The 131,653-nt window shown below is 42.4% G+C and overlaps 1 protein-coding gene across 2 annotated transcripts; it reads left to right on the top strand.

Annotated features, from left to right (window-relative positions):
* The first annotated feature begins 18,268 nt into the window (after window positions 1–18,268).
* On the top strand, window positions 18,269–119,355 carry kcnj6 (potassium inwardly rectifying channel subfamily J member 6). 2 transcript variants are annotated; one of them, XM_046324952.1, is made up of 3 exons: window positions 18,269–18,497; window positions 102,264–103,191; window positions 117,286–119,355. In XM_046324952.1, exons 2-3 carry the CDS (start codon window positions 102,288–102,290, stop codon window positions 117,642–117,644), a joined length of 1,263 nt encoding a protein of 420 aa, XP_046180908.1. In that variant the 5' UTR covers window positions 18,269–18,497; window positions 102,264–102,287; the 3' UTR covers window positions 117,645–119,355. The 2 variants fall into 2 exon arrangements, with proteins under 2 accessions (XP_046180908.1, XP_046180902.1); XM_046324946.1 differs by lacking the exon at window positions 18,269–18,497 and adding an exon at window positions 19,426–19,572.
* Window positions 119,356–131,653: the final 12,298 nt, after the last annotated feature.

Raw genomic sequence — 131,653 nt, forward strand, 5'->3', positions numbered from 1 at the left:
AAACCCAGCCTAAAACCCAAAACAGCAAGCAATGCAGGTGTTGAAGCACGTTGGCTAGGAAAAACTCCCTAGAAAGGCCAAAACCTAGGATGAAACCTAGAGAGGAACCAGGCTATGAGGGGTGAGCAGTCTTCTTTTGGCTGTGCCGGGTGGAGATTATAACAGAACATAGCCAGGATGTTCAAATGTTCGTAAATGACCAGCATGGTCAAATAATAGGTCTGGGACAGGTAGCACGTCTGTTGAACTGGTCAGGATTCCATAGCCGCAGGCAGAACAGTTGAAACTGGAGCAGCAGCAGAGCCAGCTGGACTGGGGACAGCAAGGAGTCATCCATTAAAATGGAGCTCTTTAGGAGAAAGCCCTGTCTCCAGTTGTTTGCTTAGAAATTCTAGGGACAATTAGAAGGTCTGCGTCTTGTAACCGTAGCGTACGTGTAGGTGTGTACGGCAGGACCAAATCAGAGAGATAGGTAGGAGCAAGCCCATGTAATGATTTGTAGGTTACCAGTAAAACCTTGAAATCAGCCCTTGCCTTGACAGGAAGCCAGTGTAGGGAGGCTAGCACTGGAGTAATATGATCAAATATTTTGGTTCTAGTCAGGATTCTAGCAGCCGTATTTAGCACTAACGGAAGTAAATGTAGTGCTTTATCTGGGTAGCCGGAAAGTAGAGCATTGCAGTAGTCTAACCTAGAAGTAACAAAAGTATGGAGTAATTTTTTTAACGTTTCTGATTTTTGCAATGTTACATAGGTGGAATAAAGCTGTCCTTGAAACAGTCTTGATATGTTCGTCAAAAGAGAGATCAAGGTCCAGAGTAATGCCGAGGTCCTTCACAGTTTTATTTGAGACGACCATTAAGATTAATTGTCAGATTCAACAGAAGATCTCTTTGTTTCTTGGGACCTAGAACAATCATCTCTGTTTTGTCCGAGTTTAAAAGTAGAAAGTTTGCAGCCATCCACTTCCTTATGTCTGAAACACAGGCTTCTAGCGAGTGCAATTTTGGGGCTTCACCATGTTTCATTGAAATGTACAGCTGTGTGTCATCCGCAAAGCAGTGGAAGTTAACATTATGTTTTTGAATGACATCCCCAAGAGGTAAAATATATAGTGAAAACAATAGTGGTCCTAAAACGGAACCTTGAGGAACACCGAAATGTACAGTTGATTTGTCAGAGGACAAGCCATTCACAGAGACAAACTGATATCTTTCCGACAGATAAGATCTAATCCAGGGCAGAACTTGTCCGTGTAGACCAATTTGGGTTTCCAATCTCTCCAAAAGAATGTGGTGATCGATGGTATCAAAAGCAGCACTAAGGTCTAGGAGCACGAGGACAGATGCAGAGCCTCGGTCTGATGCCATTAAAAGGTCATTTACCACCTTCACAAGTGCAGTCTCAGTGCTATGATGGGGTCTAAAACCAGACGGAAGCATTTCGTATACATTGTTTGTCTTCAGGAAGGCAGTGAGATGCTGTGTAACTGCCTTTTGTACATTTTTGAGAGGAATGGAAGATTCGATATAGGCCAATAGTTTTTTATATTTTCTGGGTCAAGGTTTGGCTATTTCAAGAGGCTTTATTACTGCCACTTTTAGTACACATCTGGTGAATAGAGAGCCGTTTATTATGTTCAACATAGGAGGGCCAAGCACAGGAAGCAGCTCTTTCAGTAGTTTAGTTGGAATAGGGTCCAGTATGAAGCTTGAAGGTTTAGAGGCCATGATTATTTCCATCATTGTGTCAAGAGATATAGTACTAAAACACTTGAGTGTCTCTCTTGATCCTAGATCCTGGCAGAGTTGTGCAGACTCAGGACAACTGAGCTTTTGAAGGAATACGCAGATTTAAAGAGGAGTCCGTCATTTGCTTTCTAATAATCATGATCTTTTCCCCAAAGATGTTCATGAATTTATTACTGCTGAAGTGAAAGCCATCCTCACTTGGGGAATGCTGCTTTTTAGTTAGCTTTGCGACAATATCAAAAATACATTTTGGATTGTTCCTATTTTCCTCAATTAAGTTGGAAAAATAGGATGATCGAGCAGCAGTAAGGGCTCTTCGATACTGCACGGTACTGTCTTTCCAAGCTCGTCGGAAGACTTCCAGTTTGGTGTGGCGACATTTCCGTTCCAATTTTCTGGAAGCTTGCTTCAGAGCTCGGATATTTTCTGTGTACCAGGGAGCTAGTTTCTTATGAGAAATGTTTTTAGTTTTTAGGGGTGCAACTGCATCTAGGGTATTGCGCAAGGTTAAATTGAGTTCCTCAGCTCGGTGGTTAACAGATTTTTGTCCTCTGACGTTCTTGGGTAGGCAGAGGGAGTCTGGAAGGGCATCAAGGAATCTTTGTGTTGTCTGTTAATTTATAGCACGACTTTTGATGCTCCTTCGTTGGGGTCTGAGCACATTATTTGTTGCAATTGCAAACGTAATAAAATGGTGGTCCGATAGTCCAGGATTATGAGGAAAAACATTAAGATCCACAACATTTATTCCATGGGACAAAACTAGAGTATGAGTCACAGAGCATGACTGTGACAGTGAGTAGTTCCAGAGACATGTTGGATAAAACCCTCTGAGTCGATGATGGCTCCAAAAGCCTTTTGGAGTGGGTCTGTGGACTTTTCCATGTGAATATTAAAGTCACTGAAAATTAGAAAATGATCTGCTATGACTACAAGGTCCGATAGGAATTCAGGGAACTCAATGAGGAACGCTGTATATGGCCCAGGAGGCCTGTAAACAGTAGCTATAAAAAGTGATTGAGAAGGCTGCATAGATTTCATGACTAGAAGCTCAAAAGACGAAAACGTCATTTTATTTTGTAAATTTAAATTTGCTATCGTAAATGTTAGCAACACCTCTGCGTCACTAGTGTAACCAGGAGGTGAGGCCTCATTAAACACAGTAAATTCATTAGGCTTAAGCCATGTTTCAGTCAGGCCAATCACATCAAGATTATGATCAGTGATAAGTTCATTGACTATAATTGCATTTGAAGTAAGGGATCTAACATTAAGTAGCCCTGTTTTGAGATGTGAGGTATCACGATCTCTTTCAATAATGACAGGAATGGAGGAGGTCTTTATCCTAGTGAGATTGCTAAGCGAACACCGCCATGTTTAGTTTTACCCAACCCAGGTCGAGGCACAGACATGGTCTCAATGGGGATAGCTGAGCTGACTACACTGACTGTGCTAGTGGCAGACTCCACGAAGCTGGCAGGCTGGCTAACATTTGGAAACATCCACCCACAAAATAGATCCACCCACAAGTTGATCCAAGGTAAATTTTGTGTTTTCCCCTTGAAATTGATGAGGTTAGGTTTGGGGGTAAGCTGATCATAGATTTGTGTCTACGGACAACCACTATCTGGACAAAATGACTCATTCTGAAAATATTTGCTGTTTAAGACAGAGCATATCTTCAGGGACAAGAACATTATGTCTAAGGTGGTGGCTATTTCTACCATGTCACAATGTAACATGTTTCCCGAGTCAAAGGATCACTTTATGGATCAAGTTCAGCGCTGACCCAAATCACATAGATACTAGAGGCAGAAGAAAAACAGTAAAACTCATAAAGCAGCCAATAGAAAATGGCCGTCTGAGGGATTAGACTTGGTCATGCAGTCTGGGTCCAGTTTATTTGTGTAAGCCACTCTGGGGCATTGGTAGGGCAGTCGGGCTGCTAATTTTAGAGGGAACATTGATCGGAGGAAGCTGAGTGTTCCAGGATCTGATCTCCCTCGTCACCCCTGCTAGATGATCAGGGTCGGACGGACAGACAGACAGACGGGCAGACAGAACGACGGGCGGACGAACAGACAGACATGCAGACAGAAAATATACTGTACACACAAACACATGTACACTTAATCACTTAGCTGACCATTGTCCGTCGAAAGCTGAAGACAAAATTTGCCAACTGTGTAATGTGTGGACAATTGTTAAAGCACTAGGTTTTTGATGAGGATCTATGGAGTGACCTATGCAGGGATGGGGTTACATCCACAATGAACTCCAGATACAGACTGATCCAGTTTAATTTCCTCCATCAACTCTATATCACCCCATCTAGACTGCACAAGTTCAACCCAGATATCTCCTCCCTATGTTTTAGATGTGGCTCAGACGAAGGAACATTCCTCCATTCCACTTGGCAGTGTTCAAAACTACACGGTTTCTGGCAGGGGGTATGCGATACCATATCCTCAATTCACGGGGTTGCATTCCCTTTAGACCCGGAGGTCTGTCTACTGGGTAACTTTACTAAAACCAATCTTAGGCAAAGCCATACTATAAAGCTAACAGAAATATTGCTAGCGATTGCCAAGAAATGTATTGCCTTGAAATGGAAATTGGATTCCTCCCTGCCAGTTGCAATGTGGCTATCGGAAGTTAGTAGTTGTATCCCTTTGGAGAAAATCACTTACTGCTTGAGGAATAAGTTAAAGACATTTTACAGAATTTGGCAACCTTTTATTGACTATATGGAGAATCTCCCCCCACATCTCATTGATTGAATCTATATATAATCCTCACATAATGTTTCACACGTAACGTATAATATGTAGCCTACGGCAGCTGATCCAATGTCTCGTAATTTTTATTTTATTTTTTTCCTTATTGTATGTTTGTTTATATAATTATATATATATATTTTTTTTTTTACGCTCGTCTGTTACTGTCACTTTGTCCTATCGTTGTCTAATATATTTTCACTTTTGTTTTGAATGTTCTTAATTGGAAAATGCAAAAATAAAATATATAAAAAAATAATTTAAAAAAAGCACTAGGCTTTTTAAATGAAATTATTATTATTATTTCTATTATGAATAAAATGTTGATTTATCAGGCGGTGCACCCTTACTTCCTCAATGTTTGTTTACAGTTTGTCCAAAATCATTAGAAATGTGAAGAGGCACTGTTTACGTCAATGGAAATCTACAGTGTTGATTAAATAATTTAAAAACCTACAATATATTTCAATATTAAATAGAGCTTTTCAATATAAAGGAGATTTGACATATCAAGAAACTCACCTCTACTGCAAAACAGTGAAGGAGTAACGTTCCACTGAAAGTGTAGAAAGTGTGAAGAGTTTGGCGTTCACTGTTTGGCGGTAGAGGTGAATTTCTGGATGCCTTTGCTACTGACTTGTCAGAGGCTTGAGTTGTGAGTAATCCCAGACACAGCAAATGAAGTGGTTCTGAGGGAGTCCATTTGGTTTGTCAGGAATACGGAGATTGCTGTTGGAGAGCCTGAAACACTAGCTTTCATCTGCTCTCCACTCTGTTGTTTTCCCTTTAGTGGCACTGACATAGCCAGGCTGCAGACTTCTGTCTTAAGGTCAGGCGTCTTGGTGTGAGCAGAGTGCAACAAAGCCACAAGCACAATGTTTAGAGGAGTGGTGAATCTTCTCATATGTGTACAATAGCTTTGACTGTAATTACACAAACAATATTTATAACCAACTACGATGTTCCTGGTGGAGTGGATATCCAGCACAGGAGATCAAAGTTGGTTGATCACCTGAATAAGATTGTAATGATCTCCACCACGATTATTTGTGTGTGAATATTACACTACAACTTAGTGTGAGCAGTGTGTTACAGGGAACTCGTAAAATAAAGAAAGCAACAGAAATAAACACTCTGAAAAAGGGCTCCTTGGACAATGGTATGGATTGCCATGGTCATTTTGCTAACTTTTTAGGAGAATCAATCCAAAGTCGAGCTAATTATACTATCAGGATCACTAGAGCACTAGAGATTGCATCAGGCTGGTAAGAGCAAAATCCATATCTACGTACTACTTTGAGAAACTACTCTTCAGCACGGGTGAAATCCCTCTTTGGAATCTGGTCTACTTCCAAAACCCTATCCAAACAATTGTAATACCTTGAATCTGGTGTGATTTTTTCTGGTTGTTTGAATAATTAATCTTTCTCAGGGCCATTAATCACGCAACATGCAGCCTTCACTAGATAGTTTCCATGGATTTGTGTCTGTTCAATTATTTTATTTTTTATTTTATTTCACCTTTATTTAACCAGGTAGGCAAGTTGAGAACAAGTTCTCATTTACAACTGTGACCTGGCCACGATAAAGCATAGCAGTGTGAACAGACAACAACACAGAGTTACACATGGAGTAAAAAATAAACAAATCAATAACACAGTAGAAAAAAAGAAAGGGTCTATATACATTGTGTGCAAAAGGCATGAGGAGGTAGGTGAATAATTATAATTTAGCAGATTAACACTAGAGTGATAAATGATCAGATGGTCATGTGCAGGTAGAGATACTGGTGTGCAAAAGAGCAGAAAAGTAAATTAATAAAAACAGTATGGGGATGAGGTAGGTCAATTGGGTGGGCTATTTACCGATGAACTATGTACAGGTGCAGCGATGGGTTATCTGCTCAGATAGCAGATGTTTAAAGTTGGTGAGGGAGATAAAAGTCTCCAACTTCAGCGATTTTTGCAATTCGTTCCAGTCACAGGCAGCAGAGAACTGTAAGGAAAGGCAGCCAAATGAGGTGTTGGCTTTAGGGATGATCAGTGAGATACACCTGCTGGAGCGCGTGCTACGGGTAGGTGTTGCCATTGTGACCAGTGAACTGAGATAAGGCGGAGCTTTACCTAGCATGGACTTGTAGATGACCTGGAGCCAGTGGGTCTGGCGACGATTATGTAGTCAGGGCCAGCCGACTAGAGCATACAGGTCACAGTGGTGGGTGGTACAAGGTGCTTTAGTAACAAAACGGATGGCACTGTGATAAACTGCATCCAGTTTGATGAGTAAAGTATTGGAAGCTATTTTGTAGATGACATCGCCGAAGTCGAGGATCGGTAGGATAGTCAGTTTTACTAGGGTAAGTTTGGCGACGTGAGTGAAGGAGGCTTTGTTGCGAAATAGAAAGCTGACTATAGATTTGATTTTAGATTGGAGATGTTTGATATGAGTCTGGAAGGAGATTTACAGTCTAGCCAGACACCTAGGTACTTATAGATGTCCACATATTCTAGGTCGGAACCATCCAGGGGGGTCATGCTAGTCGGGCGTGCGGGTGCTGGCAGCGAACGGTTGAAAAGCATGCATTTGGTTTTACTAGCATTTAAGAGCAGTTGGAGGCCACGGAAGGAGTGTTGTATGGCATTGAAGCTCGTTTGGAGGTTAGATAGCACAGTGTCCAAGGAAGGGCCAGAAGTATACAGAATGGTGTCGTCTGCATAGAGGTGGATCAGGGAATCGCCCGCAGCAAAAGCAACATCATTGATATATACAGAGAAAAGAGTCGGCTCGAGAATTGAACCCTGTGGCACCCCCATAGAGACTGCCAGAGGACCGGACAACATACCCTCCGATTTGACGCACTGAACTCTGTCTGCAAAGTAGTTGGTGAACCAGGCAAGGCAGTCATTAGAAAAACCGAGGCTACTGAGTCTGCCGATAAGAATATGATGATTGACTAAGTCGAAAGCTTTGGCCAGGTCGATGAAGACGGCTGCACAGTACTGTCTTTTATCGATGATGGTTATGATATCTTTTAGTACTTTTAGTATCTTTTAGTAGTATCTTTTAGTTGAGCGTGGCTGAGGTGCATCCGTGACCGGCTCGAAAACCAGTTTGCAAATCGGAGAAGGTACAGTGGGATTCGAGATGGTCAGTGATCTGTTTGTTGACTTGGCTTTCGAAGACCTTAGATAGGCAGGGCAGGATGGATATAGGTCTGTAACAGTTTGGGTCCAGGGTGTCTCCCCCTTTGAAGAGGGGGATGACCGCAGCAGCTTTCCAATCCTTGGGAGTCTCAGACGATACAAAAGAGAGGTTGAACAGGCTGATAATAGGGGTTGCGACAATGGCGGCGGATAGTTTCAGGAATAGAGGGTCCAGATTGTCAAGCCCAACTGATTTGTATGGGTCCAGGTTTTGCAGCTCTTTCAGAACATCTACTATCTGGATTTGGGTAAAGGAGATGCTGGGGAGGCTTGGGCGAGTAGCTGCGGGGGGGGGTGGAGCTGTTGGCCGAGGTTGGAGTAGCCAGGAGGAAGGCATGGCCAGCCGTTGAGAAATGCTTGTTGAAGTTTTCGATTATCATGGATTTATCGGTGGTGACCGTGTTTCCTAGCCTCGGTGCAGTGGGCCGCTGGGAGGAGGTGCTCTTGTTCTCCATGGACTTTACAGTGTCCCATAACTGTTTGGAGTTAGAGCTACAGGATGCAAATTTCTGCTTGAAAAAGCTGGCCTTTGCTTTCCTGACTGACTGCGTGTATTGGTTCCTGACTTCCCTGAATGAGGAGCGTCTGCTCCGACGGAGGCCGGTTGAAGGCACGGCGATTATTATCCAGGCTAAAAACAGGGCCAGTATCTGTGCAGAAGGTAAAAGCCGCTAGCAGTGGCTAACAATGACTAAATAGCTTGTAGCTAATTAGCTGGTTAGCTTCTGGAGGTTCTTGAATGTGTTCTAAAATAAAAAAATAATTGCGATTTCGTATCACATTGGGTGAGGCAGTTTACCGGAAGGTATAATACAAAAAATACGAAAAACTACAAAAGTACACGAGAGGCTGAACAAAACACGTCTTCACTATTACGCCATCTTGCATCAGTCTTATTAATTTTCTTGCTGATACATGCCTAAGCCCCTTCTAAAACTTTCAGATGCAAGTTATGTTTATCGACAGATTGGATCAGTTTAGATCAATTCAGCCATGAGTTTGTTTAATATTGTAATACTGTGTTTTCTGACATAGGGTATGCCACAAGAAGGGCAGTTATTAAACTATTCAGAAATATTAACATGATTATGAAACCATATTTCTTTAGCTACAGTAAATTAACTGAATACATTTTTTGGGGACTTCTGGGAATTCTATGGTACTGTTATATCGATTTGCTAATGGTATGCTAATCAGGTATGTACATCAACATCTCTGAATCCTCTTCTCAACAGTTGATGTAAATGTTTTGTTATTGGTAGTATTCTGTCCATATACTGTACTATATATGTTGGTCTATAAATATCTGGTGAACAACATGTAAATGGTTGCAACTGTAGGCTACTGTAAACTGTGATTATCAGACTTATGTCCACGCTCGCCTCACCATTTTTGTATTTAAAAAAAATGTATTGATTAACCCACCTACCTCCCTCCTCTTCAGAAGAAACATATATTATTTTGTTTTTTTACAGCTTTTCTGCTACATACACAGTGGGGCAAAAATGATTTAGTCAGCCACCAATTGTGCAAGTTCTCCCACTTAAAAAGATGAGAGAGGCCTGTAATTTTCATAATAGGTACACTTCCACTATGACAGACAAAATTAGGGAAAAACATCCAGAAAATCACATTGTAGGATTTTTAATGAATTTATTTGCAAATTATGGTGGAAAATAAGTATTTGGTCACCTACAAACAAGCAAGATTTCTGTCTCTCACAGACCTGTAACTTCTTCTTTAAGAGGCTCCTCTGTCATCCACTCGTTAACTGTATTAATGGCACCTGTTTGAACTTGTTATCAGTATAATAGACACCTGTCCACAACCACAAACAGTCACACTCCAAACTCCACTATGGCCAAGACCAAAGAGCTGTCAAAGGACACCAGAAACAAAATTGTAGACCTGCACCAGGCTGGGAAGACTGAATCTGCAATAGGTAAGCAGCTTGGTTTGAAGAAATCAACTGTGGGAGCAATTATTAAGAAATGGAAGACATACAAGACCACTGATAATCTCCCTCGATCTGGGGCTCCACGCAAGATCTCACCCCGTGGGGTCAAAATGATCACAAGAACGGTGAGGAAAAGTCCCAGAACTACACGGGGGGAACTAGTGAATGACCTGCAGAGAGCTGGGACCAAAGTAACAAAGCCTACCATGAGCAAGGGCATTGAAGATGAAACGTGGCTGGGTCATTCAGCATGACAATGATCCCAAACACACTGCCCGGGCAACGAAGGAGTGGCTTCGTAAGAAGCATTTCAAGGTCCTGGAGTGGCCTAGCCTGTCTCCAGATCTCAACCCCATAGAAAATCTTTGGAGGGAGTTGAAAGTCCGTGTTGCCCAGCAACAGCCCCAAAACATCACTGCTCTAGAGGAGATCTGCATGGAGGAATGGGCCAAAATACCAGCAACAGTGTGTGAAAACCTTGTGAAGACTTACAGAAAACGTTTGACCTCTGTAATTGCCAACAAAGGGTATATAACAAAGTATTGAGATAAACTTTTGTTATTGACCAAATACTTATTTTCCACCATAATTTGCAAATAAATTCATTACAAATCCTACAATGTGATTTTCTGGATTTTTTTTCTAATTTTGTCTGTACAGACCTCTCTCATCTTTTTAAATGGGAGAACTTGCACAATTGGTGGCTGACTAAATACTTTTTTGCCCCACTGTACATACATATTACATACACATTTAACATACATGGTAGTTTTATATAAAGCAATCACATAACAATAATACATAAGATATTTAATCCCTCCCCTCAGCCACTCTCAGCCCATCCCACCTTTCACCCTAGACCACTCTTGTTTGGCTTCCATGTATTTTTCAAATTTGCTGTGATGTTTTACATTTTTACCTTTCTAATTATATAGTATCCACAGATTGTGAGCTAAAGATGAAAACCTTTCCTAAGAGTATTATTATGTTATTTATTGACTGACTATGGCTTCCCAAATCACCAAGCTAACTTTGCCTATTACAGCTCTGCACACAGGGTCATGGTTCAATGAATATGCTCCCAACATGCTCCAGCTACAGATGTAAGATCTTAATTTGATCTCTGTTTTGTTGCTGAGAATTTAATTGCAATGCAGGAACTGCAAACTTGTAGTGTATTTGAGTTTTAAAATGGATTGTAAAGTTTGTAATTTCCATTTTGAAATGTCATAATTTATCAACACCTTAAAAAAAATGTCCATTCATTATAATTCACATAGTAATTCACATTTCCAGTTGCTGCAGGCTTATTTTCCTGCTGTAGACAACTGGCTAAAATGAAGATCCTACATCTGTACAGAGAGCTTTTTCAGGGCCACAGACAATGGGAGGTATTCTGTTTTGTCTCGCTACAATCAAAAGTGTTTTAGCTGAACTGAGTCTACTGCACTGTGCTGTCCGTGTGTTTGTGTGTGTACACAAGGTATAGACGTGGGTGTCTTTTGTGTGAGGCGGCGGAGTGTGTGTGTGAGTGTTTGAGTGTGTGTGCAAATGTGTGTATTGTGTGTATGTGTGTATTTTTCAGAAGTTGTGTCTTTCTGTGACAGTTACAGTAGTTCCTTTCTGCATCATTCTATGAAAAGCAGGTCACATAAAGTACATAGACCTGGACAAGATCAGGCTGATGACTGCACTGTGGTGTGAAGTTCTGAGCTATCTGACTGACAGTGTGTGTGTGTGTGTGTGTGTGTGTGTGTGTGTGTGTGTGTGTGTGTGTGTGTGTGTGTGTGTGTGTGTGTGTGTGTGTGTGTGTGTGTGTGTGTGTGTGTGTGTGTGTGTGTGTGTGTGTGTGTGTGTGTGTGTGTGTGTGTGGAGGGTATAGTATTTCCTGGGGTACGTGACTGGGGGAGAGAGATAGCTGTCCTCATTCTATTTAACGGCAGCGACAGGCAGGCCCCCGTCTGAAAATAGCTCTGTAACTAGAACATGAAATTGTCATTTATGTCCTTTTTTACTCGTGCAGTCTGAATGACACACACCAGCAGTTTATCAAGTAGTTTTAAATAATGCACACGTGAAAAATGGCATAAAGTACAGTGTTGGCTCCAGCCTTATAGACCATCCTGTTGTCCCTGTGGATAATAATACATACGGTAAACACTGTCTACCTCCCGTTGGTAAATAGTGTCTACCTGTCTGGAGGGAAAACCCTTAACACAAGGCTGAGGCTGAAAATGCAATGTAAAGCTAACATAAGGTCAAAATGTTATTTCTTTCTGAGGCAGGGAGTAAACTTAGTCTGCTCTCCTAATTCTTATGTGGAAAGATGTGTGTGTGACTATTATTTTTCTTAAGTCAGAACAGGTATACGTAAACAATATGTTTTCAGACTTCTCTGGAATTTCTCTGGAAGTGTTATGTGCGTGTGTCTGCAAAGACAACTAGCTTTTGGAAAGTCAAAGATGGTCGAGGACCTTTTACGAAAAGATTATGCAACATATCACAGAGCTAATTAGACTGATACACAAACTAATAGAATGTTTTCACAAAACTTGAAAAGCATACAGAATGCAAGTATCTATCCAGACAAGCATCCTCAAACAAATATTTGATCTCTTTTCTATTAAGGATTCTATTTCAATCCCCAAATTCGAAGGATATACACTGCCAGGTCTCTGACCTCCTCCCTATAGGCTGTCTCATAGTTGTCGGTGATCAGGCCTACCACTGTTGTGTTGTCAGCTAACTTAATGATGGTGTTGGAGTCGTGCTTGGCCACACAGTTGTGGGTGAACAGGGAGTATAGGAGGGGACTAAGCAGACACCCCTGAGGGGCCCACGTGTTGAGAATCAGCGTGGCAGATGTGTTGTTGCCTACCCTTACCACCTGGGGGCGGCCCGTCAGGAAGTCCAGGATCCAATTGCAGAGGGAAGTGATTAATCCCAGGGTCCTTAGCTTAGTGATGCTCTTTGAGGGCACTATGGTGTTGAACGCTGAGCTGTAGTCAATGAATAGCATTCTCACATAGGTGCTCCTTTTGTCCATGTGGGAAAGGGCAGTGTGGTGTGCGATTTAAGATTGTGTCATCTGTGGATCTGTTGGGGCAGTATGCGAATTGGAGTGGGTCTAGGGTTTCTAGGATAATGGTGTTGATGTGAGCCATGACCAGCCTTTCAAAGCACTTCATGGCTACAGACGTGAATGCTACGGGGCAGTAGTCACAGGTTACCTTCACTATTTTGGGCACAAGGACTATGGTGGTCTGCTTGGAACATGTTGGTATTACAGACTCATTATACCCTGATGAAGACAGCTTGTCTGCCGAAACGTTGGACATAAATTTTTTGCATCTGAGCTCCTAGAGTGTGTGGCTCTCCTTTATTTTTAAGTGTTCCACTCCACTAGCCAGCACCTTGCCTAAATTGGTGTGCGTTTCTTTCGCCTCTAGTATTACAGACTCGGTCAGGGAGAGGTTGAAAATGTCAGTGAAGACACTTGCCAGTTGGTCAGCGCATGCTCTGCGTATACATCCTGGTAATTCGCCTTGTGGATGTTGACCTGTTTAAAGGTCTTGTTCACATCGGCTACAGAGAATGTGATAATAATGTATTTTAGTGGGTGTTGGAAATTTTTCTGGACCTTATACACTCAAGGGGCTGGTTTCTTTCCAGATATTCCTACTGATCTACACTACATTACCCAAAATATGTGGACACCTGTTAGTCGAACATCTCATTCCAAAATCACGAGCATTAATATGGAGTTGGTCTCCCCTTTGCTGCTATAACATCTTCAACTCTTCTGGGAAGGCTTTCCATTAGATGTTGGAACATTGCTGCGGGGACTTGTTCCCATTCAGCCACGAGCATTAGTGAGGTCAGGCACTGATGTTGGGAGATTAGGCATGGCTCGCAGTCGGCGTTCCAATTCATCCAAAAGGTGTTCAATGGAGTTGAGGTCTGGGCTCTGTGCAGCCCAGTCAAGTTCTTCCACACCGATCTCGAAAAAAACATTTCTGTATGGATCTCGCTTTGTGCACATGGTCATGCTGAAACAGGACAGGGCTTTCCCCAAACTATTGCCACAAAGTTGGAAGCACAGAATCATCTAGAATGTCATTGTATGGTGCAGTGTTAAGATTTCCCTTCACCAGAACTAAGGGGCCTAGCTTGAAACATGAGAAAACAGCCCCAGACCATTATTCCTCCTCCACCAAACTTTACAATTGGCACTATACATTACGGCACGTAGAGTTCTCCTGTTATCCGCCAAACCCAGATTCGTCCATCAAACTGCCAGATGGTGAAGCGTGATCCATCATTCCAGAAGTATGATGTTATGGGTTATTTTGCTTCTACTGGTCCTGGGGCCCTTGTTAAGGTCAACAGCATCCTGAACTTTACCCAGTACCAGGACATTTTAGCTAAAAGCCTGGTTGCCTTGGCTGAAACTCGGCCGCAAGTGGATCTTCCAGCAAGCCAATAACCCCAAGCACACACCAAAATCCAAAAGGAGATGGTTACTTGACCACAAAATCTACATTTTGCAATGGCCATCTCAGTCTCCATACATGAACCCCATTGAAAACCTGTCGTTTGATTTGAATAACGGCAGTCCATAAGCGCAGATTAAAGATATCAAGGATATGGAAAGAATCTGTACAGACCAATGGGGTATGATCCCTCCCAATGTGTTCTCCAATCTCATAATACATTTTAGAATAAGGTTCCGTTCTGTTATCCTGAGGTGATGTATTGAAATGTATTGAAAACAGGGGTGCCATTCATTTTGACCCCTATCTTTTTGAGAAAAATGTGTATTACTTGTTAAACAAAATATTTTTCTAGAAGCAATTGTATTAGTATAAAATATAATGTTCTGTTTTTTTTTTTAGAAAATAATATTGTTATAATTAGGGCCCTGCTTTTTGGTGTGTAAATGGAGGCACTTGTCCGAACGTCTTGATAAACTCACTAGGTGTTAGGTTAAGGTCCCTACACTATGCCCCTCAAATCGGGAGAGTGTGTCCCCATGCTTCTCTATACCAAGTCGCTCACATGTACAGGCCTCTCGAATGGCATCACAGCTTCTGAGTCCATTGGAGAGGATCAGCTTGAGGTGTTGAATCACTAATATTATTCCCTGCCAAATAATAGGTTTTGTGTGATTAAGATTCGCAAAGCTACGCCTCCCTTGGCTCAGTCGATTCCCCCGCCAAACACACACGCACAACCAGACATTGATTGATTGGAGACAGCTTGTCTCAATTACAGAACATTTCCCAGGTTTTTCTACCTGCAGCAATACTAATGCTGGAAATACAGATACAAATACAGCAATTTCCACAGCAAAAAGCAGGACCCTAGTTATCTGTAGCTCAGTTGGTAGAGCATGGCGCTTGTAGTAGATCCCGGGACCACCCATACGGTGTATGCACACATGACTGTAAGTGCAAAAAGCAAATTGAGATCTTCAATAAGTTTGACATTTACATGTGATGTACAGGATAAGCACTTGTTTATGTGACATTGTTGACATGAGGCTCTGATGTGTGTAAATGTTTGCTTTGCCGTGTGTGTGTGTGTGTGTGTGTGTGTGTGTGTGTGTGTGTGTGTGTGTGTGTGTGTGTGTGTGTGTGTGTGTGTGTGTGTGTGTGTGTGTGTGTGTGTGTGTGTGTGTGTGTGTGTGTGTGTGTGTGTGTGTGTGTGTGTGTGTGTGTGTGTGTGTGTGTGTGTGTGGTGTGTGTGTGTGTGTGTGTGTGTGTGTGTGTGTGTGTGTGTGTGTGTGTGTGTGTGTGTGTGTGTGTGTGTGTGTGTGTGTGTGTGTGTGTGTGTGTGTGTGTGTGTGTGTGTGTGTGTGTGTGTGTGTGTGTGTGTGTGTGTGTGTGTGTGTGTTATACCAGTGTGTGTGTGTGTGTGTGTGTGTGTGTGTGTGTGTGTGTGTGTGTGTGTGTGTGTGTACCACAGTGTGTGTGTGTGTGTGTGTGTGTGTGTGTGTGTGTGTGTGTGTGTGTGTGTGTGTGTGTGTGTGTGTGTGTGTGTGTGTGTGTGTGTGTGTGTGTGTGTGTGTGTGTGTGTGTGTGTGTGTGTGTGTGTGTGTGTGTGTGTGTGTGTGTGTGTGTGTGTGTGTGTGTGTGCGTGTGTGTGTGTGTGGTCACTCTGCAGGTGTCCTCTTGTCTCCTTTGTAGGTCCCTGAGCCGCTCTCTGATGTGGATCACACACCCCGGCACATCACCAAGGGGGATGGGAGAGAAAGAGAGAGAGGAAGAGAGAGAGGAAGAGAGAGAGAGATTATTTCTTACATTATACCAGTCGAGCGTCTTTCATGTTTGAAACAAGTGCGTCACAAGCTAGTGTAAGTACCACAGACTGATGTCTCCCTGCTTACCAAGAGTGATACGCAGCCAGCTCATGAGGGAGATTGAGTGAGACTAACTGTATAGCTTCATGAATTAGAATGATTTGTGTGCATGTACCCCAGTATAGAGAAGTAGAGAGAGAAAAGTGAAGGGGGATAAGAGATGGAAGAGAGGAGGAGATGGAGAGAGAGAGAGAGAGAGAGAGAGAGAGAGAGAGAGAGAGAGAGAGAGAGAGAGAGAGAGAGTGAGAGAGAGAGAGAGAGAGAGAGAGAGAGAGAGAGAGAGAGAGAGAGAGAGAGAGAGAGAGAGAGAGAGAGAGAGAGAGAGAGAGAGAGAGAGAGAGAATTGAGAGAGAGAGAGAGAGAGAGAGAGAGAGAGAGAGAGAGAGAGAGAGAGAGAGAGAGAGAGAGAGAGAGAGAGAGAGAGAGAGAGAGAGAGAGAGAGAGAGAGAGAGAGAGAGAGAGAGTGAGAGAGAGAGAGAGAGAGAGAGAGAGAGAGAGAGAGAGAGAGAGAGAGAGAGAGAGAGAGAGAGAGAGAGAGAGAGAGAGAGAGAGAGAGAGAGAGAGAGAGAGAGAGAGAGAGAGAGAGAGAGAGAGAGAGAGAGAGAGAGAGAGAGAGAGAGAGAGAGAGAGAGAGAGAGAGAGAGAGAGAGAGAGAGAGAGAGAGAGAGAGAGAGAGAGAGAGAGAGAGAGAGAGAGAGAGAGAGAGAGAGAGAGGGAGAGAGAGAGAGAGAGAGAGAGAGAGAGAGAGAGAGAGAGAGAGAGAGAGAGAGAGAGAGAGAGAGAGAGAGAGAGAGAGAGAGAATGGGAGAAAGGGAGTGCAGGAGAATGATAGAAATCTTCTAGTAAAGCTTATAAAGGTTACATCAATAGATAATATTTTACTATGGCCGTAAAACAAACCATTATGTTGCAGTGTCACAGTAAAGTTTAAGACGAGGTAGTCGTGTAGCCTGCCAGCCATGAAAGACAAAGTGACCCATCACTTATCACACGTCACATCTTTTATGCTTCGGAAGGCAGGTTGTTAAATTCATAAAATTGACCATATAAATCCTGTTAATTTTTGTTGTTGGGTAATGCCCGAAAGCCAAACGAAAAATATAAATTGTCTTGTTCCCCTGGGTCTTACTGCCATTGTCTTGGATAGAAAAGATTTAAGGGTAAAATGTGCCTCTGGCAGGTATGCTATACAGTGATGCATACAGCTAATTACTTTGGAGGGAGTTGTGTTACAGGTCGCAGTTCCGGAAAGACCCATGGGATGACATTTTCTTTGGAGCTTTTGTTTTATACACAGCAATAGCCATGTGTATTTTGTAATGTATTAAACTCAGCTAACCATGACTCCTGTGTCTTTTGGAACCTACATGCTCTTTAGTGTCATCAGTCCATCAGTCCCCAGAACCAAACTAAGGGGACAGCCATTGTCCTAATCTATGAGTGACAGCCCACAAATGCTCTTTCATCTAATAAACATAGTGTGTAAAAAGAGATCCTCTTATTATTTTAGCTTATTATTTTGTTTCTGCCAAGCAGAGGCCATTTAGATCATTTGTGCACAACATAATGAATGCATGACATGCTATCTTCTGATGACACAGTATATTAGCACCACTAAAGTAGCCTGTCTGTGAAGATGCAATAATGATTTCAGCAAACATGTGTCTGGTCTGACCTTACAGTCCAACATGCAGTGAGAGGTACAGAAAAATATTTAAATGTTTGCGTTTGCATTTCCAGTATGTGGCACTGTTTGCAGTTGCATGGCATATATTCAGCCTACTATACACTAATGTGAAATGATCTGTTTCTTCTGTATTTGAATGACTTATTGATGACGTCCTCTTGTCTGATCTTTGACTTGCGTTATACCTCCCGGGTGGGTTGTTTCCACGGACCCTCTGTGATTTCCTCAATAGCCTACTCTTCCTTACTATTACATTGACAGCTCTGTCCATACATACAAAACAACCTGGATCTCAGCTATTTGAAGTCCTCCCCCTCTGTCCCTCTTTCTTTCTTTCTTTCTTTCTTTCTTTCTTTCTTTCTTTCTTTCTTTCTTTCTTTCTTTCTTTCTTTCTTTCTTTCTTTCTTTCTCTCTCTCTCTCTCTCTCTCTCTCTCTCTCTCTCTCTCTCTCTCTCTCTCTCTCTCTCTCTCTCTCTCTCTCTCTCTCTCTCTCTCTCCCTCTCTCTTCACACACAAATAGCCTGCACTCATGCTCACTCAAAGACACTATTTTTCGCCCATTCTCTCTATCTTCCTACTTGGTCAAGCTCAAAAGAAGGGGACATGACAGAATGACAGGAGATGGACGTTTCAACAAGATGAAGGGTGAAATGTGAAATTATCAACTCATATTCCTCGCCCCTGTGTTAAACGACAACCATCGGGAACCAGGCGTAATTGTTAAACATAATGAATTATTAAGAGCGGCGTCTATTAACAAGGTAGGCTATTTAAATGTATTATTTTTCTTCTGCACGTTAGACTGGTTTTGTGGTGACTGAGAAATGACGGATAATACAAGGGGGAGTGGGGGATTACATAACACATTGCACGGTGCTCCCGTTTTATCTTTCCTAATTTTTCCAAGTGCACGAGAGTATCGAGTTATCTATGAATTTAAGTCGGAGCCTAATGCTTTTTTTCCGGAAAAAGCAACTGTCGGTGCACGCTTTGAATTTGAAATCATGACAACTCGATTGTTAATAACATGAACTAAAGGCACGTGAATAGGGAACAGTGGAAACTACAGAGGGTTTCTACATGCTCTGATATCCTTTCATTCTCATTTCTCAGACATTATTAACAGCAAGCTAATTGAATAATTGTGTGTATGTTATCAGAATAATCAGTCAAAAAAGTACTCTAATAGTCTACTCTTAGTCTAATCTTAGTCTAATCTGTGTAGCCTATTTAGCCCATAGGCCTATTTTCCACTGCATATTAAGCACTTTATCTTCCTTGAAGTCTCTGAGTTAATTGTATTGTCAACCTTTCTAATTATGTTAGTGTACCATAAAAAAACATTTCATTGTTAGTAATTGCAGTTTCCATTAAACTGCGTCTTGTTCTTACAAACACAGCGCTTACATTTCTTGATTTTCTAGAATATACGATTATTATATTGCGTGGCATGCATGAGTGCAGAGCGACCATAGGTAGAATCATTTCTCATAAAATTTGTGATCAAGACAATAGAGCATTTTGGGGCCAAAGAAAATGCTGAAGGGGCCGGCTCGGTGAAGCATTGTCGGTTAAAAAAAAGCGATACCTATTCTATTCTGGATAAAGAACTCCCTCCATCTCCATGGCGACGTGGAGACGTGGATATCTCACATTCAAAACCATGCATCGTGCGCGCAGCTTTCTCGCTGAAAGGGGATCGGTTCGATGGCAGAACAAAGCGAAAGGTAGAGCGCTCGCACACCGCGCCGAAGAAAAACAACGACAGGGTCTGTTTTGGGAACGAAAAGGGGAACCATTCTGACACACAAGTTATCTTCATAGGAAAGAACCCGGGTGAGTGAAACGAGTATTGTGAGCAAAGCCTGTTGCTTCGTCTAGGCTATCATATATCGAGAAAAGTATGTTTTTTAGGCTATAGGCTAAGCTCCAGTCTGTTGCCTTTCTGCGACGGCGCAGTTTACCAAAACATTTCCACTAGCCCACAGTGATTTCCAAACTAACTTACTCAGGTGCATTCGTTACACCTGGAAAAAATCTAAAGCGATTAGCTAGCATACCCGTAACATCTATAGTGAGTGACAACATAGGCTACGTAAATGGGCTGATGTTTCAGAGATGGGCTAACATTGAGTTGAATGGCTTACCTAGACACCTAGGTAGCCTGCAGGTCGTCCTACTTGTAACGTGACTTAACCCAGAAAGCAGGCGCGGAGGGTTGAACCAGTGCCTGTGCGTTAGAGACCTCTCTAACGACCATAAAGATCAGATTCATACTCCCATTCACCAGCTCTACAAGCGTTAGGGCCTATAATGTCGAACTATGTTCGTTGATGACCAAATAGGCTATGGAGTTTCGCGGAATAATTATATTTACTACCGTACGCTACTTCCAAAAAAGGTATGCTATAAATAAAAATGTACAAGTAATCCGAAAAAATGACTCTTCGGCACCTCGGATGTCGCTTATTGAGCTGTTGTAGACTTCCAACCAGTTTGTGGCAGTAATTAGGTTGCTTGTACATTTTTATTCAAACCTTTTTTGGAAATACATCCCGGCCGTAGTAGGGGTAAATGAATATAGTTTCTCAGAGAAACTCCATATTTTGTGATCACCAAACGTATTTGGACATTATAATGCATACAGATATGGTGAGTTTGAATCTGAACTTTCCGGGCGTTAGACAGGTCTCTAACGCAATGATGCTGGTTCAGCGGAGGATAATTGAACTACGCTGCTAGGGCCTATAACATGTAGGCTAAATTTTCACTTTACCATTTTACTTACAATAATAAGCTGTTTTGGTCCATCAACTTTCAGAAACGTATATTTTAGTAGGTTACCATTAGAGTAGCCTATAGCATAAATCACTTAAGACCGTCGCACATGTTGCACCTGGCAACTTCATCATAGGGAGGCCTAATCAATTGGTGTTGATATGCATGTTCTACTTCTCACTTAGTATTGCAGTTGCCCGACACATTTAGCAAATGGACAAAAGCGCACACGTGAATTTACAGCACTTCTCCAATAGCTCACTGAAATCGTGGGAACAGTTTCAGGACCTTGGACAGCGAAAAAGCGCATGCTCTTACTCTCATCTTTACACTTCCTTCCTACGTCAGCAATACATGTTTTAAATCATAAAACGTCTTGACTAGCCCCAGTTTAAAGTGCTATGCATAAGCATATGCTACAAGCAGGCCTGGTAATGTAGCCTGAATGCTGTTTGTCTTGGATAGGCTGTATTTAGAATATCATGGGTCGACTTATCAGGCTGTCATATTGCTTTGTCAGGCATGTAGGAAACATGTAGCCTAGCCTAAATGAAAGTTACGGTTGCTTCTCCCAAGCATATATCCTATGCCTTCATATGTAGGCTAGCAGGACAGGAAGCATGCATTTTAAATGGATGATATGATTTTGTGGACTGTAGTACCATGTATGTTGATTTAACTGAAAACCAAGGATACTTTTATAAGTTGATGCTCATTTACTGCATTTCTACACCAAGAAAATTAGCTATTTTGAGAACATCAAAACAAATAAAAAATCACCCCAGCCATGAATTATCACCGCAATATTAGGTTTAAAGGTACTGTATGTGGAACTGCGTGTACAATGTCAACCACTACTCAAGCATAAATTTACTAATTTACTTGTAGAACAACGCAGTCAGTGCAACATGAAATAGATAACACATGCTATCTAGTCACAACAAGGCCGACTTCAAATGCCGACTTCAATGTGAAAGTAACTAGTGCATTAAACAGCTGACCATGAAAGCAAACTATGCCAGATAAATCATACACATGCAGTGGTGTAGGAGTCGGGGGACTGGATGTTTCCCCCAGTGATTAATTTGTAAATTGGGAGCTTCCGGTCCCTCAAAGCCCCCCGGATAACTCCCCCCACCCCTTTCGCACTCACTCTGTGAAAAAAAGTGACAAACTCAATGTAGCAACGCAGCAGACAGTGAACTGCCAAGTAGCCTTCTATATATGGTGGTGAAATGGACAGCGCTCTCCAAGGTGCTGATTAATTAGAAGCATTTTAGACGTCACTGCAGAACATACGCATAGCCTATAGTATGCCAACATACTCGAGTATAGTGGTTGGGCTTACACAAGTCAGAATTTCTTATAGCCTAATTTTCAAGAAATCAATTACAGAATCATTTTTAGATGTCACGGCTGAAGACCCACTGTATGCACAGACCCAAATTTCATATGATTTTCAATCTCTTTTGGCAAAGGAATCGCTAGCGGGACACCTACGATAACATCCGGTGAAATTGCAGGGTGCGAAATTCAAAATACAAACATCGTAATATTAAACATTCATGAAAATACAAGTGTCATACATCATTAAAAAGCTTAACTTCTTGTTGATCCAACAACACTGTCAGATTTCAAAAAGGATTTACGGTGAAAGCCTACCAGGCGATTATGTGAGGACAGTGCCCCACACCAAAATACTTTTTCAACCAGCACAGGCGTCACAAAATCACAAATAGCGATTAAATAAATCACTTACGTCGTTTTGTTCGATAAAGTCCTTCTTTATATCCAAAAAAAGTCAGTTTAGTTGGCGTCAATGATCTCAGTAATCCACTCCTTCAACATGCATACAAACGAATCCAAAAAGTTACCAGTAAAGTTCCTCCAAACAAGTCAAACGATGTTTCTAATTAATCCCCAGATACTCTAATATCTAAATTAACGATAATATTAATGGAGAATAGTATGTTCAATAAGGAAGATAAGTAACAAAGAGCACGCACCTCATTCAGGCGCCAACAAGACAACTTTTCTAATGAGAGACACCTTGTAGTTCTTCCAACTTCTTGTTAACTTTTCTAAAGACTGTTGACATCTAGTGAAAACCATAGGAACTGCAAACTGGGTCCTATCTATTTGTATTTCCCATAGGCATGCACTGAAACGGCTTGTGACCGCCCCCAAAAAATTACGGATGGATTTTCCTCGGGTTTTCACCTGCCATATCAGTTCTGTTATACTTACAGACTAGATTTTAATCCAAGTTTTTTTCTATCCAATGCTACCAAGTATATGCATATCCTAGCTTCTGGGCCTGAGTAACAGGCAGTTTACTTTGGGCATGTCAGTCATCCAAAATTCCGGACAAAAACCGGTATGCTAATGAAGTTTTAAGACTTCAATTAGGCAGTAGAACAAATATCACAATATCTGAATATAACTTCAAATAAAATAAATCAATGTAGACTACAAAAGAACACATATGAAAATATAAAAACATATTTTGAAGGTGAACTACAACCTGAGTGTCCTCTTTAGCCTTGTCTAAAATGCTTGCCACTAAATGCACCTTGGTTTGGGCATGTTCAAAAACTTTTTTTTTGAAGGCTCTTTGTTTTTTTTTACGTTGGTGGCAGAGGATGTTACTGTATGTTCCCACTCTTTTGCTAGTTAAATCTTTTCTAGACCCAAAGGCACGGGTTATACATTTGTTTGTTTTTGAACTGAGACCCCGTCCAAATTACAACTGCTCTGATCACTTCCTCTGTGGATATACTGTCACTGTCTTGCTCGCAAGGTGGGAGGGGCTCCAACACAAAATTTTACTTAGGGCCCCCAAAAGGCTAGAGCTGGCTCTGACTGAATTTGTGGGTATGGATGTGGGTAAGCAGACCCAAGAGCCACTGCGGCCCCTCATGGTGAATTCAGATTTTTTAGTGGCTTCCATCCCCATCAAAGTTGACCATCCCTGGTGTAGTGGGTATATTGCATGTGTTAACTTCATGCAGGAGTGAGGCAGCCGTGATGATACCCACGGACAGACAGACAGGCAGAGAGGGAGAGAGAGAGGCCACAAACAAACAGGGAAGTTAGTGAGAAGTGTCTCTCCAAGCTCACAGAGTTCATAGACTGATGATCTGTCATAGTGTAAATTATACTGAATGATCATATATGACCTCTGATGAAATGATAGCAGGTTAATAAGCATTTAAATCTCGCTATAAAATAAAAATGCGGGGGAATGCCCCCAGACTTCCCTAGCAAAATGTGTCCCCCTCAATGTCAGAGTTGCTCCTACGTCCCAGTACACATGCATTGAAATAAAAAGCATTGGCCTATAGCAAAGGACTTACTTAGGCATACAATCAACAAGGACACATGAAGACAAACCAACTTGACCAAAGAATGCAGAAAATCACAAAATAAAAATGGAAAATCTACACATGCCTTTTTAAAGGGAGCTAAGGCTCTTTACATGTCACCTTGTTAGCTCTGAGAACATTGATATTGGAACATAGTAGCCAATGAGGGGCAAATTTATCCCGGGCCAGCTTGTCACTGTTTTACATGATTGTTTTGCCTATGCAGCAGTTTCCGTATCTGGGTGCTCATTATATAAAACATCTACATTATAGCTAAATAACTTAGCAATATTTAATTACATTTTGCCAGCAAGATTGATCTGTTAGAATATCGCATTTTAAGTCAGGAAGATGGACAAGCAAGATTGATAGAGTGAGAGATGGAAATGCGTTATGCCAGAGACAGGTAGGCTACAGGAAGGGATTATGGATGCATGCAGAAGATGATGATGAAGTAGACCTACAGAAAGAAGTTTAGAAAAGTTAGCCAAACTAAGTAATCATTAATGTTTTCCATGATCTCAATTATCATTCTATCTCTGCATGACAATGCATATAAAATCAAATCAAATGTGTATTTGTCACATGCTTTACAAACAACAATGAAAAAAAAGAGAAATAGTAGAAAAGATTATAAAATAATAACACTAGTAATATAAAAAAAAATAAGACAAGGAATAAATACACAACGAGTAACGATAACTTGGCTATATACACGGAGTACCAGTACCGAGTTGATGTCGACATTACGAGTCAAAAGTTTGGACACAACAACTCATTCATGGGTTTTTCTTCATTTTGACTATTTTCTACATTGTAGAATAATAGTGAAGACATTAAAACTATGACATAAGACATATGGCATCATGTCGTAACCACAAAAGTGTTAAACAAATCAAAATATATTTAACATTTGAGTTTCTTCGAAGTAGCCACGCTTTACCTTGATGACAGCTTTGCACACTCTTGGAATTCACTCAACCAGCTTCACCAGGAATGCTTTTCCAACAGTCTTAGCAGCACTTGTTGGCTGCTTTTCCTTCACTCTGTGGTCCAAACCATCTCAATTGTGTTGAGGTCGTGTGATTGTGGAGGCCAGGTCATTTTTGGTTACTACATGATTCCATATGTGTTATTTTTATTGGTACTGTACACACAGTGTATTTGGAAAGTATTCAGACCCCTTGACTTTTTCGACATTTTGTTATGTTACAGCCTAATTCTAAAATTGATTAAATAGTTTCCCCCCACATCAATCTACACACAATACCACACAATGACAAAGCAAAAACAGGTTTTCATAAATGTTTGCAAAAAAATAGTTCAATCTTGGTTTCATCAGACCAGATGATCTTGTTTCTCATGGTCTGAGAGTCCTTTAGGTGCCTTTTGGCAAACTCCAAGCCGGCTGTCTTGTGCCTTTTCCTGAGGAGTGGCTTCCGTCTGGCCACTCTACCATAAAGGCCTGATTAGTGAACTGCTGCAGAGATGGTTGTTCTTCTGTTCTTCAATCCTGTCTCTGAGCTCTATGGACAATTCCTTCAACCTCATGGCTTGGTTTTTGCTCTGACATGCACTGTCAACTGTGAGACCTTATATAGACAGGTTTGTTTCTTTCCAAATCATGTCCAATCATTTCAATTTACCACAGGTGGACTCAAATTAAGTTGTAGAAACATCTTAAGGATGATCAATGGAAACAGGATGCACCTGAGCTAAATTTCGAGTCTCATAAGTAAAGGTTCTGAATAGTTATGAATAATATTCTGTTTTTTTTATTTTTAATACATTTGCTAACATTTCTGTTTTTGCTTTGTCATTATGGGGTGTGTAAATTGATGAGAAAAAAATCATTTGATCCATTTTAGAATAAGGCTGTGATGTAGCAACATTTTGAAAAGGTCAGAGGGACCGAATACTTTCCCGAATGCAATGTATAGGTAGGGATAAAGTGACTAGGCAACATGATAGGTAATAAACAGTAACTGTGTATGTGATGAGTCAAAAGAGGGTAATATATATTCCAGGTATATATTGGTTAACTATTTAACCAACTATTTAGTAGTCTTGTAGCTTAGGGGTAGAAGCTGTTCCGGGTCCTGTTGGTTCCAGACTTGGTGCATCGGTACCACTTGCTGTGCGGTAGCAGAGAGAACAGTCTATGACTTGGAATTCATTTTTAGGGCCTTCCTCTGACTCCTGGCATAGAGGTCCTGGATGGCAGGGAGCTCGGCCCCATTGATGTACTGGGTCGTATGAACTACCCTCTATAGCATCTTGCGGCCGGATGCTAAACAGTTGCCATACCAAGCGATGATGCAGCCAGTCAAGATGCTCTCAATAGTGCAGCTGTATAACTTTGAGGATCTGAGTGCCCATGCCGAATCATTTTCAGGCTTCTGAGGAGGAAGAGTCATTGTCGTGCCCTCTTCACGACTGTGTTGATGTGTTTGGACCAAGATAGTGATGTGGATACAGAGGAACTTGAAGCTCTCGACCTGTTCCACAACAGCCCAGTCAATAATGGATGGGGGCGTGCTTGGCCCTCCGGGTCCTGTAGTCCACAATCAGCTCCTTTTCCTTGTTGACAATGAGGGAGAGGTTGCTTTTCTGGCACCACACTGCCAGGTCTCTCGTATCGGGATTTCCTATAAGGGTCCAGTGTCCCGCTCATTGAAAGTGGCAGCTCTAGCTTTTAGCTCAGTGCGGATGTTGCCTGTGATCCATGGCTTCTGGTTGGGATTTGTATGTACCTGTAGGTCACTGTGCGGACAACGCCAGTGACTGGTGTGGTAAACTCCTCAATGCCTTCGTATGAATATTCCAGTCTGTCCTAGCAAAACAGTCTTGTAGCTTAGCATCCGCTCCATCGCTCCACCACTTCCATATTGAGAGCGTCACTAGTACCTCCTGTTTGAGTTTTTGGTTGTAAGCAGGAATCAGGAGGATAGCGTTATGGTCAGATTTGCCAAATGGAGTGTGAGGTGGAGCTTTGTATGGGTTTCTGTGTGTGGAGTAAAGGTGATCTATTGTTTTTAGTTGCACAGGTGACATGCTAGCAGAAATGAGGTAAAACGGATTTCAGTTTTCTTGCATTAAAGTCACCGACCACTAGGAACTCCGCCTCTGGGTGAACATTTTCTTGTTTGCTTTTGGTCCTCGAGTGTGGTCTTAGTGCCCGTATCAGTTTGTGGTGGTAAATAGACAGCTATGAAAAATATATATGAAAACTCTCTTGGTATATACTGTAGTCTACAGCTTATCATGAGTTATTCTAACTCAAGCAAGCAAAACTTTGAGACTTCCTCAATATTAGTGATTGGGCACCAGCTGTTGTTAACAAAGAGACACACACCTCCTCCTCTGAGCTTCTGTCCTGCTGATGTATAGAAAAAACAGCTAGATTTATATTTACCATGTCTTTGTTAAGCCTTAGAAACATAGGGTATTACAGTTTTTCAGATCACATTGATAGGATAGTTTTGAACGGAGCTCATACAGTTTATTCTCCATTGAGTGCACGTTCGCAAATACAATGGAGGGTTGAGACAATTTTCCCAGTCTCCGACGTAGTCTCGTCAGGTATCCGCATGCCGGCCTCTATAGCGTCCTTCTTCGAGTGTCGGGATTTTTGCCTGGTCTGCGATAATTATTTTCTTTCTCCAAATGGAGGTGAGTGATAGCTGTACTGATGTCCAGAATCTCTTTTCTGTCATAGAAAACGATGGAGGGGAAATTATGAGCAAAATAATGTTAAGATGAGTGCAAAAAATACACAAAATAGCACAATTGGTCAGGAGCCCGTAAAATGGCCGCCATTCTCTCCAGTGCCATTATGTCCTATTTGTCGCATTTGTTATAGCCTACTATTATTATTGTCTTTGGGGAAATAGTCTACATAGTTATTTGTTTAGTTGTGCATACTTTCATATCAATAGATAAAACCAAATTGCAATAGCCTACTGGGCAAATCAATTAAAATATCAATCTAATATTCCCTAGTGAAAGCGCAGGATTTTTTCCCCCTCAGAAAAAAACATACAAATAAAATTAATTCTATGGACAAAACCGCTAATATTAAAATTGCTGATGTCACAAAAGGTGATCGATGATGACGTGCGTGTAGAGTTCGTGAGGCACCCATAAATCTCAGGGTGCTCCCAAAGCAAACGCAGCTTTGAACATGCAACAGTCGCATGAGGCGACAGAGACCTTTGCAGATGATCGCGCTACGCTCTGCCACGTATTCTTCTCTCATTAATATTTATGCTTTCCAAAGGTTGTCTAAGCCTCTTGCGTAAATGTGAACTTTCCAGGACAAGCAGCTCACCCAAACTGTGATATAGATATAGCCTAAAGCCTACAAATAGCCATAGCATAGCCTTTGGCTCCTCAAATGAGAAATCTCAAAAACTCACACAAACAACCATCACATCTTTCCAGGTTTCCATGGCATGCTCAGCGCGTTGTTCTCCTCCCTAGGTTAGTGTGTCTTCATGTTCTGTGAGTGTGGTGCTGGTAGTCCAAGGTGCTGGTGCCAGTGAGCAGTTCATAGCCAGGCATGAGGAGGACTGGAGCCGGGTGCGAGGCTTGGCCCTGACAGTCTTTGCTCAGGCCCAATATGCCTGCCATTGAGTGACCTCAACTTGACTGCATTTCATTACTGGTCTCCAGCAGGCACTCATAGAGAGCCCACTTAATGTTTAGTGACGCCACCGCTCACAGCCAGGCGGTCTTACCCACTGAGTGCTTGAGAGAGGAAGGAGAAAAGTTGTAGATCGGGCAACCATGTTCCAGAAATAGCCAAAATAGAATGTAAGATTAAAGATACAGTCCGGGATATTGAACACAATAAATTCATAAAATAGTGTATGATTTGTATATTTTTTACAGGACTTTACATATCGTAAGAATTGGATGTTTTGGCTCGTGAGCGAGCACCACTTTCACAACTAATGACTGAAATTATACAAATGTTCTGGAGCATCAGGTTAAAGGCCCTTGTTAGTTAGTGATGTAGGTCTTAGATTTCTACAAAAGTGTCTATTTGTTCCTTGTTTGGCTGAGTATCACAATGTAGGCCGTCACATTTCATGATGTTAGCCTAAGGCTTGAGGGCTACTAAGGATACACTGGATGTAATGTTTGTAAAGACCTATGCCACAGCATGTGATCCATTGTAGATTATCACGTTTTTGTACTTTGGTTGTTTTCTCTCCATAGGCAAGCATAAGGGACTGGAAGAGAGGGAGCGAATAGAAGGAGTCTCTCTGGGATTGCTATTTGTTGAGCATCTGTTGCCTGTATTACAAGACTGACTGGCTTTTCACTTGACATTTCCAATTCCTTTCTGCTGAGTCAAGAGCCTTTTCATAGCGAAGGCTAGCAGAGCTCTTTGAATTACCTTGTTTCCAGCTGTGATTATCTTTCCCTTGATGGATGAGAGAAGGGAAGACCGGGCACATCAGAACGATTGCCCCTGATATATAGGGGCAGAGACAGCTCTTTCTCATGCATTAATCTGTACATCTCGCTTTCTGTTTTTCCTCTCTCTCTCTCTCGCGCTGTCTCTCTTTAAACATGTTGTTTAAACTCATTGTCCACCATTAGGTTGAAGGGCCAAAGCTTACACGTCGCCTGACATTTGGCTTAATGGACTAAAGTCATAACTTGTTCATCGGCTTTGATGTGATTTTCTCACACTGCTTTATAGACTGGGGATCAAAGAAAAACTTCTCTCCACCACTGGGCCATTAAATTGTGTTTTGTCTTTATGTCAAGTGGCAATAATTGAATTCAAGAGTGGCTGGCCTCTCAAGCAGTGACCGAGTTTGTATGGGTGTTTTGATAACGGTCTTAGGGGAAATGTCAAACAAGATTCAGCTTGTTCTTGAGGGCCCTCGAGAGTTGTACCGCTCCAGTCAAAATGTCATTAGTTTGATATGACCAGATGATTGATTCAAGCTTTTTGAGGCTAGAAGTGAGATATGTTTTTGCTGAAAGAGCACAATGCACTGCTTTGATACATTTAAGTTTATAATAAATAAATAAAAATACGCAAAGTATCTACATAGTACATTGTACTATATGCAGTCAACCTTTGTGTTTTCTTTCCTATGTGTATGTGTGTGTGTTTTACCTGTGTGTGCGTGCGTGTGTGCTTGTACGTGTGTGTGTGTGCGTGAGCATGTACTAATATAGGCCTACTGTTCATGTACTAATATAGGCCTACTGTTCATGTACTAATATAGGCCTACTGTTCATGTACTAATATAGGCCTACTATTCATGTACTAATATAGGCCTACTGTGCAGCATGTACATAATAATGTATCTGAGTTAGATAGATATCTCCTGTCACTTCTGGGCTGTGAAAAAATCTATTGTGACTTCAACGCTGCGTCACAAGTAGCACAATCAGAACCAGGCCAGAGGAAGAGGCTGCCTCACTACAGCGATATGATTGGTTCTAGGGCTCCTCGCATGGTGGCCACAGCTGATTAATGGCTTTGTGGCACTCACTCTACTGATTTAGTGAGGGACCGTGGCAATGAACTTAATGTAAAAGGATAGCGAGTGGAAAGGAAGGGCTCGGGTCAGAGACGGCGGCTCTTAATTGGACAGCTATACCAGCCGTTATGAATTAAGGGTATAATTCATTGTTTCATTTTTTTGCTTCCTTGGGTTTGAATCATGCAAGCTATGGCCTCAGAGCCAGCAGGTTATCAAAAAAGATGTGCAGTTTCTAAAAGGACACCTCTCACACTATCAGCCAGATTCTAACAGTGTGTCAACCCCGGGCAAACAAAGACATTTCATTATGAAAACCCACGGTTTAAGAGTTGTTGCGAAGGAAAGGGGGATCATGCCTAGGTGATTCAGATAAATAGACATTGTGTCTCATATGGGAGGAAGTGAGAAGTACATGCACTGTCTACCAGATGGCCCCTTATATTAGACTGCAGCCTCAGCCTGCCACCTCTCTGGCTGCCTCTGATACGTTATGGGGGGCAGGCTCATTTCCTCTCCTATGTGGTATCATACTGCCCCCTCAGATCAAATCCTGAACCTTGTCAACCACATAACAAGATCGGCCAGGTTTGATGAATTAATGACATAGTCATTGTATTGAAGGGTTATGATCTGCCCCTCAAGTCTCTCTCCTTAAACATTCCTGCCCATAATGTCCTCTCGAACACTATCCATTGGTTGGACTTGAGTCACTCTCTTTTCATATGGATATCAGTCTCTCTTCATCTCTCTTCATGCACAACAGCTACAAATAGTGCTACACTCACATTCTGATGAAGGTGACCTACGTACTGTATAGCCAAAACACTAATAAGTGTCACGCCCTGATCTGTTTCACCTGTTCCTGTGATTGTCTCCACCCCCTCCAGGTGTGGCTTATTTTCCCCAGTGTATTTATCCCTGTGTTTCCTGTCTCTCTGTGCCAGTTTGTCTTGTATGTTTAGTCAAATCGACAAGCGTGTTTTTGCTGTACTCCTTTTGCTATTCTCTTTTTCTAGTCCTTCCGGTTTTGACCCTTGCCTGTTTCTGGACTCTGTACCCACCTGCCTGACCATTCTGCCTGCCTTGACCACAAGCCTGTTTGTCAATCTGTACCTCCTGGACTCTGATCTGGTTTGGACCTTTTTGCCACGACCATTATCTTGTCTACCCCTTTGGATTATTAAACATTGTAAAACTCCAACCATCTGCCTCCTGTGTCTGCATCTGGGTCTCGACTTGTGCCTTGATAAATAAGTGATTTCATAATAATATCCCAAATCTGGAGAGTGGTTGGAAGTTTTGGAAATCTGATGAGTGATGTTTAATGGATATGTTATATACTGAACAAAAATATAACTGCAACATGCAACATTTAAAATATTTTACTGAGTTATAGTTCATCTAAGGAAATCAGTCAATTCAAATTAATTCATTAGGCCCTAATCTGTGAATTTTACATGACTGGGAATACAGATACAGTTGAATTTGGAAGTTTACATACACTTAAGTTGGAGTCATTAAAACTTGTTTTTCAACCACTCCACAAATTTCTTGTTAACAAACTATAGTTTTGGCAAGTCGGTTAGGACATCTACTTTGTGCATGACACAAGTAATTTTTCCAACAATTGTTTACAGACAGATTATTTCACTTGTAAACCACTGTATCCCAATTCCAGTGGGTCAGACATTTACATACACTAAGTTGACTGTGCCTATAAACAGCTTGGAAAATTCCAGAAAATGATGTCATCGCTTTAGAAGCTTCTGATAGGCTAATTGACATCAATTGGAGGTGTACCTGTTAATGTATTTCAAGGCCTACCTTCAAACTCAGTGCCTCTTTGCTTGAAATCATGGGAAAATCCAAAGAAATCAGCTAAGAAAACAAATTGTAGACCTCCACAAGTCTGGTTCCTCCTTGGGAGCAATTTCCAAACGTCTGAAGGGACCACGTTCATCTGTACAAACAATAGTACGCAAGTATAAACACCATGGGACCATGCAGCCGTCATACCGCTCAGGAAGGAGACGTGTTCCAACTCCAAGTGCAAATCAATCCCAGAACAACAGCAAAGGACCTTGTGAAGATGCTGTTGGAAACAGGTACAAAAGTATTTATATCCACAGTAAAATGAGTCATATATCGACATAACCTGAAAGGCCGCTCAGCAAGGAAGAAACCACTGCTCCAGAACCGCCATAAAAAAAGCCAGACTACATTTTGCAACTGCTCATGGTGACAAAGATCGTAGTTTTTTGAGAAATGTCCTATGGTCTGATGAAACAAAAATAGAACTGTTTGGCCATAATGACCATTGTTATGTTTGGAGTAAAAAGGGGGAGGCTTGCAAGCCGAAGAACACCATCCCAACAGTGAAGCACGGGGGTGACAGCATCATATTGTGGGTGTGCTTTGCTGCAGGAGGGACTGGTGCACTTCACAAAATAGATGGCATCGTGAGGTAGGATAATTATGTGGATATATTGAAGCAACATCTCAAGACATCAGTCAGGAAGTCAAAGCTTGGTCGCAAATGGGTCTTCCAAATGGACAATGACCTCAAGCATACTCCAAAACAATGTCAAGGTATTCGAGTGACCAGCACAAAGCCCTGACCTCAACCCTATAGAAAATTTGTGGGAAGAACTGAAAAAGCATGTGCGATCAAGGAGGCCTACAAACCTGACTCAGTTACACCAGCTCTGTCAGGAGGAATGGGCCAAAATTCACCCAACATATTGTGGGAAGCTTGTGGAAGGCTACCCGAAACATTTGACCCAAGTTAAACAATTTAAAAGCAATGCTACCAAATACTAATTGAGTGCATGTAAACTTCTGACCCACTGGGAATGTGATGAAAGAAATAAAAGCTGAAATAAATTATTCTCTCTTCTTTTATTCCGACATTTCACATTCATAAAATAAAGTGGTGATCCTAACTGACCTAAGACAGGGAATTTATACTAGGATTAAATGTCAGTAATTGTGAAAACTGAGTTTAAATGTATTTGGCTAAGGTGTTTGTAAACTTCTGACTTCAACTGTATGCATCTGTTGGTCACAGATACCTTTAAAAAAGTTTGTGGGATGGATCAGAAAACCAGTCAGTGTCTGGCGTGACAACCATTTGCCTCATGCAGCATGCCACATCTGCTTTGCATAGAGTTGATCATGCTGTTGATTGTGGCCTGTTCAATGTTGTCCCAGTCCTCTTAATCGGATGTGAATATTGGCGGGAACTGGAATAAGCTGTCGTACACTTTGATCCAGAATGCTAATGGGTGAGATGTCTGGTGAGTATGCAGGCCATGGAAGAACTGGGGTATTTTCAGCTTCCAGGAATTGTGTACAGACATGAGGCTGTGCATTAACATGCTGAAACATTGGGTGATGGTGGCAGATGAATGGCACGACAATGAGCCTCAGGATCTCGTCACGATATCTCTGTGCATTCAAATTGCCATCGATAAAATGTAATTTGATCGTTGTCCATAGCTTATGCCTGCCCATACCATAACCCACTGCCACATGGGGAACACTCTGTTCACAGTGTTTACATCAGCAAACAGCTTGCCCACACAACACCATGCACATGGTCTGCAGTGGTGATGCCGATTGGACATACTTCCAAATTCTCTAAAACGACGTTGGAGGAGGCTTATGGTAGAGAAATGACCATACAATTATCTGACAACAGCTCTGGTAGACATTCCAGCAGTTAGCATGCCAATTGCACGCTCCCTCAAAATTTGAGACATCTACGGCAGATGAAGAAGCTGGATGTGGATGTCCTGGGCTAGTGCGGTTACACGTGATCTGCAGTTGTGAGTCCGGTTGGACGTACTGCCAAATTCTTTCAAATTACGTTTGAGGCCGCTTATGGTAGAGAAATTAACATTCAATTCTCTGGCAACAGTTCTGGTAGACATTCCTGCGGTCTGCATGCCAATTGCACACTCAAAGACATCTGTGGCATTGTGTTGTGTGACAAAACTGCACATTTTAGAGTGGGCTTTTATTTTCCCCAGAAATCTTGGCAAAGGAGAAACGCTCAATAACAGGGATGTAAACAAATTTGTACACAAACTCCTACAGAAATAAGCTTTTGGTGCATATGGGACATCTTTTATTTCAGCTCATGAAACATGGGACCAACACTTTAAATGTTGCGTTTATATTTTTGTTCAGTGTAGTGTGTTATCAAATTGGATTGGTAAATTCAATCCTCCGTTTAAAATAACTCCACTGTGCCATCAAATTGCTAGCTTTTCGAGGGTGTAGCAAGCTAAGGCGTTGTCAAGAGGGCAGTTACATCTGTTTGCAAGACCAAGGACCGGTAAGGATTTATGAGCGAGGAAGATGTACTGTAAAGCAGGGTTCCCCAACTGGCAGCCCGCAAAAGCATTTATTTGGTCCCTAAGTTTTTCGAGCAAAATATTCTATATATCCTATGATTTATTTTGTATATTTTTTCATTGTTGGACATAAAAGACTATAAAAACACCAGGAAATCAGCTCCAAGTGATTTTAATTTTGGAAATCTGTTCCCAAGTATTGCCACGCACAATAGAGAGATGTGATTGTATACAAACACAAGCAAGGTTTGAAACTATTATATTTTTTGTCAAATATATCTGTTTGGGCTTCTTGCATCAATTTGCAGTTATTTGTATTTACCTTCCGGCCCCCGACCATCCGCTCAAGAAAAACTTGGCCCGCAGCTGAATCTGAATCTAGTTGATACCTGCTATAAAGCAAGCACAGCAACGTCTGTCACACATCCAACAGTTCATATTACACTATTCCTTTAAAAATAGTATTTATCGCTAGTCCTAACAGCACTATTGTGAACACAGCTCACTGAAATTAGAATCTATCTGATAATCCCCTGGGATTTTCTATTTTGTGTACATTGCATTCAGAAAGTATTCAGACCTCTTCACTTTTTCCACATTTAGTTACGTTACAGCCTTAATCTAAATTAGAGTTGTTTTAAATCCTCATCAATCTACGCATATAATGACAAAGCAAAAATAGGATTTTAGACATTTTTGCAAATGTATCAAAAGAAAAAAATGAAAATATCACATTGACATAAGTCAGATTCAGACTCTTTATTCAGTACCTTGTTAAAGCACCAATTACAGACTGGAGTCTTCTTGGGTATGACGCTACAACTTTGGCACACCTGTACTTGGGGATTTTCTCTCATTCTTCTCTGCAGATCCTCTCAAGCTCTGTCAGGTTGGATGGGGAGTGTTGCTGCACTTTTTTTTCAGGTCTCTCCAGAGATGTTAGATCGGGATCAAGTCCGGGCTCTGGCTGGGCTACTCAAGCCACTCCTTCCTTGTTTTAGGTGTGTGCTTAGGGTTGTTGTCCAGTTGGAAGGTGAACCTTCACCCCAGTCTGAGGTCCTGAGCATTTTGGAGCAAGTTCTCATCAAGGATCTCTCAGTACTTTGCTCCTTTCATCTTTCCCTCAATCCTGACTAGTCTCCTAGTCCCCACCACTGAAAAACATCCTCACAGCATGATGCTGCCACCACCATGCTTCACTGTAGGGATGGTGCTAGGTTTCCTCCAGATGTAACGCTTGGCATTTAGGCCAAAGAGTTCGACTTTGTTTCATCAACCCAGAAAATCTTGTTTCTCATGGTCTGAGAGTTCTTTAGGTGCCTTTTGACAAACTCCAAGTAGGCTGTCATGTGTGCCTTTTACTTAGGAGTGGCTTCCGTCTGGCCACTCTACTATAAAGGCCTGATTGATGGAGTGCAACAGAGATGGTTGTCCTTCCAGATGAACTCTGGAGCTCTGTCAGAGTGACCATTGGGTTCTCGGTCACCTCCCTGACCAAGGCCTTTTTCCCCCGATTGCTCAGTTTGGCCTGGCGGCCTGCTCTAGGAAGAGTCTTGGTCGTTCCAAACTTCTTCCATTTAATAATGATGGAGGCCACTGTGTTCTTTTTTTGTTACCCTTCCCTAGATCTGTGCCCCGACACAATACTGTCTCGGACCTCTACAGACAATCCTGTCGACCTCATGGCTTGGTTTTTGCTCTGACATGCACTGTCAACTGTGGGACCTTATATAGACAGGTGAATGCCTTCCCAAATCATGTCCAATCAATTGAATTGACCACAGGTGGACTCCAATAAAGTTGTAGAAACATCTCAAGGATGTTCAATGGAATCAGGATGCACCTGAGCTCAATTTTGAGTCTCATAGCAAAGGGTCTGAATACTTCTGTAAATAAGGTATTTCTGTTTTAAAATGTAATACATTTGCTAACATTTGTAAAAACTTGTTTGCACTTCGTCATTATGGGTTATTGTGTGTAGATTGAAGAGTATTTTTTTGTATTTAATCCATTTTAGAATACTTCCCGAATTCACTATATTTCTATGTGAAGAGGCTGTGTGATTATGTTCCCTTGTTGTAATTTTCCAGATCTGCTTTGCCTTGCTATTGTGCTAGGGTTTAATTCGTTGACAATGCCTCATTGGTTCTGTTGACTGAGCAAACAAAATAAGTATATTGAATCATCGCATGTGAGCCTTCTTTTGGCACCAGGTTTGTGGGAAATCTATGCACACTGTTTTGTATGATTTCACTTGAATACTCCACATGGATGCTGGCCCATATTGACTCCAATGCTTCCCACAGTTGTGTCAAGTTGGCTGGATGTCCTTTGGGTGGTAGACCATTCTTTATACACACAGGAACCTGTGAAAAACCCAGTAGCGTTGCAGTTCTTGACACAAACCGGTGCACCTGGCACCAAATGTACTACTATACCCTGTACAAAGGCACTTAAATATTTTGTCTTGCCCATTCATCCTCTGAATGGTACACATACACGATCCATGTCTCAATTGTCTCAAGGCTTAAAAATAATTATTATAACCTGTCTCCTCCTCTTCATCTACACTGATTGAAGTGGATTTAACAAGTGACATCAATAAAGGATCATAGCTTTCACTTGGATTCACCTGATCATTCCATGTCATGGAAAGAGCAGGTGTCCTTAATGTTTTGTATAATGTTGTAGATGTTTTCACAGGGACTAGCCTAGTAAGACCAACCTGTTAAGTAAGCTTAGAATTCCAGCCTCCAGACAGCCAAATGATATCAAGCACACGTTCTCTGCCAAACGATTCAACATTTAAATGGGATATCCTTTTAAGCTTGAAGTTGTTCACTTCTGACGAATCTAGGAACTGTCATCAAGCTAATACGCAGGAGTGTGTCCCTGTACTCCGAGTGGCATTGCTTTCAGGGAAACTTCCCTACGCTCCCCAATAACAACATGTCATTACAATATTATATCACCCAGCTAATATGTAACCTGGTCTCAGAGCATTTCATATTATTCTGTATGTAAATCCGAGACACTCCATTTAGTATGATATGTTATGTTTTGTATGGTATGTAATAACCTTAGCTTGCTGACTAACATTAGCTAGCTGACTAACGTTAGGGTTAGGGGCTAGGGTTAAGGTTAAGTTTAGGAGTTAGGTTAAATGGTTAAGGTTAAGGTTAGCTCACATGCCAAGTAGTTACAAAGTAGAAAAAAATTGTAAGTAGTTGCAAAGTAGCTAATTAGCAAAAATTCTAAATTTGTCCGTGATGATATTCAAACTCACAACCTTTGGGTTGCTAGACGTTTGCGTCATACCCCGACCATCAACCCCGACCAACCACCCTACTTTCGTTTTTGCCTTAAGTAACCATTTGTCTTATGTAACCATACCAAACTTAACATATCATACTAATTTCAGGATCCGTATTTACATTTCCTATGTTACGTCTAGTCTATGAGACCAGGCTGTAACATGACAGCCAAGCCTAAATGGCTTCATCATTAATGAATCGAAGGGGGTATCGCTCATCTAATTTCCCATCCCCCTTGGTACCCTACGTCTTCTGCCTCGGTGCCACATCGTCACAAAGACTCTTCTCTCTGCCCCCCGCTTCTCGCTTTGCCTCAGGGCTTTTTCTTCAGGACAGCTGGCTGTGGGAAGAGGACCATTCACTCCAAGCAGTGTCAGTCCCAACCCTACCTACCTCTTTCTGTGGGTCTCTCTCTGTGGGGAGAGGACTCTATGTTTCTGTGATTGTAGACACAGCCACAAGGTTCTTTGGAACATGAAAATGAAGTATTATCTCCCATCCAGTGGCTAGTTATGAGTTTGTTTCTCTTGCAGGCAGGATGGAGTGGTTTCTCATTGTTCTCTCTGTTTAGGCTATAAGGGAAAGAAATGCCAAATTTTGTCTGTCTGCATGGCTATGTGTGTTGGTAAACTGTATTTCTGTGATTTTCCATGTATGTTTGTGTTGTCTGAAATGCATATCCTTAACTGCTGTGCAGTGTGGGAGCTTTAGCTAACAATCATATCACCATTGTATAGTAGATATCTGCACTGCTCCAAACCCCAAACAATGAAGTTTCTCCAGTTGCACACAACAACAGAAATGTAAATGTGTTCATTTACATGGGTTACAGGATCTGCTTGTATATTTTTTAAAGGCTTCATGAATATCAGTTATTTTTGTGTTGTATTTATCAAGTTCTGTCTGTCAGGAAAAATTGACACGCAGCCACATAGCATAGAGGTTTGTCATTTTAGCATTTGAATAAACATGAGCGGATGTGAAATTCTCATAGCAAATCTTAAAAGCACAGTGTTTGTTTATGAGGAGAGAAAAAGAGGAAATGCAGATACAGAACTAGTGTTAACCCAGCTAGTGTTAACCCCGCCTGTTCGGGCGGTGCTCGGCCGTCATCGTAATCGGGCCTACTAGCCGCCACCGATCCCTTTTTCGTTTTTGGTTTGTTTTGTCTTATTAGTTGCACCTGTGTCTTTTGTGTTTGCTTGATGGGCTTCTTATTTAAATTTAGAATACCCGCCCTTGTTTTGTGCGGGATTATTATTCTTGTGTTACGTGTGTGTGTTATTAGGTGTGTTCGTGCTCTGGACCTGGTATCCTGTGTTTTGGGTTGGTCCATATTTCTCCCCGCCCTGTGTTGTGGGCAATTGCTTTTGGTGCCGTATTAAAGTGCACGTCTTCCTGTGGAACTCTCTGCTCTGCGCCTGATTCTTCCTCACACACCTAGTCCCTTGTGGCACATATTTTGGGTTCTGATTGGGTACGACAGTTGAACTCAGCTAATGAGGAATTTCTAAGTTATATTCTTCAAGAATCAATGGTTAAATGCAATTCATGTATATGTCAAAAAATGGATGTTGCAACTAAGGATTCTAGATTTAACGTTAGCATTTGTGTGAATCCAGAATATAAATATGCTTACATACTGTCTGTATCAGATTCAGCCCGTTTATCAATCTAGAATGGCCATGTGATCAATTCTGAACAATTATTTTCCTCTAGAATTTTGCCTGTGCTTAGCGCCATTCCGTTTATTTTTATCATAAAAACTCCCTTGCCGATTACAAGCATACCCATCACATGATGCAGCCACTACCATGCTTGAAAATATGAAGAATGGTACTCAGTGATGTGTTGAGTTGGATTTGCCCCAAACATAAAGCTTTGTATTCAAGACATAAAGTACATTTCTTTGCCTAATGTTTTGAATATTTACTTTTGTGCCTTATTGCAAACAGGATGGATGTTTTGGAATATTTTAATTCTGTACAGGCTTCCTTCTTTTCACTCTGTCATTTATTGTGGCGTAACTACAACGTTGTTGACATTTCTCAGTTTTCTCTAAACTTTATAACTGTTTTAATGTCACCATCGTCCTCATGGTGGAATCCCTGAGCGGTTTCCTTCATCTACGGCAACTGAATTAGGAAGGACGCCTGATTCTTTGTAGTTTGACTGGGTGTATTGACACACTATCCAATGTGTAATTAATAACTTCACCATGCTCAAAGGGATATTCAATGTCTGTTTTTTTTACTCATCTACCAATAGGTGCCCTTCTTTTTGAGGCATTGGAGATTCTCCCTTATATCTGAGGTTAAATCTGTGTTTGAAATTCACTGCTCAACTAAGGGACCTTGCAGATACAATGCCCCCTTGAACTTTGCGACCTTTTGCCACATTTCAGGCTTCAAACATAAAGATATAAAACTGTATTTTGTTGTGAAGAATCAACAAGTGGGACACAATCATGAAGTGGAATGACATTTATTGGATTTTTTTTTAAATCAAAAACTGAAAAATTGGGCGTGCAAAATGATTCAGCCCCTTTACTTTCAGTGCAGCAAACTCTCTCCAGAAGTTCAGTGAGGATCTCTGAATGATCCAATGTTGACCTAAATGACTAATGATGATAAATACAATCCACCTGTGTGTAATCAAGTCTCCCTATAAATGCACCTGCACTGTGATAGTCTCAGAGGTCCGTTAAAAGCGCAGAGAGCATCATGAAGAACAAGGAACACACCAGGCAGGTCCGAGATACTGTTGTGAAGAAGTTTAAAGCCGGATTTGGATACAAAAAGATTTCCCAAGCTTTAAACATCCCAAGGAGCACTGTGCAAGCGATAATATTGAAATGGAAGGAGTATCAGACCACTGCAAATCTACCAGACCTGGCCGTCCCTCTAAACTTTCAGCTCATACAAGGAGAAGACTGATCAGAGATGCAGCCAAGAGGCCCATGATCACTCTGGATGAACTGCAGAGATCTACAGCTGAGGTGGGAGACTCTGCCATAGGACAACAATCAGTCATATATTGCACAAATATGGCCTTTATGGAAGAGTGGCAAGAAGAAAGCCATTTCTTAAAGATATCCATAAAAAGTGTCGTTTAAAGTTTGCCACAAGCCACCTGGGAGACACACCAAACATGTGGAAGAAGGTGCTCTGGTCAGACGAAAACAAAATTGAACCTTTTGGCAACAATGCAAAACGTTATGTTTGGTGTAAAAGCAACTCAGCGCATCACCCTGAACACACCATCCCCACTGTCAAACATGGTGGTGGCAGCATCATGGTTTAGGCCTGCTTTTCTTCAGCAGGGACAGGGAAGATGGTTAAAATTGATGGGAAGATGGATGGAGCCAAATACAGGACCATTCTGGAAGAAAACCTGATGGAGTCTCCAAAAGACCTGAGACCTACAATGGAATGGTTCAAAAATAAACATATCCAGGTGTTAGAATGGCCAAGTCAAAGTCCAGACCTGAATCCAATCGAGAATCTGTGGAAAGAACTGAAAACTGCTGTTCACAAATGCTCTCCATCCAACCTCACTGAGCTCGAGCTGTTTTGCAAGGAATGGGAAAAAATGTCAGTCTCTCGATGTGCAAAACTGATAGAGACATACCCCAAGCGACTTACAGCTGTAATCGCAGCAAAAGGTGGCGCTACAAAGTATTAACTTAAGAGGGCTGAATAATTTTGCACGCCCAATTTTTCAGTTTTTGATTTGTTAAAAAAGTTTTAAATATCCAATAAATGTCATTCCACTTCATGATTGTGTCCCACTTGTTGATTCTTCACAAAAGAATACAGTTTTATATCTTTATGTTTGAAGCCTGAAATGTGGCAAAAGGTCGCAAAGTTCAAGGGGGCCGAATACTTTCGCAAGGCACTGTATGTGTGGGATACAGAGATGAGATGAAAGATCATGTTAAACACTATTATGTGACTTGTTTAGCACATGTTTACTCCTCAACGTATTTAGGCTTGCCATAACAAAGAGCAATACATACCTATTGACTCAAAACATTTGAATTTTTAATTAATTATATAAAATATCTAAAACATAATTCCACTTTGAGATTATGGAGTGTGGTGTTGTAATGAATTTCCTCCTCTTCTTCCGAAGAGGAGAGGCGAAACGGATCAGAGGACCAATGCGCGGGAAGTGTCCATGGTTCTCTTTAATACGTTAAGGTACACATGAACAACTGACTACAAAAACCAATAAATGTGAAAACTCAAAACAGTCCTATCTGGTGCAATCACAGAGACAGAAACAATCACCCACAAACACACAGTGAAACCCAGGCTACCTAAGTATGATTCTCAATCAGAGACAACTAATGACACCTGCCTCTGATTGAGAACCATACTAGGCTGAAACATAGAAATGCCCAAAACATAGAAAAACAAACATAGACTGCCCACCCAACTCACGCCCTGACCATACTAACTAAATACAAAACACAGGAAATAAAGGTCAGAACGTGACAGGTGTGTAGGCCAGTGACACACAATCTCAATTTAATCCATTTTAGATTCAGGTTGGAACACAACAAAATGTGGGAAAAAAATCAAGGGGTGTGAATAGTTTCTGAAGGCACTCTATGTGATCTTAGGGTGGAGATAGTTGCTAGTTTCTGAAGGCACTCTATGTGATCTTAGGGTGGAGATAGTTGCTAGTTTCTGAAGGCACTCTATGTGATCTTAGGGTGGAGATAGTTGCTAGTTTCTGAAGGCACTCTATGTGATCTTAGGGTGGAGATAGTTGCTAGTTTCTGAAGGCACTCTATGTGATCTTAGGGTGGAGATAGGTTTCTGTAGGCACTCTATGTGATCTTAGGGTGGAGATAGTTGCTAGTTTCTGAAGGCACTCTATGTGATCTTAGTTTCTGAAGGCACTCTATGTGATCTTAGGGTGGAGATAGTTGCTAGTTTCTGAAGGCACTCTATGTGATCTTAGGGTGGAGATAGTTGCTAGTTTCTGAAGGCACTCTATGTGATCTTAGGGTGGAGATAGTTGCTAGTTTCTGAAGGCACTCTATGTGATCTTAGGGTGGAGATAGTTGCTAGTTTCTGAAGGCACTCTATGTGATCTTAGGGTGGAGATAGTTGCTAGTTTCTGAAGGCACTCTATGTGATCTTAGGGTGGAGATAGTTGCTTTTTTCTGTGATTGCCGCCACAAGAAAGCCAACACATATCTCGTGAAAATGCTTAATGAGGAGTTCAAATCAAATGTTTGTTTTTGGTGACATCTTCAATCAATTTCATGGACTTCATTTGATATACAGAGGAAGGATAAAACATTGACATAATTCAAAAATAAATGTGCTATTTTCTCCTCTGATTTGATTCCAAACAAAACAGTCGATTTCCCAACACAGTCGATTTCCCAATGATTCAGTCGTAAGTAAAGATCACCCCATGATGTCTGAGTTTTTAGATAAACTGAAAGCTAACTTTGCAACAAGATTTTTTGAGCAGACGTGGTGTAGTTTGATATAGGGACCCATTCTCTACTGATGCAGGGGGAAAGAAACTTCTCTGCAAAGCTAGTCAACTGATATATGCCATGCATAAAAGGTTTCTATATGTAAAAAAAACTACAACAAGACAGAGAAAAGAACAAAATGATAAAGATATAGAAAATAGAACAGAATGTGATGCTGGTCAACTGTGATATGCCATGCATACAAGTTTCCTATGTGTTACTAAAAACAAAAGATGAAGCTATGTATATAAAATGAACAGGAAATTAGAAATGAATTAATGTGATGCAGGTCTACTGTGTTATACTAAACTCAGCAAAAAAAGAAACGTCCTCTCACTGTCAACTGTGTTTATTTTCAACAAACAAACAACTGAGACATAAACTGAACAAGTTCCACAGACATGTGACAAACAAAAAAAAGTAACAGTCAGTATCTGGTGTGGGAACCAGCTGCATAAAGTACTGCAGTGCATCTCCTCCTCATGGACTGCACCAGATTTGCCAGTTCTTGCTGTGAGATGTTACCCCACTCTTCCACCACGGGACCTGCAAGTTCCCGGACATTTCTGGGGGAAATGGCCCTAGTCCTCACCCCCCGATCAAACAGGTCCCAGACGTGCTCAATGGGATTGAGATCTGGGCTCTTCGCTGGCCCTGGCAGAACACTGACATTCCTGTCTTTCAGGAAATCACGCACAGAATGAGCAGTATGGCTGGTGGCATTGTCATGCCAGGATGAGCCTGCAGGAAGGGTACCACATGAGGGAGGAGGATGTCTTCCCTGTAATGCACAGCGTTGAGATTGAGCTTGTTGTCATTGCAGGCAGTCTGATAATGCTGTGACACACCGGCCCAGACCATGACGGACACTCCACCTCCAGAGTACAGGCCTCGGTGTAATGCTCATTCCTTCGATGATAAACACGAATCCGATCATCACCTCTGGTGAGACAAAACCACGACTCGTCAGTGAAGAGCACTTTTTGCCAGTCCTGTCTGGTCCAGCGACGGTGGGTTTGTGTCCATAGGCAACGTTGTTGCCGGTGAAGTCTGGGGAGGACCTGCCTTACAACAGGCCTACAAGCCCTCAGTCCAGCCTTTCTCAAGTCTATTGCAGACAGTCTGAGCACTGATGGAGGGTTGTGCGTTCCTGGTGTAACTTGGGCAGTTGTTGCCATCCTGTACCTGTCCCGCTGGTGTGCTGTTCAGATATACCGATCCTGTGCAGGTGTTGTTACACGTGGTCTGCCACTGCGAGGATGATCAGCTGTCCGTCCTGTCTCCCTGTAGCTCTGTCTTGTCTTAGACGTCTCATAGTACGGACATTGCAATTTATTGCCCTGGCCACATCTGCAGTCCTCATGCCTCCTTGCAGCTTTTTAAAATTTATTTTACCTTTATTTTACTAGGCAAGTCAGTTAAGAACAAATTCTTATTTTCAATGACAGCCTAGGAACAGTGGGTTAACTGCCTGTTCAGGGGCAGAACAACAGATTTGTACCTTGTCAGCTCGGGGATTCGAACTTGCAACCTTTCGGTTACTAGTCCAACGCTCTAACCACTAGGCTACCCTGCCACCCCTAAGGCACGTTCAAGCAGATGAGCAGGGACCCTGGGCATCTGTCTGTTGGTGTTTTTCAGAGTCAGTAGAAAGGCCTCTTTCGTGTCCTAAGTTTTCATAACTGTGACCTTAATTGCCTACCGTCTGTAAGCTGTTAGTGTCTTAACAACTGTTCCACGGGTGCATGTTCATTAATTGTTTATGGTTCATTGAACAAGCATGGGAAACATTGTTTAAACCCTTTATAATGAAGATCTGTGAAGTTATTTGGATTTTTCTGAATTATCTTTGAAAGACAGGGTCCTGAAAAAGGGACGTTTCTTTTTTTGCTGAGTTTATAAGTACAAATGTGTTCCATTATTCAAACAATTTGATGCACTGAATTAAAATGAACTTTTATCAACATTTAATTTGAATATGAGTGCTTTATAAGATTATAATTGTGTTTCTGTATTGTTTTTTATACCAGTCTTAGGAGTAATCTCATGTTGAAAATGTCTGGCCCACCTGTAAATAACCTTTTTCAAATCTGCCCCCTGTAAAAATATAGTTGAATACACACCACATATTTACACTGAACAAAAATGTTACGCAACATGTAAAGTGTTGGTCCCATGTTTCATGAGCTGAAATGAAAGATCCCATAAATTCAACATAGGCATAAAAGGTTTATTTCTCTCAAATTCTGTGCACACATTTTTTTCATCTCTCTTAGTGAGCATTTCTCCTTTACCAAGATAATCCATCCACTTGACAGGAGTGGCATATCAAGAAGCTGCTTAAACAGCATAATCATTACACAGGTGCACATTGTGCTGGGGACAATTAAAGGCTGCTAAAATGTACACTTTTGTAACAGAACACAATGCCACAGATATCTCAGGTTTTGAGGGAGCATGCAATTGGCATGCTAACTGTAGGAACGTCTACCAGAGCTGTTGCCAGAGAATTTAATGTTCATTTCTCTACCATAAGTCGACATACAATGTTGTTTTAAAGAATTTTGCAGTACGTCCAACCGGCTTCACAACCGCAGACTACTTGTATCCACGCCAGCCTAGGACCAAATCTGTCTTCTTTACTTGCGGGATTGTTTGAGACCAGTCACACAGACAGTTGATGAAACTGTGGGTTTGCACAATCATAGAACTTCTACAAAAACTGCCAGCGAAGCTCAGTGTCGTAACCGACTTCAGTGGGCAAATGCTCTCCTTCGATGGCCATTGTCACTCTGGAGAAGTGTGCTCTTCACAGATGAATCTCGGTTTCAACTGTACTGGGCAGATGGCAGACACCGTGTATGGCATCATGTGGGTGACGTCAACATTGTTAACAGAATGCGCCATGGTGGCGGTGGGATTATGGTATGGGCAACGAACACAATTACATTTTATTTATGGAAATTTGAATGTACAGAAATACCATGACTAGTTCCATAGGCCCATTGTGGTGCCATTCATCTGCGGCCATTACCTCATGTTTCAGCTTGATAATGCATATCCTCATGTCGCAAGGATCTGTACACAATTCCTGGAATATCCCAGTTCTTCCATGGTCTGCATACTCACAGGACATGTCACCCATTGATCATGTTTGGGATGCTCTGGGGGGGGGGGGGCTGCCTCTCCATGCCTTTTGGTGTATACCCAAGTATTTAAATCACTAAGACAGTCTAATAATTCATCCATGGAGCTAAAATCCTCTGGTGGCACAGAAATATAAAGTTGTATATCGTCTGCGTAGCAGTGAAATCAGTGCTGTGCTTTCTGATGATGCTGCCAAGGGATAACATACAGTATATAGACTGAATAATACTGGACTCAAAATCGAACCTTGAGGAAAGCCACATGTGATATGTATTTTCTATGTATTATATGTTCACCAAGGGTGCCAAAAAATGATTTACCGTTAAATATGTCCGAAACCAATTTAGAACTGGATCGGAGAGGCCAAACTACATCTCCAGTCTGTCCAGAAGGACATCATCGTCGACAGTGCCTAATGCAGCACTTAAATCCAAGAGTACAAGTACAGAGAGCTGTTTGGCATATGTGTTGGCTCTAAGATCCTTTACCACTTTAACCAAGGCTGTCTCTCTGCTATGGTGGGCATGAAAACCAGATTGGATGGTTGTCACTTAAAAAATAATTTATCTCTTTCGAAAACCAATTTCTCCAGAAGTCCATTCTTGGGAACAATTCATGAGAAATTGATTTTTAAACAGCTAAATCATTTTTTGAGATTGAACAAAAATTGCTGAGAGCTGAAGAATCTAGATTACTTTAATTTAGAAGGGGTATGACCATAACAGTTTCTAGTGCAGTGGGGAAGGTGCCTGTGAACAGGGAGTGATTAACAATAGTTTGCACTTATTCAGATATGCAGTTAACTGTTTTGAAGACAGTGGTGGGGATAGTATTGAGAAAATAAATCCATAGTGCCTTTGTGTGCTATGTTAAAGCACAAATCATCAACGTTCTCATCAGGTCTTGCTTGACTGATACCTAGCCTAATGTTGGTTATCTTATCTCTGAAATATGCTGCAAACCCATCATATTTAGATGTGGAGGAAAGTTTACATAGGTTTGGGGGGTAGTATTTATCAGGCAATCAATGGTAAAGAAGAGCCCTCTCTCATTATTCTGATTAGTAGTGATCAAGTTAGAAAAATGAGCCCATCTGGCATTTCTAATTGTCTTGTTATATATGCCAAGTTGCTCTCTCAGAATATCACAATGGACCTGGAACTTTGACTTTCTACACTTCCACTCTGCCTTTCTGCAATTTATTTTTAATTGATTAGTTTCCTCACTCATCCAAGGGACTCTACGTTTGGATGTGGCCTTTTACAACTTTACTGGAGCTATGGCATCAATGGTTGACCTTAATTTGCTATTAGTTATCAAATAAATCGCCACGATGAAGGCAGAATTGATGCTGTATTGTTCATATACTCAATAAAATGTGTAGCAACTTCAGAGGTGTCACGATCGTTATAAGGAATGGACCAAGGTGCAGCGTGGTAGGCGTACATTTTCCTTTAATAAATGAACACCGAACAAAAACAACACACTACCAAACGAAACATGACGCTACTGGTGTGCACACAGGCAACTAACTGCAGACAAGATCCCACAAATCACAATGGGGAAAATGGCTACCTAAATATGATCCCCAATCAGAGACAACGATAAACAGCTGTCTCTGATTGGGAACCATACCATACATAAACCATTAATCACCTAGATGATCCACCCTAGTCACCATCATGCCCCAACCAACATAGAGAATAAACAGCTCTCTATGGTCAGGGCGTGACAAGAGGTAAGATAGCATTTCTTAATAATGTGATATCCTGTGCTATGGGCAACAAGATAGTACAAAATACACAGTGGTGATCAGATAAAGCAACATCAACAATAGATGATATGTCACTAGAAAGTCCCTTGGTAATAACAGGGTACGGAGTATGGCCATGGTTATGGGTGGGCCCAGTAACATGTTGGATAAAGTACATAGAGCTCAAAAGATTCATAAATTCAATGACCTTTGAGTCAGTCTCTTTGTCAACATGAATATTATATCACCCAACACAATGATTTCATCATAGTTCTCAAGGAGTAGTAGCTGTAGTCTGGGGGAATGCTTTAAAAAGAGGGGCACTACAGTCTGATGACAGTCATGTTTCAGTGAGAAACATGCAATCAACTTTGCGCTCTGTAATGAGGTCTTTCATGAAAACGGTTTTACTAGTGATTGCTCTAACATTTAAAAGCAGCATATTCAATGAGTGTGGCCACTCTTCCCCTGGGGCATCTGCCTCGAGGTAACCAATGGAATAACAACCAAATTATTAATGTTACAACCATGTTTTCATATCTCCAATCTAACAGAATGGTAGGAGATGATAGTTTGTATAAACTCACTAGAGGTCGGAGTTAAAGGTGTCATGTATTGTCATATATTGTCATTTCTTGTCCCTGTGCTTTCTCTTCTCTTCATTTCCCCCTGCTGGTCGTATTAGGTTTCTTTCTCTCTCTCTATCCCTCTCTCTCTCTATCGTTCCGTTCCTGCTCCCATCTGTTCCTCATTCTCCTAACGACCTCGTTTACTCTCTCACACCTGTCCCCTATTTTGCCCTCTGATTAGGTCTCTATTTCTCTCTCGGTTTCTGCCTCTGTCCTTGTCGGATTCTTGTTTGCTGTGTCCTTGTTCCGTCCTGTCGTGTTTTGCCTTTTCATCAGATGCTGCGTGTGAGCAGGTGTCTCTGTCCGCTACAGCCCGCGCCTACCCGAAGGGACCTGCAGTCTGTTGCCGCTTATCCTGCAATTCTCCTCAACAACTAAAGAGGATTTATGTTTTCCCTGTTTGGACATTTACATTTACATTTAAGTCATTTAGCAGACGCTCTTATCCAGAGCGACTTACAAATTGGTGCATTCACCTTATGACATCCAGTGGAACAGTCACTTTACAATAGTGCATCTAAATCTTAAAGGGGGGGGTGAGAGGGATTACTTATCCTATCCTAGGTATTCCTTAAAGAGGTGGGGTTTCAGGTGTCTCCGGAAGGTGGTGATTGACTCCGCTGTCCTGGCGTCGTGAGGGAGTTTGTTCCACCATTGGGGGGCCAGAGCAGCGAACAGTTTTGACTGGGCTGAGCGGGAGCTGTACTTCCTCAGTGGTAGGGAGGCGAGCAGGCCAGAGGTGGATGAACACAGTGCCCTTGTTTGGGTGTAGGGCCTGATCAGAGCCTGGAGGTACTGAGGTGCCGTTCCCCTCACAGCTCCGTAGGCAAGCACCATGGTCTTGTAGCGGATGCAAGCTTCAACTGGAAGCCAGTGGAGAGAACGGAGGAGCGGGGTGACGTGAGAGAACTTGGGAAGGTTGAACACCAGACGGGCTGCGGCGTTCTGGATGAGTTGAAGGGGTTTAATGGCACAGGCAGGGAGCCCAGCCAACAGCGAGTTGCAGTAATCCAGACGGGAGATGACAAGTGCCTGGATTGGGACCTGCGCCGCTTCCTGTGTGAGGCAGGGTCGTACTCTGCGGATGTTGTAGAGCATGAACCTACAGGAACGGGCCACCGCCTTGATGTTGGTTGAGAACGACAGGGTGTTGTCCAGGATCACGCCAAGGTTCTTAGCGCTCTGGGAGGAGGACACAATGGAGTTGTCAACCGTGATGGCGAGATCATGGAACGGGCAGTCCTTCCCGGGAGGAAGAGCAGCTCCGTCTTGCCGAGGTTCAGCTTGAGGTGGTGATCCGTCATCCACACTGATATGTCTGCCAGACATGCAGAGATGCGATTCGCCACCTGGTCATCAGAAGGGGGAAAGGAGAAGATTAATTGTGTGTCGTCTGCATAGCAATGATAGGAGAGACCATGTGAGGTTATGACAGAGCCAAGTGACTTGGTGTATAGCGAGAATAGGAGAGGGCCTAGAACAGAGCCCTGGGGGACACCAGTGGTGAGAGCGCGTGGTGAGGAGACAGATTCTCGCCACGCCACCTGGTAGGAGCAACCTGTCAGGTAGGACGCAATCCAAGCGTGGGCCGCGCCGGAGATGCCCAACTCGGAGAGGGTGGAGAGGAGGATCTGATGGTTCACAGTATCGAAGGCAGCCGATAGATCTAGAAGGATGAGAGCAGAGGAGAGAGAGTTAGCTTTTAGTTAGCTTTTCATTTCCTGCAAAGGATTGAGGATTATGTTTTCTCTGTTTGGACTTTAATAAACTCAGTTTCTGTTAAGTCGCTTTTGGGTCCTCACTCACCTGCATAACAAAAGGAACATAAATGAGGTTACTCACAATAACCATAGTGCCATCTCTATAGTAGTTGATAAGCTTTCAAAGTCCTCTGTTGCTTATTCTGACAGGGAGAACTAGAGACCTACCAGACCCTGTCCATCAGTCTCTAAAACAGTTTGCGATGTTGCTGGAAATAATCCTGGAACCCCTGCAGTTAGGGTGAATTCCGTCTCTTTCAAAAAGTACTAGTTGCTCCCACAGCAAATCAAAGTTGTCACAAAAATAGACATTGCTGTTGTTGCAAAGTTTCTTTAGGTACTGGTTCAGGGCAAGGAGTCTGAAAAAACGTTCCGAATCCCTTCGGTAGCACGGGAGGAGGCCTGAGATAATTATTCTCTTTCCTGTGCTAGCGAGTGTGTTTAAACAGAAATAAAATCTGTATTCCCAGTCGTGTAAAATCCATAGATTAGTGCGTAATGAATGTATTTCAATTGACTGATTTCCTTATATGAACTGTAACTCAGTCAAATATTTGAAATTGTTCCTATGTTGCATTTATATGCAGTGTATATGCAGTGTATATTCTGGATTCTCACACATGCTCGCTCTAATATATCTATTTGTATTGTTATTTCTTGATTTCCTGTTTAGATGTTTTTATTATTTGTGTATTTGCGAGACATTTTACTGCACTGTTGGAGCTAGTTACATAAGCATTTTGGTACACCTGCTATAATACCTGCAAATCTGTGTACACGACCAATAAACGTTGATTAATAAAAAATAAAATAAAATACTGTATAAATGGACATGTGCAATGTACTGTATTTAAGTTGAAAACATTGTATGTTAAAAGCATTGTTTGTGTGTCCCTAACCATGCCCACAGACAAAGAGCTGAATGGTTCACCAATAAGGGCCTCGATGGGATTAGCAACAGTAACAAGGGCTATGAATGGATCAGTGGTTCACCAATCAGGGCCTTGAAGGGCATGGCAACAGTAACGAGGGATGGTGTGTAAAGAAACACTTTTTTTGTCTTCCGGAGGAAACATACTCAGAACATGGTTGCCATGATGTCCAAATACAAGATATTAATGTTCCTGAAATGTTTCATGGGAACGTTGAAAAAACATTTCTTGTCCAATGACATTTAAAACGTAGGATATTTTTATCGTGTTCCCAGCTTCTTCCGGGGACGTCCCTAAATACGTTTTGTGACGTTGATGAAATATTCTCCTATCCCCTTAAGAAAACTGGACACATGAATGTACCTGCAACGTCCCATGGAACGTATCTAAAACATGAATATCTTATATTCTGAGAATGTGGCAACCATGCGAGTGTAGCAAAATACTTGTGCTTCTAGTTCCAACAATGCAGTAATAACCAACGAGTAATCTAACCTAACAATTTCACAACAACTACCCTATACACACAAGTGTAAAGGGATAAAGAATATGTACATAAAAATATATGAATGAGTGATGGTACAGAACGACATAGGCAAGATGCAGTAGATGGTATTGAGTACAGTATATAGAGTGGGGCAAAAAATGATTTAGTCAGGCACCAATTGTGGAAGTTCTCCCACTTAAAAAGATGAGAGAGGCCTATCATTTTCATCATAGGTACACTTGACAGACAAAACTATGACAGACAAAATGAGGAAAGAAAATCCAGAAAATCAAATTTTTATGAATTTCTTTGCAAATTATGGTGGAAAAAAAGTATTTGGTCATCTACAAACAAGCAAGATTTCTGGCTCTCACAGACCTGTAACTTCTTCTTTAAGAGGCTCCTCTGTCCTCCACTCATTACCTGTATTAATGGCACCTGTTTTCAACTTGTTATCAGTATAAAAGTCACCTGTCCACAACCTCAAACAGTCACACTCCAAACTCCACTATGGCCAAGACCAAAGAGCTGTCAAAGGACACCAGACACAAAATTGTAGACCTGCACCAGGCTGGGAAGACTGAATCTGCAATAGGTAAGCTATGATGAAAAATACAGGCCTCTCATCTTTTTAAGTGGGAGAACTTGGTAAAATTGGTGGCTGACTAAATACTTTTTTGCCCCACTGTACATATGGGATGAGTAATGTAGGGTATGTAAACATATAAAAGTGGCATTGTTTAAAGTGGCTAGTGATACATGTACTACATAAAGCAAGATGCAGTAGATGGTATAGAGTGCAGTATATACATATGAGATGAGTAATCTAGGGTATGTAAACATTATATTAAGTGGCATAGTTTAAAGTGACTAGTGATACATTTATTACATCCAATTTTTAATTATTAAAGTGGCTAGAGATGAGTCAGTATGTTGGCAGCAGCCACAATGTTAGTGATGGCTGTTTAACAGTCTGATGGCCTTGAGATAGAAGCTGTTTTTCAGTCTCTCAGTCCAGCTTCGATTCACCTGTACTGACCTCGCCTTCTGGGTGATAGCGGGGTGAACAGGCAGTGGCTCGGGTGGTTGTTGTGATCTTTTGGCCTTCCTGTGACATCGGGTGGTGTAGGTGTCCTGGAGGGCGGATAGTTTGCCCCCGGTGATGCGTTGTGCAGACCTCACTACCCTCTGGAGAGCCTTACGGTTGTGTGCAGAGCAGTTGCCGTACCAGGCGGTGATACAGCCCGACAGGATGCTCTCGATTGTGAATCTGTAAAAGTTTGTGAGTGCTTTAGGTGACAAGCCGAGGTTGAAGAGGCGCTGCTCTGCCTTCTTCACCACGCTATCTGTGTGAGTGGACCAATTCAGTTTGTCCGTGCTGTGTACGCCGAGGAACTTAAAACTTACTACCCTCTCCACTACTGTCCTGTCGAAGTGGATAGGGGGGTGCTCCCTCAACTGTTTCCTGAAGTCCACAATCATCTCCTTTGTTTTGTTGACGTTGAGTGTGAGGTTATTTTCCTGACACCACACTCCGAGGGCCCTCACCTCCTCCCTGTAGGCCGTCTCGTCGTTGTTGGTAATCAAGCCTACCACTGTAGTGTCATCTGCAAACTTGATGATTGAGTTGGAGGCGTGCATGACCACGCAGTCATGGGTGAACAGGGAGTACAGGAGAGGGCTCAGAACAAACCCTTGTGGGACCCCAGTGTTGAGGATCAGCAGGGTGGAGATGTTGTTACCTACCCTCACCACCAGGAAGTTCAGTACCCAGTTGCACAGGGCGGGGTCGAGACCCAGGGTCTCAAGCTTGATTACGAGTTTGGAGGGTAATATGGTGTTAAATGCTGAGCTGTAGTCGATGAACAGCATTCTCACATAGGTATTCCTCTTGTCCAGATGGGTTAGTGCAGTGTGCAGTGTGGTTGCGATTGCGTCGTCTGTGGATCTATTGGGGCGGTAAGCAAATTGGAGTGGGTCTAGGGTGTCAGGTAGTGTGGAGATGATATTGACTAGTCTCTCAAAGCACTTCATGGTGACAGAAGTGAGTGCTATGGGGCGGTAGTCGTTTAGCTCAGTTACCTTTGCTTTCTTGGGAACAGGAACAATGGTGGCCTTCTTGAAGCATGTGGGAACAGCAGACTGGGATAAGGATAGATTTAATATGTCCATAAACACACCAGCCAGCTGGTCTGCGCATGCTCTGAGGACGCGGCTGGGTATGCCATCTGGGCCTGCAGCCTCACGAGGGTTAGCACATTTAAATGTTTTACTCACGTCAGCTGCAGTGAAGGAGAGTCCGCAGGTTTTGGTAGCGGGCCGTGTCAGTGGCACTGTATTGTCCTCAAAGCGAGCAAAGAAGTTGTTTAGTCTGTCTGGAAGCAAGACATCCTGGTCCCCGACGGGACTGGTTTTCTTTTTGTAATCCGTGATTGACTGTAGACCCTGCCACATACTTATTGTGTCTGAGCCGTTGAATTGCGACTCTACTTTGTCTCTATACTGACTCTCAGCTTGTTTGATTGCCTTGCGGAGGGAATAGCTACACTGTTTGTATTCGGTCATGTTTCCGGTCACCTTGCCCTGGTTAAAAGTAGTGGTTTGCGCTTCCAGTTTCACACGAATGCTGCCATCGGTTTCGTCAATGTTGTTGTTTGACGCAATGCGGAACATATCCCAATCCTGTTTTAGTCTCTGTCTATAGACAGGGAGCAAAAAAATTGAGTCGTGGTCAGCTTTTCCGAAAGGAGGGTGGGGGAGGGCCTTATATGCGTCACAGAAGTTATAATAACAATGGTCCAGGGTTTTACCAGCCCTGGTAGTACAATCGATATGCTGATATAATTTAGGAAGTCTTGTTTTCAGATTAGCCTTGTTAAAATCCCCAGCTACAACGAATGCAGCCTCCGGATATGTGGTTTCCAGTTTACATAGAGTCAAATAATGTTCGTTCATAATGTCTGCTTGGAGGGGAATATACGGCTGTGATTATAATCGAAGAGAATTCTCTTGGTAGATAATGCGGTCAACATTTGATTGTGGGGAATTCTAAATCAGGTGAACAGATGGACTTGAGTTCCTGTATGTTGTTATGATCACACCACATCTCGTTAACCCTCCCGCCCCTCTTCTTACCAGAAAGATGCTTGTTTCTGTTGGTGCGTTGCGTAAAGAAACCAGCTGGCTGCATCAACTCCGATAGCGTGTCTCGAGTGAGCCATGTTTCCGTGAAGCAAAGAACGTTACAGTCTCTGATGTCTCTCTGGAATGCTACCCTTGCTCGGATTTCATCAACCTTGTTGTCAAGAGACTGAACATTGGCGAGTAGTATGCTCGGGAGCGGTGCGCGATGTGCCCATCTCCGGGGCCTGAACAGAAGACCGCTTCGTCTGCCTCTTTTACGGCATCGTTGTTTTGGTTCGTCGGCTGGGATCCGATCCATTGTCCTGGGTGGTGGGCAAAACAGAGGATCCGCTTCGGGGTTGTACTCCTGGTCGTAATGATGGTGAGTTGACGTTGCTCTTATATCCAGTAGTTCCTCCCGACTGTATGTAGTAAAACCTAAGATTACCTGGGGTACCAATGCAAGAAATAACACGTAAAAAAACAAAAATACTGCATAGTTTCCTAGGAACGCGAAGCGAGGAGGTCATCTCTGTCGGCGCCGGAAGTATTCTCATAACCCTCAATAAACTGGACACTGGAATATTCTTGCAACGTTCCATTGAAACATGTCTAGATGATTAATGTTGACTATTCTGAGAACATTTGTAAAATGATGCCGGAGCAGAAGCCAGGCGTTTTACGTGCCCCCAACCGATTGTGTTTTTTTGTTTGTTTATCTGCGATGTTTGTAACTTATTTTTTACTTATTTTATACATAATGTTGCCTCTACCATCTCTTATGACCGAAAATAACTTCTAGACATCAGGACTTCGATTACTCACCACGGACTAGCAGAATCGATTTTCGTATTTCACTACTCTGACGAGCCCAAGGCGGAGGATATACGGCTCCCTCAGGAACAGGCCCCGACCCCTGTGATCTTGTTGAAGAGGAAGTGGAGAAAGAGGGGCCGGAGAGCGGGTTGCCTTCTGAGAATTCAAAGGCGATGAAATTAACCCCCGCTTCCCTCAATTCTGCTAGCAAACGTGCAATCGTTGGACAATAAAATCGACGAGTTACGTGGAAGATTAAACTACCAACGGGACATTAAAAACTGGAACATCTTATGCTTCATGGAGTCGTGGCTGGACAACGACAATATCAACATACAGCTGGCTGGTTATACGATGTACCGGCAGGATAAAATGGCGGCGTCTGGTAAGACAAGGAGCGGTGCACTATGTACTTTTGTAAATAACAGCTGGTGCACTATATCTAAGGAAGTCTCAAGCTATTGCTCGCCTGAGGTAATATTATGATAAGCTGTAGATGACACTACTTACCGAGAGAGTTCTCATCTGTATTCTTCGTAGCTGTTTACATACCACCTTAGTCAGAGATTGGCACTAAGATAGCATCGAATGAGCTGTATTTCACCATAAGCTCACCCAGAGGCGGCGCTCCTAGTAGCCGGGGACTTTAATGCAGGGAAACATGTGACTAATAAAGTTTGATTTGATTTGAACATGGTAACCACATTCTGGGTAAGTTATGTTTGATATTAAGGGAATGGTCTCTTGGAAATGTCCTTGCACATCACTGGAACATTCCTATGAACATTTTAGGCAGTGAGACTCCTAAGGGAATGTTCTCTAATGTTGTGGTAATGTTTGGTTTTAGCTGAGAAGCAGCAGATATTGGTCATCTTGGAGGGCAATGAAGCATTGGGTGGAGATGCTGTTTTTATCTAATAAAGGAATGGAAGGTTTCTTCTGGATCTGGATAAATTATTCAGTCATTACACACACACACACACACACATGTTAAATAACTCCCCAATGCATAGTATGATGACATCATCCCTCTTTAGCTCCTCTTCAATGGAAACCAATCAAAGTCAGCGTGCTCCAAATTCGTTGTCCTCCTAACGATAGGAACATAGTTACAAAAGCCTTTATGTAAGCCCCTCTTTAGAGAAATAGAGAAAGGAGGCTAACAGTGGATTGACAGATCTGAGCTGAGCTCAGGGAAGACAACGGGTGGCAGGGAAGAAAGAGTAGAGGGTTTTGACTCAGCATTCATTTCAAGCATCACAAAGAAAGAGGGTGACAGACGGGGAGAAGTAAGGAGGGCGCAGGAGAGGGATGACGGAAATGTATTGGGCTCATGTGATGGCCCGCTAAATGGCTATAGAGGAGGGAGAGACAGAGGCAGCTAATGAATTACATCAACACATTTTACACATCTGCTGCTGTGCTGTGGCTATATTTTCCCTCCATTTAATTAGGGATACTGAGGCTTTCCCATAATGAAACTATTCTACAGTTAATGCGGATACAAAATTATTATGACGATGTTGTCACACCCTGACCATAGTTTGTTTTGTATGTTTCTATGTTTTGTTTGGTCAAGGTGTGATCTGAGTGGGCAATCTATGTTACATGTCTAGTTTGTCTATTTCTATGTTTGGCCTGATATGGTTCTCAAACAGAGGCAGGTGTTAGTCATTGTCTCTGATTGGGAACCATATTTAGGTAGCCTGTTTGGTGTTGGGTTTTTGTGGGTGATTGTTCCTGTCTCTGTTTGTTGCACCAGATAGGGCTGTTTTGGTTTTCCACATTTGTTTTGTATCATGTTTAGTTGTCTTATTAAAAAACATGAACTTCAACCATGCTGTGTTTTGGTCCGCCTCTCCTTCAACTCAAGAAAACCGTTACAGATGTAGGTGCTCTACTGTAGGTGAGTTTACCAATACTGGCATAGCTGGTAGATAGGAGTAAATGTTGCATGATGTTATGTAAGGCTATATTTTTCAGCACTATTTACAGAATTAGATTTTTTTTTCGTCACTCGGTGCCGACTCTAGCATGCTTTAACCTTTAACTGCGCTGCTATTTTTGGTTCAGTCTCTGATGCTCGTTGTAGTGTTTTTATCAAGGCTTTGATTTCAGTTTCAAACTCAAAGTAGACAGCCTCGGCCCTAAACCCTCAGCCCTTGAATGACGTTTTACATCATCACATCCGAGTGTACCTTAAATGTCCCTTTCCCAAGCAAGGGAGAGTGATGATCGAAGACGCTTGGTGAAAATTTTGAAGTTGAGCTTAAAAACAACCAACCTAAAGCTTTTAATGTGCCTAGTAAGCTAGTGAATCTGGTTAGCACTTCTGTCAGGTAACTAGCTATAGTTACCCATAGCTGGCTAGCTAGTTTTATAGTTTGGTCATTTATTCCAATAAATTAGACTTACAAAAAATGTATTTATGAATCTATCTATGTTTTATAGGCTCATCACTACGAGACTAAGCCAATTTGCCAACGCTAAAATCAATGTCTATACAAATTTTTAGCAAGCCCGCTTCATACTTCTCTTACTTTTTTTAACACGTTTTTACAATTTGCCTTAAATTGTTGGTCATAAAATCAAATCAAATTCTATTTTTCACATGCGCCAAATACAACCTTACTGTGAAATGCTTACTTTACAAGCCCTTAACCAACAATGCAGTTCAAGAAATACAGTTAATACAATATTTACTAAATAAACTAAAGTAAAACAAATCTAATCAATCAAAAAGTAACACAATAAATGTACAGATCAATAACAAGGTTATATACAGGGGGTACCGGTATCGCGTCAATGTGCGGGGCTACAGGTTAGTCGAGAATTTGTAAAGTGACTATGCATAGATAATAAACAGCGAGTAGCAGCTGTGTAAAAACAAAGGGGAGGGGTTAATGTAAAGAGTCAGTGTGGCCATTTGATTAGTTTAGTTGTTCAGCAGTCTTATGGCTTGGGGGTAGAATATGTTTAGGAGGCTTTTGGTCCTAGACTTCGCGCTATGGTACCGCTTGCCGTGCGGTAGCAGAGAGAACAGTCTATGACTAGGGTGGTTGGAGATTTTGATTTTTTTTCTTCTGACACCGCCTGGTATAGAGGTCCTGGATGGCAAGAAGCTGGGTCCCAGTGATGTACTGGGCAGTACGCACTACCCTCTGTAGAGCCGTGCGGTCGGAGACCGAGCAGTTGCCATACCAGGTGGTGATGCAGCCACGCAGGATGCTCTTGATAGTGCAGCTATGTAACTTTTTCAGGATTTGAGGACCCATGCCAAATCTTTTCAGTCTCCTGATGGGGAATAGGTGTTGTCGTGCCCTCTTCACGGCTGTCTTGGTGTGTTTGGACCATGATGGTTTGTTTGTGATGTGGAAACCAAGGAAATTGGAAGCTCTCTGCCTGCTCCCCTGCAGCCCCGTTGATGGAATGGGTGCATGCTCGACCCTCCTTTTCCTGTAGTCCACAATCATCTCCTTTGTCTTGATCACTTTGAGGGAGATGATGTTTTCCTGGCACCAAACTGCCAGTTCTCTGACCACCTCCCTATAGGCTGTCTCATCGTTGTCAGTGATCAGGCCTACCACTGTTGTCGTCAATAAACTTAATGATGGTGTGGAGTTGTGCTTTGCCATGCAGTCATGGGTGAACAGGGAGTACAGGAGGGTCTATGGATGCACTCTTCACCATCTGGCAGTCCTACAGACGAATCTGGGTTTGGTGGATGGCAAGAGACGTTACCTGCCCCAATGCATAGTGCCATGTGTAAGGTTTGGTGGAGGAGGAATAATGGTCTGGGGATGTTTTTCATGGTTTGGGCTAGGCCCCTTAGTTCCAGTGACTGAAATCTTAACGCTACAGCATACAATGACATTCTAGAAGATACTGTGCTACCAAATTTGTGGCAACAGTTTGGGGCTCCGTTCAACTGTTTCCCCTTTCTGTTTCAGCATGACAATGCCCCTGTGCACAAAGCGAAGTCCATACAGAAATGGTTTGTCAAGATCGGTGTGGAAGAAATTGACTGGCCTGCACAGAACCCTGACTCCAACCCCATCGAACACCTTTGGGATGATTTGGAACACAGGCTGCGAGCCAGGCCTAATCGCCCAACATCAGTGCCCGACCACACTATTTCACTTGTGGTTGAATTAGTGAGTCCCCGCAGCAATGTCTAGTGGAAAGCTTTACCAGAAGAGTGGAGTTTATAGCAGCAAAGGGGGGGACCAACTCCATATTAATGGACATGATTTTCGACGAGCAGGTGTCCACATACCTTTGGTCATGTAGTGTATCATACTAAATTGATTTCTCAGATTTATGTAAAGAATAATACAAAATGCTCTGAGATCAGGTTGGTCGTGGAAAACTTGGGAAACATTCTACACTGAACAAAGATATAAATGCTAAATTGTGAATTGTGTGCAGACCCTTGCTACATGGGGCCATGCATTATCATGCTGAAACATAAGGTGTTGACAGCGGATTAATGGCACGATAATGGGCCTCAGGAGCATGTCACTGTATCTTGGTGCATTCAAATTGCCATCGATAAAATGCAATTGTGTTCATTGTCCTTAGTTTATTCCTGCCCATACCATAACCCCACCACCACCATGGGTTATTCTGTTCACAACATTGACATCAGCAAACAGCTTGCCCCCACAATACCATACACACTGTCTGCCATCTGCCGAGTACAGTTGAAACCGTGATTCTTCCATGAAGAGCACACTTCTCCAGCGTGCCAGTGGCCATCGAAGGTGAGCATTTGCCCACTGCAGTTAGTTACGATGCCGAAAGGCAGTCAGGTTAAGACCCTGATGAGGATGACGAGCATGCAGATGATCTTCCCTGAGACTGTTTCTGACATTTTGTACAGAAATTATTTGGTTGTGCAAACCCACAATTTCATCAGCTGTCCAGGTGGCTAGTATCAGATGATCCCGCAGATGAAGAAGCTGGCTGTGGATGTCCTGGGCTAGTGCGGTTACACGTGATCTGCAGTTGTGAGGCCGGTTGGACATACTGCCAAATTCTTTCAAATTACGTTTGAGTCCGCTTATGGTAGAGAAATGCACATTAAATTATCTGGCAACAGCTCTGGTAGACATTCCTGTGGTCTGCATGCCAATTGCACACTCAAAGACATCTGTGGTGTTGTGTGACAAAACTGTATATTTTAGAGTGGCCTTTTATTGTCCCCAGCACAAGGTGCACTTTTGTAATGATTGTGCTGTTTAATCAGCTTCTTGATATGCCACACCTGTCAGGTGGATGGGATTATCTTGGTAAGGGAGAAATGCTCACTAACAGGAATCCAAACAAATTTGTGCACAAAATGTGAGGAATGTTTTTTGTGCAGATGGAACATTTCTGGGATCTTTAATTTCAGCTCATGAAACATGGGACCAACACTTTACATGTTGCGTTTTATATTTTTGTTCAGTGTACAAAAGAACATTGAAAAGTGGTGGTTGGTTTTGGTGGTTTTGATAGATTGACCTCACACAATCAAACACAAAACAGCCCCAACACATGGGACTAAAGATAAACAACATGTTTTCTTAATCTTTCCATCGTTTGCATTGCAGCAAAGCAGCTGAGGACAGACTAAAAATGGTGAATTATTGCTCGTGATCCTTAGATTGACGATTGAAAAAGTGTACACCTGACATAGGATATATTGGGTTTCTGAATCCTTCACATCTGAAGTCTTTGCTATATTGGATTTAGCCAAGAAGGTTTTCTAAGTTAGTTGGCCTTCAGAAGAACTAGGGAAACTCTTAAGACAAATCATTACTTTCAGTTTCAAAGGTTTCTTACATTTATTCTCTAATATTATTTATTATTTTTAATCTCCACTTAAAACTGTTAATGTAGTGCATTCAGAAAGTATTAAGACGACTTGACTTTTTCCACATGTTGTTACAATTCCAGCTTACTCTAAAATTGATTTTTTTAAAATCCTCATCAATCAACACACAATGACGAAGCGAAAAATAAAACATTTGAGCTAATACACTAAAAGTTTTAGAGCTCAGGTGCATCCGGTTTCCATTGATCATCCTTGAGATGTTTCTACAACTTGATTTGAGTCCACCTGTGGTAAATTGATTGGACACTTTTTTTTAAACCTTTATTTAACCAGGCAAGTCGGTTAAGAACAAATTCTTATTTTCAATGACAGCCTAGGAACAGTGGGTTAACTGCCTGTTCAGGGGCAGAATGACAGATTTGTACCTTGCCAGCTCAGGGGTTTGAACTTGCAACCTTCCGGTTGCTAGTCTACCGCTCTAACCACTAGGCTACCCTGCCGCCCCACAGTTGACAGTGCATGCCAGAGCAAAAACCAAGCCATGAGGTCAAAGGAATTGTCCGTAGAGCTCCGAGACAGGATTGTGTCGAGGCACAGATCTGATTTCTACAGCATTGAAGGTCCCCTAGAACACAGTGGCCTCCATTCTTAAATGGAAGATGTTTGGAACCACCAAGAGTCTTCATAGAGCTGGCTGCCCGGCCAAACTGAGCAATAAGGAGAGAAGGGCCTTGGTCAGGGTGGTAACCAAAAACCCCATGGTCACTCAGACAGAACTCCAGAGTTCCTCTGTGGAGGGGAGAACCTTCCAGAAGGATAACCATCCCTGCAGCACTCCACCAATCAGGCCTTTATGGTAGAGTTGCCAGATGGAAGCCACTCTCCAGTAGAAGGCACATGACGGTCCGCTTGGAGTTTGCCAAAAGGCAGCTAAAGGACTCTCAGACCATTAGAAACAAGATTATCTAGTCTGATGAAACCAAGATTCAACTCTTTGGCCTGAATGCCAAGCGTCACGTCTGGAGGAAACCTGGCACCATCCTTCCGGTGAAGCATGTTGGTGGCAGCATCTTGGTGTGGGGATGTTTTTCAGCAGCAGGGACTGAGAGACTAGTCGGGATCGACGGAAATATGAACGGAGCAAAGTACAGAAAGATCCTTGATGAAAACCTGCTCCAGAGAACTCCGGACCTCAGACGGGGGTGAAGGTTCACTTTCCAACCGGACAACGACCCTAATCACACAGCCAAGACAACGCAGGAGTGCCTTCGGGACAAGTCTCAATGTCCTTGAGTGGCCCAGCCAGAGCCTGGACTTGAAGCCGATCGAACATCTGACCTGAAAATAGCTGTGCTGCGACACTACCCATCCAACCTGACAGAGCTTGAGAGGATCTGAGAAGAATGGGAGAATCTCCCCAAATACAGGTGTGCCAAGCTTGTAGCGTCATAGCCAAGAAGACCCGAGGCTGTAATTGCTGCTAAAGGTGCTTCAACAAAACACTGAGTGCAGCTGAGCATTGAGCATTGAGCATGTATGTATGGCATGACAACGATAAGGATTTCTCTCCCTCTTTTGATGTCCCCCTACGCTTTCCCCACTAATCATTATTAATTGAATAGGCCATTGCCCAAGCCCTTCAAACAGGATTTTCTCTTGGCCTCACTCTCACAAGGTCTGCAGATTAAGTTCTTTTTTTTTTATTAGTCACATTTTCATGATATACGTGGAGTACGATAGCGCAACAAAATGCTGACTGCAGATTCACTTCCTAACAATGCAACAACAATAGAAAAGTAATTAGGTTTATAAAATAGTGCAAAAAAAAACGCTCAATGAATAAAAATAAATACAAATGTAGGAACAATATCATACCAGAAGGCACTCTGGTAGTTAGGCAGTAGACTGTGGAGTAAAACTGTAAATAAATAGTAATTGTGCAGTAACATGAGTAGGAGTCCAGTAGCAGCGGTCATAGTGTGTGTGCATGCATGTGAGCGGGAGTGTGTTTGTCTGTGTTCGAGCCTATGTGTGAATGCATGTGTGCAGGGTTAGGGAGTAACTGAATGCATGTAATTACTTACATGTAATCTGATAATAAAATAAAACATTTAATCAGTTACATTACCTGCAAAAATATCAGATTACAAATACTTTTGAAAAACTAGATGATTACTTGGATTCCTTGTGAAAAAATACATTATGACACCTTTCTGTTTTCAATTCAGCATTGAAAAAAGATGCAAGTTAAGTTTGTTTCACCTGAGCGAGTCTGACCACAAGTCAGAGAACACTATGATGACACACCAAATGTGTTTGATGGATCCATTGTCTTCTTTTAATGCCCCTTAAAGGGAAAGTAATCTGATTGCATTACTGTGTTTGGGTAATCCAAAAGTTACATTACTTTCTACAATTTTGGACAGGTAACTAGTAACTTTAATGGATTACATTTAGAAAGTAACCTACCTACCCTGCGTATGTGTTAAGGTGCAGGAAGTATGTGCAAGAGACTGTTGTGCCAGCGGTCAGTCCCCCAGTTCAGTAGTCTGATGGCTTGTGCATAAAAACGAAAAATCTCTAAATCTGGAGGTCCGGGACCCGATGCTCTAGTATCGTCTGCCAGATGATGGCGCAGTGAATAGGGGTGAGTGGAGTCCTTGTTGTTGCAGGCCATCCTCAAGCACCGCTTGGAGTAAATATTCTGTATGGTGGGGCAGGGTTGGGGAGTAACCTGTTATCTGATTACCAAACAACTGAAACTCTAATCAGTTACATTACCAGCAAAAATATTGTATTCAGATTACAGATACTTTTGAAAAACTAAATTACTTCTAGAATTACTTGTCAATTCAGAAAGGATGTTTGTAAAATAAAAAAAATTAAAAAAATTGACACCTTTCTGTATTCTCAAAGAAATTCAATTCAGCAATTAAAAAAAGTGCAGGTTTAAGTTTGTTCCACATGAGCGTGTCTGACCACAAGTCAGAGACCAGTATGATGACACCCCAAATGCATTTGATGGATTTTCCTGTCTTCTTCTAATGCCTCTTAAGGGACAGTAATCCAAAAGTAACAAAGTAATCAGATTACGTTACTGAGTTTGGGTAATCCAAAAGCAGTGGTGGAAATGGTACCCAATTGTCCTACTTGAGTAAAAGTAAAGGTACCTTAATAGAAAGTGACTAAAGTGAAAGTCACCCTGTAAAATCCTACTTGAGTAAAAGTCTAAACGTATTTGATTTTAAATATACTTAAGTATCACAAGTGAATGTAATTGCTAAAATATACTTAAGGATTAAGTATAAATTTAAAATTCCTTATATTAAGCAATACAGTTGAACCATTTGTTTTGTGTTTTTTTCAGATAGCCAGGAGCACATTCCAACACTCAGACATATTTACAAACAAAGCATGTGTTTAGTGAGTCCACCAGATCAGAGGCAGTAGGGATGACAAGGAACGGTCTCTTGATAAGTGTGTGAATTAGACCATTTTTTTCTTGCTAAGCATTCAAAATGTAACGAGTACTTTTGGGTGGCAGGGAAAATGTATGGAGTAAAAATGACAGAATTGTCTTTGGGAATGTAGTGAAGTAAAAGTTGTCACGAAATATAAATAGTAAAGTAGAGTACAAATACCCCAAGAAACTACTTAAGTAGTTTTACTTTTACTCATGTACTTTACACCGCTGTCCAAAGTTATGTTACTGACTACAATTTTGGCCAGGTAACTGTAACTGATTACATTTAGAAAGAAAACTACCCAACCCTGGTGGGGAACATGGCTCCAGTTATGTACTAGGCCATCTTCACCATCTGCTGAAGGGCCTTGCGGTTGTGAACAGAACAGTTTCGATGCCAGGTTGTGAGGCAGCCAATCAGGAAGCTCTCTATGGTGATGCGGTAGAATTTGGAGAGATCCCGGGGGGACATGCCAAATTTCTTCAGCCAACTGAGAAAGTAGAGGAGCTAATGTGCCTTCTTGACCAGGGTGGTGGTGTTGTCAGTCCATGTGAGGTTCTCGTGATGTGGACACAGAGGAACCAGAAACTGCTGACTCGTTCCACTGCAGTCCTGTCAATGTGGATCGGCGTGTCTTCTTTTCTGCTTCCTGAAGTCGACAATTAACTCCTTTTTTTTTGTTGCTGACATTGAGGGAGAGGTTGTTGTTCTGGCACCACACTGCCAGGTCTCTGACCTCCTCCCTGTAGGCTGACTTGTCGTTATCAGTGATCAGACCTACAGCCATGGTGTCGTCAGTGAAGTTGAGAGAAGTCTCATTTTGTATAAACAATGTGCTTTAAATATGGCCCAGGAGCTATGCTCACTGTGAAATGAATAGGGGAATGGAATAGGGGTACTACAGTTGAAGTCAGAAGTTTACATACACTTAGGTTGGAGTCATTAACTCGTTTTTCAACCACTCCACAAATGTCTTGTTAACAAACTAAAGTTTTGGCAAGTCGGGTAATACATCTATTTTGTGCATGACAGATCATTTTTCAAACAATTGTTTACGGACAGATTATTTCACTTATAATTCACCGTATCACAATCCAGTGGGTCAGAAGTTTACATACACTAAGTTGACTGTGCCTTGGAAAATTCCATGGCTTTAGAAGCTTCTGATAGGCTAATTGACATCATTTGAGTCAATTGGAGGTATACCTGTGGATGTATTTCAAGGCCTACCTTCAAACTCAATGCCTCTTTGCTTGAAATCATGGGAAAATCCAAAGAAATCAGCCAAGTCCTCAGAAAAACTGTTGTAGACTTCCACAAGTCTGGTTCATCCTTGGGAGCAATTTACAAATGCCTGAAGGTACCACGTTCATCTGTACAAACAATCGTACAGATGAATCGTAAGTATAAACACCATGGGACCACGCAGCCGTCATACCGCTCAGGAAGGAGACGTGTTCTGTCTCCAAGAGATTAACGTACTTTGGTGAGAAAAGTGCAAATCATTCCCAGAACAGCAAAGGACCTTGTGAAGATGCAGGAGGAAACATGTACAAAGGTACAGTAAAACGAGTCCTATATGGACATAACCTGAAAGGCCGCTCAGCAAGGAAGATGCCACTGCTCCAAAACTGCCATAAAACAGCCAGACTACGGTTTGCAACTGCACATTGGGACAAAGATAGTACTTTTTGGAGAAATGTCCTCTGGTCTGATGAAACAAAAATAGAACTGTTTGGCCATAATGACCATGGCTATGTTTGGAGGAAAAAGGGGGCGGCTTGCAAGCCGAAGAACACCATCCCAACTGTGAAGCATGGGGGTGGCAGCATCATGTTGTGGGTGTGCTTTGCTGCACTTCACAAAATGACATCATGAGGTAAGCAAAAGCTTGGTCGCAAATGGGTCTTCCAAATGGACAATGACCCCAAGCATACTTCCAAAGTTGTGGCAAAATGGCTTAAGGACAACAAAGTCAAGGTATTGGAGTGGCCATCACAAAGCCCTGACCTAAATCCCATAGAAAATGTGTGGGCCGAACTGAAAACTTGTGCGAGCAAGGAGGCATACAAACCTGACTCAGTTACACCAGCTCTGTCAGGAGGAATAGGCCAAAATTCACCCAACTTATTGTGGGAAACTTTGATAGGCTACCCAAAACAATTGACCCAAGTTAAACAATTTAAAGGCAATGCTACCAAATACTAATTGAGTGTATGTAAACTTCTGACCCACTGGGAATGTGATGAAAGTGATAAAAGCTGAAATAAATAATTCTCTCTATTATTCTGACATTTCACATTCTTAAAATAAAGTGGTGATCCTAACAGACCTAAAATAGGGAATTTATACTAGGATTAAATGTCAGGAATTGTGAAAAACTGAGTTGAAATGTATTCGTTTAAGGTGAATTTAAACTTCCGACTTCAACTGTATTTCACAAGTAAGAGCCAATGTAGTTGACTGGCAGTCCTGTTACCGATTCTTCTTCCCCACCTACAGACTAGCTGTGAGGTTACTGAGGTTCAGTGCAGGCAATGCCCACTGGGACTGTGTGTGGTGGTACAGGCCAGGCAATCAGACTAATATGTGATGTCTAGATTTGAACCAAACAGATGCTGTCTAACAGCATTCCCCCAGAGGCTTCAAGGTAATTACATTATATGTTCACTGTATAGTCTGGCTAGCCTATGACATAGTGTTGATGCTATGACATAGCATTTTACTGGAAGCTCTACACCTGTTGTATTCGGCGCATGTGACAAATACAATTTGATTTGAACTACATACAAACTACATTGATTTTGGTCTACATACAATGTTTTGTCGTTTCCTATCCACTTTGTTAATGCATAGCAGCTAATATATATTATAATTGATCCTTGTGTCAAATGCATGTTAACACTATTTGAAAATCATAGCATGTCAATCAGAAATGAGAAGGTATAACCAAAATGGGCTCACTGGTAATGTTGTTAAGCTTCCTGGCGCCACACTTCTTCATTTAAAGAGGCAATCTGCTATGGCTAAATACGTTGTTGGACGAAATTAATATTCACAAATGTTTTAAGAATAGAGAGTAACTTCAGCCTCATGTAAACAAACACTGTATTGCCTCAAACATGGTTAAAACTATCATTTGGTCTCATGGATGGTCAGTCTTTGTGTTTTTGAATTTGAGAGTGGTTAAATTTCTCTAGCCCCATCGCTCAGCTATTTACCAAATCAGTGGCGGGTAGACGCTTTGTTATTGTTTGAACTGCAGATTTCCCCTTTAAATAAGAACCTAAAATGCATCTTAGTAGATTCCATAATTGTATTCCATTCTTTCATGCTCTACCAACAGTTGTGTGATATGGTCATTTTCTTCTGAAAGGACTCTGCGGCATCAGGACAGCCAATATGGCATTCGACAAGACCTTAATTTATTTGATATCGATAATATCATCATCATCATTATTATTATTATATCACTTGCTATCTGTCGTACACCATCAATGTGAGATGTGTCTTCTGTGTCTCTCTGTGTCTACCACGCCACCCTGTCTGTCACACCAATTCCACCATTAAACCCCTCACACTACTCAGATTCTCTCTCCACTTTCCATTTATTATGCTCTCACTGGCCCTTTCATTCTCTATATATTGTTTTCTCACACAAACATGCATTGGCTCTTTCACTCACTCTTTAGCTGGTTTACTCTCTTTCACCCACCTCTCTTTTTGAGCCCATCTCCAAAAACGAGGTTCCGTCTCTTTCGCCAAGGTGTTTGTCAGTGTCCGTCATCCCCCTGTTCCATGCAGGGTAATGAGCTGGGCCTATAACTGTGAACTCAGACTCACCTTTCTCTCTCTCTTTCTCCCCGTAGCAGACAGACACACCACTGTCTCCCCCCTGAATGCCTGTCTGTGTTAGTCTCAGCCCACAGTGCTAGTAGCAAGTCTAGGGTGGACAGAGTTCTGGGACCAGGCTGAGGGTTGTTCCATGGGATTGGAGGTGAAGTTTCACTTCAGATGTGATTTCAGGGGAAAGGGTGCGTGTGTGCATGTATGCGTGCTTACGTGCATGCTTGTTGTTCTGTTTTCATGGAGGCGAGGCTGTCAACGTTATTTCCTGCATGGTCCATTTACCTATATGGAGTTGTTGTTGTTGTCACATCTGTTAGCAAAGCTACACGCTGAATTATCCGAGCCAGTTTAGCAACTGAAAGCTATTCTCTATAATAACTCCAACACTGCCCACACAGATGAACAGACCTTGCAATTATAAATGCACTGCATGAATTATTGTACAAAAAGAAAAATAAACATTAGGTAGCTTTACTCATGTTACTACCACTGATTCAAAACCCCAGCAGTTATTTTATTTGACCTCTTTTCAGTCGATTTCTTTGTAGAATAATGGCCTAGATCTAGAGATTACAGTAATTAATCCTCAATCCATTACTAAAGTCTATTGTGTGTTATTTAAGATGACATTAATGGCAGAGAGTCGGCCGTAAAACATGGCTGGTGTCACCTTACTGCTCTCACATTAATCATTAGTTCAAGCTTTGGCTGCAACTGAGTCATGTAAGAAGAATTAAAGGCTTTCCAAATGTCCCCATGGCTGCCACATTGCCACAGTCCCCTTTCTACACAGACTGCAGGAATACTTTACTCTGGGAGAGGTGGAGAAGACATGGTTGGCATTGCACTGAATAACAAGATATACAGACGGTACGTCAGCGAGTGAAATTTTGGTCGTTGTTTTTTTACTTTGTTTTTTTTAGCTGTCTTTCTTATCAATATTTGCTTCCAGACAGAAAGGAAACTAAATATATATAACCCCTTATTGAAGTCAGTTCAAAACGTCTTCACTATGGCCTGATAAGAGGAAAGTAATAAGAGAAAAGGAACAGCTAAGTCTCCATTAATTATTTCACGGAAGTGAAGGAGAATCCAAGAGATCAAACTCTCCGCCACAAGACAAATCCTGAACAAGGCAGATTTGAGTCTTGTCAAAAAGATGAGGGCTCTTAAGTTTTCAGATAGAGAGAAAGGGGAAGAGTTGAGATCAGGGACTACAATTGCAGCCTGTCCAATAAGCTCTTTCTCTGGCAACATGTGCAATGTGACGTGATGTTCATATTGACAAATAGCGTGCCTTGAAACACACTTTTTCATTAGCCAGTTTTCAAGGGCCATCACTGTCACATGGATGATGGTACATGCCATGTATGTGCCCATAATCTCCACAAACAAGGTCCATGCCATCATGTAGCGTGCCCATAATCTCCACAAACAAGGTCCATGCCATCATGTAGCGTGCCCATAATCTCCACAAACAAGGTCCATGCCATCATGTAGCGTGCCCATAATCTCCACAAACAAGGTCCATGCCATCATGTAGCGTGCCCATAATCTCCACAAACAAGGTCCATGCCATCATGTAGCGTGCCCATAATCTCCACAAACAAGGTCCATGCCATCATGTAGCGTGCCCATAATCTCCACAAACAAGGTCCATGCCATCATGTAGCGTGCCCATAATCTCCACAAACAAGGTCCATGCCATCATGTAGCGTGCCCATAATCTCCACAAACAAGGTCCATGCCATCATGTAGCGTGCCCATAATCTCCACAAACAAGGTCCATGCCATCATGTAGCGTGCCCATAATCTCCACAAACAAGGTCCATGCCATCATGTAGCGTGCCCATAATCTCCACAAACAAGGTCCATGCCATCATGTAGCGTGCCCATAATCTCCACAAACAAGGTCCATGCCATCATGTAGCGTGCCCATAATCTCCACAAACAAGGTCCATGCCATCATGTAGCGTGCCCATAATCTCCACAAACAAGGTCCCGTCTCCTCCACCAAGGTTTGTCACAGTATCATCCCCCTGTTGTCAAGTCTAAGAGGGTGCTGCACCTGTCTTACGGATAGTTCTTTGGCTTATCCGTTAGATAACCCTGACAGTAATGTCTTTAATTACTAAGGCTTCTCTGATTGTTATTCAGTGAAAGGTTTGAGAGAGCATACCTGGGAGAGATATTGCATCACCATACACACATACTGCCGACCTAATATGATAATACTGTAAATTCCATTTAGCAAATGCTTTTATCCCGAAGGAACTCAGTCATGCGTGCATAAATGTTACATAGGATGGCTATACCGGGAATCAAACCCACGACCTCTGGTGTTGTACGTGCCATGCTCTACTAACTGGGCCACACATACACACACACACACACACACACACATATACACACACACACACTTACTTACTTACATACTTACAGGAAGTTGTTTTTATTGAATTCAGCGCAGGGCCACCTGAGAGCTTCAGCGTACCCAGTCTGTCTACAGCTAATGATCCCACATCCTCAGTCCTCAAATTCACACTACTTTCACATGGCTTTTATGAACTATGTAACAGGATTCGATTGTTTCAGATCTCACATTCCCATCATGTCAGCATACATTATGTCAAACTGTTCAAACAAGGGGCATGTTTTTCAGGATCTTCTCCTCTGAACCCCATTTCTTTGGTCCTTACTCCTTGTGGAAATGAAGTACTTTCCAAAATCATCATCACATTCCCAGATAGACAATGTTTTCTCCCGTTAGCCAGGGGTGCAACTATCACTGGGGACGAGGGGACATGTCCCCCCCACATTCTGAAATCCCCCCCTTAGGACCATGCGGACGCCTCCGAGTGGTCGGATAGGCTGTTTGGAGTGTTTCATAATAATAATAATGCCCCCCCCCCACTTCTAAAACCACATTTTGCACCCCTGCCGTTAGCTGTGGATGGATGAGAAACTGACTGCCCAGAAAAGAGACACTCATTAAGGGCATACATTGGATTAAAGGACAATAAAATGGCTTTTGATTCACATACTTTGTGCCCTGTGACAGCCATATATAGCATAGAAAACACATCAAAGCCTAGGAGATATATTCAACAAATAGGGGAGTTGAATATGGATGTCTGCATTTTGAAGTGTCTACTGTCAAGGGCTGTGCTTCATAATGTTTTCTCCCTTGTCTCTGGAGGGTACCTGGGAGCTGACATCACTTGAAAGGATGTGTGGGTCTGGGAATGTTGGCTGTTCCCTGAGGCGGACACAGAACAACATACATACCCCAACCAGAAACCATGGATTACAGACAACACATGCACTGAGATAAAAGGTAGAGCTGCCGCTTTCAAGGAGCGGGACTCTAACCCAGAAGCTTACCAAAAATCCCACTATGCCCTCTGACGAACCATCAAACAGGCAAAGCGTCAAGACAGGACTACGATTGAATCGTACAACACCGGCTCCGACGCTCGTCGGATGTGGCAGGGCTTGCAAACTATTAAGGACTACAAGGGGAAGCACAGCCATGAGCTGCCCAGTGACACAAATTTACCAGACGAGCTAAATTACCTTTTTATATTCGCTTCAATGGCAAGTAACACTGAAGCATGCATGAGAGCATCAACTGTTTCCGGACGACTGTGTGATCACGCTCTCCGTAGCCGATGTGAGTAAGACCTTGAAGCAGGTCAACATTCACAAGGCCGCAGGGCCAGACGGATTACCAGGGTGTGTACTCCGAACATGCGCTGACCAACTGGCATTTTCAACCTGTCCCTGACTGAGTCTGTAATACCAACATGTTTCTAGCAGACCACCATAGTCCCTGTGCCAAAGAACACTAATGTAACCTGCCTAAATGACTACTGACCCATAGCACTCATGTCTGTAGCCATGAAGGGCTTTCAAAGGCTGGTCATGGCTGACATCAACACCATTATCCCAGAAACACTAGACCCACTCCAATTTGCATATACCGCACCAACAGATCCACAGATGATGCAATCTCTATTACACTCAACACTGTCCTTTCCCACTTGGACGAAAGGAACACCTATGTGAGAATGCTATTCATTGACTACAGCTCAGCGTTCAACGCCATAGTGCCCTCAAAGAGCATCACTAAGCTAAGGACCCTGGGACTAAACACCTCCCTCTGCAACTGCATTCTGGCCTTCCTGACGGGCCATCCCAAGGTGGTATGGGTAACAACACATCTGCCACGCTGATCCTCAACACGCGGGCCACTTAGGGGTGCGAGGTCAGTCCCCTCCTGTACTCCCTGTTCACTCATGACTGCATGGCCAGGCACGACTCCAACACCATCAAGTTTGCCGATGACACAACAGTGGTAAGCCTGATCACCAACAATGAGAGCCTATAGGGAGAAGGTCAGAGACCTGGCCGTGTGGTGTCAGGACAACTTCTCCTCCCTCAAAGTGATCAAGACAAAGGAGATGATTGTGGACTGCAGGAAAAGGAGGAACGAGCACCTCCCCATTCCAATCAACAGGGCTGCAGTGGAGCAGGTTGAGAGCTACAATTTCCTTGGTGTCCATATCACCAACAAATTATGATGGTCCAAACACACTAAGACAGTCGTGAAGAGGGCACGACAAAGCCTATTCCCTCTCAGGAGACTGAAAGCATTTGGGTCCTCAGATCCTCAAAAGGTTCTACAGCAGCACCATCAAGAGCGTCCTGACTGGTTGCATCACTGCCTGGTATGGCAACTTTTTCAGCCTCCGACCGCAAGGCACTTCAGAGGGTAGTGCGTACTGTACAGTACACCACTGGGGCCAAGCTTCCTGCCATCCAGAACCTCTATACCAGACAGTGTCAGAGGAAGGCCCTAACAATTGTCCAAGACTCCTGCCACTGCAATTGACTCTTTACCGGTACCACCTGAAAATAGCCTCTATCGTTATTTTACTGCAGCGGTTGATACATTTTTTTAATTGACACTTTTTTTTCTTAACTTCTTAAATCATTGTTATTTAAGGGCTTGTAAGTAAGCATTTCACTGTAAGGTGAATTGCTTGTATTCAGCGCATGTGACAAATACAATTTGATTTGATTTGAGAACACATTTGGCCACCATCAACTAGAGTGCAGTGGTGCGGCAAGACACTGAAAGGAATCAATCAGTTTTGGGGGGTATGGCCCTAGCCCTCACCCTCCTATCCAATAGGTCCCAGACGCGCTCAATAGGATTGAGAACCGGGCACTTCGCTGGTCATGGAAGAACACTGACATTCCTGACTTGCAGGAAATCAAGCAGTACCATAGGAGCAGTATGGCAGTAAGCGGGGTGGAGATGGGGGCGGCCCGTCAGGAATTCCAGGACCCAGTTGCACAGGGAGGGTCGAGACCCAGGGTCTCGAGTTTAATGACGAGTTTGGAGGGTACTATGGTGTTAAATGCTGAGCTGTAGTCAATGAACAGCCTTCTTACGTAGATATTCCTCTTGTCCAGATGGGTTAGGGCAGTGTGCAGTGTGATTGTGTGGTCTGTAGACCTATTGGGGCGGTAAGCAAATTGGAGTGGGTCTAGGGTGTCAGCTAGGGTGGAGGTGATATGATCCTTGACTATTCCCTCAAAGCACTTCGTGATGATGGAGGTGAGTGCTACGAGGCGATAGTCATTTACCTCAGTTACCTTAGCTTTCTTGGGAACTGGGCTCATAGTGTCGTGTTGGATATGCCCATTTTAAGAGATTGGTTGATGGATGAAGGTCTCAGAACGAGAGAGAAAGAAGACAGTCTGTACGGCAGAGATCTGGAGGAGTTCTCCCATAAGGGAGGCATGGTAACCCATCTGTCTTACTCAGTGTGCTGTTACAGTGAAGGGATACACTCTGGGGCCTGAGCAACAGAGTTGTCATATCTCCTAACTCGTGAATGCTCAAATAAAATTAAAGGACTATGATTAGGTGGGTGAGTGAAGTGCAAGTGAATCCGCAGGTAGGTGGGCTGACCCGAGGTCGGGTCTCTTTGACATCTTGGTGGGTGCTAATATACATGTTGCTCGTTGTGACGTGCACCTTTGCCAGGAAATGCTGCACCACTAATATGATTTGATAGCCATGTTAAATAGCATGACCTTTTAGAAGAGCAATAGTTTTTGGAGGCTGCCACTGTGCGTTTCCCCCTCCTCTGAAGCTGAACTTGAACACAACCAGCTTCCACACTTGCTGTTTTCAACAGAGTAATTATGATCTCAATTGAGTGGTGCAGTCATCTAAGACACTGCATCTCAGTGCTAGAAGTGTCACTACAAACCCTGGTTCGATTCCATGCTGTGTCAAACCTGGCCGTGAATGGGACTCTCATAGGTCGGTGCATGATTGGTCTTACATCATACGGGTTAGGGTAGGCCATCATTGTAAATAAGAATTTTGTTCTTAACTGACTTGCCTAGTTAAATAAAGGTTAAGAAAAACACAGTGGTGGAAAAGGTACCCAATTGTCATACTTGAGTAAAAGTAAAGATACCTTAATAGAAAATGACTCAAGTGAAAGTCATCCAGTAAAATCCTACTTGAGGAGAAGTATTTGGTTTTAAATATACTTAAGAATCAAAAGTAAATATAATTGCTCAAATATACTTAAGTATATACTTCAAATTTCTTATACTAAGCAAATCAGACTAATTTACAAACAAAGCTTTCGTGTTTAGTGAGTCTGCCAGATCAGAGTCAGCAGGGATGACCAGGGATGTTCTCTTGATAAGTGCATGAATTAGACCATTTTCCTGTTCTGCTAACCATTCAAAATGTAACTAGTACTTTTGGGTGTCAGGGAAAATGTATGGAGTAACACGTATATTATTTTCTTTAGGAATGTTGTGAAGTAAAAGTTGTCAGAAATATAAATAGTAAAGTAAAGTACATATACCCCAGAAAACTACTTAAGTAGTACATTAATGTTAAGTTACTTAAGTACTTAACACCTGTCATGACATTGCCCCCTCTGGGTACAGCGAGCACCATCCCCCGCTCTCTGCTTATACAACCAGACTGCTGTAGTCAGAGTGAGGTCGTAAATTCCTAGGGAAGACCCTGCCTCATGGCCACACAGTATAGAGAGAGAGAGAAGTTTCATAGAGAACAAAGGAATTTCTTCCACCTCACAGAACTTGAGGTCCGAACAACGTTTACTTTCCGGAGAAGGTATAAAAGATCAGTGAAGAATCCAGCTACGAACTGGTCCGTTTGTTACAACTTGGGGAAGCTTATATAATATATATATATAATTTGTATAATAGCCTCGGATATGAGGTTTACATCTAATTGTTGTATAAGCTGAATGAGTGAGGATGATACTGTTTGTAAAATTGTGTAATGTGATTTTGGACTGTTTAATGAGTTGAACTAAATCAGAGGATCACCCATGAGCCCAGTTAGGGTCAGGCATCCTGGAACAGCCCCTTTTCTGCAATTCCGAATAAAACCCAACTTTGAGAAATTCTCAGTAGACCATGTTTCTCTCCACACCGGGAGGACAAAGGTTGCAAGGCCATTGCTGAATCTTTTAACCATACTACATGGTTAAACTCTTAGACTATCGATACCGACAGAATAAGAACAAGTCTTTGATATTAATTACTAGTCTGGAGCTAGGAATTCAGTTTTATTGAACGCGAAGAACGACAACCCCCGAAACATCAATTCTACAACAACATGAATGAATGTCACTCTGAACTACCCACTATAACCACGACAGAGAGAGAGCCGGACAATTCTACAAAGGAAACTAACTTTTCAACAGTGATCAAGACAACACACTGAGTGTAAATACACTGCTCAAAAAAAATAAAGGGAACACTTAAACAACACAATGTAACTCCAAGTCAATCACACTTCTGTGAAATCAAACTGTCCACTTAGGAAGCAACACTGATTGACATTACATTTCACATGCTGTTGTGTAAATGGAATAGACAACAGGTGGAAATTATAGGCAATTAGCAAGACACCCCCAATAAAGGAGTGGTTCTGCAGGTGGTAACCACAGACTACTTCTCAGTTCCTATGCTTCCTGGCTGATGTTTTGGTCACTTTTGAATGCTGGCGGTGCTTTCACTCTAGTGGTAGCATGAGACTGAGTCTACAACCCACACAAGTGGCTCAGGTAGTGCAGCTCATCCAGGATGGCACATCAATGCGAGCTGTGGCAAGAAGGTTTGCTGTGTCTGTCAGCGTAGCGTCCAGAGAATGGAGGCGCTACCAGGAGACAGGCCAGTACATCAGGAGACGTGGAGGGGGCCGTAGGAGAGCAACAACCCAGCAGCAGGACCGCTACCTCCGCCTTTGTGCAAGGAGGATCAGGAGGAGCACTGCCAGAGCCCTGCAAAATGACCTCCAGCAGGCCACAAATGTGCATGTGTCTGCTCAAACGGTCCGAAACAGACTCCATGAGGGTGGTATAAGGGCCCGACGTCCGCAGGTGGGGGTTGTGCTTACAGCCCAACACCGTGCAGGACGTTTGGCATTTGCCAGAGGACACCAAGATTGGCAAATTCGCGACTGGCGCCCTGTGCTCTTCACAGATGAAAGCAGGTTCACACTGAGCACGTGACAGAGTCTGGAGACGCCGTGGAGAACGTTCTGATGCCTGCAACATCCTCCAGCATGACCAGTTTGGCGGTGGGTCAGTCATGGTGTGGGTTGGCATTTCTTTGGGGGGCCGCACAGCCCTCCATGTGTTCGCCAGAGGGCAGACTATCAGCATTCAGCATAGAGTTCAGCATAGAGTTCAGTGTGTCAAATCGGAGGGCCTGTTGTCCGGACCTCTGGCAGTCTCTATGGGGGTGACACACGGTTCAATTCTCGGGCCGACTCTCTTCTCTGTATACATCAATGATGTCGCTCTTGCTGCTGGTGACTCTCTGATCCACCTCTACGCAGACGACACCATTCTGTATACTTCTGGCCCTTCTTTGGACACTGTGTTAACTAACCTCCAGATGAGCTTCAATTCCATAACTCTCCTTCCGTGGCTTCCAACTGCTCTTAAACGCAAATAAAACTAAATGCATGCTTTTCAACCGATCATTGCCCGCCCATCCAGCATCACTACTCTGGACGGCTCTTGACTTAGAATACGTGGATAACTACAAATACCTAGGTGTCTGGCTAGACTGTAAACTCTCCTTCCAGACTCACATTAAGCATCTCCAATCAAAAATTAAATATAGAATCGGCTTCCTATTTCACAATAAAGCTTCCTTCACTCATGCTGCCAAACATACCCTCGTAAAACTGACCATCCTACCGATCCTAGACTTCGGCGATGTCATCTATAAAATAGCCTCCAACACTCTACTCAGCAAACTGGATGTAGTCTATCACAGTGTCATCCGTTTTGCCACCAAAGCCCCATACACTACTCACCACTGCGACCTGTACGCTCTCGTTGGCTGGCCCTCACTTCATACTCGTCGCCAACCCCACTGGCTACAGGTTATCTACAAGTTTCTGCTAGGTAAAGCCCCGCCCTATCTCAGCTTGCTGGTCACCATAGCAGCACCCACTCCTAGCACGTGCTCCAGCAGGTATATCTCACTGGTCACCCCCAAAGCCAATTCCTCCTTTGGTCGCCTTTCCTTCCAGTTCTCTGCTGCCACTGACTGGAACGAACTGTAAAAATCACTGAAGCTGGAGATTCCCATCTACCTCACTAGCTTCAAGAACCAGCTGTCAGAGCAGCTCACAGATCACTGCACCTGGTCATAGCCCATCGGTATACAGCCCATCTATCTACCTCATCCCCATACTGTATTTATTTATTTTGCTCCTTTTGCACCACAGTATCTCTACTTGCACATTCATCTTTTGCACATCTACCATTCCAGTGTTTAATTGCCATATTGTAATTACTTCGCCACCCTTATTTGACCTACTTTGACCTAATTTGCACTAACTGTATATATACTTTGTTTCCTTTTTTTCTACTGTATTATTTGACTGTATGATTTGTTCATTCCATGTGTAACTCTGTGTTGTTGTATGTGTCGAACTGCTATGCTTTATCTTGGCCAGGTCTCAGTTGCAAATGAGAACTTGTTCTCAACTAGCTTACCAGGTTAAATAAAGGTAAAATAAATAAGAAATCATTTCATGGTATTTTCATCCACATTGGATGAACCGTTTAGAAATTCCAACAGTTTTTGTACATAGTCCCCCCATTTCAGGGGGAAAAACATTGAGACAAATTCAGTAACAATGCCTTCAGAAATTATTCTTACCCCTTGACTTCTTCCACATTTTGTTGTGTTACAGCTTGAATTCAAAATGGATTCGATTTGTCCCACCCATCTACACACAATACCTTAAATGACAAAGTGAAAACATGTTCTAATATTTTTTTTTGTTGAAAATGAGAAATATCTCGTTTACATACAGTTGAAGTCGGAAGTTTACATACACCTTAGCCAAAAACATTTAAACTCAGTTTTTCAGAATTCTTAATCCTAGTAAAAGTTCCCTGTCTTAGGTCAGTTAGGATGACCACTTTATTTTAAGAATGTGAAAAGTCAGAATAATAGTAGAGAGAATTATTTCATCACATTCCCAGTGGGTCAGAAGTTTACATACACTCAAATAGTATTTGGTAGCATTGCCTTTAAATTGTTTAACTTGGGTCAAACGTTTCGGGTAGCCTTCCACAAGCCTCACACAATAAGTTGGTTGAATTTTGGCCCATTCCTCCTGACAGAGCTGGTGTAACTGAGTCAGGTGTGTAGGCCTCCTTGCTCGCACATGCTCTTTCAGTTCTGCCCACAAATCTTCTATAGGATTGAGGTCAGGGCTTTGTGATGACCACTCCTATAACTTGACTTTGTTGTCCTTAAAGCGATTTTGCCACAACTTTGGAAGTATGCTTGGGGTAATTGTCCATTTGGAAGATTTTTTTTTATTATTTTTTATTTCACCTTTATTTAACCAGGTAGGCTAGTTGAGAACAAGTTCTCATTTGCAACTGCGACCTGGCCAAGATAGAGCATAGCAGTGTGAACAGACAACACAGTTACACATGGAGTAAACAATTAACAAGTCAATAACACAGTAGGAGAAAAAAAGGGGAGTCTATATACATTGTGTGCAAAAGGCATGAGGAGGTAGGCGAATAATTACAATTTTTCAGATTAATACTGGAGTGATAAATTATCAGATGGTCATGTACAAGTAGAGATATTGGTGTGCAAAAGAGCAGAAAAGTAAATAAATAAAAACAGTATGGGGATGAGGTAGGTAAAAATGGGTGGGCTATTTACCGATAGACTATGTACAGCTGCAGCGATCGGTTAGCTGCTCAGATAGCAGATGTTTGAAGTTGGTGAGGGAGATAAAAGTCTCCAACTTCAGCGATTTTCTTTTTGTTGTTTTTTTGGGGGGGGGGTTTTGCAATTCGTTCCAGTCACAGGCAGCAGAGAACTTGAATGAAAGGCGGCCAAATTAGGTGTTGGCTTTAGGGATGATCAGTGAGATACACCTGCTGGAGCGCGTGCTACGGATGGGTGTTGCCATCGTGACCAGTGAACTGAGATAAGGCGGAGCTTTACCTAGCAAGGACTTGTAGATGACCTGGAGCCAGTGGGTCTGGCGACGAATATGTAGCGAGGGCCAGCCGACTAGAGCATACAAGTCGCAGTGGTGGGTGGTATAAGGTGCTTTAGTGACAAAACGGATGGCACTGTGATAAACTGCATCCAGTTTGCTGAGTAAAGTATTGGAAGCAATTTTGTAGATGACATCACCGAAGTCGAGGATCTGTAGTATAGTCAGTTTTACTAGGGTAAGTTTGGCGGCGTGAGTGAAGGAGGCTTTGTTGCGGAATAGAAAGCTGACTCTTGATTTGATTTTCGATTGTAGATGTTTGATATGAGTCTGGAAGGATACCGACAGAATAAGAACAAGTCTTTGATATTAATTACTAGTCTGGAGCTAGGAATTCAGTTTTATTGAACGCGAAGAACGACAACCCCCGAAACATCAATTCTACAACAACATGAATGAATGTCACTCTGAACTACCCACTATAACCACGACAGAGAGAGAGCCGGACAATTCTACAAAGGAAACTAACTTTTCAACAGTGATCAAGACAACACACTGAGTGTAAATACACTGCTCAAAAAAAATAAAGGGAACACTTAAACAACACAATGTAACTCCAAGTCAATCACACTTCTGTGAAATCAAACTGTCCACTTAGGAAGCAACACTGATTGACATTACATTTCACATGCTGTTGTGTAAATGGAATAGACAACAGGTGGAAATTATAGGCAATTAGCAAGACACCCCCAATAAAGGAGTGGTTCTGCAGGTGGTAACCACAGACTACTTCTCAGTTCCTATGCTTCCTGGCTGATGTTTTGGTCACTTTTGAATGCTGGCGGTGCTTTCACTCTAGTGGTAGCATGAGACTGAGTCTACAACCCACACAAGTGGCTCAGGTAGTGCAGCTCATCCAGGATGGCACATCAATGCGAGCTGTGGCAAGAAGGTTTGCTGTGTCTGTCAGCGTAGCGTCCAGAGAATGGAGGCGCTACCAGGAGACAGGCCAGTACATCAGGAGACGTGGAGGGGGCCGTAGGAGAGCAACAACCCAGCAGCAGGACCGCTACCTCCGCCTTTGTGCAAGGAGGATCAGGAGGAGCACTGCCAGAGCCCTGCAAAATGACCTCCAGCAGGCCACAAATGTGCATGTGTCTGCTCAAACGGTCCGAAACAGACTCCATGAGGGTGGTATAAGGGCCCGACGTCCGCAGGTGGGGGTTGTGCTTACAGCCCAACACCGTGCAGGACGTTTGGCATTTGCCAGAGGACACCAAGATTGGCAAATTCGCGACTGGCGCCCTGTGCTCTTCACAGATGAAAGCAGGTTCACACTGAGCACGTGACAGAGTCTGGAGACGCCGTGGAGAACGTTCTGATGCCTGCAACATCCTCCAGCATGACCAGTTTGGCGGTGGGTCAGTCATGGTGTGGGTTGGCATTTCTTTGGGGGGCCGCACAGCCCTCCATGTGTTCGCCAGAGGGCAGACTATCAGCATTCAGCATAGAGTTCAGCATAGAGTTCAGTGTGTCAAATCGGAGGGCCTGTTGTCCGGACCTCTGGCAGTCTCTATGGGGGTGACACACGGTTCAATTCTCGGGCCGACTCTCTTCTCTGTATACATCAATGATGTCGCTCTTGCTGCTGGTGACTCTCTGATCCACCTCTACGCAGACGACACCATTCTGTATACTTCTGGCCCTTCTTTGGACACTGTGTTAACTAACCTCCAGATGAGCTTCAATTCCATAACTCTCCTTCCGTGGCTTCCAACTGCTCTTAAACGCAAATAAAACTAAATGCATGCTTTTCAACCGATCATTGCCCGCCCATCCAGCATCACTACTCTGGACGGCTCTTGACTTAGAATACGTGGATAACTACAAATACCTAGGTGTCTGGCTAGACTGTAAACTCTCCTTCCAGACTCACATTAAGCATCTCCAATCAAAAATTAAATATAGAATCGGCTTCCTATTTCACAATAAAGCTTCCTTCACTCATGCTGCCAAACATACCCTCGTAAAACTGACCATCCTACCGATCCTAGACTTCGGCGATGTCATCTATAAAATAGCCTCCAACACTCTACTCAGCAAACTGGATGTAGTCTATCACAGTGTCATCCGTTTTGCCACCAAAGCCCCATACACTACTCACCACTGCGACCTGTACGCTCTCGTTGGCTGGCCCTCACTTCATACTCGTCGCCAACCCCACTGGCTACAGGTTATCTACAAGTTTCTGCTAGGTAAAGCCCCGCCCTATCTCAGCTTGCTGGTCACCATAGCAGCACCCACTCCTAGCACGTGCTCCAGCAGGTATATCTCACTGGTCACCCCCAAAGCCAATTCCTCCTTTGGTCGCCTTTCCTTCCAGTTCTCTGCTGCCACTGACTGGAACGAACTGTAAAAATCACTGAAGCTGGAGATTCCCATCTACCTCACTAGCTTCAAGAACCAGCTGTCAGAGCAGCTCACAGATCACTGCACCTGGTCATAGCCCATCGGTATACAGCCCATCTATCTACCTCATCCCCATACTGTATTTATTTATTTTGCTCCTTTTGCACCACAGTATCTCTACTTGCACATTCATCTTTTGCACATCTACCATTCCAGTGTTTAATTGCCATATTGTAATTACTTCGCCACCCTTATTTGACCTACTTTGACCTAATTTGCACTAACTGTATATATACTTTGTTTCCTTTTTTTCTACTGTATTATTTGACTGTATGATTTGTTCATTCCATGTGTAACTCTGTGTTGTTGTATGTGTCGAACTGCTATGCTTTATCTTGGCCAGGTCTCAGTTGCAAATGAGAACTTGTTCTCAACTAGCTTACCAGGTTAAATAAAGGTAAAATAAATAAGAAATCATTTCATGGTATTTTCATCCACATTGGATGAACCGTTTAGAAATTCCAACAGTTTTTGTACATAGTCCCCCCATTTCAGGGGGAAAAACATTGAGACAAATTCAGTAACAATGCCTTCAGAAATTATTCTTACCCCTTGACTTCTTCCACATTTTGTTGTGTTACAGCTTGAATTCAAAATGGATTCGATTTGTCCCACCCATCTACACACAATACCTTAAATGACAAAGTGAAAACATGTTCTAATATTTTTTTTTTGTTGAAAATGAGAAATATCTCGTTTACATACAGTTGAAGTCGGAAGTTTACATACACCTTAGCCAAAAACATTTAAACTCAGTTTTTCAGAATTCTTAATCCTAGTAAAAGTTCCCTGTCTTAGGTCAGTTAGGATGACCACTTTATTTTAAGAATGTGAAAAGTCAGAATAATAGTAGAGAGAATTATTTATTTCATCACATTCCCAGTGGGTCAGAAGTTTACATACACTCAAATAGTATTTGGTAGCATTGCCTTTAAATTGTTTAACTTGGGTCAAACGTTTAACTTGGGTCAAACGTTTCGGGTAGCCTTCCACAAGCCTCACACAATAAGTTGGTTGAATTTTGGCCCATTCCTCCTGACAGAGCTGGTGTAACTGAGTCAGGTGTGTAGGCCTCCTTGCTCGCACATGCTCTTTCAGTTCTGCCCACAAATCTTCTATAGGATTGAGGTCAGGGCTTTGTGATGACCACTCCTATAACTTGACTTTGTTGTCCTTAAAGCGATTTTGCCACAACTTTGGAAGTATGCTTGGGGTAATTGTCCATTTGGAAGATCCATTTTTATTATTTTTTTATTTCACCTTTATTTAACCAGGTAGGCTAGTTGAGAACAAGTTCTCATTTGCAACTGCGACCTGGACAAGATAGAGCATAGCAGTGTGAACAGACAACACAGAGTTACACATGGAGTAAACAATTAACAAGTCAATAACACAGTAGGAGAAAAAAAGGGGAGTCTATATACATTGTGTGCAAAAGGCATGAGGAGGTAGGCGAATAATTACAATTTTTCAGATTAATACTGGAGTGATAAATTATCAGATGGTCATGTACAAGTAGAGATATTGGTGTGCAAAAGAGCAGAAAAGTAAATAAATATAAAACAGTATGGGGATGAGGTAGGTAAAAATGGGTGGGCTATTTACCGATAGACTATGTACAGCTGCAGCGATCGGTTAGCTGCTCAGATAGCAGATGTTTGAAGTTGGTGAGGGAGATAAAAGTCTCCAACTTCAGCGATTTTCTTTTTTTTGTTGTTTTTTTGGGGGGGGGGTTTTGCAATTCGTTCCAGTCACAGGCAGCAGAGAACTTGAATGAAAGGCGGCCAAATTAGGTGTTGGCTTTAGGGATGATCAGTGAGATACACCTGCTGGAGCGCGTGCTACGGATGGGTGTTGCCATCGTGACCAGTGAACTGAGATAAGGCGGAGCTTTACCTAGCAAGGACTTGTAGATGACCTGGAGCCAGTGGGTCTGGCGACGAATATGTAGCGAGGGCCAGCCGACTAGAGCATACAAGTCGCAGTGGTGGGTGGTATAAGGTGCTTTAGTGACAAAACGGATGGCACTGTGATAAACTGCATCCAGTTTGCTGAGTAAAGTATTGGAAGCAATTTTGTAGATGACATCACCGAAGTCGAGGATCTGTAGTATAGTCAGTTTTACTAGGGTAAGTTTGGCGGCGTGAGTGAAGGAGGCTTTGTTGCGGAATAGAAAGCTGACTCTTGATTTGATTTTCGATTGTAGATGTTTGATATGAGTCTGGAAGGAGAGTTTACAGTCTAGCCAGACACCTAGGTACTTATAGATGTCCACATATTCAAGGTCGGAACCATCCAGGGTGGTGATGCTGGTCAGGCATGCGGGTGCAGGCAGCGAACGGTTGAAAAGCATGCATTTGGTTTTACTAGCATTTAAGAGCAGTTGGAGGCCATGGAAGGAGTGTTGTATGGCATTGAAGCTCGTTTGGAGGTTAGATAGCACAGTGTCCAAGGACGGGCCGGAAGTATATAGAATGGTGTCGTCTGCATAGAGGTGGATCAGGGAATCGCCCGCAGCAAGAGCAACATCATTGATATATACAGAGAAAAGAGTCAGCCCGAGGGTTGAACCCTGTGGCACCCCCATAGAGACTGCCAGAGGACCGCACAGCATGCCCTCCGATTTGACACACTGAACTCTTTGTCTGCAAAGTAATTGGTGAACCAGGCAAGGCAGTCATCCGAAAAACCGAGGCTACTGTGTCTGCCGATAAGAATATGGTGATTGACAGAGTCGAAAGCCTTGGCAAGGTCGATGAAGACGGCTGCACAGTACTGTCTTTTATCGATGATGGTTATGATATCGTTTAGTACCTTGAGCGTGGCTGAGGTGCACCCGTGACCGGATCGGAAACCAGATTGCACAGCGGAGAAGGTACGGTGGGATTCGAGATGGTCAGTCACCTGTTTGCATCCAAGCTTTAACTTCCTGACTGATGTCTTGAGATGTTGCTTCAATATGTCCACATCATTTTCCTACCTCATGAAGCCATCTATTTTGTGAAGTGCACCAGACCCTACTGCAGCAAAGCACCCCCACAAAATGATGCTTCCACCCCTGTGCTTCACAGTTGGGATGGTATTTTTCGGCTTTCAAGCCCCCCCTTTTCCCTCCAAACATAACGATGGTCATTATGGCCAAACAGTTCTATTTTTGTTTCATCAGACCAGAGGACATTTCTCCAAAAAGTAGATTCATGTGCAGTTGCAAACCATAGTCTAGCTTTTTATGGCCTTTTAGGTTATGACGATATACTGTGGATATAGACACTTTAGTACCTGTTTCCTCCAGCATCTTCACAAGGTCCTTTGCTGTTGTTCTGGGATTCATTTGCACTTTTTGCACCAAAGTACGTTCATCTCTTGGAGACAGAACGTGTCTGTCATGTTTTGTCATATATTGTCTTGTCCTTGTGCTTTCCCTTCTGTTCGTTTCCCCCTGCTGGTCTTATTAGGTTCGTTCCCTCTTTCTATCCCTCTCTCTCCCCCTCCCTCTCTCTCTTCTCTCTATCGTTCCGTTCCTGCTCCCAGCTGTTCCTCATTCTCCTAACTCACTCATTTACTCTTTTCACACCTGTCCCCTATTTTGCCCTCTGATTAGAGCCCCTATTTCTCCTCTGTTTTCCGCTTCTGTCCTTGTCGGATGCTTGTATGATGTTCGCTGTTCTGTGTCCTGGTCTCGCCCTGTCGTGTTTTACCTTCTTCAGATGCTGCGTGTGAGCAGGTGTCTTAGTCTGCTACGGTCGGTGCCTTCCCGAAGCAACCTGCAGTCTATGGTCGAGTCTCCAGTCAGTCCTCGCTACTGACGAGTGGATTTCAGTTTTCCTGTTTTGTTTTCTCCTTGATATATCCAGGATTATTACTTTTGTCATATACTGGATTAAAGACTCTGTTTTCGTTAAGTCGCTTTTGGGTCCTCATTCACCAGCATAACAGAAGGATCCGACCAAGAATGGACCCAGCGACTATGGATTCTCTCTACTCTACTCTCGAGTTCCAGGGAGCGATGCTCGGCAGACACGAGCAGGAATTGTCTGCTGCTCGGCATGCCGTTGAGACCCTGGCCGCTCAGGTCTCCGACCTCTCAGGACAGTATCAGAGTCTTCGTCTCGTGCCACCAGCTACTTCCTGGTCTTCCGAGTCTCCGGAACCTAGGGTTAATAACCCACCATGTTACTCTGGGCAGCCCACTGAGTGCCGCTCCTTTCTCACCCAGTGTGATATTGTGTTCTCTCTCCAGCCCAACACATACTCAAGACAGAGAGCTCGGATTGCCTACGTCATATCACTCCTTACTGGTCGGGCTCGGCAGTGGGGCACAGCTATCTGGGAGGCAAGCGCTGAGTGTACTAACGATTATCTGAACTTTAAAGAGGAGATGATAAGGGTTTTTGATCGTTCTGTTTTTGGGAAAGAAGCTTCCTGGTCCCTGTCTTCCCTATGTCAAGGTAATCGATCCATAACGGATTACTCTATAGAGTTTCGCACTCTTGCTGCCTCCAGTAACTGGAACGAGCCGGCGTTGCTCGCTCGTTTTCTGGAGGGACTCCACGCTAAGGTTAAGGATGAGATTCTCTCTCGGGAGGTTCCATCCAGCGTGGATTCTTTGATTGAACTCGCTATTCGCATTGAACGACAGGTAGATCTTCGTCACCGAGCTCATAGAAGAGAGCTCGCGTTAACTGTGTCCCCTCTCTCCCCGACATTACCATCTTTCCCCACTGACTCAGGTGTTGAGCCCATGCAGCTGGGGGGTATTCGCATCTCGACTAAGGAGAGGGAACGGAGAATCACCAACCGCCTCTGTCTCTATTGCGGTTCCGCTGGTCATTTTGTCATTTCATGTCCAGTTAAAGGCCAGAGCTCATCAGTAAGCGGAGGGCGACTGATAAGCGCTACTAGACTGTCCTCTCCGTCAAGTACCTGTACTACCTTGCCGGTCCATCTACGCTGGACCGGATCGGCAGTTTCCTGCAGTGCATTAATAGACTCTGGGGCGGAGGGCTGTTTTATGGACGAAGCCTGGGCTCGGGAACATGACATTCCTCTCAGACTGTTAGGGGAGCCCACGGTCATGTTCGCCTTGGATGGTAGTCCTCTCCCCAGTATATTATGTGAAACACTACCTTTAACCCTCACAGTATCTGGTAACCATAGTGAGACCATTTCTTTTTTGATTTTTTGTTCACCTTTTACACCTGTTGTTTTGGGTCATCCCTGGCTAGTGTGTCATAATCCTTCTTTTGATTGGTCTAGTAATTCTATCCTTTCCTGGAACGTTTCTTGTCATGTGAAATGTTTAATGTCTGCTATTCCTCCTGTTTCTTCTGCTCCCTCTTCACAGGAGGAACCTGGTGATTTGACAGGAGTGCCGGAGGAATATCATGATCTGCGCACGGTCTTCAGTCGGTCCAGAACCAACTCCCTTCCTCCTCACCGGTCGTATGATTGTTGTTCTGATCTCCTCAAGAAGCGTTTTGCATCCGCTCCTATCCTTGTTGCACCTGACGTTACTAAACAGTTCATTGTCAAGGTAGACGCGTCGGGGATGGGCGTGGGAGCCATTCTGTCCCAGCGCTCCGATACTGACGATGGGGTCCACCCTTGCGCATATTTTTCTCATCGCCTGTCGCCGTCGGAACGTAACTATGATGTGGCTAACCGCGAACTGCTCGCCATCCGTTTAGCCCTAGGCGAATGGCGACAGTGGTTGGAGGGGGCGACCGTTCCTTTTGTCGTTTGGACTGACCTAAAGAACCTTGAGTACATCCGTTCTGCCAAACGACTCAATGCGCGTCATGCTCGTTGGGCGTTGTTTTTCGCTCGTTTCGAGTTCGTTATTTCTTATTGCCCGGGTACTAAGAACACCAAGCCTCATGCTTTATCCCGTCTCTTCAGTTCTTCTGTAGCGTCTACCGATCCCGAGGGGATTCTCCCTGAGGGGCGTGTTGTCGGGTTGAATGTCTGGGGAATTGAGAGACAGGTCAAGCAAGCACTCACTCACACTCCGTCGCCGCGCTTGTCCTAGTAACCTTCTTTTCGTTCCTGTCTCTACTCGTCTGGCTGTTCTTCAGTGGGCTCACTCTGCCAAGTTAGCTGGCCACCCCGGCGTTCGGGGTACGCTTGCTTCTATTCGCCAGCGGTTTTGGTGGCCTACTCAGGAGCGTGACACGCGCCGTTTCGTGGCTGCTTGTTCGGACTGCGCGCAGAATAAGTCTGGTAATTTTTTTTCTGCTCCTGGTCTTGCTGGGTCTCAGTCTGTCCACAGCCACCGCCTCTCTCCTGTTCCTGGTCTTAGTCTTGCTGTGTCTCAGTCTGTCCCTAGTTGTTACTCTCCTGGCCTGTTTGGTCCTGATTGCTCTAACGCTTAGAGTTCTCTACCCGTGTCTCATTTTTATAAGAGTAGTAGCCCTAGATTCCCTCTTCATCGTCTTCCGTTACGGTCCTGAGGAGAGGAGTTGGGTTCTTTCTCGGGACGTGCTGGACCGTTTGTTGAGCTATGATTTCCTCCGTTGCCGCCAGTGTTCCTCCTCGAGTGCGCCAGGAGGCGCTCGGTGAGTGGGGGGGTACTGTCATGTTTTGTCATATATTGTCTTGTCCTTGTGCTTTCCCTTCTGTTCGTTTCCCCCTGCTGGTCTTATTAGGTTCGTTCCCTCTTTCTATCCCTCTCTCTCCCCCTCCCTCTCTCTCTTCTCTCTATCGTTCCTGCTCCCAGCTGTTCCTCATTCTCCTAACTCACTCATTTACTCTTTTCACACCTGTCCCCTATTTTGCCCTCTGATTAGAGCCCCTATTTCTCCTCTGTTTTCCGCTTCTGTCCTTGTCGGATGCTTGTATGATGTTCGCTGTTCTAATAATAATAATAATAATAATAATAATAATATATGCCATTTAGCAGACGCTTTTATCCAAAGCGACTTACAGTCATGTGTGCATACATTCTACGTATGGGTGGTCCCGGGAATCGAACCCACTACCCTGGCGTTACAAGCGCCATGCTCTACCAACTGAGCTACAGAAGTTCTGTGTCCTGGTCTCGCCCTGTCGTGTTTTACCTTCTTCAGATGCTGCGTGTGAGCAGGTGTCTTAGTCTGCTACGGTCGGTGCCTTCCCGAAGCAACCTGCAGTCTATGGTCGAGTCTCCAGTCAGTCCTCGCTACTGACGAGTGGATTTCAGTTTTCCTGTTTTGTTTTCTCCTTGATATATCCAGGATTATTACTTTTGTCATATACTGGATTAAAGACTCTGTTTTCGTTAAGTCGCTTTTGGGTCCTCATTCACCAGCATAACAGTGTCTCCTTCCTGAGCCGTGGAGGTCTACAATTTTTTTTTGAGGTCTTGGCTGATTTCTTTTGATTTTCCCATGATGTCAAGCATAAAGGCACTGAGTTTGAAGGTAGGCCTTGAAATATACTAACAGGTTCACCTCCAATTAGCCTATCAGAAGCTGCTAAAGCCATGACATCATTTTCTGGAATTTTCCAAGCTGTTTAAAGTCAGTCAACTTAGTATATATAAACTTCTGACCCACTGCAATTGTGATACAGTGAAATAATCTGTCTGTAAACAATTGTTGGAAAAATGACTTATGTCATGCACAAAGTAGATGTCCTAACCGACTTGCCAAAACTATAGTTTGTTAACAAGAAATTTGTGGAGTAGTTGAAAAATGAGTTTTAATGACTCCAACCTAAGTGTATGTAAACTTCCGACTTCAACTGTAGGTATTCACACCCTGAGTCAATACTTTGTAGAAGCACCTTTGGCAGCGATTACAGCTGTGAGTCTTTCTGGGTAAGTCTCTAAGTGCTTTGGATTTCGCAACATCTGTCCATTATTCTTTTCAAAATACTTCAAGCACTGTCAAATTGGATGTTGATCATTGCTAAACAACGATGTTCTGGTCTTGCCTTAAATTTCCAAGCAGATTTAAGTTATATCTGTAACTCGGACACTCACTGTCTTCTTGCTAAGCAACTCCAGTGTAGATTTGGCCTTGTGTTTTAGGTTATTGTCCTGCTGAAAGATGAAGTCATCTCCCAGTTGCTGGTGGAAAGCAGGCTGAACCAAGTTTTCCTCTAATATTTTGCTTGTGCTTAGCTCCATTCTGTTTATTTGTTGTCCAGAAAAATTCCCCAATCCTTAACAATGGTAAGCATACCCATAACATAATCCAGCCACCACTATGCTTGGAAATATTGTGAGTGCAAGTCAGTAATGTGTTGTATTCTCCAAACATAACACTTTGTATTCAGGACAAAACATTTTTGCTTTTCCACATTTTGCTGTAATACTCTAAAGCCTGCTTGCAAACAGGATGCATGTTTTATAATATTTGTATTCTGTACAGGCTTCTTTCTTCTCACTCTGTCAATTAGGTTAGTATTGTGGAGTAACTGCAATGTTGTTGATCCATCCTCAGTTTTCACATATCACAGCCATTATACTCTGTACCGGTTTTAAAGTCACCATTGGCCTCATGGTGAAATCCCTGAGTGGTTTCTGGCATCTTTGTAGTGACTCGGTGTATTGATACACCATCCAAAGAGTAATTAATAACTTCACTGCTTTTTTCCCACTGCTTTTAACATTGGAAAACCTCCTTGGTCTTTGTGATTGAATCTGTGTTAGAAATTCACTGCTCGACTTAGAGACCTTACAGAGACCTTACAGATAATTGTATGTGTAGGGTACAGAGATGAGGTAGTCATATTAAATACTATTATTAAATACTACTACTATTATGCAACTTATTATGTGACTGGTTAAGCACATTTTTACTGCTTGACGTATTTAGGCTTGCCATAACAAATACTTATTGACTCAGGACAATTCAGCTTTTCATTTTTTATACATTTGTCAAAATGTTGAAAACCATATTTCCACTTTGACATAATGAGGTATTGTGTGTGTAGGTTATTGACAGACAAAAAAAATCATAATTGAATCTGTTTTAAATTCAGGCTGTAACACAACAAAATGTGGAAAAAGTCAAGGGGTGTGAATACGTTTTGAAGGCACTGTATATCAAATCAAGTAACATTGTATTTGTCACATGCGCCAAATAAAACAGTGAAATACTTACTTACACGGAACCCAAACCGGTTGCACGCGTGCGCCATCGTGCGCCATCGTGCGCCATCGTGTATACATTTATTTTGTTCCCCTACACCAAACGCGGCCAAATATCAAAACAAACTCTGAACCAATGACATTAATGACATTTTCGACAGGTCGAAAAGCATTAAACATTTATGGCAAAGTGACTATTCATAGATAATAAACTGAGAGTAGCAGCAGCAGAAAAATTGGTGGGGGAAGGGGGGGTGGAAATGTATTAGCTGTTCAGTATTATGGCTTGGGGGTAGAAGGTGTTAAGAAACCTTTTAGACCTAGCCTTGGTGCTCTGGTATCGCTTGACATGTGGTAGCACAGAGAACAGTCTATGACTAGGGTTGGCATTTTTTAGAGTCTTCCTCTGACACCGCCTGGTATAGAGGTCCTGGGTAGCAGGAAGCTTGCCCCAGTGATGTACTGGGCCGTACTCACTACCCTCTGTAGTGCCTTGCGGTCAGAGGCAGAGCAGTTGCTATACCAGGCGGTGATGCAACCTTTCGATGACGCAGTTGTAGAACGTTTTGAGGATTTGAGGACCCATGCCAAATCATTTCAGTCTCCTGAGAGGGAATAGGCATTGTCGTGCCATCTTCACGAATGTCTTGGAGTTTGGACCGTGGCAGTTCGTTGGTAATGTGCTCCACTACAGCCCCGTCGATGAGAACGAGGGCTTGTTCGGCCCTCCTTTTCCTGTAGTCCACAATCATCTCCTTTGTCTTGATCACGTTGAGGGAGAGGTTGTTATCCTGGCACTACACTGCCAGGTCTCTGACCTCCTCCCTATAGACTGTCTCCTCATTGTCAGTGATCAGGCCTAGCACTGTTGTTTCATTGGCAAACTTAATGATGATGGTGTTGGACTTGTGCTTGGCCATGCAGTCATGGATGAACAGGGAGTACAGGAGGGGAAAGAGCATGCACCCCTGGGGGGCCCCCGTGTTGAGGATCAGCGTGGCAGATGTGTTGTAGCCTACCCTTACAAACTGGGGGCAGCCCGCCAGGAAGACAGGATCCAGTTGCAGAGGGAGGTGTTTAGTCCCAGGGTCCTTAGCTTAGTGATGAGCTTTGAGGGCACTATGGTGTTGAGCTGTAGTCAATGAATAGCATTCTCACGTAGGTGTTCCTTTTTATTGCATCACCTGTGGATCTGTTGGGGCGGTCTGCAAATTGGAGTGGATCTAGGGTTTCTGGGATAATGGTGTTTGTCAGCCATGACCAGCCTTTGAAAGCACTTCATGACTACAGACGTGAGTGCTACGGGTCGGTAGCCATTTAGGCAGATTACCTTAGTCCCTGTACCCAGAGCACAATGGTGGTCTGCTTGAAACATATTGGTATTACAGACTTGGTCATGTGTGTATTAAAGTAGTCAAAAGATAAGTATTTGGTCCCATATTCATAACACGCAATGACTACATCAAGCGTGTGATCCTACAAATTTGTAGGATGCATTTGTTTTGGTTGTGTTTCAGATTATTTTGTGCTAAATAGAAATGAATGCTAAATAATGTATTGTGTCATTTTGGAGTCACTGGGGAGAAATGAGCCAATTGTAAACTGAGGATTATTATGTGACAGTTTGAGGGTTTTAACACCCCTACGATAAGTGCCATGGGATCTTTAATAACCTCAGATAGTCAGGACACCCGTTTAACGTCCCATCCGAAAGACGGCGCCCTACACAGGGCAGTGTCTCCAATCACAGCACTGGGGCATTGGGATATTTTTTTAGATGTGAGGAAAGAGTGCCTCCTACTGGCCCTCCAACACCACTTCCAGGAGCATCTGGTCTCCCATCCAGGAACTGACCAGGACCAACACTGCTTAGCTTCAGAAGCAAGCCAGCAGTGGTATGCAGGGTGGTATGCTGCTGGCAAATTCTGTCACGGTTGTCGTAAGAACGGGACCAAGGCACAGCGGCTGAGTACCACATATTTATTGCAAAGTGAAACTTAAAGAAAAATAATAAATCAATAAACGAACAACTAAACGTGACTACGTGGTGCACATGCACAAACATAAAACAATATCCCACAAACACAGGTGGGAGAAATATCTACTTAAATATGATCCCCAATTAGAGACAACTACTACCAGCTGCCTCTAATTGGGAATCATACACCAACATAGAACCTCTAGTCACTTCCTGACCTACTACACCATAGAGAAACAAGTGCTCTATATGGTCAGGGCGTGACACTTTTATTGTAAATAAGCATAGAATATGTTTCTAAACACTTCTACGTTCATGTGGATGCTACCATGATTACGTAGAGTCCTGACTGAATCGTGAATAATGATGAATGAGAAAGTTAGAGGCGTGCTATGAATATGGGACCAAATACTAAACTTTAATACATAAATTAATTTGTCCCAATACTTTTGGTCCACTTAAATGGGGGATTGTCAAAAAGTGCTGTCATTTTCTACACAGTTTACCCGATATGGATGAAAATACCCTAAATTTAAAGCTCAGTCTGCACTTTAACCCCATAGTCATTGTATCATTTCAAATCTGAAGTTCTGGAGTACAGAGCCAAAACAACACTAAATGTGTCACTGTCCTAATACTTTTGGAGCTCGCTCTACATTAATAACTTCAATGATTAATGCATGAATGGTTAAAGAGACACTGACGCAAAGGTATTTGCTGTGATTACAGGGACAGTCTGTTTCATAGGTTGACTAAGGTTCTAGTTTTTAATTTCTAATCATGGTACTGCCTATTTTTTTTAGTAGAGTTCAACCTAGTCTGTGGCCATGCATCTATGGGACCCAGGGTTGGAGAGAATATCCATGAAATATTAATAAACATAAATATAAATAAATATGAGGACGGGATCTGAAAGCAATGAATATAGGAACACAACTCCACCATTTCAGGTTTTTGTGTATTACCTTTACCACTGTCATCTAGAATCTCAGATTTGTCAGATATGTCAACTACATGGTGTCAAGTACCTTGTATCCCAGCATCCTGTACTGTGTGTTTCTGAGGAAATGGAGCGGCACACGAGGTAGGTCAGAGGCGGGTTATTGGGTGACATTGTTGTAGCTGGTGGTCTCTTCTTCAGCTGTTGAATCAACGAAAAATCCTATCTGATCGATGGATACGCATCTTGTGATATTTTATCATTCAGCGTCATTCACCTTCATCTGTTTGGTATTTGATATTTTATTAGGATCCCCATTAGCTGTTGCAAAAGCAGCAGCTACTCTTCCTGGGGTCCACATGAAACATGACATAATACAGAACATTAATAGATAAAACCAGCTCTAGGACAGAACTACATACATAGTTTATTTCTCTTTTATTTCACCTATGAATCCTATTGAGATTGAATTGCTCTTTATAAAGGAGATGTGGGCCTTGAGGTAGCCCCAACAAGCATTAGCCTATGCTACAGTTCAACCATTCATACTAAAAAGCTCTCTCCTCTCTTCAGTGTAAATGAGACATCATGCTGTGGGTCTCTGGCTCTCTGGCAGTGGCCCGTTCTGTGTGTGACTACTGTTCCCAGGCCTAGTAAATCAGCAAAAGGTCAAAAAAATGTCCTTCATCACCAATTAAATATGAACATTGGCCTCTTAATGGCCATACTTGTTGTGGGAACATAAATGTAGGCCAGACACAGGGGTCCCCATGATTTAGAATGCAGAGAACATAATGTCTTCCCTTATGGACACAGGCAAGCAGGACTTATGGGCCATTAACCCTCCTATATGCTCTGCCTGTAGGGTCGTTCCATATGATTTCAATACATTTCTGACTGCACCCAATGTTATTTGAACAACACCTTCCATATATGTTTGTCCGTGGTAGAAGTGGTCATAAAGTGACTTTTTGGACCTGAGTGTCAAAACATTCAGGAGATAGAGGTGTTCAAAGTTGACCTGTTTTGCATACCACACCCTACCACTGAAAAAGCTTTGTGAGGTTTATAATTCTTTGAGAAAGTTCTCACTTGTATAGAGTGAGAGAACTAGTCTGATAAACATTTTCCTTTACCAAACATTACTGACAACAACAGCTTCTTCCCTAACTGACACACCCACTTCCTAATTCACTCAAACCAGTAAGTGACTATGGCTTTAGCTAGGGAGTGACCGGGGCTGAGCCCCACAGCCTATACACATCATAAGGAACGATGGAACCTTGTGGGGTACATATGTGTGGGGAATAATGAACATAAAGCCTATATGAATGATCTTATCCCTTTATTCAAGCCCATTTGTGTGATAAAATAGCAGAGATTGAGTGTGTTAAACATTGCTGGGTGTAAAAAAAATGTATGTCACATTAGAGAACAGTCATTGTAGGTAATTTCATTGGCCCATAAACGCTTTCAGTTAGAGGGCTGTAAAAGACCATCGTGAACGATCCTCAGTGTCGAAACATGATGAGTGTTGTTCCATAAGGCTACATCCACTGGATCCCCTTATCTTTGGCGGCTGAAATCATTTCGTTGTGTAAAGGAGATTACTCAGTAAATTTCTATCGATTTAGAGTGATGGCGAACAAGAGACAGCCATTTGAAATAGAAGACATGACTGTGTGGCAACTGACACTGGCCAATCAAGATAAGGGCAGGAAAGAGCACGCACGCATTCTCTCAATGAAGCACACTATAAAATGGAGGGGAGAAGAAGCACTGTAAGTGGGTTGTAATTCAATTACGTCCAACCAATTAAAGCTACATATCGCATGCATTTCTCCGACAGCAACAAAAGTCAATCTGTCCATGAAAACATAAAAGGACACACTCCATGTTGTGTATTGTACTCATCTCCACAAAGAACTGTTGCTCAGCATTCATCTCCATTTTGCCCTTGCTGGAGCTCTGATTCAGATGAGAAATCTGGGGGATTTGAAGAGGGCTTAGTGAAGCTGGACTAATTTAATTGTCTGTATGGCTGCCGGCGACCAGTGACACAGGAATTAGTCATGGACACAGAAGCCTCCTCTGCCCCTCTCTATGAACCAGGACCACAGCTTTGTTTGCCAAGGGATATCTGCATTTTTTCCCCCTAGTCTTTCATTAGATCCATGGAAAGCTCATCTAAAAGCATTATTGAGACACTGGATTAATTTAGTTTTTTTGGCTACTGCAGATACAGGTAACGGCCAAAATAATGGAAACACTTAAGTGAATGAGGGATACAAAGTATGTTGAAAGCAGGTGTTTTCACAAAGGGGTGGTTCCCGAGTTAATTAAGCAATTAACATCCTATCATGCTTAGGGTCATGTATAAAAATGTGGGGCAGCCCCCATCCACAGGGCACGAGTGGTCACTAAATGGTTTGATGAGCATTGAAATTATGTAAACCATATGCCGTGGCCGTCTCAGTCACTAGATCTCAACCCAATTGAACACTTATGGGATATTCAGGAGCGACGCCTGAGTCAGCGTTTTTCACCACCATCAACAAAACACCAAATGATAGAATTTCTAGTAAAAGAATGGTGTCTCATCCCTCCAATAGAGTTCCAGACACTTCTAGAATCTACACTAAGGGACACTGAAGCTGTTCTGGCTCGTGGTGGCCCAATACCATATTAATGAACCTCTACAGGATCGCTGGGTCCCCCGCGGGACGGTTGAGCTAACATAGACTAATGCAATTAGCATGAGGTTGTAAGTAACAAGAACATTTCCCAGGACATGGACATATCTGATATTGGCAGAAAGATTAACAAGAATTTAAGCTAACTTCACTGTTCAATTTACAGTAGCTATTACAGTGAAATAATACCATGCTATGGTTTGAGGAGAGTGCACAGTTATGAACCTGAAAAGTTACTAATAAACCAATTAGACACATTTGGGCAGTCTTGATACAACATTTTGAAAAGAAATGCAATGGTTCATTGGATCTGTCCAAAACGTTGCACATACACACTGCTGCCATCTAGTAGCCAAAATCTAAATTGTGTCTGGACTGGAATAATACATTATGGCCTTTCTCTTGCATTTCAAAGATAATGGTACAAAACAAATACAGAAAAAAATTAATCAGATCTAATGTGTTATATTCTCCTACATTCATTTCACATTTCCACAAACTTCAAAGTGTTTCATTTCAAATGGTATCAAGAATATGCATATCCTTGCTTCAGGTCTTGACCTACAGGCAGTTAGATTTGGGTATGACATTTTAGGTGAAAATGGAAAAAAAGGGTCCGATCCTTTTAAGACACTTTATGTTGGTTTTTACTTTATTTTGGCAGTTACCTGTATCTTGCATTTACACTTATATTATTGTCCCTTCTGTGGATGTTGCAGTAGCTACGTCTTAATATGCCTGTCTCGGGGAGTGTGCTTTATCCAGTGGGAGCAGGGATGTAAAGGGCAGATTTGGAATCTGGCTGTGCCATTACCCAGGGGACTGGAGAACAAACAGGTGTAAACACAATACCAGACAAGCTCTCATAGAGCAAGGCTCCCTACCTCTCTCTTTCACGGAGTGAAGCATCACAAGTCCAGCACTTCAGAACGCACACATCCCTCATTCTGTCCCCCCTGGCCTTTTATCATGTGCTAGTTGTACATGACTCTAGTGTTAATTCAGCATTCAACGAGCACTAAGTCTAGGTATAAAATGCTATATTCAATATAAACGCATGCCAAGCCTTTTCTGACATAAGCAGTTTGACACACATGGAGATTTTAAAACTCAGGAGCAGTAAAGGTGAGATGTCCTGCTGAAGAAAACAGCATAGACCAGCAAAGGCTGGTCCAACATACAGTGCATTCAGAAAGTATTCAGACGCCTTGACCTTTTGTTACGTTACAGCCATATTCTAAAATTGATTAAATATTTGTTTTTCCCTCATCAATCTACACACAATAACCCATAATGACAAAGCAGAAAGATAAAAAGCTTAATATGACATTTACATAAGTATTCATACCCTTTAGCCAGTACTTTGTTGAAGCACCTTTGGCAGCCATTACAACTTTGAGTGTTCTTGGGTATGACGCTTCAAGCTTGGCACACCTGTATTTGGGGGTTTCTCCCATTATTCTCTACAGATCCTCTCAAGCTCTGTCAGGTTGGATGGGGAGCGTTGCTGCACAGCTATTTGCAGGTCTCTCCAGAGATGTTCGATTGGGTTCAAGTCCGGGCTCTGGCTGGCCCACTCAAGGACATTCAGAGATTTGTCCCAAAGCCACTCCTGCGTTGTCTTGGCTGTGTGCTTAGAGTCATTGTCCTGTTGGTAAGTGAACATTCGCTGCAGTCTGAGGTCCTGAGCACTCTGGAGCAGGTTTTCATTAAGGATCTCTCTGTACTTTGCTCCATTCATCTTTCCCTCAGTCCTGACTAGTCTCCCAGCCCCTGCTGCTGAAAAACATCACACAGCATGATGCTGCCACCACCATTTTTCACAGAGTGATGGTGCCAGGTTTACTCAAGTCGCGACGCTTGGCCTTCGGGAATCTTGTTTCTCATGGTCTGAGAGTCCTTTAGGGGCCTTTTGGCAAACTACAAGCAAGCTGTCATGTGCCTTTTACTGAGGAGTGACATCAGTCTGGCCACTCTACCGTAAAGGCCTAATTGGTGGAGTGCTGCAGAGATGGTTGTCCTTCTGGAAGGTTCTCCCATCTCCACAGAAGAACTCTGGAGCTCCACAAGAGTGACCATCGAGTTCTTGGTTACCTCCCACCTCCCTTGGTCTTGTTGGTTCCAAACTTTTTTCCATTAAGAATGATTGATGCCACTGTGTTCTTGGGGACCTTCAATGCTGCAGAATTGTTTTGGTATCCTTCCCCAGATCTGTGCCTGGACACAATCCTGTCTCAGAGTTCTACGGACAATTCCGTCGACCTCGTGGCTTGGTTTTTGCTCTGACATGCACTGTCAACTGTGGGACCTTATATAGACAGGTGTGTGCCTTTCCAAATCATGTCCAATCAATTGAATTTACCACAGGTGGACTCCAATCAAGTTGTAGAAACATCTCAAGGATGATCGATGAAAACAGGATGCACCTGAGCTCAATTTCGAGTCTCATAGCAAAGGGTCTGAATACTTCTGTAAATAATTTATTTCTGTTTTTATTTTAAATAAATTTTCTAAATTTGTGTTCCCTTTGTCATTATGGAGTATTGTGCGTAGATTGATGAGGAAAATGTATTTAATCCATTTTAGAATAAGGCAGTAACGTAACAAAAAAAGACAAGATGTCTGAATACTTTCCGAATGCACTGTAGGTGCTAGTATGCTGATGACCAGCCTTCGCTGTGTTTTTGCTGGTGCCTTCATTGTGTTTTCATATGTATTAAAGGTTTCTAAGCTCAAGTGTTTTGCTGACAATATAGACACATACTCTGCCAGTGTACTAGACCAGCATAGACCGGCTTGGTCACCAGCATACCTCAACAGCATGAGCTGGTATGTGTCCAAAACACAGCGAAGGCTGGTAAGCAGCGTCCAAGACACAGCGAAGGCTGTGCACCAGCAAAACCAGCTAGACCATGAAGGTTAGACCAGCATACAGTAGACCAGCATAAAACCAGCATGATCTAGCTTGACATGTATGCTGGGTTTTTTCAGTAGTGTGGAGTGAAGTGACTGCCCTAGTATATGTCTTTATTGTAAACAAAATACTTGAGCTTAGAGACCTTCAATAAATATAGTACTTTGGATAGAAAAAAAGTCCTGTGACAGCAGAATAAAGTGGAATTGCATAGATGAATCAAATCCATTTTTATTGGTCACATACATGTGTTTAGCAGATGTTATTGCGGGTGTAGAGAAATGCTTGTGAAAAGTATTGTGGAAAAGCAACAAATATTGCAAACAATTCCATAATCTAGTCATCCCCATTTAACTTCTCACTACCAGTCGAGACTAAATGAGGTAGAAGGGCAGAAACCCTCATTGGATTCTTGACCCAGCCGACTAAGTGGAATGGATTAGCTTTAATTACAACATTGTGAGCATTTATTTTCTTCTTAGAAGTTCTCTCAGAGACGGAATGGATTGTGACGGCTCTCTAATCTGATGGTATCTGGAAATGCACTGAGCGAGAAGATGGTGTGGTCATGGTTCAACTGGACGACCGTCCATCAGCCCTCAAAGGACCCCATGTGGAGATAGTTAGAGTGTTGGGCAGAAGCCTCACTATAACCTTACTCATCGCTCCTCTCAGCTCATGATGACCTAACCAGTACCTCCTCCATGATTCTATTTTTAGCTGGTGAAAAATTCCATATAACACTCCGCCAACCTCTTAAAATTTGAAGCACGACAGAAAATGTTGTAAATTGAAGAGGCTCTTCAAAAGTGCGTTGTCAGTATCCCCACCTGCTGTTACGACTGTGTTCAAAGCATGGGAAATTGCTTTGGTAAATATCATGCAATTTGGAGAGTATAGAAAATAGCATTAGATAACCAGTGTATTAACCTTTTGACAGATTAACTTTCTTTACTTAAAGGCCCCTCATGATTGAAATCTGTCTAAGATTGTCAGTGCATTATGCAATAACAAATGAGTCAAATAGACATTCAATATATCTTGTCTTGCACTTTATGAAGACTAGGAAGTTAGTTGACAGGTTTTCTAAGAGAAAAAGAAAGTCTGTATTTTACAAGATAAATCAAACTGCAGCAAGATCCTACCATCTGTCTACAACATTTGAAGTGAGACATTGTGGGATTTGGGATGAAATTACCATCTAAAGGTTTAAGGTGTTGCAGTTCAGTAGTTGTGCCTCTGTCTTACCTGCCCTTTTCTTTTGTTGTCTTCTCTCTCTCTCCCTGTAGGCTTGACTCTTTCTTGAAGCCCCAATGGAGCAGGATGTGGAAAGTCCGGCAGTCATCACCCGAAAGCCCAAGCTACCCAAGCAGGCTCGCGAGGACCTGCCCAGGCAGCTGGTAGATCAGGTGCGGGCAAAAAGGAAGATCCAGAGGTACGTCCGTAAGGACGGCAAATGTAATGTCCACCATGGCAACGTCCAGGAGACCTATCGCTACCTGACGGACATCTTCACCACACTGGTGGACCTCAAGTGGAGGTTCAACCTCTTCATCTTTGTCTTGGTGTACACAGTGACATGGCTCTTATTTGGCTTCGCATGGTGGCTCATCGCCTATGTCCGTGGCGACCTGGAACACATAGGGGACAACCAGTGGACTCCCTGTGTCAATAATCTCAACGGTTTTGTCTCAGCTTTTCTCTTCTCCATAGAGACAGAGACAACCATAGGGTACGGCTATAGGGTTATAACAGACCAATGCCCAGAGGGGATCCTTCTGCTGTTGATTCAGTCAGTGCTGGGGTCCATAGTTAATGCCTTCATGGTGGGCTGCATGTTTGTCAAGATCTCACAACCGAAGAAGCGTGCAGAAACATTAGTGTTCTCCACCAGCGCTGTCATCTCCGTAAGGGATGGCCGGCTGTGTCTGATGTTCAGGGTAGGGGACCTTCGTAACTCGCACATCGTGGAGGCCTCAATCAGGGCCAAGCTGATCAAGTCCAAGCAGACCAAGGAAGGGGAGTTCATACCCCTCAACCAGACAGACATGAATGTGGGTTATGACACAGGGGATGACAGGCTCTTCCTGGTGTCCCCGCTCATCATCTGCCATGAAATCAATCAGAACAGCCCCTTCTGGGAGATCTCCCAGGCCGACCTTGACAAAGAGGACCTGGAGATCGTGGTCATTCTGGAGGGCATGGTGGAGGCTACAGGTAAGCAGCATCAACTTTTCCTTCTCTTTGTTTCCTAATCACAGATTCCACTGAAATTCAAACTGTCAAACTGAAACTTTAAACTGAAATGTTGCTCCAGTTTAATAATACATTTAATTTGTGTGTGGGTGTTGTATTAACTATGACAATTATAGTAATTATAGCAATTTCATACAGTAGCAAAGTCCATATGCTCATCATCCCGTTACATGTTACCTCTGATTTGCATTAGCAGTTAATGGTTTATTCAGAAGTGAACAAGGATGTTTCATCTCTTATCATAATAATGCATTCATATGTGCTTGTCTCCTCTTCTTGTCTTTTTTTACCTTATTTTCCACTGAGGTTTGAGAGGGAGTCATTGAAAGGCATGAGGGAAAACAGACAAGGCGATATAATTCAATTAATCTAGATTCAGCCCTTGTGTGCACCATGGTGTTGCCCCACAGCCTTTTGTTAGGTTATGGGCTGCACAATAGGCTTATTGTGGGGGAGATGCAAATAAGATCAGATTTCATTACCAATAGGAAAAGGCAGGTGCATCCCTGGTTGTGTAACCACATAGACCATTGAAAACACTGTCTGCAGACACTTTCGCCTGATTACACAAGCAGTAAAGAGGCCATAGTCTTCGGTGTGGAATAAAACTGAGGCACAGTGCAGCCAGGTGTGCACACAGGTTACAGATAGCACACATGTATTTCCTTTAGCATTGATATGAAAACACACACATATTACACACACACTATTTGACACAAGCTTACTCACGGTATCCATATATTGTGAGTTGAAAAAGACCTGTATGTTTTTCGTGCTTCAAATTGCTGGTTAGTTTGTTGGTTAGTCTAGCTTTACTGCATTCGATTTGGCTTGACCTCAGTGCATATCCATGTGTTACTGAAATCAAATGCACTGCCCTATCCAGAATTCCAGACTAATTACTTCCAGTCCAAATAACAGATGTATTGTGCATCTTGCTTGCAGACAATGCCCCAAAAATATTTGAAGGTTATGTTTACCAGTCTGCTTGAATCTCACTCAGACAAAACAAAACCGTCCGAGACTATTTGGAAACAAGACATGGTGGTCAGAATAAAAGGATAAACACAAACAGGCATTTTCATAAATGAAAACACTGTTTCAAAGAAGTTGCAGTGAGGATTTTCTAAGGATCTTTTTGGAGGTGGCAGAAAAGCAGCTAAGTGACTTAGTGGGGTGAGAAGCAGGTCCCCACACCTGGTTCACACCGGAACCTAACAGGGCAGCCCTAAAGAGAGATAGACATGACCGAATTTGGCAGCTTGTCAGAAGCTGTGCACACACGTTACAAAATACAGGACCTTGTTAAAAAATGCTGCCAACAAAATGCCAACACTAAGCACATTTCAGGATGTTTTCTGGAATAATACTTCTGTATATGGCATCCTTGAAACTGGTTGTATACGGACCTAAGAGTTCAATAAATGCAGGGTGCTGTACTGTATGGCGTGTGAATGAGCTTGTATGACTTGCACAAAGACAATTTAAATTAAAAGTATGGTTTGTTTGTTGCATAGTGTTCTATTTTTCATCGCACAGGGTGCAGTGAGAGTTTGTCTGGCCTTGAGTTGTAATGTAAGAAATCTGATTTCTGATACTGTTATTTTATAAATAACAGACAAAAAATCCTATGAAAATGGGAGCTCAAATGCATTCACTCATAACATGGCCATTAAAGGTTGGGTCAAAGAGTGAACTAGAAATGATCCTGCTATGAAACTGCTCTGAGAGATATCTGTCCCCCGCTTTTTTTTTTATTCTTCTTTTTTTTAAAACCTTTTATTTAACCAGGCAAGTCAGTTAAGAACAAATTCTTAAATTCTTATTTTCAATGACGGCCTGGGAACAATGGGTTAACTGCCTGTTCAGGGGCAATGCTCTAACCACTAGGCTACCCTGCCGCCCCGCTTCTGGACTCATCCTGTAACTCTCTGGCTCGGATCTGGAGGGCAGAGGCCAAACATATCAATCTCTTTCCTCCGTCTTTCCATTTCCTCCCCCTTTCTCTTAATGGACGATATCAGCTGATACATGTAAATGAGTCATAAAATAATAATATTTTATGTATTTATATCACCTTTATTTAACCAGGTAGGCTAGTTTAGAACAAGTTCGACCTGGCCAAGATAAAGCAAAGCAGAGTGACACAGTCAACAACACAGAGTTACACATGGAGTAAACAATAAACAAGCCAATAACACAAACAAGTCAATGACACAGTAGAGAAAAGAAAGTCTATATACAGTGTGTGCAAAAGGCATGAGGAGGTAGGCAATAAATAGGCCATAGGAGCGAATAATGACAATTTAGCAGATTAACACTGGAGTAATAAATGAGCAGATTATGATGTGCAAGTAGAGATACAGGTATGCAAAAGAGCAGAAAAGTAAATAAAATAAAAACAGTATGGGGATTGGGTGGGCAAATTACACATGGATTATGTACAGCTGCAGTGATTGGTTAGCTGCTCAGATAGTTGATGTTTAAAGTTGGTGAGGGAAATAAAAGTCTCCAACTTCAGTTTTGCAATTCGTTCCAATCACTGGCAGCAGAGAACTGGAAGGAAAGGCGGCCCAATTAGGTGTTGGCTTTGGGGATGATCAGTGAGATATACCTGCTGGAACGTGTGCTACGGTGGAGTGTTGTTATCGTGACCAATGAACTGAGCTAAGGCGGAGCTTTACCTAGCGTAGACTTATAGATGACCTGGAGCCAGTGGGTCTGGCGACGAATATGTAGCGAGGGCCAGCCGACTAGAGCATACAGGTCGCAGTGGTGGGTGGTATAAGGTGATTTGGTAACAAAACGGACGGCACTGTGATAGACTGCATCCAGTTTGCTGAGTAGAGTGTTGGAAGCTATTTTGTAGATGACATCGCCGAAGTCAAGGATCGGTAGGATAGTCAGTTTTACTAGGGTAAGTTTGGCGGCTTGAGTGAAGGAGGCTTTGTTGGGAAATAGAAAGCCAATTCTAGATTTGATTTTGGATTGGAGATGTTTAATATGAGTCTGGAAGGAGAGCTTACAGTCTAGCTAGACACCTAGGTATTTATAGTAGTCCACATATTCTAGGTCGGAACCGTCCAGTGTGGTGATGCTAGTCGGGCGGGCGGGTGTGGGCAGCGATCGGTTGAAAAGCATGCATTTGGTTTTTACTAGCGTTTAAGAGCAGTTGGAGGCCACGGAAGGAGTGTTGTATGGCATTGAAGCTCGTTTGGAGGTTAGTGAGCACAGTGTCCAAGTAAGGGCCAGAAGTATACAGAATGGTGTCGTCTGCGTAGAGGTGGATCAGGGAATCGCCCGCAGCAAGTTCGACATCATTGATGTATACGGAGAAAAGAGTCGGCCCGAGAATTGAACACTGTGGTACCCACAAAGAGACGGCCAGAGGTCCAGACAACATGCTCTCCGATTTGACACACTGAACTACAAAGTAGTTGGTAAACCAGGTGAGGCAGTCGTCAGAAAAACCAAGGCTATTGAGTCTGCCGATAAGAATACGGTGATTGACAGAGTCGAAAGCCTTGGCTAGGTCGATGAAGACTGCTGCACAGTATTGTCTTTTATTTATGGCGGTTATGATATCGTTTAGTACCTTGAGCGTGGCTGAGGTGCACCCGTGACCGTCTCGGAAGCAGGATTGCACAGTGGAGAAGGTACGGTGGGATTTGAGATGGTCAGTGACCTGTTTGTTGACTTGGCTTTCGAAGACCTTAGATAGGCAGGGCAGGTCTGTAAAAGTTTGGGTCCAGGGTGTCTCCCCCTTTGAAGAGGGGGATGACCGCGGCAGCTTTCCAATCTTTAGGGATCTCGGACGATACGAAAGAGAGGTTGAACAGGCTGGTAATAGGGGTTGCAACAATGGTGGCGGATAGTTTTAGAAAGAGAGGGTCCAGATTGTCTAGCCCAGCTGATTTGTATGGGTCCAGGTTTTGCAGCTCTTTCAGAACATATGCTGTCTGGATATGGGTGAAGGAGAAGCTGAGGAGGCTTGGGCGAGTAGCTGCTGGGGGTGCGGAGCTGTTGGCCGGGGTTGGAGTAGCCAGGAGGAAGGCTTGGCCAGCCCTTGAGACATGCTTATTGAAATTTGCGATTATCACGGATTTATCAGTGGTGACCGTGTTACCTAGCCTCAGTGCAGTGGGCAGCTGGGAGGAGGTGCTCTTGTTCTCCATGGACTTTACAGTGTCCCAAAACCTTTTGGAGCTAGAGCTACAGGATGCAAATTTCTGCTTGAAAAAGCTAGCCTTTGCTCTCCTGACTGACTGCGTGTATTGGTACCAGACTTCCCTGAACAGTTGCATATCGTGGGGACTATTCGATGCTATGGCAGTCCACCACAGGATGTTTTTGTGCTGGTCAAGGGCAGTCAGGTCTGGAGTGAACCAAGGGCTATATCTGTTCTTAGTTCTGCATTTTTTAACAGGGCATGCTTATCTAATGGTGAGGAAATTACTTTTAAAGAATGACCAGGCATCCCCGACTGACGGGATGAGGTCAATATCCTTCCAGGATACCCGGGCCAGGTCGATTAGAAAGGCCTGCTCGCAGAATTGTTTTAGGGAGTGTTTGACATTGATGAGGGGTGGTCGTTTCACCGCGGACCCATAGCGGATACAGGCAATGAGGCAGTGATCGCTGAGATCCTGATTGAAAACAGCGGATCCTGATTGAAAACATTTGGAGGGCAAGTTGGTCAGGACAATGTCTATGAGGGTGCCCATGTTTACGGATTTAGGGTTGTACCTGGTGGGTTTAGGGTTGTATCTGGTGTGAAATTGTTAGGTTAGATTACTCATTGGTTATTACTGCATTGTCGAACTAGAAGCACAAGCATTTCGCTACACTCACATTAACATCTGCTGACCATGTGTATGTGACAAATACAATTTGATTTGATTTTAAATGGATTTTAAACAATTTCCTCAAATCTACACACAATACTCCATAATGACAAAGCGATAACAGGTATTTAGACATTTCTGCAACTTTATTAAAGACAAAAAACAGAAATACCTTATTTACATAAGTGTTCAGACCATTTGCTACGAGACTCGAAATTGAGCTCAGGTGCATCCTGTTTCCATTTATCATCCTTGAGATGTTTCTACAACTTGATTGGAGTCTACCTGTGGTAAATTCAATTGATTGGACATGATTTGGAAAGACACATACCTGTCTAAATAAGGTCCGAGACAGGATTGTGTCGAGGAAAAGATCTGAGGAAGGCTACCAAAATTTTTCCTAGAGCTGGCTGCCCGGCCAAACTGAGCAATCAGGTGAGAAGGGCCTTGGTCAGGGAGGTGATCAAGAGACCGCTGGTCACTCTGACAGAGCTCCAGAGTTCCTCTGTGGAGATGGGAGAACCTTCCAGAAGGACAACCATCTCTGCTGCACTCCACCAATTAAGCCTTTATGGTAGAGTGGACAGACGGAAGATACTCCTTAGTAATAGGCACATGACAGCCTGCTTGGAGTTTGCCAAATGGCACCTAAAGGACTCTCAGACCAGGAGAAACAAGATTCTCTGGTCTGATGAAACCAAGATTAAACTCTTTGGCCTGAATGCCAAGCATCACATCTGGAGGAACCCTTGCACCATCCCTACGGTGAAGGTTGGTGGTGGCAGCATCGTGCTGTGGGGATCTTTTTCAGCAGCAGGGACTGGGAGACTAGTCACGATAGAGGCAAAAATCAACGGAGCAAATTACAGAGAGATCCTTGATGAAAACCGACTCCAGAGCTCTCAGGACCTCAGACTGGGGAGAATGTTCACCTTCCAACAGGACAACGACCCTAAGCACACAGCCAAGACAAAGCATGAGTGGCTTTGGGACAAGTCTCTGAATGTACTTGAATGGCCCAGCCAGAGCCTGGACTTGACCCAATCGAACAGCTCTGCAGGCACCTTTAAAATACCTGTGCAGCACCGCTCCCCATCCAAACTGACAGAGCTTGAGAGGATCTGCAGAGAATAATGGGAAAAACTTCCCAAATACAGGTGTGCCAAGTTTGTAGTGTCATACTCAAGAATACTTGAGTCTATAATTGCTCCCAAAGATGTTTCAACAAAGTACTGAGTAAAGGATCTGAATACTTATGTAAATTTGATATTTCTGTTTTTATTTTTAATAAATTGGCAAAAATGTCTAAACCTGTTTTTGCTTTGTCATTATGGGGTATTGTGTGTAGATTGATAAGGGGAAAAAAATATTTAATCCATTTTTTAATAGGGCTGTAACCTAACAAAATGTGGAAAAGTTCAAGCTGTCTGAATACTTTCCAAAGGCACTGTATAACTAACATAATTCCCTTGATAGGACTATGCCATTAATATGATCAAAGTCAATTAAAACGGAATATCTGACTCCATTAAGAGGATTCATAGAGACTATAGTTGAGTTACAGGAATTGGCTATCAAGAAAGTTCTGAGAATTGTCTGTCAAAGGAAAATAAACTAAACTAAAATATAAATGTAACATGCAACAATTTCAAAGATTTTACTGAGATACAGTTCATTTAAGGAAATCAGTCAATTGAAATAAATAAATTAGGCCCTAATCTACAGATTTCACATGACTGGGAATACAGATATGCATCTGTTAGTCACAGATACCTTTAAAAAATGGTAGTGGCATGGATCAGAAAACCAGTCAGTATCTCGTGTGACCACCATTTGCCTCATGCAGAGCGACACATCTCCTTCGCATAGAGTTCATCAGGCTGTTGGTTGTAGCCTGTGGAATGTTGTCCCACTCCTCTTCAATGGCTGTGCGAAGCTGGATATTGGCGGTAACTGGAACACGCTGTCGTACACGTCGATCCAGAGCATCCCAAACATGCTCAATGGGTGACCTGTTTGAGTATGCAGGCCATGGAAGAACTGGGACATTTTCAGCTTCCAGGAATTCTGTACAGATCCTTGCAACATGGGGCCGTGTATTATCATGTAGAAACATGAGGTGATGGAGGTGGATGAATGGCACAACAATGGGCCTCAGGATATCATCATGGTATCTCTGTGTATTCAAATTGCCATCCATAAAATCCAATTGTGTTTGTTGTCCGTAGCTTATGCCTACCCACACCATAACCCCACCGCCACCATGGGGCACTCTGTTCACAGGGTTGGCATCAGCAACCCGCTCACCCACAAGACGCCACACACACAGTGTGCCATGTCGGGTACAGTTGAAATCGGGATTCATCCGTGAAGAGCACACTTCTCTGGCATGTCAGTGGCCATCAAAGGTGAACATTTTCCCACTGAAGTCAGTTACGACGCAGAACTGCAGTCAGGTCAAGACATTGGTGAGGATGACGAGCACGCAGATTCCCTGAGACGGTTTATGCATGGTCTGCGGTTGTGAGGCCAAATTCTCTATAACGACGTTTCTGACAGTTTAAGCAGATATTCTTCAGTTGTGCAAACCCAGAGTTTCATCAGCTGTCCAGGTGGCTGGTCTCAGACGATCCTGCAGGTGAAGAAATCAGATGTGGAGGTCCTGAGCTGCTGTGGTTACACATGGTCTGCATTTGTGAGGCTGGCTGGACATACTGCCAAATTCTCTTAAACAATGTTGGAAGCAGCTTATGGTAGAGAAATTAACATTCAATTGTCTGGAAACAGCTCTGGTGGACATTCTTGCAGTCAGCATTCCAATTGCACGCTCCCTCAGAACTTAAGACATCTGTGGCATTGCGTTGTGTGACAAAACTGCACATTTTAGAGTGGCCTTTTATTGTTCCCAGCACAAGGTACACCTGTGTAATAATCATGTTTAAAAATATAAAAAAATCAGTTTCTTGATATGCCACACCTGTCAGGTGAATGGATTATCTTGGCAAAGGAGAAATGCTCAGTAACAGGAATGTAAAAAAAAAAAGAATGTGCAAAAAATGTGCATGCAGTTTTGAGATTCACTCTGAACGAATACAAGTTACCACAGAGATCATACGTCCATATAGATAGCATCAGAGTTCTCCTCAGGGGACAAGTCTCAGATAAATTTCATACATGGATACAATAGAATCCCTAACACACATTTCAATAGTCAGTCCGCTTGATGCTGTAAGAGAGAGAGAGAGGCATTTTGGCCTCTTGAAGGGCTGACAGGCCCTTGAGTTTTTTCCCCTTGTTTTTCTGGACCATTTGCCATGCAGACTCAGAGGTGACAGAGAGCACATAAGTTAGGATCGAGCCTACAATGATAAAAGGCCAATAAAATACTAATGTACTTGTGTGGGTTGTAAAATGTGAATTATCTTCTCTCTTTGAATAAAAAAAAAACGTTTTACAATTCATATTTTCCGCCTCTCTCATGCCTGTGGGCATTTACAACAAAATGATTCTCAGGAGATGATGAGGGGGGATCGTTGGAAGCAGTGGAAATTGCTTGATCATTCTAATCTCCCAATGGTCTTTATCAGCTGTTAATAAATACATTTACACCTCTTACTTGAGGACCCACAGTGTTGAGGAGTTGACTGATTGGATCTGGTGTTATCATTTAGATCCCAATATACTGCTGTTCATTGTTTCTTAACGGTGTAAAATGTCCAAGAGAGGAAGGCTTTGCTGGCTGGCTGACTCTGGAGGGGCAGTCAGCAGGCCCTAACACATCCCAGCTGATTTTGTTCTCTTATTTTTGGTACCTAGCATACCACATCTCTGGCATACCACTAGGGTAAAGACAAAGATATATAGATCAAACAAAGTGAGATTTGGTGTCAGAATGAACCAGTTCGATTTTTTGTAAGCTTTGTGCATTTCAATGAAAAGATATACGTAGCTGCAGCACAAGCAGTGGAAGGAAGTCAGATGGTAATCACTGACAGGAGCCAGTGATTACACTGTTTGATGAAGTGGCAGTTAAGCAAATTTTGACTGGGTTGAATTAACATAAATCTATTACAGTCTGTTTCTCTGAGAGATTACCACAGTAAGCAACATTGGCTGCATGATCTATATTCATTCATAACATAATGATCGATTAAAGCAGTGGAAAAATGGAAGCAACCAAATCAATTGGCTATTGGTCCTCAGAGTAGCAGCCTGATAGCTTTTATGGCATATTGAAGTAGCCGTGAACATTATTATTTCGTTACTCTCCTTCACAGCAAACATGGAAGGCACATGTACCACCACAAAGTACTGCGTTATAGCAATATCAGACAGATTATTCTGATAGGTTGGTTGATGTTTCTGGTTTGATTTTGTTGTACCCATAGTTCATATGTTAAAGAAAGTTAGAATGAGATGATGTGTCTTCAGTGTCTCAGCAGCCATTCGGTCAAACAGTCACATTACTCTTCGGTCAGTGGAGGGAGTGATGAGGTTGAAATAAAGAGTGTAGAGATGCAATAGAGAAGCAGGCTTCTGGTTGGCTGCATTTGGCCCTTCCACTTAAATCAATACCAGTGGTAACTATCCCAGATGCACTATACCTCGGGTACCATTACCAACAGAGGTAATACTTTAGAGCAGTGCTCTTCATCACTTCTACCGTATCTGTATCAAAGAACAGTGAATATTTCGGTTAGACATGGAAAAAGAGCTGCAGACAAGGATAATTCCCCATCTTGTTGTTGGAACATGAAGAAAGGTCCACCCTCCTCCCTCCTTCTGCTTCTATCTCCCTCTCTAAGCGACAGTGATGGTTTGTAAGGTTGCCGTGGCAACTGCGGTTACTGTGTGCATGTGTGTGTTTGTGTGTGTGTAAGACAGACAGAGACAGAGTGTAAAGCTTGACTCTCTGTGAGCATACGAAGTGAGCAAGCAGGAAAGCCCACTGTGGTTATGTAAGCTCTATTATCTAAACAGCAGGCCACACCAGCCAATAGCTATCTGATTATTATAGCTATTATGTTCCAACAATTCTGCTTGTGGGTAGTTGCTTTACTTTAGGCGAGAACTCTGTTCTTACAGAGGGAGATTTATTGTACGTAGGAGCACATGTTCTATTTTGATTGTTTTTAATATGACCAATACTTTGATATGGTGTTGCCATGTGGTACATGTTTGTCTCAAATTCTGTCAATTATACAGTCAGGTCCGTAATTATTGGCACCCTTGATAATAGATGAGCAAAAAAGACAGTATTATTTACTTTATACAAACACTGAGCTACAGTGCCTTGCGAAAGTATTGTTTGCGAGGGGCCAGGCTGCATGTGTAATTGTCCCGTTTGTAGTCTCTGATTAGCACCATTGTGAGTAAAGTATATGAGGAGCCGGAGATGGACAGATGGAGATGCCAACTTACAGTGCATATAATCAAACCCCAACATTGTCAGAAAAGGAGAGAGGGAGGGGGACGGAAGGGGTTTTAGGTGTTGACTGACTGCCATTACTACTCTCTGGTATCACAGACCCAATATGCAACCAGTTTACTGTGTGTCCCCCTTTGCCCCAACACCTTGGTGGTTTGAGTGGAAAGGGTGCCAGTCTTTCTCATCTCTACATGTTAAACTAATAACTGTGGTCAGGCAGAGAACAGTCATTGTTTTGGGAAAGTTGAAAGTAGCTGATATTGTCTACATTCAAGTCAGATTTACCTAAATAGACAGGTGCAACCACAGATAACATTTGAAACCATCAATTTACTCCATTCCCCCTAATTTGAAGGTTCTACTAGACTTCTATACTTTGTAAAAACGGGTGATGTGAACATTGTGAGGCCAGACTCAATGTTGAATCATTTCTCCAGTGTGTTATTGTGGTAGTGGCAGTGGCCTGTATTGCATACTCAACTGATGTCATTGCAGATGGATAGTGGGAGCGGTGCCTTGTCATTCAGCCCAGGGCATGTACAGACCGGAGCAGCAGTGGCGTGAAGGAGAATGTTTCGGGTGACAGGGGAGGGGTCGCAAGGTTGTGGAGGGCATGATGAGAAGCAGGACCAGCTTGTGGCCATTTTCACGGCAGACCTGTTCTGTGTTATGAGGGCTGTGAATGTACAGTATGCAACACAAACACATGTAGCCACAGCAGGATGAGGAGATGGTGTGATCTACACCTGCATTGCTTGCTGTTTGGGGTTTTAGGCTGGGTTTCTGTACAGCACTTTGAGATATCAGCTGATGTACGAAGGGCTATATAAATACATTTGATTTGATCATAGACTACGTGTCCCCCAGACATTTATGTTCCAGGTTTGTCTTACTCACGTGCAGACAGACGCACTCACACACGCAAACACATACACACACACACACACACACACACGCGATGCAAAGAACTTGAGTGTTAGGAATGAGGAAGAAGAGTTTGCTCCTCAGATGTGAGTCAGGACTTTAGAAGGGGGATTTCTCTTTCTAATCTCTCCCTTTGCATCACCAATGTCCTTATTAATTGTCATTGCCACAGTCCAAGTGGGAGTTAGTGTTCATTCAGGATAGGGTTTGAAGATAACCCCATTGCCAGGCCTATCCATACTAAACATCAGAAGTAAGTTGGGTGGCTTTCCAGTTATAAATGTCCTCCCTGACTTAACAGACAGACCCTTCTCCCTCTCACTGCCACCTTGCACTGACTTATTGTAATTTATTGGGGGATTTAAAGTGACTGCGGTCTGCTCCTGATTGATAACAGATGCAGTCTGAAACAGCTAGCTAAAGGACTCTCAGCCTCACAGATCTCCAATTCAATAGCAACATTGGCGACATTTTAAGCTAGCTGTTCCTATCTCCGTTACACACACACACACACACACACACACACACACACACACACACACACACACACACACACACACACACACACACACACACACACACACACACACACACACACACACACACACACACACACACAGTGAAATCGGCCCTGGCGCTGGGGCGTGGGTTACATAAATGTGCTCAGCTAGGACTGTGTGTGGGTGTCTGCCTGCCTTTCTCTCCATTCACCTTTGGGCTGTTGCTATTCGTTGAAATTCCTGTGTTTGAGCACGTCAGTGTTTTTCTCCTGTGTCTTGCTCAGGGGTCTCAGCTGTGAGAGAGTAATCAGCCACTGAGGTACCTATCGACTGCACTGTGAGCCCCCTTTAATGATGTCTCGGTCTCAGGCCCCCATTCAAGGCTTCACATCCTCGGTAGCCCACTCCCCTGCCTGGTTTAGTTCAGGTTGTGTAAAGACACTGGGACAGTGATTGGTACAGTGTCAGGATCAGGAGGGGGCTTCCTGAAGCTGAGTAATTGTTGGGTCTGAGTAACACCTACAACAATTGCTGTACTCCACTCAATTTGTCTCCATCTTGGGCGGCTGGGCATTCTCAACCAGTTTATATGTATTTGAATCCACCCCTTGCATGTCTTCATTGAATACATTATTAAACTGTTGTAGCGAGAGAAATGCATATGTTGCACTTTGTCGAATTGAATTTGAATAAAGGCTCTGGACACTTTTGAAATTTAGGGTGCATGACAGGAACAACAGTTTGTAATGGTTTCCAAGCAGGATAATTATAGAACTTCTTCTCTACAATTTCTATAAACACTCTTTTTGTCTATGTTGTAGTTTGAGAGACCGGTGTGTGTTACACCTCAAAGCAGCAGATTTGATTCAACATCCATGCTGAGACATAGTTGCTGGAACCCTTAAGGTACAGTACGCCATATTGTTTCTGCAGCACACCAGCTGCTCGTTGGTGCTGCACATTTTCAGGATCATCTTCCAAATGGAGCTGCAGTACGAGATGTACCAGCCCTCCCCCACCACCATGATAGACACAAACACACTCTTGATATAGTCCTTTATACCGTCTCTTCGCTTTACTCAATATCCTGTTGATGGCTGTGCTCCAGAGCACCAATTATTCTTGAATTGCATGTTCATTGTGAATCCCCCATTGACCTCCCTCCACTTTTGATGCTATAATCTCAATAATTGTGCCATTCTGATGCCCTGCAGCATTAAACGTGTCAATGGGGCTGGTTATTGCTTGTCATTCAGTGCCTGTTTAACGGTTTCTTATTAAGATGTCTTATAAAACCTGCCGGTTAGGGGTAAAAGGTAGGTCAAACGAGGCCACTCATCACTAAGTTATGAGAGGGCTAATCTATTCATGATTATAGACTCTTCCTCTTGTGTAAGTATTACTGTTTACATTTTTTCAGCAAATGTTTCAGAAGATCCTCCTCCTTATGGTTTCCTGAGACTTTCTAGAGTAATTTTTAACATATCATTATATTTGACCCAATAAATTATTAATTGAAGTAGTAGCCTGTTTTCCTTGAAATATAATAAATGATGGCTTCACTTAGCCTACACACAGAGCCTAGCAGCACCATTCATTCTAATGAGTGACAATAAAATCTGGTCAAAGTGCTTTGGTTTGGTTTTGTGATTATGAAAGATGACATACAATGCTCAGTAGTCAACAGTAAGACCTAAATCATGTTATTGTAATTCAGATCATGTTGGGGAATTTCAAATGAGCTGGCTTAGCAAGGAAAGTCATGTTTTACCCACCACATGCACTAAGTAAATAATAAGTACTTGGATGAGCAACGTAAGCTTTAACAAGCCAGCCGTACCTTATGCCACAGAACTTAGACAGAGTGCAGCCTTGCACATGAATGATGAGGATATAAATGCTTACTGTATGTCTCTGGGGTACATTTAGTGTACTGCTGCATCAAAGCTCAAACCAGAGTCTGGTTTGTGTCTATGTTCATAGTTAAGAGTTATTAATAGTCTCTGTACAGTATGTTGATACATTAACCCTTCCTGAGTGTTGTGTGGACTGGATAGGGCTGGATATATTAATGAGTGCTCAGTTTTGAGTGTCCAACTGTATCATCAATTAATAACTTACTTAATCAATTAATAACTAACTGAATCCCAGCACGTATGACCCTAGCCAGAGATCACTGATTGCTAACACTATTGACATGATAACATGATACAACATTGTTGCTCATAACGTTCCTGTATACCTGTGTGTGTCATTATCTTGTAATGACGCTGACATTAAATGAGTCATATCCACAAGTAGACAGTGTTTTTGTCCATCTCTAGAGGAGGCTAAGTGCCCTCTTCTCTCTGTCCCACAGGGATGACGTGCCAGGCCAGGAGCTCGTACGTGACTAGCGAGATCAAGTGGGGCTACCGCTTCATGCCTGTGCTCACACTGGAGGATGGCTTCTACGAGGTGGACTACAACAGCTTCCACGACATCCATGAGACCAACACACCCAGCTGCAGTGCCAGAGAGCTGACCGAGATGAATTGCCGCGCCCGCCTGCCCCTTACCTGGTCCGTGGCCAGCAAGCTCAGCCAGCAGGGGGTGCTGGAACCTGAAGGCCGCGAGAAGAAGAGTACTACTACCCTGGTAACCCAGGAGGAGGCGCTGGAGGAACAGACAGAGAGGAATGGTGACATTGCTAACATAGAGAGCGAGTCCAAAGTGTAAAGTGGAGCGAGAGAACCTAGGGCCAGGGGGGCTGTGTGAACCGTACTGTGGCATCTCTTCTCATGACTGGCTGACCAGGTGAGCTGGTCCCAGGTTAGAGGTCAGGGCCAGGGCAGAAAAGGGGACGGTCTAGCCCGAGGAGCCCTGCAACAAGGACAGCTTAGGCCCTCATCGGGTCAGTTACCCTCCAAAGATAGCTGGTAAACGACAATGGTGGGACTGGAAATCTCTGCGGGCAATTGCATGTTTTGAAAACTTTTTAGTTCTTCTTCAAAATACAAATTCCTATTATTATTATACATTTTTTATTCGAATATTAAAACCTATATAAAAGTATATATTCTAGGGAATTTGCATTTGTATTTTTTGTATGTACTATTTGTTTTGTTGCTGAAGTGTGAATATTTGACAGGAAGATGTTTGATACTGATTCATTTAGACCAGGTCTGTACATATTCTATGCCTTATGTACGAAGCTTTCTTTACATTAGGGGTTTTCAGAAATATATAAGCATGTACAAAAACTTAGAATAAATTAACTATATTGTGTACATAAGAGAATAATGTTGATTGTAATAGGCAAGACAAAATAACTCTTAACAATTCTGTATGCAAGCCCTATAGACTATTAGACCAATGGCATCCTCACATCCTTGCCCACTTGGCAGAGATGCGTTAGACCCTGACTGTGCATGTCCACTAAACATACCACCAAGAGGTAGTGGGAACTGTCGCCCATGACCCTCGAGTATCATCAGTCCAAGTCTCCCCTCCTTGAAGACCTTTTTGAGCTTATAGGATAGGCTTGATGCAATACCCTTTAAGTTGGGAATGGAAGCTGGAAGGGAGAATAAACTGAAGGGAGTTGAACTAAGTTGCACTTCGGAACTGAGTTGATGTCTGTGTGACTGTTTTCTCTCCATTTGTTTTGGCCGTATTTCTGTTTTGGTCATATAACTAAACATTAAAATCAACATATGCCCAAATACTACTTTCAAATATGATTTAGGAATTTCTTCATAAGAAAATGACATAGTAAATAACATGTTGGGAATACAGGGCTTTCATGTGAAATCATCACTGGAGAGTGTGGTGGAATCTGTCTTATATGGCAGTACTGTACCTCACAGTAGGGAGGAGGAAAATGACAGGAAGGAAGTACATGCTCCTTTGTTCAGTAGTTGTCTGGCCACGAATCAAAGCTCCGTTATGAAAGACTGACCATCAGAGGCTGTCAATGTACATTGTTAAAGAGTAATATTCCCTTACCGAGATGCCTATTATCTGAAACCCAGTATTATTTTAATGGTGTCTGTAACCAGCCAGGCCAGACATGAATGTAGGCAACTGTATGTCAGCTGAAGATATGGAGGTTGCCATGGGGATGAGGTGGTCTTGTTATGCTACAGACCACAGGCCGGAGTGAGTGTCGTGGATAGCCACCCAGTGGAAAGTTCCATGCAGGCCCTCTAGTTACTGGCACTGTAGGGGTTCATGATATAATCATGGTACTGTGTAGGGTCTCACTGAAAGTATAACTGAGGCAATGTAAACACAGGTCTTGGAGGGGAAAAGGGCTGTCTCTATTAGAGGTCGGCCGATTATGATTTTTCAACGCCGATACCGATTATTGGAGGACCAAAAAAAGCGGATTAATCTGCAGATTAAAAAAAAATGTATTTGTAATAATGACAATTACAACTACTGAATTAACACTTATTTTAACTTAATATAATACATCAATAAAATCAATTTAGCCTCAAGTAGATAATGAAACATGTTCAATTTGGTTTAAATAATGCAAAAACAAAGTGTTGGAGAAGAACGAAAAAGTACAATATGTGCCATGTAAGAAAGCGACACGTTTCAGTTCCTTGCTCAGAACATGAGAACATATGAAAGGTGGTGGTTCCTTTTAACATGAGTCCCAGGTAAGAAGTTTTAGGTTGTAGTTATTATAGGACTATTTCCCTCTATACCATTTGTATTTCATTAACCTTTGACTATTGGATGTTCTTATAGGCACTTTAGTATAGCCAGTGTAACAGTATAGCTTCTGTCCCTCTCCTCGCTCCTCCCTGGGCTCGAACCAGCAACACAACAACAACAGCCACCATATCGAAGCAGCGTTACCCATGCAGAGCAAAGGAAACAACCACCCCAAGGCTCAGAGCGAGTGAAATTTGAAACGCTATTAGCGTGCTTAGTAGCTAGCCATTTCACTTGGGTTACAGCAGCCTCATCTTGGGAGTTGATAGGTTTGAAGTCATAAACAGCGCAATGCTTGAAGCACAATGAAGAGCTGCTGGCAAAATGCACGAAAGTGCTGTTTGAATGAATGTTTACATGCCTGCTTCTGCCTACCACCGCCAGTCAGATACTTGGATACTTGTATGCTCAGTCAGATTATATGCAACACAGGACATGCTAGATAATATCTATTAATATCATCAACCATGTGTTAACAAGTAATTATGATTGATTGTTTTTTATAAGATAAGTTTAATGCTAGCTAGCAACTTACCTTGGCTTACTGCATTCGCGTAACAGGCAGTCTCCTTGTGGAGTGCAACGAGAGAGAGGCAGGTCGTTATTGCGTTGGACTAGTTAACTGTAAGGTTGCAAGATTGGATCCCCCGAGCTGACAAGGTGAAAATCTGTCTTTCTGCCCCCAAACGAGGCAGTTAACCCACAGTTCCTAGGCCGTCATTGAAAATAAGAATGTGTTCTTAACGGACTTGCCGAGTTAAATAAAGATGAAATAAAGGTGTAAAAAAAAAATCAGCTCCCAAAAATACCGATTTCCGATTGTTATGAAAACTTGAAATCGGCCCTAATTAATCGGCCATTACAATTTATCGGTCGACCTCTAGTCTCTATGGACACAGGCAGATGGACAATGCTTTCAATAAAGCTCCTATCGTCGCTGACGAACATGCTCACTTTACTAATATGATGGAAAGGCTTCAATCTTTCAGTGTGTCTCTGAGGTGAATCCCACTGTCGTGATTGGCCCATAGCGGACAGATGAAATCACACTGGGACTATGTAAAGAAACCATGTGAGGGGAAGTTGGGGAACAGCATTCAGGCCTACTCCGACAACTTTAACAAAGTGCAGATCGAGGCTGTTATTTTTCTTCTTTTCACATATTTTGCCTACTTTATTTCTGCTGCAGAACTACTTTTCTAAAAGCAATTTATTTGTGTTTCTGGCAAAATGTTTGATTTGAAAACGAGCAGTGTAATATGACCTAACAATGTTATCACTTTACAACAGTGTGAAATGTCTTTACTGCGGAACGTTTTAGCTCTGCTTGTCACTGATAGCACACTTGTGTCAATGAAGAACATGTGGAAACACTTTACATTAAGTTGCCCTTATATGATGCAGTTAGTCTATAGCTATTTCAATTGTAATCCATATTTGTTACAGGTGTAGTTACTGGTAAATACTTTGATTTTCTAAAAAGGGTTGATATTTCAGCTACGTGGTATTTAAGCAGCTTAATGTAAAGTGATCGACATGCAGGCATCAACATGCAGTTCATTTGACTTCTGTCCATCTCCGAACAAAGGCTGAACTAAACAGATATGTTTATTATAATGACTCCTTTATTTGACTGTATTTATTAATTTGTCCTTTTAATACCAATCATGGTTGTATTAAGTTGTAACTTTAACATGATTACATTCCAACATACTGGTTCATAAATCAACTTCAACAATACTTCTCACGGTCTTTTATTGATAAAAATCACATTCTACCTTTTGTGTGGATTTAATGAAATTGAGAAATATATTCATACTGTGGTCGATATTGTGAGAATTATTCATTGAAAGGAACAATCCTAATCAATCTAAAGGGTGGGCACCTTTTAAACCATGTGATACAGTACAGGACCAATAAATGGTAGAGTTCGGGAAGACCCACTATTTTGGAATGTGGTGTGGTTCTCAAACACTGAGGGTTGCCCAAAGCAAAGTACACCAACCCATTATTTACGTAAATTACAACCAACCAGCACCCAAACTCCAAGAGGGGACTGTGTTTGCCAGTTCTGCTTCAGTGATGTACCAAACAGCACCCAAACCCCAAGAGGGGACTGTGTTTTCCAGCTCTGCTTCAGTGATGTCCCAAACAGCACCCAAACCCCAAGAGGGGACTGTGTTTTCCAGCTCTGCTTCAGTGATGTCCCAAACAGCACCCAAACCCCAAGAGGGGACTGTGTTTTCCAGCTCTGCTTCAGTGATGTACCAAACAGCACCCAAACCCCAAGAGGGGACTGTGTTTTCCAGCTCTGCTTCAGTGATGTCCCAAACAGCACCCAAACCCCAAGAGGGGACTGTGTTTGCCAGCTCTGCTTCAGTGATGTCCCAAACAGCACCCAAACCCCAAGAGGGGACTGTGTTTGCCAGCTCTGCTTCAGTGATGTACCAAACAGCACCCAAACCCCAAGAGGGGACTGTGTTTTCCAGCTCTGCTTCAGTGATGTACCAAACAGCACCCAAACCCCAAGAGGGGACTGTGTTTGCCAGCTCTGCTTCAGTGATGTCCCAAACAGCACCCAAACCCCAAGAGGGGACTGTATTTGCCAGCTCTGCTTCAGTGATGTCCCAAACAGCACCCAAACCCCAAGAGGGGACTGTGTTTGCCAGCTCTGCTTCAGTGATGTACCAAACCGCACCCAAACCCCAAGAGGGGACTGTGTTTGCCAGCTCTGCTTCAGTGATGTACCAAACCGCACCCAAACCCCAAGAGGGGACTGTGTTTGCCAGCTCTGCTTCAGTGATGTACCAAACAGCACCCAAACCCCAAGAGGGGACTGTGTTTGCCAGCTCTGCTTCAGTGATGTACCAAACAGCACAGCTAAGCTAAAGTCCTGTTTTTCCAGGACTGCTTGTTACTCGAGCTTCTCAACTCTCATGCCATACAATTGATTTGAAGTATATAAAATGATGACAGTAGAAAATGAATCTGTTTTGTCTGTCACAAAATTATCCAAATCAGAGTTGAGAAATGCCACAGCACAAAGTCGAGTCGATATTCATTTAACAAGACTTCTCATTAGCACTCTATATAGCTTGAAAAAGTACATAGTATATTGTAATTAAGGCTGGGTATGGACTTGAGATAGTTTAGCAGCATTAATGCTTAACTTCATAGTACTTGCATTGAATTGCTTTATTATGCAAATGCTCAACTAATGAGCTAGTGGGACCAATCAGCACTACAGTACATATTACAGCTTTGATTGAGACCCCAATACATGTATTGTTAAGCTGTTTATCTATGTTGAACTGGTCTTCTCTGCATTGTGTTGTGTGTAACAATAAGGTTATACTCGAACAATAGACACGAATAGAGGTGCCGTAAATGTAAAGATCCGCCCGCCCCTTTTCTTCAATTTCAGCCAAAACTGACATACCCAAATCTAACTGCCTGTAGCTCAGGCCCTGAAGCAAGGACATGCATATTATTGGTACCATTTGAAAGGAAACACTTTGAAGTTTGTGGAAATGTGAAAGGAATGTAGGAGAATATGACTCAATAGATCTGGTAAAAGATACTGCAAAGAAAAAACAACCGTTCTTTTGTTTTTGTAGCATCATTCTTGAAATGCAAGAGAAAGGCCATAATGTATTATTCCAGCCCAGATGCAATTTAGATTTTGGTCAGTAGATGGCAGCAGTGTATGATCAACGTTTTAGACTGATCCAATGAACCATTGCATTTCTGTTAAAAAAATTAAATCAAGACTGCCCAAATGTTCCTAATTTGTTTATTAAAAGCTTTGTTCAAAATTGCGCACTCTCCTCAAACAATAGCATGGTATTATTTCACTGTAATAGTCACTGTAAATTGGACAGTGCAGTTAGATTAACAAGAAATGAAGCTTTCTGCCAATATCAAATATGTCTATGTCCTGGGAAATGCTCTTGTTACTTACAATCTCATGCTAATCGCATTAGCCTACGTTAGCTCAAACGTCCCAGGGAAGGAACACCGATCGCAAAGAAGTTAAGCGTGACTATGTGTGTATTTGCGTATGTGCGTGTCTGTTCCCCAGCTAAGTGAATGATTTTCAAGATAATGATACATTCCTTGTGTCTCTCTGATCTAAAAGCCCGACTCCAAGACTGTGGCTCTGAAATGCCAGTTTCAAATTGACTAGATATGTTTCTCCCTCATAGCGGGGACCCTTTCAACATCTACCAACTCAGTATCTTCAGCATCACATCAGCGTGTGTCAAAACGCCTCTGCACCATTTTGATTTAATATAGATCAGACTTGATTTTTCATAAAAACATGGGCCGGGAACAGGCTTGACAGTTAAGCAAAGCAATTAAGCAACGCACTTTGCCCCTGACAACAGTCAAGTCGGATGGCAGTTCATTGTTTCTGTTGCAAGCAGAGGTGGGAGGCGGGGGTGGGGTGGACGGCCTACCTGGGGAAGTTTTCCATTTCCCAATGCTGAAACCAAAATGCTATCTGCTATCACACAAACGCACACACAAGCCCACAGCTGCACCCAGATGCGCACAAGCCCACACACATTTCAGTCACAATCTGAAGTGAAAGTGAATGTAGCCTACTTTATGGCTGAATTTCAGGACCTTCAGAACGGGGGATTTTATCAGATGTCCATTATATTACTCAGCATTACCCTCCTACTCATATAGATGAGTAGGAGGGTACTGCATCAAACAATCAAAATGTGCTGCTACAAAAACGTTTTCATTTTTGGTTTCTCCATGGATTTGTATTCATTGCAGCTTAAGAAACAAAAGTAAAAGATAGGTTTTTATCACTGTCCTTTTGTATAGACCATCTCTGCCTTTCCCTAACATGTCAGTGTGATAGCACACGGGCAATGGATGGATGGAAAGCATGCTTTATATGAAAGCACAATCATTGTACAGTAACCCAAACAACTACAGTGACACATTTTTTTTAAATACATTTATACAGTATGTTTGAAAGAAATGTGTTTGATTTGCCCCCAAAACAAGAGAAAGCGTAAGTGGTATGAATCAGCGTACTTGTCATGGGGCTGTGTGTTAGGTGTTGTTAGGGGTTGACAAGCCATTAGACATATGAGGAACATAAATATAGTTAATATGCACTAAACAAAAAACAAACAAGGAAATATAATTCTTCAAGAGCATTTCCATTTCACTGGTGATACAGGTAACTGCCAAAATAAATGAGGGATACAAAGTATCCTTCTTTTCACTCTGTCATTTAGGTTAGTATTGTGGAGTAACTGCAATGTTGTTGATCCATCCTCAGTTATCACCTATCACGTCTGTGGAACTTGTTCAGTTTATGTCTCAGTTGTTGAATCTTATGTTCATACAAATATTTACACGTTAAGTCTGCCGAAAATAAACACAGTTGACAGTGAGAACATTTCTTTCTTTGCTGAGTTTATGTAACCCACGCCCTTTACTGCTACCTACAGTAGGCCATTGTATAGCTAAGTGAATCCAATGTAATGTAACTTCCTATTAGCTATCTATCTTGATGTATCATTGGAAGTTAAAAACACAAGCTCGAAATGCAATTGTAGATAAGAGCCATGGAAGGGGGTGAAACGACTGCAGCTCCAGCTGTCAGTAAAGGGACAGTAGGCTACTGGAAAGGGCAGGTCATTTTGTGGGAGGACATTATGAAAATATTCTCCAGTTCAATTCCATAGCAAGGAAGACTATGTATTAGGACAGAGATAATAGCAACATAATATTTAGTGCTGCCTAATTTTAGTATAATGACGCCAGTTTCTTGGTCTTTTTTTCTGTCTGTCCTCAGATACGGAGAGCTGTGAAAGCCGGTCCGCAGATGAAAAGGTCCCAATGAATGTCCCAAGAGCCTGCACACCCGGTACCTGGAAAATACTCTAAAAAATATATTTTATTATAGTTAAAATGTTCATGTTCTGTTCACTTAATATAATTTAAAAGTATGTATTAAGGTGTCTAATATAATACACTAGTCAAAAGCGAATGTAGACATTAATTTCCAAATGCCTTCAAAATCTTTTTTTTACAATGGAGTGCCAAAATTGCTGCGGGTGGCTTCAAAACAACACCCCCTGTAAGTAATGTAGGGTTAATACATATCATTGGTTTGAGAAGGATGAAATACAAATGTCCCAATATTTACACAACTCCTTTCTTTCCCACACTTCACTATATCAAGTTGCTAACACCTGGGCACACCTTCGATGGCCTCCCAGGAACTTCGCCATTCCTCCTCCTCAGACCTCACCCCTCACTTAGTCACATCTTAACCCTGCACAAGTCCAGCATCACCCCTTCTCCTCAACCCACCCCTAGTCAAGAATCAACCCACCCCTAGTCAAGAATCAACCCACCCCTAGTCAAGAATCAACCCTTAACCTTGAGGTTATGTATAGTAACCCTAGGTGTAAAATAATAAAGAATGGCTACATCTCAGAAAGTTTAAAACTATCTAGAGGAGTAAAACAAGGTTGTCCACTATTGGCATATCTGTTTATTATTGCCATCAAAATGTTAGCTGCAAAGATTAGATCAAACAAAAATAAAGGGATTAGAAATCCGTGGCCTAAAAACTAAGGTGTCATTGTACGCTGACGACTCATGTTTTATTTTAAAACCAAAATTGGAGTCTCTCCATGGCCTCTTAGAGGATCTAGATACTTTTGCTACCCTCTCTGGATTAAAACCAAATTATGATAAATGTACCATATTACGTATTGGATCACTAAATAAATTCACATTTTACATTGCCATGTAGTTTGCCAATTGGGTGGTTTGACGGATATGTAGACATACCAGATCAAATTAAAACGGCCTATTTATATAACAAATATGAATTTGGTGGGCAGAAATGATTAAATATTAAAGCATTAGACCTCTCACTAAAGGCATCAGTCATACAAAAGTTATACTTAAATCCAAACTGGTTCTCTAGTCAATTGGTACAAATGTTTCATCCTATATTCAGGAAGGGCCTTTTCCCCTTTATTCAGATTCCATCTGCTCACTTTCGGTTGTTTGAAAAGGAAATATATCTCCAAAATATCTTTATTTTTTAAACAAGCCTTAGAAAGTTGGTTGCAATTTCAGTTTAATCCACCTGAAAGGACGGAACAAATAGTACAACAAATATTGTGGTTAAATTCAAATATACTAATTGATTAAAAAAAAAAAACTATTTATCGAATAATAAAAAAAAAAGGTATACATTTAGTGAATGATATCATAAATATGACTGGTGGAGTTGTCGCACATGCAGCTAACACAGACATATGGAAATGTCTGCTCTACCCAAAATTACAACCAATTAATTGCAGCATTACCACAAAAATGGAAGAGGCAAGTAGAAGGGGAAAAAAGTAAGGAACTTGTATGTCGGCCCTGTAGTAAAGAACATAAATGGTTAAAGAAAAGTGTGATAAATAAAAACATATACCAATTTAATTTAAGGACCAAAAAACTGACAGCTGTGCCATATAAATTGCAAAATAGTTGGGAAGAGATTTTCAATGTACCCATTCCATGGCACATGGTTTATGAATTGATACGCAAAACAACGCCGAATTCAAAATTTTTCAATATAAATTACTATACAAAATTCTTGCAACTAATAGAATGTTATATATATGGGGGATACAATCTTCCCAGCTCTGCAGATTCTGCTGTGAGGAGGCAGAGTAATTAGATAATTTATTTTGGTACTGTCCATATGTAGCTCATTTTTGGTCACAGGTCCAGGAATGGCTGAAGAATTGCAACATTTGCCTAGAACTAACACTACAGATAGCAATATTGGGTGATTTGAAAAGCCATAATCAATCAATAATATAATAATTATTTTAGCAAATGTTTATTTTTAATTTACAATCTGTAGAAGCTATGATAATAGGAAGGTTCAATTATTTTGTGAAGCATCACAGCACAGTTGAAAAATATAAGGCAAGTAGAAATCCGAAATGGATGATGTTGAGAGACAGATGGGAGGGGTTGAGTGGAGCTGAAGGGTGGGACTAATAACAAGATAAACAATGTAAAACATACGAGATCTGTAAAATATATATAGGTTCTGAACTTTTGTGAAATAGCATAGTTAATATTCCTCTATTTCTGATGGACATCAGAAATAGAGGAAGGACTAAGAACAAACAAGAGAGAACTATTGTAAAGTAGACTGTGTCTGTCAAGTATGTATAAGATGTATGGATTGAAGGTAGAAGCAGAAGTGTTTATTAGTTTACTCCAATTGGGGGATTGGCGGAAGGGTTTGCGGGGAATAATAATAAAGGTGTATTCTTTTAAAAAGTATGTATGTCTATATAGGTATGTGTATGTATATGTGTATATATATGCATGCGTGTTTGGATATATATATTTACCACAAAAATATGGGGGATTGGAAATGATGCAGACAATTACATTAGAAGCAACATTCTTTCCGCAATATTAAGCTGATCCACCCTCTAAAAAAGAAGAAAAAAAGTATCAACCCTGCACTAGTCAATCCTCACCCCTGCATTGCTCAGTAATCAAGCCTCATTTTGTATTCTCACCCTGCACTTTTTTTGCACAATGGTGAACTTTTCCATTAGCCGAAAAACAGGCACATTTGACAACAAAAAAACGTGAAGTTTGGGAAAATGTAGCTAGCAATTACCTTCATAATTAGCTATGATTAAATTAATTTCAATGAAAATGTTGCTAGCTAATATGAATGCCATACATTGGCACTCCACTGGCAGCAAGTTAACTCAACCACTCCACTTCCCAAATCTTGGATACCCTATTACATTCTTAGAATTCTGATACATCACCATAGCTAATTAACATTGGTTGATTTAAGCAATAAAGCAAACCATGCCCATTCCAAAAATAAAAAGCAAATTAATTGTTTATAACTCAATGATCCTGCTTTGTAACTAGACCTACTCCATCTATGTAGTTTGGGTGTTAGCTAGCCTGCCAATAAAAGAACACAGCTAGCAAGTTAAAGATGGAACACCCAGTAGGGAAACCAGTGCCACTTCGTTTCTTTGACGAAGCAGAGCTGGGAAGCATCGCAGTAAAATGTATTTAAGTACATAATGTTGTTCTATCATGCGTGCAATGATGTCCCTAAGATATTGTATTGTTGAAATGAATTAAAATCATAAATGATCACTAGCTGGTCAATAGAAAAGCTCATTGCGATTTAAAAATGTGCTTTAATGCAAGAGTGAGAACTGATGCACAGGTGAGTCAGAGGGGTGATACCTGAACAATGCAGGGGTGAAGCTTTACCAGTGCAGGTTTGATACTAGGGGAAGGATGAAGGTTGAGGAGAGGTGACACTTGACTAGTTGAGAAGTGAGGTCTGAAGTGAGGTTTGAGGAGGAATGACAAAGTTCCTAACAAGTGTTCTCTACTTCTAACACCAATACAATCCTGCTGTCTACCAATCAGTCCAACACCTCAGCCACTACTCTAAATACATGGTCTCTGGTGTCAAACAAAGAAGGATGCCTCTTACAGTATATCAAACACCAAGAAAACAGCAACTGCAAAATGTTTCAGATGTTGATTTCACCAGGTATCTCGCAAGTGTTACCTGGCATGTCACACCAAGTAAGTATTCAAATCATTGCAAAGCGGTAAGGACCAAAGTATTTTAGGCTCGCTTTCTGCAGCGCCTGAACATTCGGTTTTACTTGGTTCTTCAGTGCCATTTTGAATCCAAAATGAGAAACATTCCTGAAATTCCATGAGAGTAAAGGAACTGATCTATTGGCAAATTCCATGAGAGTAAAGGAACTGATCTATTGGCAAATTCCATGAGAGTAAAGGAACTGATCTATTGGCAAATTCCATGAGAGTAAAGGAACTGATCTATTGGCAAATTCCATGAGTAAAGGAACTGATCTATTGGCAAATTCCATGAGTAAAGGAACTGATCTATTGGCAAATTCCATGAGTAAAGGAACTGATCTATTGGCAAATTCCATGAGTAAAGGAACTGATCTATTGGCAAATTCCATGAGTAAAGGAACTGATCTATTGGCAAATTCCATGAGTAAAGGAACTGATCTATTGGCAAATTCCATGAGTAAAGGAACTGATCTATTGGCAAATTCCATGAGTAAAGGAACTGATCTATTGGCAAATTCCATGAGTAAAGGAACTGATCTATTGGCAAATTCCATGAGTAAAGGAACTGATCTATTGGCAAATTCCATGAGTAAAGGAACTGATCTATTGGCAAATTCCATGAGTAAAGGAACTGATCTATTGGCAAATTCCATGAGAGTAAAGGAACTGATCTATTGGCAAATTCCATGAGAGTAAAGGAACTGATCTATTTGGACATTTTAAGAATGATCGCAATCCATTCCTAAAAGGACCAAGTGAAGAGGGTTAACACATTCAATGCCATTGTGTTAAAAGGTTTTTGAAGATTGTGCTTGTCATTATCCTTACTGAAGCATAACATTGTCATGATGGGAACTAGACTAGTTAAAATACTTGGGTTGGCATTCTAGACATGTCTACTGTGATTCAATTTCAGTCGTTACCCATCTGAGAACCGAAAAAAGTGGCAGGGAAAAAGGAAACAAATAGACTCAGTACAAGTTGATTCACTTTTTTAAATGTTTATATCATACATAAGACCGCTTGAATATAATACAAAGGGCTTGTCCATTTAAAAAAGAATGTTTGGAACATTCTCATATACAGAGCAAGTATTGACTAGATCTTACAATCTGTGGACACAGGTATTTCTTTCCCATGCCGTTTAATCTTTACAATGCACGTCAGATGTCCTGTAACCAAACTGTTGTCAATCACTCAAAATCAGACGACTGGTGGACAGGAAGGCAAGGGTGGCAATAAAAAGCCTGTATTCCAATTAAATAGGGAGCAGAGCAGAAATGATACTGAACACTTGGGAGTAAAAGTTGGATGGTTTGTTGACGATCGTGGCTTTCACTTTCACACACGTATCAGTAGCCCGACTGCAAATGGCCCCACGGTGGAAGCTTATGCCAATTTTAATGCACCTAAAAATAGTTCCTGTAATATATGTACATAATTGCGTATGTATTTATATATTAAATCACAGCTGTCATTCAGGTTTGTAGACACATCCACACACTATACCCTGTCTATAATATTTACGGTATGAATATCTACTCTCCTGTTAATTTAAACCCTAAAAGTTTTGCATTTGTACTGGCATTGTCAACTACTTTGGCCTGGAAGCACAGTTACCCACTGACTAATATCACAGAACTTCCACTGCATGGTCTCCACATTGACTTAAATGTACTCAAAATACCATTAGGAAAAAAGTAGTGAGTCCTAAACTTCCTTTATTAAAAAAATACAAATATATACATAATAAATTCTATTTCAGCTATTAAAATGGGGTTGAAAAGTAAACACCTGAAGCCTGTGATGTCATGGACACCTTTCCTCTAGCTGTTGCCGCCCCCTTAAATGTTTGCAAAGGGTACAAAACTTAGGTCAGTTGTCCCGTATCCTCAGGCATCACACGATGAGACTGGAGTAGGACACTCCAGCAGGCAGGGCTCACCTCTCACACCATTCATCCCTACTAGTTTCCTTTTGGATTCAAACTTCATGGTGAGAGCTTCAGTCAAACATGGATTTGAGCTAATTTAGAGCAGTATCCCAGCTAAAATGTAGATGTGTACAGTGCCTCTGCTAGCTAGGTCAAAAAAGGTTGTTTCTAAATTGACGGGGGAAAAGGGGCACCATTTTAGCCACTGCCATGAAGACTGCCGAAAGTAGTCAAGGCAGCTTTATCCAGACAGGCACGTTTGAAACAACCGCTGAATACCTGGTCACAAATTGAAGGATTAATGCACTGTTCACATCTTTCCTCTCTCACTTTCAACTCATGAATACGAGGACTTGCCTCAACTAACAGCGACCATGCTGATACTCCGGAACCCGCAGAGTAGCAATCAGCGTTGGCATCTATTGTCCCT

This window comes from Oncorhynchus gorbuscha, linkage group LG02 (assembly GCF_021184085.1).
Source record: "Oncorhynchus gorbuscha isolate QuinsamMale2020 ecotype Even-year linkage group LG02, OgorEven_v1.0, whole genome shotgun sequence".
In the NCBI taxonomy this organism is placed as follows: Eukaryota; Metazoa; Chordata; class Actinopteri; order Salmoniformes; family Salmonidae; genus Oncorhynchus; species Oncorhynchus gorbuscha.

Bases quoted from the DNA above. Each gene is read 5' to 3' on its own strand.
- kcnj6 (XM_046324952.1), top strand. From the start codon at position 102,288: ATGGAGCAGGATGTGGAAAGTCCGGCAGTCATCACCCGAAAGCCCAAG. The intron at 103,192-117,285 runs GTAAGCAGCATC...TCTGTCCCACAG, and splicing joins GGGCATGGTGGAGGCTACAG to GGATGACGTGCCAGGCCAGG.